General features: G+C 47.0%; 3 protein-coding genes across 4 annotated transcripts; 2 read left to right on the top strand and 1 right to left on the bottom strand.

The window, feature by feature from the left end:
• The first annotated feature begins 40,863 nt into the window (after positions 1-40,863).
• Positions 40,864-41,034, top strand: LOC115500325 (40S ribosomal protein S29-like). Its single transcript, XM_030294622.1, has one exon. It carries the CDS (start codon positions 40,864-40,866, stop codon positions 41,032-41,034), a length of 171 nt encoding a protein of 56 aa, XP_030150482.1.
• A 14,563-nt stretch (positions 41,035-55,597) lies between these two features.
• FAM20A (FAM20A golgi associated secretory pathway pseudokinase) lies at positions 55,598-105,527 on the top strand. The gene is made up of 11 exons (XM_030296046.1): positions 55,598-55,989; positions 91,781-91,965; positions 92,696-92,746; positions 94,291-94,369; positions 99,555-99,647; positions 100,684-100,799; positions 101,480-101,660; positions 102,590-102,699; positions 103,077-103,158; positions 103,625-103,684; positions 104,896-105,527. The coding sequence occupies exons 1-11, from the start codon at positions 55,598-55,600 to the stop codon at positions 105,158-105,160; spliced, it is 1,614 nt and encodes a 537-aa protein (XP_030151906.1). The 3' UTR covers positions 105,161-105,527.
• A 4,068-nt stretch (positions 105,528-109,595) lies between these two features.
• PRKAR1A (protein kinase cAMP-dependent type I regulatory subunit alpha) lies at positions 109,596-131,427 on the bottom strand. 2 transcript variants are annotated; one of them, XM_030295129.2, is made up of 11 exons: positions 131,303-131,427; positions 127,390-127,569; positions 121,795-121,965; positions 120,905-120,996; positions 120,642-120,703; positions 116,497-116,543; positions 115,679-115,837; positions 114,577-114,637; positions 113,354-113,475; positions 112,299-112,380; positions 109,596-111,974 (listed from the first exon to the last, which is right to left on the bottom strand). In XM_030295129.2, the coding sequence occupies exons 2-11, from the start codon at positions 127,561-127,563 to the stop codon at positions 111,802-111,804; spliced, it is 1,143 nt and encodes a 380-aa protein (XP_030150989.1). In that variant the 5' UTR covers positions 127,564-127,569; positions 131,303-131,427; the 3' UTR covers positions 109,596-111,801. The 2 variants fall into 2 exon arrangements, with proteins under 2 accessions (XP_030150989.1, XP_030150987.1); XM_030295127.1 differs by lacking the exon at positions 131,303-131,427 and adding an exon at positions 130,893-131,077.
• Between the last annotated feature and the right edge of the window lie 12,315 nt (positions 131,428-143,742).

Here is a 143,742-nt window from a genome sequence, read left to right as displayed (position 1 = left end):
CTCAGAGGCGAACGTGCCTGTGACAGAGGGCAGACAGGAGGTTTGCCAGCCCCGGGAATGAAAAGTGACTGTCAGCAGACTCCCCTGCACCTGGCAGGCATTGCCCTGAAGAAGCACCATGTGTTTCGAGTAACTGAGGCAGTTCCGCCCATCAGTCTGCGAAGAGCCATCCTGCCGCCATCTTGCAGGGAAACCCGAGGAGGGCTTGGTTCAGAAGGCTTTCCCCGCCGGGTGGGGCAGATCAGTTCCCGGCTCTCATTCAATTTGACCGCGAATATATTGTACACCTGTTGGGTTCCTGGCCTTTTGCGCTACACGCTGATGAAAATTTTTTCAGGTATTTCTTCAAGCATTAGATGTTCTCCCTCCACTCCCTCCAGTCTCCCTGGGAAAGGTCGTGTCTACACCTGGAGTTACTAAATTCCACAAGACCATAGGAGATCCACCTTAGATTGTATAAAATTAGTTGGGAGTACAGAGGCAACTAAAGAAGGGACGGAGGGTGGGCGGATGGGTGGATGGAGACGGATGGACGGACAGCTGAATATTCTCTGGACTTGGAGTTGCTTCAAGCTGAGCAGACGCACGAGAAAATTATAAGGCTTCGAGGTGTCAATCTTTCAACCCTCCAAGTAACATAATGATTTAGGCCAATTTAAGACACTCGGGGACCCTTTAAGGAACAACACCGATGAGTGAGAGGTGAAGATTTTGGGAAGCTTGCACGTATGGATATTTTTTGGTCCCCAAATGACACCTCCTTTGCCTGCGTCAAATGCCAGTCCTGGCAGGAAGCGCCAGCAACCTCTCACCACTTAGGAATGAAAATAAAAGGCAAACAGGAAACTGTGTTTATTTTTTACCACGAGTCAGCCAAACTCCCACACCTCTGCGGTGCGTTTCCTCTGTTGGGTGTTATAAAATGCAGCAAGAGGGGCGCCTGGGTGGCTCCGTTGGTTAAGCGTCTGACTCTTGGTTTCAGCTCCGGTCATGATCTCACAGGTTTGGTGCGCTCGAGCCCCACGTCGGGCTCTGTGCTGACAGTGTGGAGCCTGCTTGGGATTCTCTGTCTCCCTCTCTGCCCCTCCTCCACTCGTGCTATTTCTGTCTCTCAAAATAAATAAACACTAAAAAAATATATATATATAAAAATAAATAAAGTGCGGCAAGAAAACGACCCCTCCCTTTCTCCCAAGGAGCCCACTGGCACCCTGATGGCTACAGAGTGTGTGCAAGACAGCGGCGAAGCAGGGGCGCCTGGGTGGCTCCGTCGGTTGAGCATCCGACTTCGGCTCAGGCCATGATCTCACGGTTCGTGGGCTCGAGCCGCGCGTCGGGCTCTGTGCTGATGGCTTGGAGCCTGGAGCCTGCTTCGGAATCTGTGATTCCCTCTCTCTCTGTCCCTTCCCTGCTCACGCTGTCTCTCAAAAAAATAAATAAATAAATAAATGTTCATAAAAAAGAAGAAGAAGAAGAAGAAGAAGAAGAAGAAGAAGACAGCAGTGAAGCCTAACTAGGGACAGGTGCAGGGGGAAAAAATGTCATGTTTTCCCCCGGGGACTCCTCATGAGAGTCATTTTGAAGCCCCCCTCAGAGGGGACTATGTCGCTACATAACTATGCTAGCAGAGACCAGGTAGCATTTGATGAAAAGCCCTCACAGAACATGATGGAGTCCCAGAGTGGACCAAGCTGTCGCTGCAAATCGTTCTGTAGTCAAGTGACTTTGAAGAAAACAACCGGACCCGTAGGGCCACGGGATGAGCTACACACGTCTCTAAACCTTGCTCGCCAGGGCTGGTAAAGTTCCCCTTCGAAAGATCGCTTTGCTCATTAGGCCTTCAGTGAATTTTCTTCGTCCCATAGAGACTCTTCTTGAGAGAAGTTGAAACACGAGTACCTGTTTTAATTTAGACCGCTCTTTTAACTTCATTTAAAATTACTGTTATCATGCCCGGTCTCCGTAATGACGCGCCTCGGTCGGCCAGAACGTCTCTGAGGTGCAGGCCTTTAATGAGGATCTATCTGAGTCTGAGGGATGTAATTTGACCAGTCTACCATGAAGCGTTCACCAGCTCAGCGGGGCCTCGTCCACACTTGCCCTGAACTTCCCTTGCCCCTCTGAGGATGTGCCCTGCTTGGTTCTTGCCCATTTTCTCCTGCCACAGGCACCTGACTGTGTCTTTCGGCTCGGATCTGCCTGTCTCTTTTTCACGTCACAATAGAACAGTAGCATCATAGCCAAGCGCTAAAAGGCGGATTGAAGAAATATTCTGATTCATTCTCGCATGGGTAAAAATATCATCAGAAGGCTGTCCAGTTGAGAACAAAAGCTACATGAAAGTGTAGACACTCTCCGCCTCACACTGTGGGTACCGCTGCTATCGAAAAACAAAAATCAAACCCAGAAAATAGCAAAGGTTGACAAGGATGTAAAGAAACGGGAAACGCTGGGGCACCTGGGTGGCTCAGTCAGTTAAGCGTCCAACTCTTGGTGTCAGCTCGGGTCACGATCTCACAGTTGGTGAGTTCGAGCCCGGCATCAGGCTCTGTGCTGACAGCCCACTCACACTCTCTCTGTCTCTCTCTCTCTCAAAATAAATACATGAACTTAAAAAAAAAAAAAAAGAAAAGAAAAAGAAACTGGAAACTCTGCGCCTTTTTGGCAGGAACGTAAAATGATACAGCCACTGGGGAAAGAGTATGGTAGTTGTTCAAAAAATTAAAAATAGAACTAACAGTGAGTGAGATAAAGGGGATTAAGAGTATACTTATTGTGGTGAGCACTGAATAACGTACAAAAATATTGAATCATTATATTGTACACCTGAAATTAATATAACACTGGATGTTAATTATACTTCAATAAAAAAAATATTAGAACTGCCGTATAACCCACCAATTTTTACTTCTGGGTATTTATCTAAGGAAATGAAAACACTAATTCAAAAAGATATCTCACACCTCCCTGTTCATTGCAGCGTGATTCACAATAACCAAACTATGGAAACAACCTGAGTGCCCATCAATGGATGAATGGATAAAGATGTGGTATATATACACAACAGAAAACCATTCGGCCACAAAAAAAAAAAAAAAAAAAAAAGAACAAAATATTGCCATTTGCAACAACATGAATGAACCTTCAGGGCATAATGCTAAGGGAAATGTCACATAAAGAAAGACAAATACCGTACGATCTCACTTGCATGTGGAATTTTTGAAAAACCAGCAAACCCCCCCCACCAAAACAAAAAACCCAAACTCGAAGTGTCAGAGAACAGATTGGTGGCTACCAGAGGCAAGGGATGAGGGGAGAAAGAAATGGAAGAAGAAGGCAAAAAGGTACAAACTTCCAGTTATAAAATAAGTCATGGGGATCCCATGTGGAGCAGAGTGGCTATAGTTAATAATACTGTACTGCATCTTTGAAAGCTGCTAAGAGTAGATTTTTAAAGACATCATCGCAAGAAAAAAAATTTGGAACTGTGACGGATGTTAACTAGACATTGTGGTGATCCCTTCACGATGTACACAAGCATCGAACATTATGTTGTACGCTTGAAATCCCTGTTATATGTCAACTACACCTCAATAAAATAAATGAAGAAATAGAGAATTTATTAATTTTCAAAAGGTAGTCTGAGGCCTCCAGACTCTGGAAATACCTGCATGGCCTGGGAGCTTTGCCTGGAAATGTGCTCCAGATTTCCAGAGCCATGGTGCAATGTATAAAGACGTCAACCCTTGGCACGGAAGCTGAAACAGAGAAGGGCTCACACGTGCATCATGGCTACTCCATCACCTCGCTGGTTTGCCTCCAACCTGGATCGTTCTCTCTGGGCTTCTTTGGAAGGTAGACAAGTTAACATCTGGAAAAGGAAGAGCCACAGCCTTCAGAAAGGTTTTCCAGCTGTTCCTTTCAGTTTATCAAAATCGTATTGCCACTGGCCCCTTCCCTTCTCGACTAGCCGATCTTTCTTTCTTAGTGCCCCCACTGAGGTTGCAAGCACCATCTATCTAGATGCCAAGCAACAGATCAGTGTGCTGTGATAACTGAATAAGAAATAAAGGAGTTTCAGGGTGCCTGGGTGCCTCAATCGATTAAGCGTCCGACTTCGGCTCAGGTCGTGATCTCATGGCTCGTGAGTTCGAGCCCCGCGTCGGGCTCTGTGCTGACAGCTCAGAGCCTGAAGCCTGTTTTGGTTTCTATGTCTCCCTCTCTCTCTGTCCCTCCCTGACTCATACTCTGTCTCTCTCTCTCCTTCTCAAAAATAAATAAACATTAAAACAATTTTAGAAAACCAAAGGGAGTTTGCCTTGGAGTGAAGGGAAGCCCACGTGAAATCGGTTTAGCAACCTTTGAAAATGAAAGTTGGGAAGGAAAAGTGGAGGGCATATTCCTTCACGGGTCCGCTTTTCGCTCTTACCACTGTCCTGTCCAGAGCTTAAAATACACAGTGAACTATTTGGTTGGTTGAGATGATGTTCACCCTGAAATCAAACCTCCTCTTGGGAGTCGTTTGCTGTTTGCCTTTTGGCCCCCAAGACGCTGACCTCGTGTCTCAAACCAAAGGAAATGTGGAGAGGAAGACAATGACAAGGCAGAACTTGAACCTTAACTGTAGTTTCCTCAGGCCGGATGAGTCTGTCCTTAACCCCACTGTCCTACTATTTGGTAGGTCACGGCTGTCATGAACTCGCTCACATCTGGCCCTTGTCTGGCCTTGATTTAAGAGAAGCAAATAAGTCACAAATCCTTATGGGCAAAGATAATTGCCATGGGACATGTTTTTCCTGACCAGTCCTTTTTCCTCATTGCCCCTGAATTCAAGAGGACGCCAGCTTCCAAGCCTCAGCCACAGCCATCTCCCCAGAGTGGGCGTCCACGTCCTTGCCCTCTTGGCTTTTAATGTGGCCATCAGCTAATCTTTGGATTCCTCCTCCTCCACCTTCCACTAGATATTTCCTGGCGCTTAAAAGACATTTGCCTTTAGTGCAACAACTCCAAATTGTCCAAGTAAAGCCCTTTATACTTGTCCATTTGAAGTCTGTTTGAATTCGTAAGTTGATGAATGGAGTGGTCTATTATTTTCCCAAACACTTATGTTGTGAGCTGGCCTAAGGGCCTTATTCAGCAGGTAAGTTCCTTTTGTAGGTAATGATAGCTGCTGAAGTTTAGAGTGGGGAAGATTCTCTAACAACCTTCCTGCTAGGTTACAAGGAAAGAAAATGTCAGACCAAATTCTTCCAGTCCGTGGACGTTTATTCAACACTTATTGGCAAGCAAATACAAAACAGTATATGCAGTCAGTTCTATAGACTCCAACTAAGTCCCAGCTCTCTGTCTTTTGGGAGCTATGAACACCACCCTTATTAGAAAGCATTGGCCAAGACAATTACCACAACGTTCCAGAAGCAGCGTTCAGTTACTCTCAGTTGGGTTCAGGCAACCAGAAACATTCCAAAGTCAGGGACTGAAGACAAGGTTATTCTCTGACCCAGCTTCAGATGCCCACTGGAAGAGGCCACTACCTTGCAAGCTTTTCATACCCCACTCACGGTAAGGGGTGTCTCCAAATCATGTCAGGCAATACACAAAACCCGAATGCTTCCCTTTCCCCAATGAGAGCTCATTCAGAACAAGCCTCATGCTCGTTGACAAGCTATTACTTTTACCAATAAAAGTAATTCTAACGTCATTATGTTATCTAGCAATTTCCATTGGTTTTTGCCAACCAGCCTGTAGGAATTTGTTACGGAAGCCCTTGGAAATGAATACAGCCTCTAAGATGAGATATTTGCTTCGTTGGCTACACGGATCAGGAGCTCAGAGACTATGGTACATGGACGGCAAATGAACACAAATAGATGGTAATGTAAGGAAAAGGAGGGGGTCCCCTGGGAAGGAATATGTAGTGAGTCGTAGGGCAGAACTACAGGCAAGATCAGTATTCAAGGTCAGAGAAAGAGTGGCCTGCAAAGGATAAGGAGTCTGGAAGGGTAAAGGGAGAGGAACAAATGTCCTTAAACTTGTTACACTAGCTCCAGGAGGGAATCTACTTTTGGAAACTTGCAAGGTGGAAGTGAAAACTCTGAAGAAGATGAATTTAGGACACTGCGGAAAATCGGGTAAGGTTGAGCCTGAGAAGCTCGTGAGACTGAAGGAAGACAGATCAGGGACTGGGTGCGATGTAGGAGAACCGTAGGAAGATCGAAGAGTCCAGGACGACAAGTTGTGTGGTGGTGAGCATGGCGGAAGTGACATACGGAGAAGGAGAGAGAGAGAGAACTGACCATTGAATGTGGCGGTAACACGGTCTGGGGGATGGAATCATAGCAAGCCTGCATCCACAGTACGTGGTCCTCAACAGCAAATCAGAGCAAACCTGATGTATCCAAAATAGCCATTTTTTGCTAAAGCAGATCTGAAACTCAAGGGGTGAATGATGCCCTAGAATTTCAGCTATTTACGGACTTGCTGGGAAAAGCCCCTAACTCCGATGGGCCCTCACTTCTTTTCAAAACGGAAATTCCTTTGAATTGACTGTATTTCTGCATAACTGGGGTTCTGCATAACTATATTTTTAAGCCCACATGGATTTGGGAGTTCTGCCTTATTCTATTACAGCCTATAAAACTCTAATAAATACAGACCTCCTTACAGACTCCCAGCTACTTTAGAAAAAAAAAATAGAAAAGAAAAATTAACCGCCCCCCCCCCCCAAAAAAAAAACAATCCTCACTGAATTTTGATGATGATCTTAAAACTTTCCCTCTGGTAGCCAAAAGTAATTACGCTCAGTTGGGGCGAAGAAATCTTCGTTTTCTAATTATGGAACAGATGTTTTACTGAAGCAATTACCCCTATGCCACCAGTAAAAACTAATCTCACAAGTTGATCTTTGATTCAGGAAATGGTTGTGTGATTCTCCCCGCCACCTAGCCTAAAAAAAGGGGGGGGGGGAGTCGCCATTTATATAGGCCAAACGTATTGCGGAGAAGATTTCCCTGCTTTTCTAGAATTCTGAGACGACGAATTTTGGGAGCAAGTGCCTGTCACCTCTATTTCTGTGGAGTGGCAAACCGTATCTACTGTATCTTGGTCGGGAAAGGAATGTGATGAGCACACGTGTTGGGTCTCAGGACGTGCACATCTCTCACGCGATGTCTGCCCTGTGCGGGAACTGATAATGTTCTACAGGATGCCTCCCGTGAGGCGTTTACTTAATGTTCAGCTTGGATGAGCATCAACCTTCTCAGACACAGGACAACTGTGCCCCAAACCTTGGGTGGTCGCCATATTACCTGCTTTACCTGCAATAGCCACAGTTGTTCATAGAATTTCCAATGGAGACAGTCCATGCGTGCTCCCGAAACCCTTTCCCAGCCGAGTTCCTGCTCCTCCGTGCTCCCACCAAGCTAGACCCCTCACCTTTTCTCTAGCTCATTCAGCTTTCTCGCCTTTACTGCCTCCCACCCCTGGTAGACGTTCTTGGCTAGAAGCAGTCCCATTTCGTGCAAGGAACGTGTTTCCTCAATTCACATATCTTAGGAGTGATTATCCTGTGGGAACATATACAAAGTTCGGAGCGTATGTCCTCTGAATACATAAAGCTACCAGCAAAACGGTTCTTTCAGACGGGTAGCCATCATTTTTTCCCATTTCCCCCCATTATTTTGTCCAATTACAGAGTTTTCTGTGAACCCAAGGTGTACCCACTTGTTTTGTTTATTCTCAACATTAGCTCTAATGTTTTGCAGAAAGAATTCTTCTAAATTACCTTTATAACCACTGCACGGTCACCTTTCGGAGCATTTTACCACATCTAACATTCCTGCAAAGTTATTGATTTTTTTTTTTTGAGCCACATTTTTCTGTATCGGGCTTAGCACCAACACAAAACGAACCTTTAGATAATATGGTTACGTAACATATAAAGATTTTAAATTATTAATCATTGTAAATGTTAAAAGAACAGCATAATAATAGCCACAATTGTTCATAGAATTTCCAATCCCCGTAAACACATTGGTTTTTTGAAATAATAACAGTAGCAACATGGAAAAACGAATCATTGGTTTTAAGAGGCATTGACGTTTAGTAATAATTTGAACACTGTGTACTATCCATTCAGCCTTGTTTAGAAATTATACAACAAATTGTTCTTGTAATTTGGGAAATAAGAATAATTCCAAATCTTGCGCAGTAGATGGGACTTTGTTCATATCTCCATGCATCCTATTTTGAAATCCCTACAATTCAGGTTCACATAAAATCAAACAACTTTGAAATTTTCTCCCACTACTTTCTCCCCTTCTCCCAACAATTTCTACCTGTCAAGACCTTACCTATGTTTAAGGCTTAGATCAAATACTACCTCTTGTAAAAAACAAAACAAAATTTTCCTCATCTTCACAACATAATTTGATCGGCTTTTTGCTTAAATCAGTAGCATTTGGACTATAGTCCAATATTACAGGACTATTTTACGTAGATAGGTCTGCTTTTCTTATGTTTTCCTATCCCTTCTTAGATGAATTGTTCCTTGCAGAGGTGAACTGTGTCTTAACCTTTTAAGCCCCTTTGATCCGGCCCAGCACTTGACAGAGCAAGTGTTGAGTAAAAGATTGCTTTTAATTAAATCAAATTGTAAATCAGTCTCTGTCACTTGTCTCCAAATGGCCTGGCCTCAAAGCCGATTCCTCTGGAATCACACCTGAAAATTCAACTTCTTTCCAAGAAGGAAGAGTCAGCCCTGTATTAGTTTCCTGGGGTTGCCGAACAAAGTACTAAGCACCAGAAATGGCTTAGAGCGCCAGAAATGTGTTCTTCCCCAGTTCTGGAGGCCAAACAATTAAGATCAAGGCGTTTGCATGGTTGCTTCCTTCTGAAAGCCAGCAGAGAGGGGGAATCCATTCCCTACCTCTCTGCTAGCTTCTGGTGGCCAGCTGACAATTTTTGTTAATTCTTTGCTTATGGACACCACCCTGATGTCTGCTTTCCTCTTCACACGGCCTCCGTGTGTGTGGGCCCCCCTCCAGTGTGATCTCATCCTAAGTAATTACACCTGCAATGACCCTATTATTTCAGAATAAGGTCACGTTCTGAGGTTCAGGGAGTTAGGACTGCAACATTTGAATTCCATGGCTGAGGAGGACGCAATTCAACTCATCCTCGGCACCTCTCTATTAAAGAGCCAAAGGGAAAAACCTGAGATCACTTTTGGACCACCTATCATTAGCCTGGGAAAAGATCAAAATTCAGACTCTGAAGGACAGTTTCTATGGCATGTGTCTGTCTTTTACTCCATTGTGAAGCCAAAAAATCATTAAGTTGAACCATCGTAAGTCAGGGACGGTCTATACATCGGCATGGAGAGATAGACTCCTCTATAAACGAACTAATTTGCTGAGTCTGGACTTGAATTATCAGAAGTGAAAGATCTGGAAGACAGAGCACCCATTTTTTTTTAAAGCAAGATTCAGTGATGTAGAGATAACAGGATAAAATATTACGATTCCATCCATCCTGGTGGTAATTCCTTTTGTACATTTGCATCTCTAAAGAACCAGAGCAAACGAACCCGTGGCACTTTGTCAAATTTTGGTCTCTGGCATCTATCTCTTAATAATTTCCAGAAGAGATGGCGAAAAAGGAAGCAGCAGTTCATTCTGGGTCAGCCTCCACGGCAACTGACTGACGTTAGCATTGGAATCTTGCTTCCGACGGTGCCCCGAGAGGAGAGAGACTGTGGGGGGATCGTGCGTAATCCCCACTTATTCTGAAAGGATGCGAGACACTCAAGAGAGAAGTTTAACAATCTGGTGCCTGTGGATTTCCCTTTCTTTCTTTTCTTGGCTTTGCGGGCTCCATTTGGTTAGGACACGCCCAGCCTGTTTCATTGACGTAAATGTCCCAGGAGCCTTTGGGAGACTAGGACTCAAGAGTGTATTTGTAGCATCTCTTGTTATGAAAGTCGAAACGGTGGCCCTAAAGGATCACTTGCCACACCAAAGCTTGTGTGCTCACAGCTCTGGTTGTCACTTGCCGTCCCATTTACAAATGAGAGACTAGCCTACAGCAAGAGCCAAAACCTAGTCCACGATGACTACCTTGTCCATGAAGGATTTGAAAAACATGATAAAAACAATTTGAGAATTAAAAAAAATAAACAAATAATGGAAAAAATGTGCAGATTCTAGGGCTAACCCTCAAACCAAAAAAATCAGAAGTTTTAGGGGTGGGACCTAGGAACCTGTATGTGCTTCCGATAACCTAGATGACTCCTTTCCACTCTTAAGAATCCAGGATATTGTGATTTCTCCTGGAAGCAGACAGGAACAAGGACTAAAGGATAATCCGAGGGCAAAGTCGGTTGGAATTGGCCAAGTTCAGGGCTCCATACAAAACCGAATAGTCTTGGGGAATATGCAAGAGAAAGAACTACCAGACTTGCCACCGTTCACTGGGGGAAACCACGTCTGTTCGCCTGGGAAGATGTTTCGGGAGTAACGCAGAACGGCGTGCAATGGAAGAAAGAAAATCAACCACAAATGCTGAAGATCTGAGCGGTAAAAGAATGGTCAGAGCTGAGACAGAACTGCTCCTTGCAAGAAAAGTAATTGGGTTCTGATATTGGGAAACTGTGCATCTGCCTGAGTAATATTGGTTGGGGGACAGTTTTATATTAGAATCATTTTCAGCCCAGAAACAGAAGCATGAATACGTGAGCATATTGTATATGATGTAGCATTTTTAAAGAAAGGGGAAAAAGAAAAAATACTCAATAATTGTGTTGAGGCTTCCCATTTTGAAAAAACAAGTTCGATCCCTCCCTCACGCCATACACAAAAACAAATTCCAGATGGATGAAATACCTAAAGATAAACCACAAAACTCCAAAAGCATTAGGAAAAAAGATAGATATTTTTATTGATTTAAGGCTAAGGAAATCTGCCTTAGCAAGACATAAAGCAGAGAAGGTGGAAATGAACGTTCATTCGGCACCAAAACAACGTTAAAAGTAAACAAACTGAGGGGCGCCTGGGTGGCTCGGTCGGTTAAGCATCGACTTTGGCTCAGGTCATGCTCTCACAGTTTGTGGGTTCGAGCCCCACCTCGGGCTCGGTGCTGACAGCTCGGATCCTGGAGCCTGCTTCGGATTCTGTGTCTCCCTCTCTCTCTCTGCCCTTTCCCCACTCAAACTCTGTCTCTGTCTCTGTCTCTCTCAAAAATAAATAAAACATTAAAAAAAAAGTAAAAAAAAAAAAAATGTAAACAAACTGATAACAGCCTGAAGAAAACATTTCCGGCAAATACAGTAGATGAAGAAAGAGTATCCAGAATGCAGAATTGCTGCAAATCGATAAGCAATGGGCCAACATCTCAACAGAAAGCAAACAAACAAACGTAGTTAGAGGGTAAGAGCAAGACTATAGGAGAAGAAACACAACTTATGAGCAAACACGAAAGTATGCTACACCTCATTTAAACTCTGTACAGAAATCAAAATTATTACAGCAAGTATTTACCAAAATGTTGATAATATCCACTGTTGGTAAGAAAGCAAGACCAAACACGCTCTCATACACTGCTGATGTGGCTGTAAACCCATAGATATTAATTATTGATTAGTTAGTTAATTAATCCTCACATACCTGGAATCCAAAATTCCATTTCTAAGACTCTATCCTCCAAAAATACCAGAAACAGTACTACCAATATGCGTGTAGGAAGAAGAAGGGGAAAAAAAGGTTCACTGCAGAACTGTTTGTAACGGCGAAAAAATTAGAAACATTTTTTTTTTAACGTTTATATTTGAGAGAGAGAGCGACAGACAGAGTGCGAGTGGGCAGGGGCAGAGAGAGAGGGAGATACAGAATCCGAAGCAGGCTCCAGGCTCTGAGCTGTCAGTCCAGAGCCCGATGCGGGGCTCGAACCCACAACCTGTGAGACCATGACCTGGGCCAAAGTCGGAAGTTCAACAGACTGAGCCCCCCGGGCACCCCTCCCCCCCAAAATTAGAAATATCTTCAAGTAGAATGTTTAGTCCAAGGGTAGGAACCTTTTCATGTTTCCTTTCTCTCTGGTGTATTTCAAAATACTCTGTACATTTTCTAAGTAGGATTAAGGATAAAATGAACGAAACAACCTTATAACTAACTATTTGTTCAACAACCCTATAGTTCTGCTGCTGTTCTATAAGCTACCTGAGGGTGGGGCTCATATGCCTACCCTGTGCCCGACAGTCATGATGGAATGAAAAACCTTGCCAAGCCTCGATCACACACCAAGTTCTGCCGAAATAGTAGCTGCAGCTATTTATGGATGGGAGACCCCTAAACGGACCCTGCCTTGTCTAACAGACATGACATTCGGCTAGGAATGAGAGGGCCTGAGTGAAACTGGCCCCATAAATCACGTCACCTTGGACGAGTCACTTAACCTCCCCAAGCTCCAATTAACATGTTTGCAAAATGAGGATAATAACGTCTGCCCTTCTGAAGGACTACCTTGAGGATTACTGAAATAACCTGGGAGGTCAAGCTTTAGCTCTGTGTAGACCCGGGGTATTATCAAGAGTGAGTATTTCGTGAACAAAATGAAAACTAACTTGCGAACTTCAGCTACTTGCCTGATTCAGCACACGGTTTCTTCAGGTTCTCAGAAATACGTCCCATTTTACCCCGTCCCTGGCACAGACACATCCACAGAGCCAAGGGCACCCAGCTCCGGGTAACTCATTCTGAGCTCTCAGCAAACAGGGTTCTGCTTCAGGAAAGGAAAACAAATGCTTGTTCTGTTTCATCTCAAAAACATGGTGCTGGGTTTTAACATAAATCTAATCCTCACCTGCTGAGGATATGTGGTGGAAGAAGGTCCCAGAAGGGTCCCAGAAGCCCATGGCCCTGTCCTTGTGCCCTTTATCCAGAGGCACAAAGTCACTTTTGCCTGATGTGACCCCATGCTTCTGGCCACAGGTGATCGTTCTAGAAAGGAGCAGCTTGCCCAAGCTGGTCCAATGAGTGTATCTCTTCCAGGAACTTGGAAAAAAGCCAGCCACTCTGTTGATGGAGGCTGTAAATTTGAACCATGAAATGGTATCACCACCTTCCTCACAGTTATTGGAAGTGGCTGAGGTGCGTGGGTGGCTTAGTCGGTTATAAGAGTCATCGGACTCTTGACCTCAGCTCAGGTCTTGATCTCAGGGTCGTGAATTCGAGCCCCGCGTTGGGCTCCATGCGAGTCTTGGAGCCTACTTAAAAAACAAAAAACAGGGGCGCCTGGGTGGCGCAGTCGGTTAAGCGTCCCACTTCAGCCAGGTCACGATCTCGCGGTCCGTGAGTTCGAGCCCCGCGTCAGGCTCTGGGCTGACTGCTCAGAGCCTGGAGCCTGTTTCCGATTCTGTGTCTCCCTCTCTCTCTGCCCCTCCCCCGTTCATGCTCTGTCTCTCTCTGTCCCAAAAATAAATAAACGTTGAAAAAAAAAAAAAAATTAAAAAAAAAAAAAAAAAAATGGGATTTTTGCATTCTATCGGTTCCTGTCCTAACTCACTGGATAGAATTCATCAGTAGAGGTAAGACTAAAATCATAACCCGTTAGTATTTCTGGCTTTCGTGTCTCTCCCTCCCTTCCCTCTCCGGTAGATTTCTTTGTAATCATGCACATAAACAACAGGGTATATAAAGTCATAAGACGCTAGTCCTTGTCATGAACAATTTCCCCTCACTGTTGTGCAAGTCAAAAAAACAAAAAAAAAGTGAGCTTTCTCATTCACACCCCCCACTCTTCACCAGCTGTTGCAATTTAGCAAGCCAACAAAACAAACTTGTGGCCGGACAAAACAGGGCGCAGAAGACACACAAATCACGTCCTGGGGCAACAGCTCACTTGGATGCAATGGAAAACAAGGTGCGGCTTTTTCTATGCCCTTGAGGCAGGGTTCTGTAGCCACCAAGACAAGAAGCAGAAGGGACCCGTGGCACTTCAGTCAACATGAGACACAGTTTTGAAGAAGACCTGTGTCACCACTATGGAAAGTCCCCAAATGAGTATTTTAAAATAATGACCTTCCCAGACACGTTTGCTTATACAATAGCCTCCCTTCCCCACCCCCTCCATAAGTAGCTCAGAAGCTGAGCCTGGAGGGTGGGGTAGGAAGAGTAAGGACATCAGCAAGAGAAAAGGACAGGAGAAATCCTCTTTCCTGGTTTTCTGATGGCTTTCTGCTCCTCCTTCCTTTTCTTCGTAAAAGTTATAGGAGATACTCCCGCAGGCTCCAAATAAATTCTCCCTGGTTGTGCTGAAATTGGCTTCAGTGAGTTTCTGATGTTGGTAACAAAAGAAGTCTGGAGAAGGCTGATAGCTGTTACTACCCACTTTTCAAGGACACTGGGGGTCACTGGAGGAAAGTAACTTGTCCAAGGTCAAATGGTTCTCCTTCTCTGACGTCCATGTTCCTTCTGTTGGGCTGTTGAGGACAGAATGTGCCTGAGCCCATGGCCCCTTGAGTGATCAGGGGGATAAAATCTTGCTCATTTCCTCCTTGGTTCTAGACAAGAAGTTATCTAATGAGAAAATCCCATTCATTCCTTGCCGCTGTGCTCCTTTGTGATTCATCTGCCTTCCCGTTTTCCTTCCCCGGGACCAGAACCCTGTTCCCAGCCACAGCTCTGAAATCTCTAGGTCGCGGCAGGTCAATGAGAGAGGAATTTGGAACCGAGAGCTTTTGGGTTGTCTCTTCTCAGACTCAAGGCTGGAAAAGGATGCCCGCCGTCTACCTTTGTATTATTTGATAGTGTACTTAAAGGTTGAAAAGAAAGGGGTGAATTTCAGTCCTTCCTGTCTGCCAAAAGTTAGCATACTCAATCTTGCCTCCCACCTTGCCTTACAAACAGGCATTTCCGAAATGGAGGAAGCGGGCCCTGCCATTGGACAGAATTGATGCATCTGAATTCCCTTTATTTTGGTAAAAAAAAATAAAAATAAATAAAAAAATAAGGGAGTGAAAATATATGTCACCCCAAATCCTACTATTCTCACACTACCAGCGTTAAGAATTTGCTACATTTTCCCCATCCTTTTTCTTATGCATCTGTTTCATATACAGCTGTTAAGAAGGTGTCTAATTTTTGTAGCATGCTTTTTTTTTTTTTTACTTAACATTATACCATAAGCATGCTCCCTTTTGCTGCGTGTTTTTTATAATCATAAATTTGAGGGGAGGCAACTTTTAAGGATGTAGCATTATTATGGCAAACATTTGCAGGGGGTTATTTTTTTTCTTTCATTTAAAAAAAAAGTTTATTTATTTTGAGAGAGAGAGAGCATGCACCCACATGCAAGAAAGGGACAGAGAGAGAGAGAGAGAGAGAATCCTAAGCAGACTCTGTGTTGTCATCACAGACGCAGGGGGTTCTATGATACCCGGCATCCAGCTTTCTTCTCTCCAAAGATCAACATGCTTATTATTAGCAGTTGAGTCAAATACTCCCTCCCTGCACTTTCTGGAAACCAGTGTATGGGAACAGCTCTAGTCTCAGCCATACAGTAGTGTTTTATGACTCGTGGGCGAAATGCAAAGAATTAATGAGGATCTATAATGTACCTGTTCTAACAGAGCTATAATCTCAGTGAGAGGCATATATAGCTTAAAGCAAGTAGAGGTTATACAGGCTGTGCATCCTGGACTAGGGCTTATAAGTGGCTCAACCATTTAGAATTCCATAAGCACTTCTCTTCAATTACTTATATCACTGTAAATTTTGTCCAACCTTAACAATAACCAATCATTTGAAAGCAACCTTGTTTTCCGCTAAATTTACACTACAATTCTTTAGTAAGAGTTAAGTTCCATATGAACAGTAATTTTAAAAAATGATTCCTGCTACTATATTTCTATAACCTCTCTCTCCCGTGATTGATTTAGAAGTGTATTCCTTGGGGCACCTGGGTGGTTCAGTGGGTTAAGCATCCAGCTCTTGATTTCGCCTCAGGTTATGGTCTCATGATTTACGGGATCGATTGAGTCAAGCTCTGCACTGTCAGTGAGGAGCCTGCTTAGGGTTCTCTCTCTCTCTCTCTCTCTCTCTCTCTGTCCCTCCCCCACTCAGGCTCACTCTCTCTCTCTCTCAAAATAAATAAAGAAAGATTTTTAAAATGTTTTTAAAAAGAAGTGTATTCTTAATATTTGTCACTGATTTTTTTCTTTTTAAATCAATTTTATTTAGTATGATTACATATAATGAAACAGACACATTTTAATATGCAGTCTAGTGAGTTTTGAAAAATGTAAACACATAACTACCACCACAATTAAGAACTAACATTTTCTTCACTCCAAAACGTTCTCCATCTCTCCCCTCAGCCCCAGACAACCGCTAAACTGCTTTCTATCATTACAGACGAGTTCTGTCCGCCATAGAATTTCATACAGATTGAATCACATACTATTTATCTTCTGTCACACATCATAATGTTTCCGAGGTGCAGTCATGTTGTTACATGTATCAGTAGCTTGGGTTTTTTTTGTTTGTTTGGTTGGTTTTGGGGGTTTTTTTGTTTGTTTGTTTGTATTTGTTAAAGGAGTATTTTATTGAGTGGATTTATCACAATGTACCCATTCACTATTTGATGCACATCTGGGTTATTTCCAGTTTTTTTGTTCTTATAAATAAAACTACAATAAACATGTCTGTGTAGAGATGGTCCCAGACTTATGATGATTTGACTTACAGTTTTTCAACTACACCATGGTGCAAAAGCAATACGTATTCAGTAGAAACCATACTTTGAATTTTGAATTTGGATCTTCTCCCATTTAGCAATATGTGGTATGATCTTCTCTCGTGATGTTTGCTGAGCAGTAGCCATGAGCTACACCTCTTAGTCAACCCAGCAATCAGGAGGGCAAACAACTGATATACGGACAACCATTCTACACCCACGGGACTATTCTGTTTTTCATTTCAGTATAGTATTCAATAAGGTACATGAGATACAGTAGGCTTGTGTTAGATGATTTGGCCAACTTCAGGCTAATGGAAGTGTTCTGAGCATGGCTAAGGAACCCTAGGCTAAGCGATGATACTCAGTAGTTTAAGTGTATTAAACCCTTTTTTGACTTAATGATATTTTCAACTTACGATGACTTTATTGGGAAGTAACTCTATCATAAGTTGAGGAAGATCTGTAATTCTTTTTGTGGGTATACGCTTCCATTTCTTTCATGTACCTATCTAGGAATGAAACTTCTGAATCCTATAATAAACGTATAAACTTTATAAGACACTTCATATCCAAAATATCTAAAGAAGATACAACTCGACACCACCACCAACAACAACAAACCTGATGAAAACAATGGGCAGAAGACCTAAATAGGGGCGCCTGGGTGGCGCAGTCGGTTAAGCGTCCGACTTCAGCCAGGTCACGATCTCGCGGTCCGTGAGTTCGAGCCCCGCGTCGGGCTCTGGGCTAATGGCTCAGAGCCTGGAGCCTGCTTCCGATTCTGTGTCTCCCTCTCTCTCTGCCCCTCCCCCGTTCATGCTCTGTCTCTCTCTGTCCCAGAAATGAATAAACGTTGAAAAAAAAAAATTTAAAAAAAAAAAAAAAAAAAAAAAAAAAAAAAACCTAAATAGACATTTCTCCAAAGAAGACATACAGATGTCCAACAGATACATGAAAAGATGCTCAACATCACTCATCATCAGGGAAATGCAAATCAAAACCACAGTGAGATATCACGTTATACCCGTCAGAATGGCTAAAATCAAAAACATGAGAAGTAACAAGTACAGGCAAGGATGCAGAGAAAAAGGAACACTTGTACACTCTTGGTGGAAACGCAAATTGGTGTAGCCACTGTAGGAAAAAGTATGGAGGCTCCTCCAAAAATTAAAAATAGAATTCTCATATGAGCCAGTAATTTTACTACTGGGTATTTACCCCCCAAAACACTAAAACACTAAATCAGAAAGATATATGCACTTCAATATTTATTGCAACATTATTTATAGCAGCCAAGATATGGAAGCAACCCAAGTGTCCAACCATAGAAGAATGAATAAGGCAGATGTGGTGTATATATACAATGGAATATTACTCAGCCATAAATAAGATTGAGATCTTGCCATTTGTGATAACATGGTTAGAGCTAGAGTGTATTACGCTAAGTAAAATAAGTCAGTCAGGGAAAGACAAATACCGCATGATTTCACTCATATGTGGAATTTAAGAAACAAAACAAAGAAACAAGCAAAGAAAAAAGAAACAATAAAGAAACCAGACTCTTAAATACAGAGTCTGTATTTAGAGACTGTATTAAGAGAACAAACTGGTGGCTGCTGGAAGAGAGGGGGGACGGGGTGAAATAGACAAAGGGAGAGAATTCAACTAAAATATTTGAAAAAGCAAGAAGAAATTTTCCGACTTTTTTCTCAAGAGTCTCTACAGTTTTACATTCCCAGCAGTGATAAATTAGGTTCTTGTTTCTTTACATCTTCACCAACACTTGCTATTGTTAGCCTTTTTAATTCCAGCTGTCCTAGTGGTTTTAATTTGCATTTATCTTATGACTGATGATGCTCAACATCACTTCATTGCTTTTTTACCATTAAAATATCTTTTTTTATGAAGTATCCATTCAAATCTTTTGCCCATTTTGTATGGGGTTATTGTCCTTTTACCATTGAGCTATAAAGAATACTCTTGACACAAATCGCTTGTCATATATATGTATCACAAATATTTTCTCTAAGTTTATGGCATGCCTCTTCATTTCCTTAACACTGTCTTTTGAATTAAAAGCTTTTAATTGTAATGATGTCCAATATGGTCATTTATTTTATGATTAGTGCCCTTTTTCATCCTAAGAAACCTTTGCTTACCCCAAGGCCGTGAAGATTCTCTCCCATGAATTCTTCTAAAATTTTATAGTGTTAGCTTTTACCTTTAGGTCTAAGATCTATTTTGAAATAATTTTGTGTATGATGTGATGTACAGGGTGGGGTTCACTTTTTGTATATGCTTGTCTAGCTATTCCAGCATCGTTTCTTTTATTGATTTTTAACTTCGTTGAGTTTCGTTTAGAGGTCAAACATTGGAGGATTTGTGCTCTTGAATTTGATGTGACTTCCTTTATGTTTTCACATACAATTTTTATGGCACATTTGAAATAAATGTGTATTCTTTAGTTGTTGGCTACATTTTCCCCACATGTCCTTAGATGAAATTCGTTGATTGTATTATTCAAATTTTGTACATTGATGCTGGTTCTCTGTAGTTATTTATTTTATCAGGTACTGGGGCAGATGTGGTAAAATTTTCCAATACAATTGTCGTTCTGTCCACATTTGCCTTATATATATATTTTTCTCAACTGCGTTGTATTTTATTTTTGTATCATGAAAAGTGTACTGCCTTATATATTTTGATGCCATATTATTGGATGCATAAAAATTTACAACTCTTAGATCTTCTTGGTGAGTTGAACCTTCCATCATTATGAAATGTCCTCTATCTCAACTAATATTTTTTGTCATGAGATCAGTGTCTTTTAAGCTTTATATAGCTATACTGAATTTCTTTTGGTTAAAGTTTGTTTGGTGTATCTTTTTTTCACTCTTCTACTTTAATCTTTCCATATTCTTGTGTTTTTGGTATACAAAGGTAATTAAGGTTAAATGAGGTCATGTGTCTCTTGTAACCAGCATATAGATGGATCTTCTTCAATTCTAATGTAACAGTCTATGTCTTTTAATTTGAAGCATATAGTTCATTTACATTTAATGTAAATACCGATATATCTAGATAGTTGTATTAGTTTGCCAGGACTGTCAAAACAAAATACCACAAGGGTGCTTGGGTGTCTCAGTCAGTTAAGCATCTGACTCTTGGTTTCAACTCAGGTCATGATCTCAAATTTATGGGTTCAAGCCCCACTTCAGACTCTGCACTGACAGCATGGAGTCTGCTTTGGATTCTCTGTCTCCCTCTTTCTCTGGTCTTCCTCATTCATGCACTCTCTCTCTCTCTCTCTCTCTCTCTCAAAAATAAATAAATAAACATTAAAAAAAAACACAAAGTACCACAGATTTGGATGGTTTAAAGAACAGAAATTTATTTTCTCACAGTTCTGGAGGCTCAAAATCCAAGATCAAGGTGTTACAAGGGTTGATTTTTTCTGAAGACTCTCCTTGGCTTATAGATAGAAATCTTCTCCTTCTGTCTTCACATAATCTTTCTTCTGCCTATGTCTGATTCCTAATCTCCTCTTCTTTAAGTAGACCAATTGTATTGGGTTAGGGCCCACTTTGGTCTTAATTACCTCTTTAAGACCCTATTTCCAAATACAGTAACACTCTTAGGTATTGGGGGTAGAACTTCAACATATAAATTTCACGAGAAACAATTCAGTCCATAATAATGGTAAGTATACCATCGACGAGATAAAACTATTATCTACCATGTGTTTTCTATTTGTTCCACTTATTGTTTGTTCCTTTCTTGTCTTTTTGTACTTTGTTTTAAGTGGGCTTTTTTCCTAATTATTCCATCTTTTCTCTAACCAGCCTGGATACTGTACACACATCAGCCATTCTTTTAGTGTTTCCCAGAAATTACAACATGCGTCCTTGACTTGCCAAAGAATAATGTTAATTGATGCCTTTCCCCTCTTTCGAGACAACACAAAGATCTTAGAATACTTGAACTCTACTTACCGCATTCCTATTTATGTCCTTAGTATTCTTTATTTTAATTCTAAATGTATTTTAGATACCACAATGTAGTAGTAAGAGTAGCAGGAGGAGGAGGAGGAGTATTTATACTATCAATATTAATTAAAATGTATTCACACATTTCCCTGGAAACAAAATTGCCTGTGTCATTCTTCCCTCATGCTGTCCTTCACAACATACAGGAGAAGGTATGTTCTTTATCTAGTTAGATCCGTGGAGGCAAGACTAGGAATCTAAACTCTTTCTAGAGTCCTCAGAGAAGAAACTACAGAAGTCAGAGGAAACTTTAATATCAAGAAGTAAGCTTGGAAAGAGGTAAATTATTATACTACTACCCGAAGATATAACTTCTGCCATGCCAGCTGATATTGGTCAATTTCTGTGATGTTTATCTTGTTTTGTCAAAGAGCAGGCTAGAAAGAAAAAAACCAAGGTGGAAGCAAGGATGATGGGAACATAAAAAAAGGTGAAGGAGGGTCTATACATGGGAAGAGGGGCTCCATGGAAACATCCCAGGGGATTAGCTGGATGACATATTAGCAACCAATCTGTGTTGGAACTCAGGTGTATAAATGTTTGTCATTCCCAAGCTTAGGTTCCTGGATAAAAGGAGTCTAGAAAATTGGAGCAGAGGCCCAGAAACCATGCTCGTGACAACAGATAGAGACTCATCCACATTTATGAACTCTGTAATGATAAGACTCTGTTCAGAGCACTGTAAATTTTACCAGTCTTTCCTCATGGGCTTTCGGAAAACTGTTAAGAGCTTTGCAGCTTGTAAATATCCAGCCTCAATTAATATAAATGAGCGTCACAATTAGGGTAAAAATATCCTTTCCTTTGCCAACTATGAACCATGTATCTTACTTGTTGGTTATGATTCCAGTTGTGATTCCACAAGTATGGCCTAAGCTAGTCTTCCTGCACAAACATTTGGGAATATTTTACAACTTACGCCAAGTCTTGTATACTAAAACCAGGGTTTTAGGCTTTCTCAATCAATGTGCTCGAAATAGTATGTCAGAACCATGGTAGAAGGGATAATGGCAACATCAGTGTAGACTACATCAGTGGCTGCGTCTACTTACGGGCCTTAAGCATAATTAAATAAAGATCTTTGTCTCTCTTGTGTTTTTTTTCCATCTTCATAAATAAAGACCAGATTGAGAAGAGTGCCCCTCAATCATTGAATTAATTACCATTACTATACCTCACCTCGCTACAAACTCACATAGGACAGGCCAGTCGGCATAAGCCACATTTTCAAAACCATGACACCGCAAAGTTCTTGGATGTGCTCTGATGTCCTCCTTCCCTTGTCCAGCTTTGCGTCTCCCTCCACATGGGGCTCCACACCTCTTTGGCAGACAATGGCTGAACGTGAATAGAGAAGGACAAATACAAGGGCTAGCTTTTCAGAGAATGATGGTATCATCAAAACATGTACATGGTGGGAAAAGAGTCAAAAAAACACACCTAGATCTACACAAATCGCATGATGTTCCATGTGGGGCGTTGGGATCTATAGCAAAGTCTTATATTGCAAATATTAACTCATGTTCTCTTTTTTTGCCCTTCCATTTTTTAACAGCGAAGCTATTTTATGCTTAATGGTTCAGGGGATGATGTAAACAAACAGTAGGAAAACATGATATTTTCCTGGCTGTAATGTGTGTGTGTGTGTGTGTGTGTGTGTGTGTGCGTGTTTAATGTTTATTTACTTGGAGAGAGAGAGAAAGAAAGAGAGAGTATGTAAGATGAGGAGGGGCAGAGAGGGAAGGAGACAGAGGATCTGTAGTGGGCTCTGTGCCCGAAGCAGGGCTAGAACTCATGAACCGTGAGATCATGACCGAAGCCAAAGTCAGAAGGTCACTGACTAAGCCACCCAGGCACCCCTGGCCTTAATGTTTTAAAAGCCCAGGATATTAGGGGCCTGGAAAGGACTCTCATCTGAGACAAAACATTTGTTGGAAAATATCTCGAATGCAAGCAAAGCCATGTAGGAACCATACAAACAGCAACAAGGAAGTCTCTATGGTGACACGCTCAGGCCGATGACGGAGGACCAAAATGGATGGCAGATGTCTCATCCAACACCCTTATAAAAAGAGTACATTAAAGAGTAGCTAAGATCATGAGATATCTAGTTCCCCCAAATTTAAACACAGTCCTGGAGTAGGAATAAACCCCAAGTTAACTGAGATTACATTTTTCCCACCCTGGTGAAATGGGGGCTTGAAATAGAAATTCCACTGAATTTCAAAAATGTAAGTTGTTTTTCTCATACACGGAGGCTTCTGAGCTAAGAGTTACACCTACGGCAGTTTATACAAGTGAATGCAAACCAGAAGAGCATTGCTGGCAGACTCCAGTCCCAAGGGGAACCTTGGGGAAAGATCAAAAGGAAGAGGTTACAGGCCACAAGTTTAGTAGGAGATTTCTGGACAGCAAGAGGGACAGGCCATGCTTTCCTGCCAAGTCAGCTCGTATGAAAGGACAATTTGTCTCTTTATAGACATCCCGGCACAGGGACGTCAAACAATTTCGAAACACTTCTACTTGGGAAAAGGGCCAAAACGTTACATAAAGTTAAAAACCAGTTTGCAGCCCAAGGCCCAAGGCCAATGCCGGACCCTCTCCAAATGCGTTCGGAACCCTCCTTCCCTAAAAAGAGAGGGCTACGCCTCTGTGCCCTGTGGATCTGGGGCCAGTGTTTGCTTTTCTCTTTGGGCCAAGCTGAATATTCTCCCTTTCTAGCCAACAAACGAAGGAAGGGAGAGATCTGTAGACACACATGTGCTGAATCTGGCTCCCCTCTGATTGCCAAATATCCTGTCTCACTGCCATGAATTCGCATCCAGCTTCATGCACACGCTGAACTCAGCTGATGCCACAGAGACAGTGTTAAGTGAAGAAAGGACAAGAATGGTGCTTCCTGCAAAAACAAGAGGTCCTTTCTGTTCAAAGTGTGGTCCAAGGCCCTACAGGAACAACAGCACCTGGGAGCTTCTTAGAAATGCTGGATCTTGGGCCCCACCTCCAGGCGGAGCAAAAGCACCCCCCCCACCCCCACCCCAAGATGACTTTGAGGACAGTGAAACTCTCTGTATCATATTATAATGATGGGTATGTGCCATTAAGACACTCGTCCAAACCCATAAACACACAACACGGCAGAAGTGAACCCTAAGGCAAACTATGGATTCTGGGTGATGATAATGGGTCAGTGCGGGTTCATCAGGTGTCACGAATGCAGCCCTCTAAGGAGTGATGTGGAGAGGCCAGGACTTGAGGGGGCGGCAGGGGATACATGGGAAATCTCTGCTTTCCTCTCAGTTTGGTTTATTAATTAATTTATTTATTTGCTTTAATTTTTTTTTACTTTTGAGAGAGACAGAGGCAGAGTGCACGTGGGGGAGGAACAGAGAGAGAGGGAGACACAGACTCCGAAGCAGGCTCCAGGCTCTGAGCTGTCGGCACAGAGCCCAGCATGGGGCTCGAACTCACGCACTGTGAGATCATGACCTGAGCTTAGCCGACTGAGCCACCCAGGGGCCCCTCCCAGTTTGCTTGAGACCTAAAACCTCTCTAAAAAAATATTAAGTCTTTTTTTAAAAAATGAGGACCCCGACTGGTCCAGCAGGAGGGATTTCTCACGGTGAGAGTTGTATGGAATCATAGAATGAGCATGGAGAACAGGGCAGGCTCCGGATTTGTCTGTCTGCGTTCCAATCCCCCCCTCTTTGCTCATTAGCTCCAGAGCCTGACGCAAAGTGCTCTCTGGGCCTCCATTCTCTAACCTGTAAAATGGGGACAATGATGATAATAATGGAATTTATTTCCCAGGGTTGTAAGGATTCCATGAAGCCGCATATATGAAACATTGAGAATAGCCCTCGGCGCAATGAGCCCCCAATAGATGTTAGCTTTTACTGCGTATAATTTTTTTGTTTTTAGAGAGAGAGAACGCAACCGGGGGAGAGGGGCAGAGGGAGAGAGAGAAAGAGAGAGAGAGCGAGAGAGAGAGAGAGAGAGGGAATCTTAAGCAGGCTCCACATTCAGTACAGGGCTCAATGTGTGGGGCTCTATCCCACGACCCTGGGATCACGACCTGAGCGGAAACCAAGAGTCTGTCACTCGACCAATGGAGCCACCCAAGCGCCTCAGCTTTTACTATTTTTAAGAAGTGTTTTGTGTCCTGGAAACCTAACAAGGGTGCTGAAATCATCTTGGAGATTCCTTCCATGTTGCTCCTTTTCAGCTGCAGAAGACACAGTGAGTGATTTTAACCGCTTCTGACAGGTGCATGCTACATGGTAGGCAGCATGGCCAATGTCAGGGAGGAACCGCATAAATCACCGTCCCCAGACTTCATCCGTTCCAGAAACATCTTCAACTCCAGAAACATCTTCAACTCTCTTTTTAAAAAAAACCATTCCACGCACATATTATTTTTACTTCTATCAATTTACAACAAAGTCGGGGTGTTTTTTTTTTTTAAAGCTACCTCCTAAGCAATAAATACCGTCTATGAAATCACTCGTTTGATGTGCTTGTGTTTTTTTCTAATCCACATTAAAGCGAAAGCATAACTATGGAAATTAAAACCTTCGCACATGCATAAAAACATTCCCTAGAACTCCAGGAAGCCTCCTCATTCTGACATTAGCATCTTATTAGCTCTCAGCTGCAGCTCTAAACGTTTTGACGTGAAATCTCTCCACCCAAGTGATTTGAGCAAAACCTCTTGGCTTCCAGCGGAGGCTCAGCTGGGGACCAGAGTCACCAAGCCATTCGCCCGAGATAACACAGCCAGCGCAGGGCAGAAAGATTAGAGCACAGCTTTGCCGAGAAACAGAAGCGTAAGAGCCTTACCCCCCTTCCCGTCACCACCACACACACAGCACCCAGACAGCAGCTGTGTCTGCGTCCCTATTCCAAGCCTCCCTGCTGGTGACTCCTGTCTTGTTCCTGTGACTGTTCACAGCCCCCTTCCTTTCGCATCCGTATGATTGTTAGGGTCCCACTACAGAGCTACGAGTAATGATCTCTCAATGTCATGGCTTCCATTTTGCAGTCGTCTCCGACGTCGGAGGGGCCCAATTTTTTTCAGAGCCATCAAGGTTTTTCTTACGTAATCAAAGCAACGGCTTCCCGGTCCTGCCATCCTACTTGTCACAAGGCACATTTCAAAGGATGAGCCTCATGGGCCAGATTCCATTCTCCTTAAACACGCAAAGCTACTACAAAAGGAATGTGTGCACAAGCTCCCAGGAGTGACCGCCTCCCGCTCAGTTATTTCTTTTCTGTGTTTTTTTCCCTCGTCTGTGAACTATCTGGTGATATTCTAGGGATTCTTGACAACATTAATTAATGCATGAAGAAGGAGAACAAATTAGCAGCGTCTCTCTCTGCTCTGCTTTATGGCAAACACGATACTGTTCTTGGACATTGTGTTGTCAACATTCAGTTCGATTCAGCGAATGTTTTTTAAGGGTCCCATCAAGCCACATGCGCCAAAAATGGTTCTTGCAGGCAAAAATATCTTAGGTACTACAACGTTCACCTCGAACCCACCAAATCTATTCTTTAGTGTTTGATTCGTCTCATCAGGGGGAAATTTAATTTAATTTAATTTAATTTAATTTACTAATTTACTATTTTTGTTTCACATAATTTTCTCTTTGAAAGGGGTAATAATGAAAAAAATGGTTGAGAAACACCGATCTAAGTGAAACTGTATTTCAAATATGCTTCTCCTTTAACCGAATAATTCCACTTCTACGATTCCTCCTAGAGAAAGGGTCCGCAAAAGAGACATGTATACAAAGTTGCTGACTGCACCCATCTTTTACTAGTGGAACAAGCTAAGTGTCCATCCACTGGAAATGGTTCGATAAAATATGACGCATCCGCGTTATGAGATAGTCCATATCAGTCAGGGGGAACCAGGTAAGTCTGGATACAAAGAAAGAAACGGACATGGAGAAGCCACCATGCCATAGTGCGGGGTAGAAAAAGCCATCTGCAGAATATATACGATGATCACATTTATACCGAAGCCAACACACAACAGATCTATGTGTTTTTATTACTACATGAAAATGAAACAGTGGTGGGTGATACCTCCAAAGGGTAGCTTGGCGACATGTATCAGAACGTAGGGGCGCGTGGGTGGCTCAGCCAGTTGGGTGTCCGACTTCGGCTCAGGTCATGACCTCGCGGTCCGTGAGTTCGAGCCCCGGAGCCTGTTTCGGATTCTGTGTCTCCCTCGCTCTCTGCCCCTCCCCCACTCACACTCTGTCTCTCTCTGTCTCTCAAAAAATGAATAAACATTTAAAAAAATTAAAAAAAAAAAAAGCATGTAGATGAGCTTGAGGTACCTGGGTGGCTCGGTTGGTTGAGCATCCGACTTCAGCTCAGGGCATGATCTCACAGTTCGTGGGTTCGAGCCCCACATTGGGCTCACCGCTGTCAGCCTGTCAGTGCTGAGCCTGCTTCAGGTCCTATGTCCTCTTCTCTGTGCCCTTCCTCTGCTTACACTCTCTCAAAAATAGATGAATGTTTTTCAAATGTAGATGAGCTTACCTTTTAACCAGCAGTCAAGATTCTAGCGATTACACAAGAATGTTCTTTGCTGCGTGCTTTACAGTAAAGTGAGAAGTCACTGAAAAGTCCATTAATAGGGGGTTCGGCAAACAAAACACGGCAGATACATAGAAAGGACCGCTTTGCCTTCACTCCCAGGGATGGCCTCTATTTATTAACACGGAAAGAGATCCGCAAAACGTGACTGCATGAAAAAAGTAGGTTATAGAAAAACACAAAGAGAAGGGTGCTATTTATGTAAATATTTACAGCCACTGTGGCTGTTGCCAAAAGGGCTCACTTCCACATGATCCTGGGTACCTCCTGCTTAGGACTGCCTCTTGGCACAGTAGCTGGTGTCTCCCAGAGCGAGTGATCTAAGACAGTAAAGATCAGCTCAGCAATGTTTGAATGACCTAGTCTCTGAAGTCACACTCTATCATTTCTGAGATGTGCTATTAGCCACACAAGCGAGCCCTTCAGTGCAGAAGGGGGATCACATAAGGGTATGAAAGCCAGGAGGCAGGAACCGCCGGGGAGCCTCTTGAAGGCTGGCTACCACAGGTGTATATTTTGTCTCAGCTTTTATAAATCTTACGGAGGCCAAACTGGGACAAAAATCTATACAGTCACTACGGCACCGCGCGGAGAATCCTGCATGCTGTTTTCCGTCAAATCGAAGGTGCCATCGATGAGAGGGCACGCCATTGTTTTCTATACCTGTTAAAAGTAAATAAGACATTGGCAATAAAATTCGGAGGTGAATTTTTATTGTCTGCCTATTGAAAGAGCTGCTTTTGGCTCCTACTTAGCGACTGTTTACTGCACCTCACCGTGTGTCTTAAGGAGAAAGAAAATAGAAGAGGGGCGCCTGGGTGGCGCAGTCGGTTAAGCGTCCGACTTCAGCCAGGTCACGATCTCGCGGTCCGTGAGTTCGAGCCCCGCGTCGGGCTCTGGGCTGATGGCTCGGAGCCTGGAGCCTGTTTCCGATTCTGTGTCTCCCTCTCTCTCTGCCCCTCCCCCGTTCATGCTCTGTCTCTCTCTGTCCCAAAAATAAATAAACGTTGAAAAAAAAATTTTTTAAAAAAAAAAAGAGAGAGAAAATAGAAGAGACATCAAACATTCAGAGTCTGACTGTTCCAAAGTGGTTTTCAAATCAGAGTCACCAATGTCCATGTTTTCCCACGCAAAAGCATCCTTCATGCGATCAGTGGATCTCCTCCGGGATCCTCTTTTAACACTGACACCCGTTCTGCACGTTTTGATGTCGATGCCGCACCCTGATCACAACAGCTCCTCGTTGCCTTGAAATGTCTTTCATCTGGGTCTGTGGAAGGCCGCGATTCCTCTGGCTTTCAATTTCATTACTTGGCACGGGATAACAAAGCCTCCTGCACATAGTTCAGGGAAAATAAATAAATAACACAGCTTTATCTACTCACGAATCTCTTTCTTGGATCCCATGAAACCGTCATTGTTTTTGCAAGAAAAAAAAAATATGTGGCACCGAGGTCATTTCTCCCACGACGAATGCTCGCTTCATAAACATCAAATGTACGCTCACCTAGCTGTGGCAGTTGCAGACCCATCCTTGGTTGTAGAGATGTTAAACGACGAGCGATACGCGTCCTGGAATTAATGACATACGGTGTCCCCTTTGCAGTTCCCAACAGCCCTGTGGAACAGTTGCTGGTTTCTACCAATGCAGATGCAGAAGTTTAATCAGAAGAGGTAAAGTGCCCCACGTCACACACGATCAGGAAGACAGACAGGTGGTCAACGCCTCAGCACTCCAGTGCTAGTCCTAAGTCAGGATGGTCCTCCTCGTCACCGGCATCATGATCAACTTGGCCATCGACATCACTGTTGTCACCACCACTGCTCTTGCCGTCCTCATGATTATCGTGGTTATCTTTATCACCATCGTTATTACTATCACTGTCACCATAATCTCCGTTTTCTCCGTCATCATCATCATAGCTGGTATTTACTGAGCATGTACTTCTTATGTGCTAAGCTCTATGCTAAGGGCTTTATGTGGTTTGCCTCCTAACTACCCTCATTCTCCAAACACGGATAGTGAGCTTAAGTATCTCATTCGAAATGATTCGGCTGAGGCCTGAACTCAAACCCAGGCCATCTGACGCTAGAAACTACACCCTCGGCTACTAGGATATTAAGGACGGTAAATACCAAGCTGTAGGCACTCAATAAATGATGCATCTATTTGTGCCTAGCCCAGTGACTGGCATGTAGAGAATAAACAATAAGAATAACAACAATAAGAGCAGCTAATATTTATTGAGCAATTACTATGTGCCAAGCATTATTCCTAAGTGCTTCATACAATCTATTTCTTTCAGTCCTCACATTAGCTTTATGAGGTGGGGCACTATTGTTAGCCTCATTTTACAGGTTGGGGAAATTGAGAATTGGAGAAATTAAGAACGTGTCCAAGGCTAGGCAACCAGTTAATGATTCAACAATAATTCAAGCTCAAGTCTGGCTCAAAAGCCCTGTGGTTCTTAAGTACCGCACAACGTTGCCTCCTATAAGGAGTATTACGAGTGAATCTGTTTTCAACGATTCCCCCACAAGTATTACCCACACACATACAACATGCTATGTGTTGTGTCCCGTGAATGGCTGCAGGAATGAGGGAAAGAGGGATCCTGCCTTCACGGAACTTACCATGGACGAAACACCAATAAAAATGAGAGGTATGAAGATCACATGCAAAGATGATGACAGAACACTCACGTTTGCATCTTACCCTTCCCAAAACTCTACTGGGAAGACAGTGAGATTATGATGACGATAACTAACGTTTATCACTGTGTCAGTCACGGATCTGAGCATTTCACATGTAGTAGAACATTTAAACCTTATAACAAGCGTCCAAAGGCATATAGTTAGTTTGTGGCAACGTGAGCCTAAGAATCCAGAGCTTTTGCTTTTGTGCACCTCTCTACGTGGAAAAGAAATAGAAACTCTCAAGGACAGAGAGTCCTGGAGAAGGAATATCTGTGAGCGGGGGACGGCAACCCAGTGGTACAGAATGGAAAGCGGGCAAGAGGAGAAACTTATATAGCAGGGCACAAGGCCATGAACAAAAGCAGGGCACTGGGGAGAGGACCTCAGAGAGACTCAGACACCCAGGAACACCCGGCATCGCAAGAGTGTGGGGCAGGGACACAAGGAGTAATCCAAGATGGACGTCAATATGCCTCACCGCCAACACCTTCACCTGCTCCACTCGTCCCTAAGGTGCAGAAGGCCAGAAGCCAGACACTGACCTTCTGCTCCAAGGAGACGTCAGCAGAGAAGCTTCCCAAGCTCTGGTGGCTCCCTCCAAATGGACGTGTGACACACTCTCGACATCACCCAGTCTCTCACTCACTCCTCCTATGGAGCAGAAATGGCAAATCGGGGAAGAGGAACTAGCCAGGAATTGTTCAGCTCCACACTTTCCTTTTGGGGGAGAGTCTGTCCAACAGAGAGAGTGTTTTCTCCCGCTGTTCCCTGCTGGAAGTCTTACCATGAGAGGAGGCCTGCCTCAGTCCAGCGTTGCCCATGATGGAGTACAGAAGTCTACACTTCTGGGGTTCAGTCAGGCCCACTTGGCTCTCACCCTAAGCCATATCCCTACCTGAGCTTTCATTAGTTCAACAACAGTTCTATTTTGCTCTCTCGTCTACCTTACGTTTTTGCCTTATTTCTCCATATGCCTAGAACTTGGGCTAATTAAGAAACAAAGGAGAAGAGAGAAGGAAGACAGAGGCAAAGGCAGAGGCAGAGACAGGAAGGAAGGAAGGAAGGAAGGAAGGAAGGAAGGAAGAAGGAAGGAAGGAAGGAAGGAAGGAAGGAAGGAAGGAAGGAAATAAAGAAGGAAATAAGGAAGGAAGGAAGGAAGGGGGAAGGAAAGAAGGAAGGAAGGAAGGAAGGAAGGAAGGAAGGAAGGAAACAAGGAAGGAAGAAAAAAGGAAGGGAGGAAATACGGAAGGAAGGAAGGAAGGAAGGAAATAAAGAAGGAAAGAAGGAAGGGAGGAAGGAAAGGAGGGAAGGAAAGAGAGAAGGAAAGAAGGAAGGAAGGAAGGAAGGAAGGAAGGAAGGAAGGAAGGAAGAAGGAAAGAAGGAAGGAAGGAAGGAAGGAAGGAAGGAAGGAAATAAAGAAGGAAATAAGGAAGGAAGGGAAGGAGGGAAGGAAAGAAGGAAGGAAGGGAGGAAGGAAGGAAGGAAGGGAATAAGGAAGGAGGAAGGGTGGGCAGAGGAGGCGGGGGGAAGGAAGAGAGAAAGGAAAACAGAGTGCGCAGGATGTTTTTTAAATGTTTTCTAAATGATGTCCTTGGAGAGATACAATAAGATAATGGACCCATAAAACAAGAATTTATTTATCACAGAGCAAAGAAGAGCTTTCAAGAAGTAAATATAGAGTACCCAAAATAAAAATTTCCGTGGATGAACTTGAAGGTAAAGTTCATCCTAGTTCCTTTGCCAGAAAGAGAACAAACAGAAATAAGGAGGTGAAAAACACTGGGTGGAGGTGTGAGAGACATGAAAGAAAAGATCAGTCCAGAAGGTCTAACAGCCAAATAATGGGAACGTGAGTTGCGGTTCCAAACAGAAAACAGCAGGTAGAAAAAACACACATACAAGTGTTGAAAGGAGCCTCTCGTTCGAAAGACCCTACTGGGGACCCGGCACCAGAAGCAAAAAAAAAAAGAGAGAGACCCACATCCAGGCACAGCATCACAGGATTTAACAAATCAGGGATAAAGAACCACAAAGGGTCTCCCTGCCAAGAACACCTCCCCCAAAGCACGGTGTAAATCAGAGCGAATTTTCTAAATCTTCACACCCTCAGACCCCTTGATTTTCTGCCGCTTCTATTTTGCCAATTTCTAACCCTGGAGAAAGCCAACCATCTATTTTCTCTGTTCCTGTTCCCAGACTGCCAAACATGGCTGGAAGAAATCCTAAAACCAGGCCAACTGGTTCCTCTACAAATCCTCAGCTGAGCACCCTCTATGGCTGGGACCCTGTGAGCAACCTGCCTCATCCCCCGCCCCCCCCAGAAGTGAGAGAACAATTGGATACGAGTATATAGTCATATATATTAATATACATTACATAATATGCAAAATATAAAGCATATTATATTTTACTATATAATTATAATATATATTACAAGGAATACATACATTTATATATAAAATCAGATCGGATAAGTACCCTAAAAGGCAGTTGCTCAAGTCGACCACAGTCCTTCAAGAACGAGGCTTCCTCACAAAACGTGACCCCGTTTGCAAGGCGGTTACAAGCCCTCCTTTGCCTGGACTATTCCTTCTCATTATTAGTGTTTTGGTTCAAACCTCCTTTCATTTCAGAGGCCTTTCTTTTTTTTTTTTTTAATATGAAATTTAGTGTCGAATTGGTTTCCATACGACACCCAGTGCTCATCACAACAGGTGCCCTCCTCAACGCCCATCCTTTCTTAATCCCCTGACACTCGTGGGTCAGGGTGCCCCAGGGCACAGGAAGAAACGCCCAGGGAGAACTCTGGAAAATCTTTAAATTTCAAGGGAAATCCAATGGTAGCTGACACCTGTCGGAAACTCTGAGAATTCCTAGCTAAAGGTATTCTGCAGTTTCGACATTAGACCGCTGCATTCCTGAGGGTGACACCGCATCGGAGACAAGTTAGGTTTGCGACAGTTGATGTGATTTTAAAAAGGCAATTACCTCCACGTGGAAATCTGTGGAAAACGGTGGCGGTGCCCAATCTGATGCCAAGATTCGAGAAGTTGTGCAACTCCGCGGGCACACACATGTCCCTAGCAAGAACAATCGACCCTTTAGCAACGTGCGGGTCAGGGGCGCCAATCCCTGCGTGGCCAGAAATCTGCCTGTAACTTCTGATTCTCCAAAAACTTAGCTACGGATAACCTGCTGTTGACCAGAAGCCTTACCGATAACATAAAGTCAATCAATACATATTTTGTATATTCTATGTATTATATACTTTATTATTGTAATAAAGTAGGCTAGAGAAAAGAAAATTTAAGAAAAGAATGGGAAAGAGAAAATACATTTACAGGATTGTACTTATTGAAAAAAATCTGCATACAAATGGACCCACAAAGTTCAAACCCATGTTGTTCAGGGGCCAATCATAATAAGTTTTTAAGAACAAAATAAAAATATTTTCTCTTTATGTGTATTAAAAAAAAAAACAGCTACCAACTCATTAATACCTGAATACTTAAGTGTTTGAGACCTGCCCATTAAATAAACAGAACTTCTAGGTATTTCTTTTGGCCTAGGATGCTAGGAAAGAATTACTAAGAAGTTTGTGTACCCAAAAATCTTGGGAATCTCTGTGCTAGAGTTTTGTGGCAGCGTCCCTGTCACCTGCCTCCCCAGTTCTCCCACCTCCCTCCACACAACACTCATTATACTTTGTTGCAATTACTTGAGTAGCAAAGTATTTTGATCTGTCTGCTGGAGGATGGACACACACACACATACATCACACACATATCATACACTCATATACACATATACACATGTACAGACATATACACACATATACATATACACATGTGCACATACATAACACACACATGCACATATGCACACACACAAAATGCATACATATGCATGTGCACACATATACACATATGCATGTACACACATAGCCACGTGCATACACACATGTGCACACACACTCGTACACATGTGTGCACTCACATGTACATACACATGCACACATACATGCACACAATATACACATGCGCACATACACATACACATGTACAGACATATACACAAATGCATGTATATGCATACGTATATATTCATGCACATATGCACACATACAGACATACACATACATATAGACCCACATGCACGTGTACACACATACACACATACATATTCCTGCATGCACGTACACACGTGCACACCTACATGCACACACACATGCATAATGCATACACATATACGTACGTACATACACACACATAAATGCACATGTACGCACATAGACACATACACACATATACATATACACACGTGCACGTAAAATGCACACATATGCATGCACACACATATACACGCATGCACACACATATGCATACATGCACACATACACACATGTGTTCACCAGCACATACATACACACACATGCACACATATGCACGCACACATATACACCCATGAATATACACATACACATATACATGCATGCACATACATATATACACATGCATGTGTACATACACACATACATGTGCACACACACCTACATGCACACACATATGCATAACACATGCACATATACACGCATGCACACATACATACACACGTACACACATACATATACACGCATGTACACATACACACATATACACAATGCACCTATATACACACATACATATCCCGCCATTATCTCCTTTCATATGCATGGGAGCTTCCTCGATTTGTAGCAGGCATTTGAAAGGGAAATGAACCAAAGGAGGTGATAAAGGAAGCATGAGGGAGAATGGTACGTTGTGAACCGACAACCCCGCTGGAGGTCCATGTGGAGGGAAGGCTATGAGATGTGAAACCTGGCAAATGCAGGAGGCACCCTGTCCAGGGTCACGCCCTTGCTTGTGACACTGATGCCCTCACGAGCACAGGGTTTTCAGGCCATGGGAATAGAACCAACAAGTGGGCTGAACAGGGCAGGACGATGTGGCACCTGCAGGGCAGATGGTGGCTCCTGGGCCCATCCATTTGGAGATTCCCCTATGTACTTGGCAAACATTTGGGAGGAGGGTTGAGGGCCCACGGCTCACAGACGGGAATGGTGTGGATCAACCATAAGCTGTCTGAGGACAAGGACAAGGTCTGACATCTTTACTGCTGTGTCTCCAGTAACTAGGCAGGGCTCACCACATAGTAAATGCTCACTTATTTATTTTTGTCCGTGTGTGTTTCTTTGTTTCTTTCTAACTCCCTTCTAGAGAAGTGCAGACCTTTCCTAACCTGTCCAACTCAACACGCACAAAACCAAGCTCGTTGTCTTCTTCCTATTTACCTGCTTTGCCTTGGAAGATACTTTAGCTGCCCCGTGTTTGTCGACACCCCGTATCCAGCCCTCCACTGCGGTTTCTGTCTCCAACATTTCTCTTGATTAGCGCCTTATTCAAGCCTTCATCACCTCTCACCTTGAGCCTGTCCTCTATTCTCACCCATCCTGCACGCTACAACCCATTGTTCACTCCCATGCTCAGAAACTTTCCATGTCTTCTTGTTTCCTGTCTCATGAAGACCAAAATCCTTAGTAAAGCTGGTGAGGGTCTCTACCTTCCAGGCCCTCTCAACTTGCAATTTCCCCTTTTCCCTCCGCCTACGCCGAACATCACCTGCCCTCCACGTTTGGGTCTCTGTGTTCCTATCCGTCCAACAGACTATCCCTTCTCTCTCTCCTGCTAGACTGTGAGCTCCTTGAATCCTCTTGGGATGTGTCTTATTTATCTTTATATCCCTTGGTACCCCTGGTCCTGATATATTGCCTTGTCTGGGGAGGAGTACTTAATAGACATCCCAGGGGGAGGACATCAATTAGAGTTAGACTCAGGACTCTCTCTTTGGCTCCCAATGACTCCATCCTGGGAAGAAGATGACTTACCTGATTCATGAGTTTGGCAAAAGGACATGAGTTAGCTCCTTCTCTTTTTGAGGAAACAGCCACCTATAGTTTACCTATATTCCCATTAAATTCTCCTTTCCTCTTGGCCATCCAGACAGTTTATTGCAGCAGGACCATGCCAGAGAAGAAGGCCTCCAGTTTGGGGGAATGATGCAAGTTGCGTCCAGGGGAGAGTAAATAAACTGACGGGCCAGATTAACCTATGCCTCCAATATGGCGGTTTATGAGTAAGAAAGGTGACATTTTTATCTCCGTCTGTCTCATTCTCCGGTTTATTATTTTTTTTAACTCTTTCCAATTGAGGCAGGTTAAAGAGTATTATATTTTGGGTCATCGCAAAGCCTCGTGTCTGGTGCAGATGATGAGTACCTTAAACATGTCCTTGATTTCACGGACTTGAATTCTGTCCCAGAGACTTATTTTCAGCGTTGTCATCCTGAGTAAGATTGAGCAAACAAAGCCTCACTTTACAAATAGTATAACAGCAACATGCCATCTTTCAGCTGAGGAAATTGAAACATTTGGGGTTTGGGAAACATTATTTGTTATTTCACAAACAGCGGGAGGCTGGGAAAAGCCAAAAATGGATTTTCCACGTCGATTTTTTCCTCATCTATAAATCCTTCCCATCTCAGGGAAATTTATAGGTTTCTGGCTTCCTTTTTCCCTTTGGTCATCAAATTTAATCTCCCAGGGGTTGTTTTTTTTTTTTTTTTTTTTTTTTCCTTCCTATTTGAGTTTCTGTTCTAGACTTGTAAAATGTTCCCAATTTTTGATGTTCTAGATCCTCTCCTCTCTCAACCCATCATTTGTACCCCATTTCTTCCTTCTATCTACTCGCCACATTTATTCCTCAGTAAATTCCAGAGATGACCAAACCTCCAGCTTCTCTAAGATCCACTTGGAGCTTCTGTATTTCTTTTGTCATCGTCTCAAAACACCCACCAACCTTTTGTTGTCCTTCCCGCCAGCCTCTGATTACGTGTGTCTCTTCCTCTAAAAAGTGAACCCCCCAGAGCATCTGGGATGATCGCTTCTACCCACTTCCCACATGCTTTCTAGTTCCTTCTCCCCATTAACTCCTTCCCACCCACCTTTCCACAAACCCGGATCTCCCTGTTGTGAAAACCCCCTCACCTTTCACTGTATTTGCTGCCCAGCCCTGGCTGCCTTCCCCCTCACCTGCCTTCCATTCACCATCAAAAATCCTACCATGTCACCGTATGCTGTGCGCCCACATCATTGGATTGCTCCATAGCTCCGTGACTTTCTGCTCCCGACCCAAGCAGTCAACGGAAAGCATCGCTCTTAAAGCTTACCAACAATTTCTGCGGGCCACATCCTTCGGTCTCTATTCATTCTTGACTTCGTCACTACGTTTGACACCATTGACCACTTTCTTACCCCTCTTGCGGCCAAAGACATTGAGGCATTCCTGCAAAACGCTCTACCTCATCCATACTCACAGAATACATTGCGAAGTCTTTGCTGACCTCGTCAAAATCCTTATCTCCAAATGTCTCTCCCAGCCCCGGAATCTCCTAGCCCTAGATGCTTCCATTTGGATTTCAGTTCATCAGCTTAATGCAACATGTTGAAATCCAAACTCATCATCTTTCCCCTAAAGTCAGCCAGACCTTTGTCATCTTCAGAAAGATTAAGACTGCCTTTGAACTTTCTTAGAAGAACATGTGTTCTAACCTAGAGCTTCCAGGGCGTGGGGTGGGGGTAGGGGTGCGCTACGATAACAAGAAAGACAGAACTTAAGATTTAAGTCTTAAGGAGGCTTATCTCTGTCTAGCCATGCTAGGTATTTCATAACGGCATATACGTATAAAACAACGTGGATGAGACACAGGATGTACAACAGGAAGTGGCCAAAGATAAAGCCAAAGTGAGAACAGTCATCAGACCATGAGATCTGCCTTCCTAAAGCGTCTGGCCTTTACTGTGTAGACGGTGTAAGATTTCAAGCTGTGGAGTAATGTAAGCAGATTTATATATTGCAAAAACAGCTTCAGCAACAGCATGAAGAATGGATCAGAAGGTTCAAGGCTGAGATGAATAAAGCAATATAAAAAAATCCACTAGCCAAAAAAATAATGAGGTCCTAAACCAAGATCCCGGAAGTGGCAATGGGGCAGAAAGGATATGCTCGAAAAAGTAATTAGGAAAACATTCACAAGACTAGGAGACAGATTGAATACGGAAAGGGAGGAGAAAAGAAGCGTGTGAAATGAGAGATTTTGGCTGACCAAGTGATCGATGGCATAATGATATAGGCGGAAATATAATCATTACTGTGGGTCAATATAACGGAGTTCAGTTTAGCACACGTTCAAATTGAGTTGCCTTTGGGACATCTAGGTGGAAATGTCTAGGAGACGGAAAAACACCTGCTTCCAACTCAGAAGAAAAGCATGATCAGGAAAAAACAATTTGGGAGTGTGAAAGATACTGCGGATTTAGGTCCTCAGCATCCGTTTCAGTCCTCTTCCTTGCATGCTTTTTTTCCCCGGCAGACGCTAGAATTGAAACAAACAAAAAACTACGTTTCCAGCTTCCCTGGTAGCTAGATGCAGCCATGTGACTATGGTGTAACCCAAGATGTAAATAGGAATGTTGTATGGGACTTCCAGGAAAACCACTTACATTTGGCTGACTCAGATGGGAGATAGGCTCTCTCTGCTCCTTCCACTCCCTCGTTCTTCTTCTGCTAAGAGCAAGAATGTGAGCGGGGGAGGTCCACCAGCCACTTTGACCATCATGCGATCTTGAACACGGGAGCCATACACTAGGATTTTAAGGTAGAACGATAGAAGGATCCTGGGTTTCTGGCGGGGAAGCCACCCTTCTGACTCTGCACTGAGCACACACAAATTCATTTTACATTTAAACCACTGATACTCCAGTTTTATGTTTTATGCCCCCAACTGTCATCCTATCTGATGCACCAAATGTATAAGTAGTCCCTGGCATACGCGATGATAACAAGCCATATTAGTGCCATGTAAGTGGAAGCAATCTTCCAGAAAGAGTCTATAGCATAGAGAGATTTCTGGGAACCTCACTGCAAAGGCGGAGGAAGATGAGACAAGCTAATGAGGCTTGAAAGGAAGAGTCAGAAAATTGAAAGAATGTGTCATGTCTAGAGATGTGCCCTTCAGACCCCCCGCGTCAAGGAAGGACTCACGGCAAGAATACGTCTGGTTGACCTCCTCCAGCCGTTGGCCCCTTCTCAGCTTTCAAGGCCATTAATGAGTGAGGCAGTGGTAGCCAAGACCACTTCGTAGGGCATCTCTGCCAATGACTGAGCAACGCATGGCCCCAAATCCCTACCAACACAGAGCTCCCTGAACAGGCAGTCTTTGCTGCAGAGATCTGCACCGCTCTGGTAGAGACCATCGATCTACATCACAGTCAGATGGTTCCCTCTGGGCAGGAAGACTTTTGCCCTCCTACCTCTGCATTTCTGCATCCCAGAGAACCCAACAGCTGCAAAGGATAGCAAGAGGCTACACGCGTTCACATGTAATATTTGATTTGGTTGAATGAGCATTCAATCATCCAATCTCCGAGTAAAGACGCAGGAGGTTAGTGATTTCCTCAACTAACTAAAACTACGAAATACAAGCATTCTTACTCAAAGCCATTCCCTTTCCAGTTAAGGTGCTCAGTCCTCCCTGGGTTTTTTGTTTTGTTTTTTTCTTTTCTTTTTTTTTAAATCTCTAAACCCAGGGCGCCTGGGTGGCTCAGTCGGATAGCAGCCAACTTCGGCTCCGGTCGTGATCTCACAGTTTGTGAGTTCAAGCCCTGCGCCGGGCTCTGTGCTGACAGCTCGGAGCCTGGAGCCTGCTTGGGATTCTGTGTCTCCCTCTCTCTCTGCCCCTCCCCCACTTGCGCTCTGTCTCTTTGTCTCTCAAAAACAAATAAACATGAAAAAAGAATTAAATATCTCTTAACCCAGAATATAACTATAGCCCATCAACAATCCCTCCAAAATATCACCCACTTCTATTGTCTTACCTTCCTCTTAAATTTTATCTTGCAATCAAATATTATTTAGGAAAAACGAACAGGGATGAATAAACCATAGGTAAAGGAATTCATTTAAATCCTCTTATGTATGCCATTATGAATTATTTTCCAAATTCAGCTATATTATGGCATAAACCATAGCCATTGAACACATAACTCTGTATGGCAAATGCTTCATATAATAAGATGAACTCATAAATCAAGTATTAAATCTGTTCCAAGATGATAATGGCCAAAAGTATTGCCAATAGAATCAACTGACAAGATCCTGGTTTCTGAGAATCGAACCATTCATTTCACAAACATAAGGGTTCATTTTCTCGTTCTTCCTTTTACATCACTCATCATTTAACCCAGATTAATCTTCCAAAAAAAGCACATAGATCTGCCAATATGTTGGCATTTCCTTCTTATGAGGAAACAACAGAGCAGATCAAAATCTGCTTTCTCCGGTTCTGGAGAGCCACGATTATCGGTATACTATTGCAATTCTCTAAGCTTCTCTCTCAGGGGTTAGCAAACTACCACCCATGGACTAAATCTGGCCCACCGCCTGTTTTTGTAAATAAAGTTTTATTGGAATGCTCCAATAAATGCTCCATGCCCCTTAACCTAGCTATTACCTGTGGCTGCTTTCCTACTATAATGGCAGAGTTGAATCATTGCATCAGAGACCATCTGGCCTACAAAGCTTAAAATATTTACTATCCGGCCCTCAACAGGAAAAAAAGTCACCAACCCCTGCCCTAGTTTAAAAAGCATGGTATCTTTTTGCCTCGTTACATCCAAGAAAGCAAAATGGGTCACCGGCGACTCTACTGGAGTTATCAGAGAGAATGTGGCCGGGGTTCTCACTCTTGTCACATCTGCTCAAACCAGCACAGTCTGATCAGGAAATGTGGCCTCAATATGTGCCACCAGTGTTTCTGTCAGTCCATGAAGGATATAGGTTTCGTTAAGTCGGTTTAAGCGAACTTCCTTGAATGGGTCATCCAAGATATACACCTTAACTGCAGATACCCAAGATACCCACCTTAATGCTCACTCTTTCTTCATAAAATAAAAATATTTCCATGATGAAAAAGAAGCATAATCTGGGGCATGTGAGTGGCTCAGTTGGTTAAGCATCCTCCTCTTGACATTGGCTCAGGTCGTGAGACTGATCCCCTGTGTCAGGCTTGCGCTCAGTGTGGAGCCTACTTTGGATTCTCTCTCTCTCTCTCTCTCTCTCTCTCTCTCTCTCTCTCTCTGTGTCCCTCCCCCACTCACTTGTGCGCGCACTCTCTCTCAAAATAAGTAAACATTTTTTTTAAAAAAAGCATGGTCTGTTCTTATATTTCAGGTATTCATTCATTCATTATTATTCATTCATAGTATGTTAACTGACATCTCATTGCATTAACATCACTACGGGTCAATATGAACTCAAACGATGACTTAACATTCATGATAAATGCTCTCCTTTCCTTTACATCGATAGGCAACGGTTATTTTTAATTAACCTAATTTTTTAAAATGTATCTCCTACCCAGAAGATAAAATGTTGAACTCAGCATTTGATACTTATCCATGTTTTAGCCTAGCTTTAAACTTTAAGCTTAAGAGCAAAAAACCGATTGGTTTTCAAAAGAGGCTGGAAATAAAACATGCTTTAAGAGAAATAAAAAAGGTGATTATGCCCAAACTCCCTTGTTTTCCTTTCTTTTTGGAAAGATCGCCTCTCTCAGTGAAAGAAGACAGGAGCATTTTAAAATGCCTTTCGACAGCACAGGCTTTCCTGTTTTAATGGAACAACATCTCCCTTAGGAATCCATCAATGAATCAGAGCAAGAGAACAAGGAGAAAAAGGAGGAGGGGGAGGGCTGCACTGAAAAAGAACAAAAAACTTGGTCTGTGGCTCCAAATAGTGAGTGTTGCACAGACCACAAGGTTGCTCAACTCGGATGCCCAGAAGGCCAGGCCAGGATTCCTGCTTCCCAGCTTCCCTAGGTCCAGCTTTCAGCTGGGAGTTCTTCAGGTCTGCCCCGAGGCATAAATGAACGTAGGTATTCTGGGATGAATGTGCCCCTTCTCCTGAGCCTTTTTATTTTCTCCTCCTGTTTCTTTCCCCAGGTGGGTACAGCTGTTCAGGGTTTTGTGAACTATGGGTTCAACCATATCTTTAAGATGATGAACTCAGGACTTCTCAGGATTTTCTCAGTAATTTTCATACCCCAAGTACTTTTTCATTTTCTACTTATTTAAAAAGTAACATAAAGATCTCTGCAGGGCACCTGGGTGGCTCAGTCGGTTAAGCGTCCGACTTCAGCTCAAGTCACGATCTCATGGTTCGTGGGCTCAGCGTTGGGCTCTGAGCTAATAGTACAGAGCCTGGAACCTGCTTCATATTCTGTGTCTCCCTCTCTCTCTGCCCCTCCCTGTTTGCTCTCTCTCTCTCAAAAGTCAGTAAACATTAAAATTTTTTAAAAAGATCTTTGCATAAAAATCATAAAAATACAGGTAAAGAAGAGGAAGGAGGAGGAGGAGAAGGAGAAGAAAAGAAAACTGAGATTATGCATTAATCCTACCACCCAAGGAAATCACTACAAAATGTATTCATTCGTACGTGTAGTGGGTTGAATGGTGCTCACCACTTCTCCAAAAGATGTATGTATCTGCCCAGAGCCTGTGAATGTGCCTTTATGTGGAAAAGGTTCTTTGCCAATGTAATTACATTAAGGATCTCAAAATGAAATCAGTCTGGATTATCTGCTAGGCTCTAACTCCCGGGACAATTGTTCCCATAAGGAGAGGAGAACCATAGACAAAGGAGAAAGCCACGCGAAGGCAGAGAAGAGAATGGAGAGATACAGCCACAGGCCAAGGAATGTCTGGAGCCTCCAGAAGCTGGGAGAGATAAGCAAGGTGTCTCTTCTAGAACCTTCAGAGAGGGTATGGCCCTTGATTTTAGGTATATAGTGTCCAGAGTGTGGGAATAAATGGCTGATATATTTTTTTTAATTAAAAAAAAAATTTTTTTTAATTAAAAAAAAAATTTTTTTTAATGTTTATTTATTTTTGAGACAGAGAGAGACAGAGCATGAATGGGGGAGGGGCAGAGAGAGAGGGAGACACAGAATCGGAAGCAGGCTCCAGGCTCTGAGCCATCAGCCCAGAGCCTGACGCGGAGCTCGAACTCACGAACCGTGAGATCGTGACCTGAGCTGAAGTCGGACGCTCAACCGACTGAGCCACCCAGGCGCCCCTAAATGGCTGATATTTTAAGCCATCGACCGTGTGCTAATTTGTTGTAGCAGCCTTCAGAAACCAAAACAATACATCTGTTCCGTAAATGTTTACTGAACAACCAGATATTGTATCAAGAAGTTGACGAATAAGATGTCTTTTAAAAAAAGATACTAAACCTTTCAAAAACTTTTTATGTGTACATGAATGTATGTATATGAATATTTTAATGAGCCATCATATAAAAGTTGTTATTAACATACTTTTTCACCTAATAATATAAACATTTTTCATGATAATAAATGAATATGTCCTCATTTTATAAATGAGCCACTATTTTGCTCACGCTGTTCTCCGTATTCGAACATTGAGCTCGTTTGCATTTTTTCCCTATACTGCAATCACCGTTCTTTAGTTACATACTTACGCATATTTTAAATTATTCCCTTAAATTTTACAAAATGGAATCCAGACGTTAAAATCTGTGCCAGTTATCAATTTCTTGTCTCTCAGATCCAAACTGACCCCTGCTTTCTGACCCTGGAACTGGACCCTGCAAACCTATCTCTGCTGTTGGGTGGGCACATGATAGACTTGTCAGTGGAGGGCACTAGACGAATACCACAAGACAGCAGGGCCAGGAAGACACTTCCTTTTTGGGTCCCAGTCCTCAATTTTTTAATGCGACTTGGGAGCCCAGCAGCCCTCACAGACTAGCTCCACCCACACTTCTAGGACACACTCACCAACACCACCAGTAGTTTTCTTTTTGGGGGGGGGGGGTATGTTTATTTTTGAGAGAGACAGAGACAGAGACAGAGTGTGAGCAGGGGAGGGGCAGAGAGAGAGGGAGACACAGAATCGGAAGCAGGCTCCAGGCTCTGAGCCATCAGCAGGCTCGAACCCACGGACCGTGAGATCCTGACCTGAGCCGAAGCTGGACGCTCAACCGACCGAGCCACCCAAGTGCCCCAACATGTCTTTTGATTAAATCTTTCTTGTTCAAATAACCTGTGCGCTTTCAATCTCCTAACTGACCCTGACCCTACTGACGTAAAGTCTCAATGCACGTATGTGACCAAATCAGCTTCTAGAACAACTGCTCCGACTGGCAACTCCTTCCCCAAGCCCTTACCAACCCTGGATATTTTTCTTCATCTCTGGCAGAGAAAATACGATAAGGAGGAAGGTATCCCTTGTCAATTGTTTTCATTTGCATTTCTTTGATGGCGAGTAAGGTAGAATATACAACTATATGAGTATATGTTGTGCTGGAAGGAGTCATATCAAAGCCACAACGGTTACCTCCGGGGAAGGGAATAAGATGGGAAGAGGGGGAAGGAAAGGGAACTTTCACTTATTGCTCTGAAACCTTGCACACTGTCCAAATATTTTACAAAGGGAAAGCATTCGTGCATTATGTATATAATTAAATATGTATACATCATGAAACTCAGGTGCCGCTGAGCCCTTTCTCTGACTACACATGACTGCTGCTGGTGACTTGTTGCCTTCTTTAGCAGAGCTGAGCAATCAACTCTGGAAAGACCTTATCTCTCTGTAACCACAGTAACCCAGGCCTGACCACAGACTCATCTCTCTCAGGCTGCTTCTAGAACACCAAAAAGAAACGAGGACACGTCGCATGTGCCTGGTCATGGCGGCCAGAGTTCTTGTATCTTCAAGGATAGGAGAATCATGACTTTTTTTTTATATACCCTGTCTCATTGGGAGAGCCCGTGTCAAACCACGAGCTAGACCCTCAGTTCAAATTTTTCTCACAACATTTGGGAAGAATGGAGGGAGAGTGTAGAGACCATAGGGTCCATCTGCCTTTTCCTTACTATCAAGGGCATGTGGTTGAAGCTTGTGAATGTGAGACTGTGACCCAAAGAGGAGACTGCATGACCAGTTGGGCCCAGAGATGGGCCATAGTCATCCGTCTGCTTCCAAAATGATTCATCATTTTTTTACACCTTTCATCTTTGCTTCCAAACCCAAAACAAAACAGCATGAAGAGAGTTAAGATAATGCAACTGCACTTACCACAACTGGTAATTTTAGAATTTTTTTGTCAGCCAGGGCTAAAATATTATAATATTGTGTTACAAATATTTGAAGCCTTCCTTCGAGGAAGGGAGGATTCTTTAATGACCCAGACAGCTAACAGACCTCTGCTGGGCTGAACTCTGTAAGAAACGTGTTGGGGTCCAGGAGAATGGGAACCAGAACAAGCAGAGCACGTCACCCTACATACAAAAAGACTGGGGTGGGGGTGGGAGATAAAGTGAAGGGTTGAGAATGGTGGGCTTGAGTTTGCAGGGGTGTGAGATGGAGGGGAAGAAAAGAAGAAGGTGAGACCATAAAGCATGGACTTTGTGAGGCCAGATCTATATATTGGAGATGTTTATAAAGGTAGGCTAATCATCCTATAGCTCAGTGATCTAAATCTCACCTCTCCCTTAAAAGTGATGGAGTTAAGACCAGTGTTAATTTTCAGAGCGTTTTGGAGTCGTTTGTATTTATTTTAGCCGTACTCGTAGTCTGAGACTGAACTTTGAGCCAGAACAAGATATTTATTTGTGTTTCGTTTCATTAATGCTGGTCTCACCCACTGGCTGTGAGTTCACGTAGTGGGCGAGGAGTGGTCGGACAAAGTTAAAATACTTGAAGACATGACTATCCAAAGACCCCCCCCCCCAATCCAACTTCCTGCCTTCTGAAAATAGTTGCGCTGTAAGAATTGAAACAGAGAAAACGCATCTGTTATTACCCAGTCTGACATATGAAGCTTGCATAACATGCACAAGGGTGCTGCCTAGAAGAACAGAACAGCTATACGTAAGGATATAGATCTCTTCCAATTCAAAATGTACCTACAGCCAATTCAAGTCAAGATTGTTCTTCCACGGATTCTTTGCCCTCTATCATGTACCTCCTTTGAGAATAAAATAGTGCAGGGGTGTCTGGGTGGCTCAGTCAGTTAAGCGACCGACTCTTGATTTCGACTCGTCACGATCTCGTGATTTGTAAGATCGAGACCCACGGGGGGCTCTGTGCCGAGAGCACGTAGCCCTGCTCAGGATTCCCTCTCTCCCTCTTTCTCTGCCCCTCCTCCACTTGCATTCTCTCTCTCTCTCTCTCTGCCCCTCCTCCACTTGCATTCTCTCTCTCTCTCTCTCTCTCTCTCTCTCAAAAATAAATAATAAACTTAAAAAGAAAAGAAAACAGTGCAAATTCCTTGACTGCTGGCCTTTAGTAACACGCTTAACCTCCATATCAAAGCCCAACACTTTAGCTCAATTGTCTCTTTAAGAAGATAGAATAACCCAGGATATGAGACCACAAGGCAACTCGAGTCAAGCTTTTATAAATTTTTTCAATGTTTATTTATTTTTGAGAGAGAGAGAGAGAGAGACAAAGAGTGCGAGCAGGGGAGGGGCAGAGAGAGAGGGAGGCACAGAATCTGAAACAGGCTCCAGGCTCTGAGCCATCAGCACAGAGCCCCACGCGGAGCTCAAACCCACAAACCTCAAGATCATGACGTGAGCCGAGGTCAGACGCTTAACTGACTGAGCCACTCAGGCGCCCCTCAAGTCAAGCTTTTAATGAAATATTGTTAAGCATACAGAAAAGTATAAAGAACAATATGACTAACATCCACATACTCACCACCCAACTTCGTCAAATTTGAACATTTTGTAATATATCCTGCAGCTCTTTTCTGCTGAGAAATAAATCATTATGGATACTTCCGACGCCCCGTATATAATCTGCAACAATCCCCCCTCTCTTTGATCCCATATATGACCAGTAACCACTATCCTGAATTTTGTGTTCATCATTCTCATGCTTGTTTTTATCATTTTGCTACATATATATTTACCCATAAATAATATCAAGAATTACTCTGCCAGTTTTGAGGCGTATCTAAAGTATCATACTGCTATGCACACACATACATTTACGTATATACACACGCATATATATTGTATATAAGTATTCATAGCCTTTTACAACTTAAAGTTGTACCCATGTTGAGAAAAATATAGTTATAGTTCCTTCATTTTAACTGCTGCTACCCACTGTCTAAGCATGCCACAACTTACTTATTTATTCTCCTATGGATAGACAATTAGGTATTTTGCCATTCTTTGTTATTAGAAGCCAGACGGTGGGGGAAATTCTTTGAGGTAAGTGCATGCATGCTTTGTTTTTTTATTTTATTTGGTTCTTAATATAGAGTTAGAAGAATAATATGACCAATCAAGTCGACCTGTTTAAAATGTATAGCTCTGTGAATTTTAACACGTGTATAGACTGACGTGACCACCATCACAACAATAAGGATACAGAAGCATTCCATAATCAGAAGCGACTCCCCCAGGCTGCACATCTGTAGTCACTACTTTGTCACTGTCCCTACCACCTGCCAACCAGCAGCTATTCTCTGTTGTCATAATTTTCCCATTTCTAGGATATCATAACGTAATCATACAACATATTAACTTTTGAGACTGGTTTCTTTCACTCAGCATACTACCTTGAGACGCAAGGTATACACTGGGAATACACCAGTTGGTTCATCCGTTTTGCCCATTGAAGGCCATTTGTGTTATTTCCAGTTTTGGGCTATTGTCAATAAAGGTGCCAATAAATTAATAAAGATTTAATTTATAAATCTTCCCAAACAGGCCCTTATGCACCCATATGTTTTCAATTAATTTCGGCAACTACCTGGTCACGGGATTCGGCAAATACCCAGTCAGATGGGAATCATGTGGTTATCTTTCCAAGTTCTTAAGTATTTACCAGTTATCTCTCTGTAATTGTTTTCTGGTCTAATTCTGTTATGATCAGAGAACAAAATTTGTGTGATTTTTTATTCTTTTAAATTTGTGAATGTTTGTTTTATAACGCAGGGTATAGTCAGTCTTGATAACTGTCACGTACACTTAAAAAATAATATGCCCTGTGTTGAGTTGAGTGCACTACATACGACAGTTAGATCCAGTTGGCTGATGGTGTTGGTCAGTTCCTCTATATCCTCGCCTACTTGCTCCATTAATTGCAGAGAGAAAAAAAAAGTTTAAGGCTCCAGCTATAATTGTTGGATTTGTCCATTTCTCTTTCCAGGCTTATTAGTTTTTTTTTTAATGTTGATTTATTTTTTTTAATATAATTTATTGTCAAGTTAGCTAGCACACAGAGTATATATACAGTGTGCTCTTGGCTCCAGGAGTAGATTCCCATGATTCATTGCTTACATGCAACACCCAGTCGGGCTTATTAGTTTTACTTCATGCACCTTGAAGCTCTGTTGTTAGAGACATACAAACTTAAGATTGTTATCACTGGTGGATTGACTCTTTCATCATTACATAATGTTTCTTTCTATCCCTGATGTCTTTCTTGCTCTACAGTCTACCCCGTCTGATATTAATATCGTCATCCCAGATTTTGTTTCATTAGTGTTTGCCTGGTATATCATTTTCTATGCTTTCATTTTTAACTTTCCTGTGTCATTACATTTACATCTGGTTTCTTATAGTCCACTTACCATAGGTCCAGGTTTTTTAAAAATATTTATTGGTCTTGGCTTTTTGTTTGTTTGCTTGCTTCCATTTAACCCATTCTGATGATCTCAGTCTTTTATTTGGTGTATTTAGACCACTTACATTTAATGTTGTTATTAATATGTTTGCATTAGGTCTACCATTTTATAATTTATTTTTTGTTTGTTCCCTCTGTTTTTTGTTTCACTCTTTCCCCCTTCCTGCTTTCTTGTGTATGGTTGGAATATTTGTAATGTTCCATTTTAATATATCTATTGAGTTTTGATTATATCTTAGGGTGGTTTCTTTTTTTTTAGTGGTCATGGTAGGGATTAAATATACAAACTTAACCCTTTTCAATCTACTTAGAGTTAATATTTCCCCACTTCGAGTGGAATATAGAACCCTTACCAGCATATAGGTCCCTTATGTTGTAGTGATTATTAAGTCTATATGTGTTAAACCTCCATAATTATAATTTTTGCTTTCAACCACCATACACATTTTAAAGAACTGAAGAGGAGGAAAAGAATCTATTATATCTACCCACCAGATTTTTACCATTTCTGTTGCTCTTCCTTCAGTCTTGATGTTCCAAGTTTCCCTCCGGTAGTATTTGCAATCCATCTGAATAACTTGCTTTCATGTTTCTGTTGGAGCAGGGCTGCTGGCAATGGCTTCCCTTCGTTTTTGTTGACATTTCATCATCATTCCTAGAGGAAATTCATTCTGGAATGGAATTTTGAAATTTTCTGACTTCAAGTAGTCATTTTACACGGTAGAAAAATGAAGCCCAGAGACATTAAACAATTTTCCCCTATGCTGCTGAGCCAGGGCCAAAATCTAAGCTTCTTGACTCTCAAGTTCAGTGCTCTTACTCTTCCTATATAATGCGCTGGCTTGCTATCTCAATCATTTGGTATGTAGTGAGAATAGGTCATGCACAAAAAGCTTCGTTATTATGTGCTTCATACAAGACAAAATGGTAAAATTATCATTTTTTAGAACTGAAAAGGCGCCTCAGGGATCATTCATTTCTCTATTTCACGTTTCAGATGAGAAAACTGGGGCCAGAGAAACTAATTCAGTTTCCCAAAGGAAATTTACTAATAAGCAAAGACATGACATTTTATAGCAAGATCACACTACATACCTGCCATTTGCACTGGGGTTGTTTGTTTGTTTTGCTCAGCAGCCATAGCTGAGATAGATCATGTTGGGCCAGACACTCTCTCTAGTGTCCCCCATGACCTTATGACACAGGTGGATGGCCAACATTGCACAATGGATCCTAGCAGAATCATTTGAAATCAAATCTATGACTGTTCTCATTAGCACCAAAGATTCCCCAACCTCAGTGGTATCAGAATTGGACTTCTGTGTGCACAGAATCTTACACGCTGATACGAATCAGCTTATTGAAATTATACATTCCTGGGTCCACTTCCAAAAATTCTGATTCACTAGCTCTAGCATGGGAGCCTGGAATTTGCATTTGTATAAACACCCCAGGTAATTCTGATGCACGGGCTAAACTTGGAGAAAATGTCTGGCCGAAGTTGAAGCATCGTGTCTTGGTCATTAAAAGAAAGTTCTGGGGGCGCCTGGGTGGCTCGGTCGGTTAAGCGTCTGACTTCAGCTCAGGTCATGATCTCACAGTTCGTGAGTTCGAGCCCCGCGTCGGGCTCTGTGCTGACAGCTCAGAGCCTGGAGCCTGCTTCACATTCTGTGTCTCCCTCTCTCTCTGCCCCTTCCCTGCTCATGCTGTGTCTCTCTCTCTCTCAAAAATAAATAAACATTAAAAAAAATAAAATAAAATAAAATAAAGTTCTGTTCTTTCTAGCTCAGCATAAGAGAAGAGACTGGGTATGACACCAAATCATTTCTTTATCTCGCTGCATTCGGGATCCGTACTCTTGCATGCCATGTAGAGTACAGAACCGCCTTCCTCCTCTCTCAGGGATAGCTGAGACAGCTAGAAGGTAACAGTCACATGCCCCTTCCCCCATCTGTACAGTAACAACAACTCTTAGGGACGCAGCTAATTGCAGTTAGCACAGAGTTCATCATACGTCTCTTAGCTATAGCCTTTTCAATAGGCCCATTAAGATGCCTAAGATTTAGATGTTCCAGTTAAATATAATAGTTAACATTTACCTAGAGCCAGATTTTATAAGCCCAGATTTTTACTCTAAATACACTTGTTAACCGCCCTGCCCCCCATAGGCGTGAACACGCACAGACCCACATACACAAATCGTATTTATTCCACAGGAATGTGTGAATTCTCAGCTGTATGCCTTGCTGTGTACGAGAGCCTATAAAAGCAGGGAAAAGAAGAAAGTGTGTTGGCCCTGTATGCAGAGTTACAGTCTAGTGTAGGAAACCAGCCACACAAACAAGAAACAAGGAGTCGTGTTTTAAGCAACATATGGACACGTGCAAGATAAAAATAGAGTATAACCTTCACAGATGAAGGAACCCTTGCATTTAAATATTGACTCTGTTGTTCTCACAACTTAATTCCTGGAAATCGAGAGCTGGATATTTAGCTAGACTAAAGGGAAACACGGGTGTCCTTTGCTTTTGCCCCTTAATTCACGCAGAGATACGGATTCTCTAATCTGGCCAGCCTTCCGCCTCAGACTTGTTCTCGATCGTCTTGTAGGTACAGACAGATCTCTCTTCTCTACTAACCATAAAAGATGCTTGAAGGCGGGAACCATGTCTGATACTCCTTCTGTGTCTCCTCCAGGGCCTAAAACTCTGTTATTTTATTGTAGCCCACAGTTCAGCCCCTCCTGGGTCCCAGGCCCTATGTGATATGCTACAATTGCAGAGCTAACCTGAGATCCCTGCCCTCGAAGATTTGCCTTCATTCACTGAGCACAAACTTCTCCTGCAAGTGATGGGCCCTGTCCTCAGAGCTTCGGGTCCAGAGATAAGAAACACTCTCCCTCTGCACTTGAGCGAGGAAGGCAGACATGGGCATTGTGTGTTTGGGCTGCTGTCACAAAGGACCACAAACTGGGGAGCTTAAACAATGGAAGTGTATCGGCTCATGGTTCTGGAGGCCAGAAGTCTGAGATCAACATGTTGACAGGGATGGTTTCTACCAAAAATCATGAAGGAGAATCAGCTGCTTGCCTCTTACCCAGTTTCTGGTGGTTTGTTGGTGATCTTTGGTGCCCCGCGGCTTTTAGAAGCATGAGTCTGACCTCTGCCCTCGGCTTCATGTGGAGATCCCCCTGTGTGCCTAGCTCAGTGTCCAGATTCCCCTTCTTTATAAGGACACTGGTCATATTAGATGAAGGGCCCACTCTGTTCCAATATGACCTCATCTTAACTAATTACCTCTGCAACGACCCTATTTCCAAATAAGATCACATTCTGACGTATTAAGGGTTAGGATTTCAACATATGAATTGGCAAGGGGGGGGGGGGTGCATAGTTCAACCTCTCACACATGCAAACAACAAAACACAGCCTGGTCAACGCTTTAATAGGAGTGTATGGAAAGAGCTAGAAGGGTACCTGAGAGTACATGATATTGAGCTTAATGGGCATGAGGAAAAGCATCAGGGAACGTGGGACAGGAGGCCAAAGCTTGGACAGACAATTCTCCGGGTAGGGAAATGCAAAAGAGTTTTTGAATAAAGGCATGTCCACGAGTGCATGAAGCACTCGGGGAATTGCAGAAAGTACTATGGGCTGAAACCTGAACGGCATCTAAAGGAGAGGTGGGAGACGAGGCAGGAAGGGGAAACAGAAGCCAAAACATGAAGGGCCACGTCATGACGCGTAGCCTAAGCCAGACACAAAGCCATGGAGGCTTTTCAACAGGAGGACATCATCGCTGTATCTGCATGCTAGAAAGCTCACTCTGGCGAGTTTTGATTACATCATAACACAGGTGGGCACTGAAATGGGACCATGTCGGAAGCTGAGAGACCAGCCGAGGAGCCTATTTGCAAGAGTCTAAGCCAGAAAAGTTGGGACCCTGGATGCAGTCGAGAGCAGTGGGAACGGAAGGGTGGGGCTGGATTTACAGTGAGAGGCTTGAAACAATGTCTCTGGCAAACAGCGGTTGGGGATAATCTGGGTGTGGACTGAAGAAATGTGGGTGAGGAAGCCAGGGGCCAAGATGTGGAGAGTCAGAGCAGGAACAGAAGGGCCAGGCCCATTGCTGAGAGCGGGGAAAGGACACTGAGGACAGTGGCATCCTGCCCCTAGGATTTCACCTCCCCCACCCGGACCTCATGCACACCTAACATCTGACTTCCACATACAGTTTTGCCCTTGACCTTTATAGGGCAGGGGAAATGTACTTAGATAATCTCTAATCAAGTTAAAAATATTGTTCCCTGAACGGAGGCCAGACAAGCGAGTGCTAAGGAAGCATGGCCACATGAGTGGAGGAGAACTGGAGTCGTAAGACTGCGATGGCTTCGTGCCCATATCCTTTGCCAGCCCAGAAAAATGCAAAGCAGTCCTGCCACATGCGTGCCTGGTTTCTCCATCCCCTCGCCATGATGCCTAACCAGACACATCAGAAGTTGCAAAATTGGGGGGCTCCTGGCTGGCTCAGTCAGTTAAGCCTCCAACTTCGGCTCACATCATAATCTCGCAGTTTGTGAGTTCAAGCCCCGCGTCAGGCTCTGTGCTGACAGCTCAGAGCCTGGAGCCTGCTTCAGATTCTGTGTCTCCCTCTCTCTGCCCCTCCCCTGCTTACGCTCCGGCTCTCTCTCTCTCTCTCTCTCTTAAAAAAATAAATAAACATTAAAAAAGAGAAAAAGAAGTTGCCAAGTTTCTCAGAAATTGGGGACCAGTTGAAAGTTGATTCCAAATAAAAAGATGGAGATCATTCAACAAGGCTTACAAATCACCACCATAGGCCAGCAGCAGAGTGAAGCAGGGGCCCATGGTATCATCTTGGGATTTCTCACCAGGACTGGGCTTTGAGGCCATGATGTGCTCCTGAAAGTGGTCCCTGTCTGGCCTGCTTTTTCACACTTTATGTCTTTTGTCCCACTCATAAATCATATCTAACTTAACCCAGTGTGCTACAGGAGCCAAGAAGTCCTAACTGTTTCTAGCAAACAAAGATTTCCCACTTATTTACCACGTGCTGGGGGCTGTTCCAAGCACACAACAACCCTATGGGGTAGGCCCTATTATTATCTTTCAGTGACAGATGAGGGGATGGCGAAGAACACAAGAACCTCCCCCCTCCCTCCCCCCACTGAACCACAGGGGAAAGAAGGCTGATCTGAACCCACAAGCCAAAGGGTGTCTGAGGATTCCTAACTCCAGCAAGGGAAGGAGAGGGTTAAAGAGTAAGATGAACATACATGGGAATCTTTGCTGTCTGGGCAGGCAACTCACGGCAAAGATGTATTTTCTTGAACATTCAGCAGGGTGGGGCCGCCTCCCTGATCAGAACTGCACTCTCCTGTCCCCCCAAGCGCGCCCCAGGTCATTAAATAGAGGAGCCAGAAGTTCAGGCCTGGCCCGCCCCCTCCTCCTCCCTCTTCCGCAAAAGGAAAATGAGGTGGGGGGAGCATGAATTACTTCACGAGCCATCAGGAGGAAACGTAACATGTGCCCTCCAGTGATTCATTTGGGTGGACTACTTTCACACCGAGCTAAATGCAAAAGTTCAGAGCAGGGTCAGCGGGCGGCCCCTCCCTCTTTGAGTGCGGGAGAAATTTCCTCCTCGTAAAGGACAAGCACAGTTGGAATCAAACTCCATCCAAACAGGAAATCACCAAGATTCTAGGTAAACGTGGCGCCTTATTTTTAAAGGACCAACTTTTTTATTTCATTGACTGGGTATTTCCTGAGTGCCTACTAAGTGCCAGGCACCCGGGCACGTAGTTGTTATGGACCTAGGATGTGCCGGGTGGGAAGATACAAAGAGGGAAAAGACAATGCACACACACGCGCGCGCGCACACACACACCCACACCCACACCCTGACTCCCCAAAGTGCCCGGACTGAGTCCTGAGCAGGGAAAGTGGGAGGCCTGGGGCGAGGGGGATGGGCGCGCCCAGCGGGTTGGGTGACAAGGTGCAAGGGCAGAGCCGGCGGAGGCATATCGGGAGTTGGCTGGCGAGCTTGCGGCAGAGGCAGGTGCCAGCTGCGAGTGGGCGGAGGGGCGGGCGCCCGGCCAGGCGGGGGAGGCCCGGCGTCACCTCTGCCTCTAGGAGTCGGGCGCGCAGACGAGCTCGCCCAGAGCAGCCGGGGGCACGGGCGTCCCCGCCGCCCGCAGAAGGAGCCGCGGGAGCAGTCGCAGCAGCCGCCAGGCGACAGCATCCTCTGGAGAGACGCCCCAGGCTCCGCAGCCGCCTTCCTCCGCCCGGAGGCGAGCGCCGCCGCCCGCTCCCCGCGCTCCCGCTCGCCGTCGCCCCCCGGCCCCGCCGCCCGTCCGCCCGCGGGGGACAGCAGGCACCCGCGCCCCCGGCCCCTCCCTGCCGCGGGCTCCCGGGCCGGCGGCGCGGGGAGAGAAGGTGCCGGAAGCAGGGGCCCAGAGGCACCATCCCCGGGTCTCCAGTCCACGCGGAGAAGAGACGCCCGGCAACACCGCGAGCCCCCGCGCCGCCGGTCCCCAAGTTCAGGGGCGACACCCCTCAAGGAGGGGGAGGGGTGCGATCCCGCGCGGTGAGCACCCCGGCCCCATCGACCCCGGCCGGCCCTCGGCGCCCAGCGCCCGCCCGGGTCCCCGGAGACGCCCGCGCGCCCCGGCGGGGCCATGCCCGCGCTGCGCCGGGACCGCCTGCTGACCCTGCTGCTGCTGGGCGCGCTGCTCTCCGCCGACCTCTACTTCCACCTCTGGCCCCAGGTGCGGCGCCAGCTGCGGCCCCGGGAGCACCCGCGGGGCTGCCCGTGCGCCCGCCGCGCCGCCTCCCCGGGCCCGGCCCCCGCCGCCGCCTCCCCGGCCCCCCGCGCGGCCGCGCGCAACTTTTCCCGAGCCGGGCCCGGGCCCGAGCGGCGCGGCGGCCGCGGCTCCAAACTGCAGGCCCTCTACGCCCACCCGCTGTACCGCGTCCCGGAGGAGCCGCCGCTCCTCGGGCCGGAGGACTCGCTCCTGGCCAGCCAGGAGGCGCTGCGGTACTACCGGAGGAAGGTGGCCCGCTGGAACAGGTGAGGACCCCGGGCGCGAGGCGCCCGCCGCGCGCACTGCCCGGCCCCGCCGCGCCCCCCGCCCCGGCCCGCCGCGGCTTCGCCCAGCGCTCCGGCTCCGCCCGGGCGCGGCGGGTGTGCCCTGCCCGGACCCCCACCAGCCGTGGCGGGCGGCAGAGCTCAGCCCCGAGCGCATCTCAGCGGGAGGAAAAGTTTCTGTGCTGCAGCCCCGCCAGGAAATGCTCCGAGCCCCTCCCCTTGGGCTCCTGGTTCACTCCTTAGCCCCACTTGTGTTCCCTGGCCGGCTACCCGCCTCCTTCAATCCTCGCCCCGATGTGGGAAGCCGCGGCTGGAGTTGGGCGATCCAGAATAGGTTCCCAGACAGAGCCAACTCCAGAGCTGGTTCGAATTCCGCACTTAGCTTTAGACCTGGGTGCCTTCCAGAAAGCAATGCTACTCCCTGAAAACCCAGCTCATTCTCTTAACTTACTCCAGTGCCCAGGTCAGAGATCACAAGAGGTCAGCTGGGGCAGAAAGCTAAGTGGTTGGTGCCCTGATCGGTTCTGTTTAAAACGTGGCTTGTCCCTCTGGTGAGTGCTAGAACCTGAAGGCGGTTTTAGTGTTGTGGTGATTTGGGCAGACTTGGTTCCAGGCTTGAAGCTTTCATGCACGGAGATAAAGATCTACCTGGGAATTTTTAAGATCCAAAGCAAAATGCAGAGGGGGAAAAAAAAAAAACAAACATATTTAGGTTTAAATTTAGAAGGATATATTTGTAAAAAGGTGCGGGGGATGTGGGGGGTGGGGGGGGTGGTTTGGAGAAGGCTGAGTGGTGGATACTGAGATCCCCAGGTAATGACCGAGGACGTTAAATGAGTTAGAGCTCTGTTTTGAAGTACAGACTTGTCTAAATATCACTCACATCCAGAGTTCACTTATGTACCACACCCATCCCTTTCCTTAATGCAAGAGATTTCAAAATGAGATGTCATCGGATGGTTTCAGAGTCCCTGTGGAGGATGGGTAGACCATAAATCGCCGTGGAAACTCAGTGCGAGCCCAGTTTAACTGTTTGCTCGTTATTCTGTGGTGCTAGGACCGAGAGAGGGCTTTCAGAAAGTAAAAAAGACACAAAATGGAGAGCTATTGGCTGAAATCACTGTGGTGAATTTCAACTGCAACTCCATGGCTGACGATTTCATATTAGAAAGGAAGTGGTTCTCCATTTCATGGCTAATTGTGCGTAATAAAAAGGCACTTGGAGACGGCTCCTCAGACACTGTCATTTTCAGCATTACCTTTCTTTCGTCCATAACGTGGGCGGCCGGATCGATGGACGAGGAAATTTTGCCCTTAGAAGATTGTCCGCACATCTGTTGACGATTTGAGAAGTGAGGGGACTTTGACCAAAGTCACTGGCTCTTTGGCAAACGTAGCCCCACAGTGTGCACATTTTTGCCGCCTTCAGGTTCTTCCTGTTACTTTGGTCCTGAAGGGAAAGCCTAGGGGAATGCTTGGGCAGAAAAGCAAAAATCTTCCTCACCAATCTGTCCGGCAATCGATTTGGAGCTTGATTTCTACACCCTTGTGTGTCACAAAGACGCATTTACGGGCCAGAAATTGTTTGGGTCATTTAACGGCGGATCGACCAATGAGGGCTGGTGACCTTGCTGTATTCGGAGGGAACAGGGTAGTTTGGTGGGGTTGGTGGGCGTGTGACCCTTGTGATATTTATTTCCCTCTCCCTTTTAATCCTTGAGCTCTCAAGTGAGGTTTGTGGCTGAAACGGGTGAGTAACCTGCACTCTCGAGTACCGAAAATGGATCTCGGTACCTACCTTCACCCGAACTGTCTGGTAAATGCCAACGCGATGATATTAATACGCATGTGCATTGTTACTCACGGCAGGGTTAAAAACGGAACCTGAAGACTCCTTAGCGAGTGTGAATTTGAATCACGCGCCTTGTTCTGTTGTGAGAGACAGTCCCCCATTACCTAAAGCGAGAGAGTGCCCTGATGAATATGAAGCCCGCATGCCTTTTCCAACGTGCAGGGCCAAGGAAGGCTCCAGAGTTCGGTGCAGACAGATAATCAGAACAGACAGCAAAGGAAGAAATAGTGAATGACCTTGCTAATGGCTTATCTCTTGCACGGACTAGCCCTCCATGTGTGTGTAATGATGTGAAGTCGGAAGGTATCTTTCTACAACTGTGAGCTCACTACCAATAAAAGGTAGATAATGCCCCATCTTCTTCCCCCAGCACATTCCTTTTCGATTTCAGTGGAAGATGCGGCTTATACGTCGTTTTAAACGTCTCAGGTTTCCGATCAGTATTTGTTCATCGGGTGTCAGTATTCGGTTAAGTTGAAATGCAAAAGATACATCGCGTGTCGGGTGGACAGTCTCGTGCTATGGGGCCCTCAGGCTTTCTGCAGACCTCCCCAACCCACTCCTTTCTCCCTCAAAATGTAAGTAAGTGTGGCACAATCCAAGTGAAAAATGCAATCAGGGAAAATGTTTCTGTCGGGTCGTCGGTCACTGCTCACAGCCAGCGAGCCAACGCCAGGCCCTAGCAGGCATGATGACACATTTGGCACCTGTCTTGAATAGTGAAAAGGACAGAACAAAGAGCCAGGGGAGTATAGTCTTCACTACTTCAGGCCCTAAACCAGCCAGCAGCAGGAAGCCTTTTCCTTTCAAAGTAATGGATGGAAGGCGGGGCTTACAGATGGAAGGCGGGGCTTACCTGGCGCACAGGTAACTGTTCACCCCACTGCTATCCTTGCCTCGGAGGCTGGGCTTTCTGGGTTTGTGGGCTGGGCTGCTTCTCTGCCCACAAGCTACCCAAGCCAGACAAGACCTGTCCTCTGACGTGTCAGAAGTGGCCGGGCCTTTTGCCCACATATCTTCTGTTGGCTCCTCTGTAACTCTCTGGTCTTGACAGGCAAGGCCAAACAGGGTCATGCCCCACCACCTCCCTCACCTCTCACCCCTCACCCCCCTTCCCCATGCCCAGACTCCTGCAGCCAACACATAAACGCAAGCTCCCCACTCCCTGCTTTTCTTTCTTTGTGACATTTCCTCAGGTATCCGGAAGGTTGTGTCTCCCCACAATTACAGCTTCAGCATTTCTGAGCAGCGTGCGTGTGTATCTGTGTTCTCCGTCTCCTCCTACCTACTTGCTGTCGCCGAAAGCCTAGCCCTGTGTTTCTCTTTGAAAATCACAGCGAAGACACTGGGCAGCTTTTCAAACCTGACAGTTGTTTAAGGGGAGTAGATTGGCTCAAGTTTTTCCGGGGGAAGCTTTGAGAAGACCCAGCAGCCGAGGCAGATAGAGGAGAGTGGGGAGGGGAGGGGGGGGGAGAGAAGGAGCCAGGAAAGATGAAGAAGTCAGCTGGAAATGAGAACTGTCTGTTCTAAGAGGTTTTGAAGGCAAAGCTTCTTCCCACCGTGGCATCTATGGAATGAAAAATACAATCTCTTTATTCTCACCCCGTCCAGCCCCCCCAGGCCTGTACCTCTTTTTCTCTTTCCTGCTTATCTCGTGCTGGCCCCAGACCATTGGGATTGATTGGGAGCAGGCAGTGCAACTCGCAAAGCAGATAAAAGTCCAGGTTCTTACTCCTGGAGGGCGACCATTTGCTTTTCTCCCAGAGTCAACAGGGCCTTGGCCCCCTGACCGATTCTTCCGCCAGCGACGCCAGGCTAAGAAAGGAAATGACCTCCTTTGGTTTGAAAATGGGCCTCAACCCGACCTGTGTGTGACTTCCATTTCTCTTTTCCAATTAGAGCTTTGCTTGACTGGTTTGGGAAGGGCTGTTGATTTATATCAGTTTCCGCATCCCTGGACTTGTAGCCCGGGGAAACCTCTTCACTCTCCTCAGAGTCACATCCTCCAAACAGATGGCGTCTGAGAGGACTAACCCAGGGCCATCTTCGGGTCCCTTCTCCCTCGTTCCAGAACCCAGTCTTCGCTGCTGTTTCTGCAGCAAAGACCTAAATCAGGGAGGCTCTCAGTGTTGTCCAGTCAAGGAGGACAGGCACTTTCTGTGTCCAGTTGTATCAAAATGAAGTCCTTTGGCCAAGGACTAGAGGCTGTTTGTCAGCTGTTCCATTGTTCCCAGTCCCCAACACTCTCCTTTCACCGCACGAAGTTCTCATCAATCCTGGGAACTCAACTGGTTAACTGCATGCAAATCCCTCTTCCCGAAACATGAAACATACTTGGTCTGGCCCAGGGACTCCCCGTACACGTGCTAACTTAGGCCTCACGGTTTCCTTAGAAGTAGGCATGTGCTTGGAGGCGCCTGGGTGGCTCTGTCGGCTGAGCGTCCGACTTCGGCTCAGGTCATGATCTCACGGTCCCTGAGTTCAAGCCCCACATCAGTCTCTGTGCTGACAGCTCAGAGCCTGGAGCCTGCTTCGGATTCTGTGTCTCCCTCTCTCTCTGCCCCTCCCCTGCTCATGCTCTGTCTCTCTGTGTCTCAAAAATAAATAAAAACATTAAAAAAAAAAAGAAGAAGAAAAGAAGTAGGCATGTGCAGTAGGCAGAATTCCAAGGTGGCCCCATTAGATTCCCAGCCCCGGTGTAAACACGCCCTCTTCTCATTATTCTACCAAATGTTAATCTAGGTGCTGGTGTCGAGGAATTGTACAGATGTAATTAAGGTCCCAGATGAGTTGACCTTGGGATAGACAGATTATCCCGGTGTGCCTGACCTAATCGCAGGAGCCCTTTAAAAGCAGGGAGTTTTCTCCGGCTGATCAAAGAAAAGGAAATCAGAGATCCAAAGTATGATATGGATCTGAGGGGCCACTGCTGACTTGAAGATGGAGGGGGCCACCTGGCGAGGGACACTGAGGACTTAAGATTGGCCCGCAGGCGACAGCCAGCAGGAAAACAGGGACATCGGTCCCGCCACCACAAGGAAGCAAATTCTGCCAGGGGCGAAAACGAGCTCAGAAGCAGATTTCTCCCCAGAGTCGCCAGACGAGAACTCAGCCTGGGGGACAGCTTAACGTCAGCCTTGCAGAGGCTGTGCCGAGAACACAGGTACGGCCAGGCTGGACTTCAGGCACAGAACTCGGTGACTGAACCGATGGGTGTTGCTCTGAGCCCCTGGGTGTGTAATAGCCAACAAATAGCAATAGCAAACAAATCTGGTACTGCCGTTGATTTCCCTCTATAGAGGAAACTGACGACGAGAAGGTTATATCACTTGTCTTCCAAAGTCAGGCAGCCAGCAAACCACAGGCAGGCTTCGTACCCAGAGCGCCTGGCTCCAGGATGCACGCCCTAACCATCAGCTGCACCACTGTGCATCTTTTGAAGTCCACAGGCCCTCGCTTTCCCTCTCCCGGAAAGGCTTTTCTGACTGCCTCCACCCACTCTGGCCCCTCTCTGACTATACCCCTCCTCTGCATATAAGACCATATTACTTTTTGTGACTGAGCCCCGTCCGGCTTCATGGCAGCTGCTAGGAGCTTCCTGGGGGAATGAATAGCCACTTGCTTCTGGCACGAAAAGCCCCCGGCTTGCACGTGGTCACGCTACCACATCTGTTTCATGGTTTCCCGTGGGGCTGGGAGGGGGCGGGGACAGCCAGAGTCAATTATCTGGGGAACGCGTCATGGGAAACAGACAACATCAGGATTTGGGGCCTGTGAGCAAATGGTCTGTTGTCTCCTATGAAGAAAGCCTCACACTGAAAGAATCCCAACTGTAAAATCACCCCATCTGTCGCTTTAACTCCTCCTTGTAAAGGTCTAAGACAAAGCCACCCTACTGAGACTTTCTGAAATTTGGAGCTGAGGTGGGTGTTCTCTTTATTGCAATAGCCTAAATGAAATCAATTAAAAAAAAAAAAAAAAAAGCCCCGAAGGAAAGTTGAGAGGGTGTCATATGCCAGGAAGAGGGAATTTCCTCCGCTTCCGGTACTTTCTGAGGAAGAGCGGCCAAGAAGTCTTGCTTAAAGAAAGTGGGAAGCACGGAGACCCTGAGTGAGCCAACGCAATCCCCGAGCTGCCCCTTGGCAAGTGCTGACCCATGTTTTTCTTGTGATTATTCATTAAGCTGAGGCCGACGAGAGCCTGTGGATTCTGCTGAAGTCGGCCTGCCTGTGGCCGCAAGCCGAGTGGGGGATACCATTCTCGACAGCTGCCGCTTTAGGGGAACAGAAGTTTCTAGGCCAAAGAGCATCTGCGAACCTGTTGTCAGAGGCAGGCGCACACATACATGCCTGATGAAAACCATAGCAAGGAGAAAACAAAAAGGGCTTAGCCCTTCTGGTGCCCTGTCACTTGGCAGAATGTCCTATGGCTGCAATGTGAAATCAGGACAGACTGGGTCTGAGTGCTGTGGAGACGCTGGCATCCGGGACTCTGAAGGGGAAGAACTGGGGGCGGCCAGCAGAAACGGGCTTGGGCGCGACGCAAAGTTAAGAATCAGAAAAGGGTCTGATTTATTGGATCCCCGAGGAACAGACCAGTTCCATCTGGAAAGCCACAGGGAATAGAAAACAGTGGAGGACTGTGGTTCCTAAGCCAAGAACCTGTAATAAGACTCAGCAAAATCCGGAGAGTAAAAGAGAAACTTAAGGAGTTTGGCACGGGGGCACATGGACTGAGAAGCTGGGCTATTAAAAAAAAGCTGGCCCGAGAAGAGATGGAATTTTAGAAAACTTGGAAGAGGTTGATGGGTTAGAAAAGATCTCTGCTGGCAGAAGGAAATCAGAGCTGCCTCTGGCCCTGGGAAGTCAGGCATAGCTCAGATAGCAAACTTGCGATCAATACCTGGGTCGTCGTGGAATCGTGGGGAAATATTTCTGGGGGGGCTCGTAGGGAAATATTTCTGATGTTGCTAACCAAAATGGAGTCTCTGCAGAGGGACAGATTGTCTCTCCTGGCCAATTCAGGTGTCCCACAGGGTCTCAGTTTCATTAGTCCAAAGGGTAGTTTTGGATTTCTGACTCATTTTTCCCCATGGCTGAAGAGTTACAAATTCTATAGGAATAGTGTATTTATCTGCACTTACAGCTCAGCCCATGTTTTCCACTCTGAGTTAAGAATTATGCACAGCCAATAGCTGTATTTTTTACGCATTCTGCGCCCCTTGGAACAGTCGGAGACGCTAGAGAAAGACCAGCCACAACTCCATCATCAAATCAAGCCCCTTATTAACCACTGTTTCATTGAAAGGGTTTTTTTTTTCCCCCCCACGGGAGGGGGAAGGGGGGCGGTCCCTGGACCCTACTGAGTTCAAGGGATGAGGTCTATGTTTCCCTTAAATGTTATGACAAATTTGCATTCTGTGCATATGCTTATTTTCCTAAGAAATAGTTTACTGCTTTTGGAAAGTCTACTTTGGTTTCAAGTGACAGAAACCCAACTCAAAGTAACGCAAGTAGGAAAAGGAAATGTAGAGACTCAAGTAACCAAAACCCAGTGAGGGCCTGTCTTAATCCCCTCCTGCGGCTTTGGGTCCCAGCTGCTCAAGGACCAGAGAGAAAAAGGGTGTCTCCGGTTTCCAAAAAGAAAGACAACGAGCAGAGATGCTGATTGGCCAGGTCCGAGAAAACAGCCAGGCTGTAGAGGGCTATGATTGGCCCAGCTTTGAGGCGTGCCCACCTCTCAGCCAATCCCTGACGTCAGGGAGGTAGAGTCATTGGAAACTGTGCATTCTCAGGCCAGGTGGCTCATCGAGGGGAGGAGCGGTGCACCTGGGTGTAGACTTCAAGGGTCCTGGAGAAACTGTCACCGGTGATGCTGGAAAGTTTCTCAGCTTAAGCGCAGGGCCCTTTCTGACTCCTTTAGCTACTGTTCTGGAGTTTTAATTGAGACTTGAAAATCGAATTCATTCACAACAAATTCCTAACGTGTGCGGGCTTTTTATACCAACCATTAAAATCCTCCCAAGAAGACAGGCATCTTCATTTATTGGGGCTTAAATCAACGTTACTCTCTTCACGGGAGCCCAAAGAAGAAACCGAGGTGGACCCAGCTCATTCATGGGCTCATGTCTCTTTCTCCCCAAAAGAGATTCCACTTCGAGCCAAGATGCCTGTGTGTCAGTCCCGAGGAAACCACTTACCTTCTTCAGGACTCCCTTCCTTTGGAATGAAGAGAGTGAACCTCTGGTCCCTGAAGGCTCTTTGCTGCTCTGTTTTCCAGGCACAGCACATCTTTGACCAAGATTTCTTCTTCAAGGTCTATCAGAGCGAAAATATGGGACAGGCATTTTTGAGATGTGCTCCATGAACTTCCAGGGTTCTGGGAGATGCTTCTCAAGTTCTGCAAATGACAGATTAATTTTTCATCTTGAAAGAGTGTACTTTAACACAATTCTGAAGTTCTTGTATGAGAAAACTCACACCCGATTGTGTTATACACACGTGGTAGCCTGTAGAGCCTGCGGCAGGTAACTTAGGTGGACAGATGGCTTCTCCTCCTATCTTTGTTTAATTGAGGAGTATTCTGAGATTGCAAGGTGAGCTATTAAAAACCGTCTCCCGTCCCAACTACTTATGTATGTTTGTCACGATTTTTTGTACCGTGCTACCAAAACGATGTGCGGAAATTAATCAGGTACTGAAATAAGACTACTTCTATCTGTCATTCCCCCCACTTTTGAATGCTTGAGCTCATAATCCAGTTTTCCTTCTTGTTCTTATCGATTAGCTTTTAAAAATAAGTTTACATATTTTAGCCTATAAATTAGATTTATAATAATAAATGACGACTTTGGTTTATTTCATACATTGGGATTCTGTGCAAGGTTTCTTTTGTAAGGAAGGTTCCACTTCTAGAAAATTTTTGAAAGCCGCTGATTTGGACTATATGGGAATAGAGTAAACATTTTTTCCTCTTTCCTCAAAAACTGATGGGCCTAGAACCCAAGCCCCCTGCCCTCCCTTACCCCCCTCGCTCCCAGCTATTATCACTAGTGAGAGCACGGCTACACACCCCACCATGGCTTTGCCAATGCTTGTGGCCACTTGAGCGAATGAGAGCATCTTTTAGGCCTTGTGTACTATTCCTGCTTTGCTGCACAGCAAATCATACCAAAATATCGTGACTTAAAAACAAGAACCGTTTACTGGTTCACGATTCTGCAAGTCTGCAATTTGGGCTGGGCTCAGCTGAGCGGTTCTTCTGGCCTCCTTGGGCTCAATGAGACATCTGTGGTCAGGTGCCACATAAACTCTGCTGAGCTAGGCTGTGTCCCCTCCCGGGGGGGGCCCCTGTCTGGGCCTTGACGGAGATGATGACGGTGGTTCCACATGGCAGTCAGCTAATCCCGGCTGCATGATGTAGTGGTGGAAGGTTACCAAGAGAGAGTGGAAGTGGGCATCACCCCTTGAGGTCCTGGCCGGGACCTGCTGAATGTCGCTTCTGCTGCCTTCTGTTGGCCAAAATAGATTAAAGCCCACGTGGGGAGATTTGGGTCTCCTGGCCGTTGGAGAGGAGGTGGTCTAATAACTTAGGACCGAGCAGAGGCTCCAAGGAAGTCCCTTTTGCTGGCCCTTGTCAGGCAGTGAGCCAGCAGCTGTAAGTGGCAACAGCCTGCCTCATGTGTCCGTGAGAAAGAAATCTAATAGAGCCCTTTAAAACTCGAATGAAGCAGTTGTGGACTGAATCATGTTCCCACAAAACCCATATGTTCAAGTTCTTACCTGCAGCGCACCTCAGAATGTGACTGTTTTTGGAGACTGGGCCTATAAAGAGATAATTAAGGTTAAATGAGGTCACCAGGGTGGGGCCTTAATCCCCTATGACGAGTGTCCTTGAAAGAAGCGGGAGAGACCCCGGGAGACACTTAGGTACGGAGGGAAGGCCATCTGAGGACGCAGGGAGAAGGCGGCCGTCCGCAAGCCACGGAGACAGGCCTGGGGAGACACCATCTCGGCTGACACCTTGATCTTGGACTTCCAGGCTCCAGAAGCGTGGGAAATAAATTTCTATTGTGTAAGCCACACCCGGTGGGTGGTATTTTGTTATGGCAGCCTGAGCAGACTAATAATACAGAGGCTAACTGACAGGGATAGTTAGGGCTAGTCTGCTGGCTCGGGCCTGCCTGCACCTCAGCTCCCTGGGGCACACGGCAAAGCCAAGCTGTCTCTGAAACTGTCCTCTCCCCCGGTGTGGTTCTCCCAGCTTCACCAGGCCTCCGGGCCTCCCTTTTCAAGCCCTTAAAAACTCCCTCGTTCACAGACAAGATGGCCTCAATCCTTTCCTTAGGGCCAAGTGATTAGCTCTTCGTTTAGTTTTTTTTTAATCTACCTGTTTGTGGGTAGACTTGAAGATCCCCCTTCTTCTGGAGACCATTTTTGAGACCAGAAGCCGACACCTGGCTCTCTGTCTCCCTGCATCCCTCCTAGGATGGTCCTCCTCCTCCCCAAGGCCACAGGTCCTCTGATTGATGGGCCGAGGACACAACGTCATCCTTCAAGGGTGCTTAAAGCCCGTTTTGTAAATTTGTAAACACTTCCTTTCCTGTGATCTGCCAGAATATTTAGAACAGCGATGAAAATTTGTTTTCGCTTATCAGGTGTGTTAAGCGCCTATTATTTCATAAGCAAATCTCCAAAGACCGCTATCTGTTATTTACCTACAGGGAATTTGTGATAATAATTGTTAATATTAGTAATGGCATGAATACGGAGAGTCCTTTTCACTACCCGAAGCTTTTTTTTTTAATTATTTTTTTATGTTTATTTATTTCTGAGAGAGACAGAGGCAGAGCGTGAATGGGGAAGGGGCAGAAAGAGGGAGTCACAGAATCCGAAGCAGGCTCCAGGCTCTGAGCTGTCAGCACAGAGCCCGACGCGGGGCTCGAACCCACGAACCGTAAGATCACGACCCAAGCCGGAGTCAGACACTTAACCGACTGAGCCATCCAGGTGCCCCTTTCCTGAAGCTCTTTTAAACAGTCTGTAATTCATTCACCATAGATTGGTGTTTACAGCCAGTAAGAGGTTGACCTGAGTGTCCCCATGGAAAGACATCCAGTCAATCTGTGTTTTGAAGCACAAATTGTTATAAAGCTGTGTTATAAAGCAGCGTCCTTGGCAACAGCCTGGGCTGGTGGGGCCTCAACTGTCTGTAGTGGATGCTATGCAGGACCCCCGGGGAAAAACTACGAGTACTGCCTTGTACGGAGACCATCAGAGGCCACACCTCTCAGAGGAGTCTCCATTGAAATGGACAGAAACTCCCTCAGTGAAACTTGATGGTGTCAGAACAACACAGGGAAACATTTGTGTGCCGTGTTTATTATAATCATAAGCATTATGTTATTCTAATAGAAGAATGAGAAACTGAGGTCTTCCCGTATCATTTGCTATCAGAAAATCAAATACCATCAAGGATGGACTTTAAAATATTTTTAATGTTTATTTATTTATTTTGAGACAGAGAGAGAGCAGGGCGGGGGGGGGAAGGGGGTTGGCAGACAGAGAGACAGAGGGAGAGAGAGAGAGAAAATTCCAAGCAGGGGGCATTTGGGTGGCTCAGTCGGTTAAGTGTCCACCTTCAGCTCAGGTCAGGATCTCGGGGTTCATGGGTTCGAGCCCCGCGTCGGGCTCTGTACCAACAGCTCGAAGCCTGGAGCCTGCTTCAGATTCTGTGTCTCCCTCGCTCTCTGCCCCTCCCCTGCTCACGCTCTGTCTCTCTCTCTCTCTCTCTCCTTCAAAAATAAATTAAAAAAAAAAATCCCAAGCAGGCTCCACCCTGTCAGGGCAGAGCCTGACATGGGGCTCGATCTCACCGACCACGAGATCATGATCTGAGCTGAAACCAAGGGCTGGACACTTAACCGACTGAGCCACCCAGGCGCCCCTGCCATCAAGGAAGGGTTTTAACGCCACACACTTTTTTGCTCCGTGGCCTGGACCCCTTGGCAGAGATACTTTACGAGACGTTCGGCAACAGCTGCGAGCCTGAGACGACGCCCCGCGTCTCAGAAGCTGGCAGCCACGTCTTTGAGCCATTGGGTCTTCGCGTTTCCTGAGCAAGTTCTGAGAAGGGAATTCCGTCACTGCGTTGGTTTCCTAGGGCTGCGGTGACGAATGTTTCCTTGCACACTTCTGGAGGCTGAATCTGACACCAAGGTGTCAGAGGCTCTGGGGAGGCGGGGGGGGGGGCACAAGTCCTTTGCTACAAGAATAGCTGCCAGCATTCTTGGACTTGGGGCCGCATCACCCCAAGCTCTGCCTCCACGGTCACATCACCTCCTCTTCCGCCCATGTGTCTCTCTTCGAAGGCCACGTGTCACTGCATCTGGGGCTCACCTGAATAATACAAGACCATCTCTTCTCAGAATCCTGAACTGTGTTACATCTGCACAGATGCCATTTCCAAACAAGGTCACATTCCCCGGTTCCAGGGATTTAGGTCCTGGACGTTAGGTGTTTGGGGAGAGCACCCTGCCCCCCGTACCGTTACGAATAGAAAGGCCGTCAGTTACCATTGTAACTGTCCCATTATTTTATGATGAGATAGATCATAAACATCGTTATGATCTATCTCTTAAAATAAATGTAGGGACACCTAGGTGGCTCGGTCGGTTAAGCGTCTGACCTTGGCTCAGGCCATGAACTCGTGGTTCGTGAGTTCAAGCCCCACATCAGGCCCCGTGCTGACAGCTGAACCGGCTTCGGACCCTCTGCCCCCTCTCTCTCTGCCCCTCCCCAACTTGCCCTCTCTCTCTCTCTCTCTCTCTCTCTCCCTCTCTCAAAAATCATAAATATTAAAAAAAAATTTTTAATGAAAAAATTTTAAAAATACAATACAATAAAATAAATGTAAAATAGTTGAGAAAAACAAGTCCAAGGGAAAATAGGACAGATGGGGCCTAGAGTGAAGAGCTTCTCAGAGCACTTCTGTGAACACCTGCCCACCCCAGAGTTAGTTAGCTGTGCTCGGAGACCCATCAGTCGTGTCTACAAGGCGAATGCTAGCCTGTGGCCCAGGAAGACCATAGGGTTCCCGTCAATTCCCCGGGGTCCTCCTCCCTCACATCCTACCGCTCAGAGGACACCTTATGGGTAAGGACCAGGGTCCTCCACCTTGGAAGACGGTCCCGTCAGTGACTCCGTGCACTCCCCAGCATGAGCGGCACTGTGTCCCAGAGCAAGTACGTGCAGTCATGTCCCCGTGGGCCGCACTGCCCAGTTCCCGGCACACGGGCCTGCCGGCTTGTCTTATCTAAGGAGAAAATCGACAGCGCTGAGGTTCCAGGGGAATGGGGAGCAGGTGCACCCTTGGGGAAGTCCTCCACCCCTCCCGCTGTCTTAGCAGAGCTTCTGATCGACACTGAGTGGCAGCGCATTTAGGGTCAAACTCCTGGAGGCACCTGGAGTGCAGCTCGTCAGGGTTGACATTCAGCGCAGAGAAACAGACTTGGCTGTTGGCTAAACTTGGAGATAAAAACAAAAGGCTCTTGAAGAAGGTCACAGATAAAAACAAAAGGCTCTTGAAGAAGGTCACAGTCGAACCAGACGGGTGAGTGGATTCAAAGCCACCGACCTGTGCCCAGCGAGGAGCCCAAGTTCCAAGGGCAGTCGGGATCCTCCCGCGATACTTGTGGATCTGCTGTGACAGATGGGCCAGAAGGTAATCGGTACCTCCAAGCCATATGCCGTAGCATGTGACTGCAAGATTTGGGGCTGGAAAAATATGAAAACAGATAATAACCAAATGCCCACCTTAGGTATTAAAAAAACCATCAACAGAGCAACGATCGAATGCCTAATTTGAGCAGTGGAACTTACTAGTGGTCCCCGAGGGTTAAATTCATTGCAAAATGTAACCGAATGAGGTGGTTTTCTGTTCTGTTATGAGCTGTAAAGCCATTAAAAAGGTCTGAGGAGGTCAGCCAGAAATGATGAGCTTGGATTTATGGCAGTTGTTCTATGGCCCTTCTTTCTGGCAATAACAGAGCTAAGCGATCTGTTAAGGCTACTCATGAACTGTGATATGAAAACTGTTTTGTCTGCACTTACGAAAATGCTTCCTCCTGACTTTCCTGGCGGCGGGGAGGGTTGCTATGCCCAACTCATCCGAAAACATCAGTTACTCGTTAAGTATAGAAAAGTAAGCAGATGGAGGGGTGCCTGGGGGGCTCAGTCGGTTGAGCCTCTGACTCTTGGTTTCGGCTCAGGTCATGATCCCAGGTTCATGGGATTGAGCCCTGAGTCGGGCTCTGTTCTGAGTGTGGAGCCTGCTTAAGATTTTCCTCTCTCTCTCTCTCTCTCTCTCTCTCTTTCTTTCTCTCTCTCTTCCTCTCTCTCCCACTTGTGCGCTCTCTCTCCCTCTCAAAACAAAAACAGAAACAAGCAGATGGGCCAGAATATTTGAGCCCCAAAGGAGACAGCTGGCTCCTTCTTGCCCTTTGGATCTCCTTTCAAAACTGCCCACTCACAGGGATCTTTCCTGTCCCATCAACCTAGACGGGTCCCCAACTCTCTCTTGCCACTCCTGCCTTATTTTCATCAGGGCTCTTGACACAATTTAACGCCTTCTTGTTTATTGATCTGGTTAGCGTAAAACCTCACTAGATCGTAAGCGTTTAAGGATTGTATCAAACTGAATGGATATATCCACATCCGAATCCCCCCCCCCCGAATCTTTCACTGGTATCTTAGGGGGTGGTGGGGGAGAAAAGTCTTCGTAGATGTAATTCAGAATCTTAGGATGAGGAGATCATCCTGGATAATCTGGGTGGGTCCTAAAACAAGAACAAGCGTCCTTATAAGGAAAAGCAGAGGGAGGTTAGACACAGAAGAGGACACAGTGCGACCAAGAAGGCAGAGACCCGGGTGATGTGGCCACCAGGCAAGGTAGGCCAACAGCCACCAGAAGCTGAAAGAAAAAAAGAATGGATTCTCCCCCGGGGCTCCTGGAAGGAGCCTGATAGCCTCACTGATACCTCGATGTCAAGCTCTGGGAGTCCAGAACGGTGAGAAAATAAATTTCTGGAAAGCCACCATGTTTGGGGTTATTTCTTGCGGCAGCCACAAAGCCGCTGGACGGAGGCTTGCTCGCCTCTTTGGCAGTGTGATCCCGTACCTAAAAGGCTGCTTGTACACAACAGGTGCCTCATAAATGTTTGGTAAATGAATGAGAAAAAAGAGTACTTGAGAGGCTCTGTAGTTAGGCAGTTCTGGGTTTAAATCCCAGCTCTGCCACCAGGCGCCCAAAGGCCTGAGGCTCATTTCCTGGAACCTCAGCGTCCGGGTCAGGAGTGGGGGGCTGTAATACCCACCCCCAAGGGGTAGCGGGGTCTGTCCCGCACTGAGCAGGGTGCCCGGTTCATGTGGTACATTGTTTTATGTTCCGTGCGGACAACTTGCTACCTGTCCGTATCCAGCCTTACTCATGTGTGTGTGATACTCAGGTCGATGACACTCAGCAGCCGGGGTCAGCTCCATTGCTAGGGTGAAACACCCGTGGGTCCAGCCCAGCCAGGGCCCCCCCGCTTGTCTGGAAGCCCCGGTGCGTCCAGAGAGAGAAAATACACGTATTGATTGGTCCGTGGTCACCGGGACGTCAAATGCCTCATGCTTGCAGGCGGAGAAAACACAGAACCGGGTCAATGTGCAATTAGCCTACCTCTTTCAGAAATTACACCCCGGGGGCGCCTGGGGGGTTCAGCGTCCAACTTCGGCTGAGGTCACGGTCTCGCAGCTGGTGAGCTCGAGCCCTGCGTCGGGTTCCGCCCGGACGGTGCCGAGCCTGCTCGGAATTCTCGCTCTCTACCCCTCCCCCGCTTGTGTTCGCTCGCAAAATACGTAAATAAATGTAAAAGAAAGAGAAAAGAAATCGCACCCCTTCCCACCCCCTACACCCACGCTCTGAGCGAAAACGGGTCCGTCAGCGAACGGTCCTCGGTCACACGACTTGAAACGACAGGAGTCCTGCAGATGGCAGATGCCATTTTAATTCTTCCCTTCTCATGTCTTGTCACCGAGTATTTTTTCAGCCAGTTAAACAGGCTGATCTCTTTCCCGTCCGGCCGTGCCTCTGGTGAGTTGGTGACGTTGACAGTAGCCGACCCTTGGTGAGCGCTTACCCTGGGCGCTCGGGGCGAGGCACAGGGCTTGTGTCCTTTGCATACTATCTCACTTAATTCTCACCACAACCCCACAAGGGAGGTACTGTTACTACGCCCACCTTGGGTCACAGAGAAAGGCTCAGACAGGCTAGGTTACCCTAGAAACCGGATTTCAAAGGCAGAAATTCCACACTGACTTGAACTTTGCCTCCTGTCTCAGATCGGGTCCTAGAAGCATATCTGAAGTGAGATTGGAGGGCAGGAGGCCTTGCGGGCCGAGCTCTCAGATGCCCCCTTGCATCACGGCCCAGACATGCCCGAGGCAGAAATGCTCCCTACCTGTCTGCTGCGGACACATGAATCGCTATTGCCGGGTCGGCTAGAAGCACCAAAAAAGCTTTAAAAGATAGCTCAACTGGGGCGCCCGGCTGGCTCAGGTGGTTAAGAGACCCTTGTGTTTCGGCTCAGGTCATGATCGTACGGCTCGTGAGTTCGAGCCCCACGTTGGGCTCTACACGGACAGTAGGGAGCCTGCTTGGGATTCTCTCTCTCCCTCTCTCTCTCCGCCCCTCCCCCACCCGCGCCCTCTCTGTCTCTCTCAAAATAAATGCACGTAAATAAATAAATAAAAATTAAAAATAGCTCAACTTGTCAGTCCTTACACACCATAGACCTGCTTTTTTATTTTTACACCCCCAAAAAATTTGCTTTTTAAACCAGAGAGAACATCGGTTATTGGTAGAATCTCTCACCCACGTTCTGATTCCAGGCTTGGGTTTCATCACAGCCCTGCCACTTTGTAGCCGTGTGACCCGGGACAAGTCATCTGGTCCCCGTGCCTTTAAGGAAGTCGTGACGGCAACACTGATTTATACGGAATTTCTGTGAGGATTCAACAGCTCAAAGTTGCAAAGTGCTTAAAATAGCGCCTGGCACAGGGGAGGCACCGCGTCGAGGTGAGCGAGTTTTCTTACCATTGTTCCGACTCCTAGACCCCTTTTGGATCACTGGTTCCTGTACCTGATTTTTGCTCATCAGAACGAAGGTCTGTCCACACGGTTCCCGTGCCTGGAATGGGTCCTGAAACGCCCGTTCCGATTCAGGCCTCCTCTCCTTGGGCTCCCCTCCAGCTCAGAAGCCCTGTCACCCTGGCTAGGTCTTACTCAACCGCTGAGCCAGAGCGGTGACCCCATGAGGTCAGGATGGGCTTGGGAATCCAGGTGGCCCCCGCGAAAACAAGAGATCTGTTGCAACACAGCATGAAGCCAGCTCCGAGAGGAGGAAGTGATTGTATTTCAACCGGATAGAAACGAGTTTGTGTTGTGAAATCCGCCCATTCTGCAAAAGCTCACTCAAATCTCGATACAGTCCCTGCTTTCCCGCTGGCGAACAGATCAGCGTGTTTCGTGGTCTCCCCCACGACCTCTCCCTGTCTTTACGGAGGCCCTGGCAGGAATCTAAATAAACCCTTGACGGAGCATCGCTTTCTCCGCACCCTCTGTTTTTTGATTTTTACACCAAGAAATGTTGCTTTTATAATCAGGGGGAACATCGGTTACTGATAGGCTGTCTCCCCCCCATTCTGATTTCAGGCTTTGGTGGAAGAACAGAAAAGGCTCAGGTCATACGGCCTGGCTGTTCGGCCCTCCTTTCCATTTCCCGTGCTGTTTCCTTAATTTCCTCTTCTGGGAGGGATGACGTATTCACAGGGCTTGAGGGAACTAGATATAATCCATGCAAAGAACCCCCCGGATGCATTTGTTAATAAGCTCTACACAAACGCAAGTTGATAGCGTTAAAAAAAAAAAAGTCATCCTATGTGAACTAAGTACCGTGAGACTGCGGCAGAGGCATCAAAATCCACGTGTTCCCCTTGTGTCCCAGCCCCCTTGCAGCCAGGCGGAGGCCCTGTGACTGGATCTAGCCCATGGTATGGGAGTTGGGGTGACTCTGTCACTTCCCAGCCAAAGACCTTAACAGCCGGTGCCTCTCTTTTCTCCCCGTGATGACCTCGAAGGCCACTCACTGGGATCTCGGTGTGTCCCTAAAGCCGGGTCCCTGAGTCGTGCTGTGACCTTCATTAAACAAGTAGGCACGTGAGTGAGAGAGAAGGCTTTGTTGGGCTAAACCCACTGAGATTTCCGGATGAAATTGTTACTCCAGCAAAATCTGATTTTACTCCGCAAGCACAGGTGTGAGGGAGACGTAACATGGATTTCTTTTTCTCTTTTTAAAGTTTATTTGAGAGAGAGAGAAGAGAGAGACAGAGCGTGAGTGGGGGAGGGGCAGAGAGAGGGGGAGACACAGAATCCGAAGCGGGCTCCAGGCTCCGAGCTCTCAGCACAGAGCCCCAGGTGGGGCTCGAACCCACGAACCGCAAGATCCTGACCTGAGCTGAAGTCGGACGTCAAACCCACTGGGCCACCCAGGCGCCCTGATTTCTTCTCCTAAAAAAAAAAAAAAAAAAAAAAAAAATCAAATGAAATGAAACTTTTCTTGAAAGAAAGTCAAATGAAATGAAACTTTTCTTGAAAGAAAGTCAAATGAAATGAAACTCCTATTGGGTTGGTTGGGAATTGAATCTAAGCCATCACGGGATCTCCTTTCCCCAAACCCCCTCAGTGTTGGGGGGATGGCCTGAAGGTTTTCCGGTGGTAGAACACTTGAGGAGGACCCCCTAATCCACGTCCCATCACCTAGCCTCGTCCAGGTGGGAAACTGTGGGGTCTGGAACGATCTCAAGTGCAAGTATAGAACTAGGGGGGTTTCTGGTACCTGAAATGCACCTTCCTAGGCATGCTATGCAGGCATTTTCCACCACACTGGGTCACCCCCAGGAAACAGGCCAGACACACGACCCCAAAGCCACCTTTCCTAAGCTCGGGGAATCTGCGTACCTCCCCCATACTCTCTGCTTCGGTAGGCACCTCCTGGTCTCTGTCAAACTCCCCTGTCAAGCGTATCCCCTCACTGAGTTTAGGCTTCCCAGAAATCCAAAAGTCAAAAAAGCCAGAGAAGGAAGGAGTGGGGTAGCCTGTCCAAAGTGCGTGCTCGGTCCTAGATCATAAACACCCTCGGAGACAAACGCAAAAGCCCAGCTACCCTCTCAGAACGGGGGTGGGAGAAATTCTGCAAGAACAAAAAAAAACCAAATTAATATCTCAATAAATCATCCTCCCGCACACGGGTCACTGCTCATGCTGAGGAGGAAAACAGGCCAAGATCGGCAATCATGCTCTCAGTTTGTTAAACCGATGGAAAAAATAATACCATGCAAATTAGCGCTAGCTCACGGGCCAAGGACTTGAAAGAATTTCAGCTGTGGGTGAGCCACAAGGAAATTTGCCTACAAACCATGAAAATATGTGCTCCCAGCCTAGCCCTCTACTGCAACCCCCTGTAGTTAAATATCCCTTCATGCAGATCTTTCTGTCCTTCAAATGTCCGTGCCTGTGTGATAAGCAGTAAGGAAAAGCTCACACGTTTTTTGAAAATAAATATGTTCTGATCAACCTTTGATTATCAGAGGACCCAGGGTGTGGATTTTTAAAGTTCCTCCTTTCTCTTGGTCCACTCTGAGCACTGCCTTTAGACCACATTTCTTTAAAAAAAATAATAACTTTTTCATGTTGATTTATTTTTGAAAGAGAGAGAGAGAGAGAGACAGAGCATTAGTGGGAGAGGGGCAGAGAGAGAGAGGGAGACACAGAATCCGAAGCAGGCTCCAGGCTCCCAGCTGTCAGCAGAGAGCCTGATGCGGGGCTCGAACTCACGAGCCGTGAGATCATGACCTAAGCCGAAGTCGGACGCTTAACCGACTGAGCCACCCAGGCGCCCCAGACCACATTTCTGTTTTCTGCACTCAGGAAAACGGTACAGACCAGAGAAGACACATGTCCGCGCGATGTCAGTATCATCGGCTAACAGTGTGTGTGTGCGTGTGCGGGGGTGTGTGTGTGTGTGTGTGTTTGTGTGTGTGAAACATAGATTTGTTGCTTTGGGGATTACACAACTGGAGGATGAAAAGAACCAAAATTGGGACATTTGGTAAGTGGATCAATGCCGCATCTCTTACAAGTAACACATGTGTTAGGATTCTGTCAACATGCTTGTTAGTTTGGTAGAAAGGTGATGACTGAATGACTGCTGACTCACACTGGGTTGGTTTTTTTTTTAAGCAATTAAGCAGCATTTTTAATTTTTGCCGCACAGAGATAGAGAGGAGGGTAGGAGGCCCCAAGGAAGGCTTTGATGGTGTCTATGGAAAATATTAAATTGCACAGAGTCCAGAACCCATCGTAGCGATCGGGTCATCATCAGAGGATTCAGTGCCTTATTTCCTAGTGATTCTGTGGCTCCAGCCCAGGGTTTCTCAACTTCAGCACTGCTGACATTTGGGCCCAATTTTCTGTTGCGCTCGGCTCTCCTATGTCCCATCAGGTGTTCCGCAGCACCCCCGAGCACTCCCCCCCACCAACAATAACGCAAAATGTCTCTAAGTATCGCCATCCCCTCGGGGGGTGAAATTGCCTCTAGTTGAGAACCTCTGGTCTTCCCCAGAGGTGACAGTCCTATGGAAATAATGGGTGACAGTGTGGGACCCCTGCTCTATGAGTCATCACATCGTGCTTGGGTTGAGGGCTTCCTTGGTCCAGTATTAATATTTAATATTTTCCAAGGGTGTTGTGTGCAATACAGCACCCAGTGGGTGCTGACACGTGCTGTGTAAAGGAAGGGCTCTTGGGGAGGGCTGGCTGCAAGGCTCTCCAGAGCCTTTACTGTCTCCCCACATCTGCGGCTCGCCCAGAGAGGTTATAGTTTGCAGCCCTTTCCACATTTACTAACAAACCCGTGAGGTCTGTTAGTCATTCTGGTGCTTAGCTTATGTCCGGGACTAGAATCGGGGAATTGTAGCCCAAGCGGAAGGGATCCACTCGTTCCGACTTGAGTCTGAGGACCCCTTAGACTAGGGATGGCTCGTGCACTCCTCTCCAGAGTGTGCAATCTACTCACACCTCTGGGGATCGGTCTTAACGGATCGGATCTGTTGTGAAGTCAGAGAAGCAAGTTTCCACCTGACGTCACAGTCTCCGCTCCTGGACTGTCCTTCCAGGTCGCCAGAGGCATCTAGCCCATTCTGTTAAGCCATCCAAAATCAACAAGCTCTGAGCTTTGGTAAGATCTTTATTTTTTTTTTCACACGTTGGGTCATGAGGACCTAGGGTTTCTTCTTGTATCTCAGACTTCTGCGTCAGTTAAGCAAGTCATCTTGTGCCTTAAGTTCCCACCTACACGTAGCTAATGCCTTCGGTGGTACCCGCCACCGAGTGTGACGGATGGGTACAGTGATGCTCTCTCTACCCGGTTGAGCTTCCTGGTTGCATCTCTGGGCCTTCAAAGCCCCCGCACGAGGAGCCAGAGGGTGGTAAATGGCCCAGGACGGTACGGGCATCCAGAGTGGCGATGAAGAGGTGTCCTCAGAAGGCAGCTGGTGAGATTTGAGTCCCTGCTTGGCAGCTGCTACTCGCCAGCCCCGTCACCTTGAGCCAGTTCCAGACAGGTCCCTAACTCAAGTCAGTCTCCTCGTCTATGAAATTGGGCTAACGGTGGACCTGCCTCGGTGGGTAGGCGGGACAAGCAGCGAGCCAGGGCTCGTGAAGTGTCTGGCCCAGAGCAAAAGCTCCGGTGCGTTGACGATTCCCAGTTACCGCCATGTGCGAGAGCGCGCGGGGAAGCCAAGGGCGCCGGCAACAGGTGTCTCAGCAGCCGGAGGTCAAGGGCGCAGCAGCCCGGATTTGGATCCGGACAAGCATCCCCTTGTTGCCTGCCACCGGGCTCTCGTGTCTTTCTGGGAGCTTCTTTCGTTGTCCGGCCAGATCTGTTTAAAGAGTTTAGCAGGCAGCCAAGGTTCAGAATTGGGGACAGATGGAGAAGCAGTAACTTCTCTCCAGCCTATTAACATCCACTTCCCCCAGGGCCAGCTCCTGGGCGTGGGAAAGGTGCTTTCTTAGGGGACACCCTTTTGGACTCGTTCTCAGGGATAGCGGTGCTGAGAACCACCCGTGGCTGGTAGTTTCTTTCCATTGGCTCCCTCGGCTGTACCTGCCCCCGGCTGACCGGATTAGTGCCTGCCTAAACAAATTACCACAAACTGGGCGGCCTAAAAAAAAAACAGCAATTTATTTCCTTGCTTTTTCTGGAGGCCAAAAGTCCAAAGTCAAGTTGTAGGCAAGACCGCGTTCTCTCCCAAGGCTCCAGGGGGGATCTCATTTCTTGCCATTTCCAGCTTCTCGTGACCCCAGGTCCCTGCCCGCGCGGATCTCTGCCCCTCTGGTCACATCGCCTTCTCCTCCACTCTCTGTCTTCTCCCCTGTGTGTCCATCTGAGAAGGATACTTGTGACCACATTCAGGCGATCCAGGATCGTCGCCCCCTCTCCGGATCCCCAGCTTCATCGCTGCTGCAAGTCCCCTTGGTCATTCTGGGAAGCGTTCACAGGTGTCAGCACTCGGATATGGATATCTTTGGGGGAGCCAGCACTCAGCCTAGTGCAGGAACCAGCCCGGCGAACGCAGACCAGGGTTCTTCTTACTTCCCCCGCTGTGCGCAGAAATCGGGCAACTGGAAAATTAAGCGGCCCTGGCACAAAATCCTTCCCCACCGGCATGAGGCATACAGGCCCTTGTGAAAATGGAGTCCCAGGACTCACAGTAATAACAGCGCACACAAATAACAATCCATTCATTTACTCTTCGTGAAAATCGCGTAAGGTGGGTCCATTTAGCATCCCTACTTTTCAGCGGGAGTGAGGCACAGAGAGGTCAGGTAACTGGCTGTGAGCGGCAGAGCCAGGACTCAGGACTCAGGACCCCCCCTCTGGATTGGCAAACGCACCATTAATTTACAGATACAGCAGCATGACCACCTGTTAGCTACCCCTAAAAATCAAGCTTCAATCCATGAGCTGACTGAAGCAGATACACCTTCGGAGCTGAAGGACAGACGCTGGGGGTGAGTGCATTTCTGTTTTGGGAAGTGAAATGAGGAAATGAGGACAGTTAGGGGAAGTCATTCTGGGGTCTGCAGCCCCAGGTCACTAACTATACTGCATCACGGCTTCTGTGGGCTTCCCTTGGCCTGGAGGGCACAGAGATAAACAGAGGAGAAGGCAGGTGAGTAGAAAGGGAAGAAATGGGAAATACGCCCTTTGGACCCGTGGGGCGGAGCGGCGGGGAGACATCAGTCAGCATCCTGTGACCTGCGTAGGACGAGCCATGGGTGTTTGACCGTGAGTCAAGCAGTCTGCGGAAGGCTGGTCATTCTACACGATTCTATAAGTGAGCATGTGCCACCAGCAGGAGCTCAATGCTTGGCTCTCAGAAACAAAGTCTATTCGAACGGTGAACAGAAAAGCCTTTTCCAAAAGCCCATGGCCTTCTTGGCCTCAATCGCTTCCGCTCAGTGCTATTTATTGTGCTGACGTTCTCGTACTCAGCTGTGGGCTAGGAGGATGGGGAAGGCCCGTTGGATGGAGCCCCTAAAGACTTCCCTAAGGTAATGTGCTTGAAAGTGACATGCTAGGAACTCAGTAAATATTTCTGGGTTGTGAGTTGCACTCGCCTGGCAGAGGCAGATTCACCATGATGCTGATAACGCGTCAGCCCAGGCTCCCTGACTTCCCCTGCGGGTGCTGGGAGCTGGAAGGCTTGGAGGAAAGCTAGCTATGGAGGGAGCCAGGTCCCAATCCAGACGCATTTCCAGGTAAATATGGAATCTCGGAAGAAAGGGTTCTGGATCCTCAAGGCACTCTTAATTTGTTGATATCTCTCCCTATTCTTAAATTTTTTTTTTTCAACGTTTTTTTTTTTTTTTTTTTTTTTTTTTTGGGACAGAGAGAGACAGAGCATGAATTGGGGAGGGGCAGAGAGAGAGGGAGACACAGAATCGGAAACAGGCTCCAGGCTCCGAGCCATCTGCCCAGAGCCCGACGCGGGGCTCGAACTCACGGACCGCGAGATCGTGACCTGGCTGAAGTCGGACGCTTAACCGACTGCGCCACCCAGGCGCCCCTCTTCCTATTCTTAATAAATAGCCACTCTCGTGCCTAACGTGGTATTCATGATTTTGTGCTCTTTTTCTTAAAAATGGTCCTCCAAATGCCCCACTAAACCTGGATCCTTCTTGGTCACGGGAGACACAGAACAGTCCACAGGAGCATTTTTCACACTCATTGCCACCACAATCAACAACTCAGAAGAAATGTTCTTTCTAAGACCAATGTCAAGGATAAGGATACTGAAACAGACATATGGATCAAGCGGGAGCACAGATTTAAGTGGAAAGCCAAGTCCCGCAAAGGCTCACTATAATGCATTTAAAATTTTCTTCCAGAGTGCTTTTGGAAATTCACAAGATGAGGAAAACCAACCTTCTGAGTTCTGTTCTAACAGAGATCAAATTCCAGTGCAGTTCCCGCTTTCAAGAGATTTCCCCCCACCGAGCTTCGATGCTAGCATTTCAGAGGCTGATGGCATCTTTGCCGTGGGGAAATTTGTTCGAACACCTTGGGATCATTATTTGTAGAGCATTTACTGTGTGCCGAGCGCTTTGCCAAATACTTAGACGGAAGCAAAAGAAATCCAAGGCAGGTCCTTGTCTTTAAGAAACATAGAGGGGCCTGGGTAGCTCAGTCGGTTGGCTGAGTGTCCGACTTCAGCTCAGGTCACGATCTCGCGGTCTGGTCCATGAGTTCGAGCCCTGCCTCAGGCTCTGTGCTGACGGCTCGGAGCCCGGAGCCTGCTTCAGATTCTGTGCCTCCCTCTCTCTCTGCCTCTCCCCCTCTTGCGCTCTGTCTCTCTCTCAAAAAATAAACATTAAAAAACAATTTTTTTTTTTTTAAGAAACGTAGAGCTTAGCTGGGAAGAAACCACGTGACTCTGGAGTATTTCACCCTTGCTCTGTCTCTCTTCTGATGCTATGGCTTAGCGACCACGAACCTGAGTTTCCAACCGGGAGCATTTTGCCTGAGTGCCTGACAGCGGCAATGCCACCTCCGTCTCTCCATTCAGGATCCTGGGTGCGGATGGCCAGGGTTCCCCCAACTCCCAAAGATCATCCGTCCTAGCCTAGGTGATGGAGCAGGGGCCCTAGCACAGCACCTTCTAGAATTACTCAGGAATGAACAGCTCCAGGAAACGAGCCGGGATTCAGGTAGTTAGAAAATAATGAATGGATTACCACCAGATTCCTCTGCAGGGGGCCTCAGTGTGAGCTTTTAAAGCAGAGGGAGTGTCCTTTCTCATAACAGCCTCATAACCCCGAATTCAGCAAAATATAAATTCTATGGCCCACAGTGAAACAGGTATGCTTGAGAGAGGTTGGCGCCTCCGCGTTTTGCTTTTGGAAGGGAACGCGTGTCCAGATGCCAAGGGGAGACTAGTTATTTCAGCAGAAAGGACACAGGTTATTTCCCAAGGTCGGTCTAGGCAGTCCTGACTCCGGAGAGCCGGGAAATTCCAAAGATGACTCCGTTATTAAGAAGGAAGGATGGCAGGTAGGATCTCTGGAGATGTTAATACTCTAGCAAACATATGGTATCCAAAAAAGCAGGCACACCAGCTTCTCCCGAGTAAGCTTGTGGTTTCTATTAACTGTCTTTCCAGAAAAACACAGTAGGCGGTTCTTACCGAGCGGTGCGCTCAGTGTGTGTGAGATTAGCGGCGCATTCATTCACTCAACAAATGTTTATTAAGCGCCTCTTACCTGCCAAATGCTAAAGGATCCAGCGTCAAGAAGTTTTCAGAAAGTTTTCTCTGAGGGCAACGGGGGAAAGACCAGATTCGTTTTGAATTACAGACCGTCAAATCCCTGAAATGTTTTGCAACCCACTGACACCAAAAATAGGCTCGAGCCACGGCATGCGTCGGTTGAGAGCTTCCGACTTCTTTCAATAGTAAACACGGGTGGGGCGCCTGGGTGGCGCAGTCGGTTAAGCGACCGGCTTCGGCTCAGGTCACGATCTCGCGGCTTGTGAGTTCGAGCCCCGCGTCGGGCTCTGTGCCGACAGCTCAGAGCCTGGAGCCTGTTTTAGATTCTGTGTCTCCCTCTCTCTCTGACCCTCCCCTGTTCACGCTCTGTCTCTCTGTCTCAAAAATAAATAAATGTTAAAAAAAAAAATTTAAAAAAAAATAGTAAACACGGGTGCCTTCTGCGGGCAGGGGGCTGTGTTGGGTTTTGGAAGGGGGACAGAGATGAACGAGACATTGCCCCTGTCTGCGATGTGCTAGAAAGAGTGAGAAATGGGTCAAAATCACCATTACTCCGAATATGGCAAGAGCAGTAGAAGACACGGGAGTTGTGTGGAAATTTGTGGGTCCGAGAAAGAAAGATCACATCCGGTGGTTGGACCAGGAGAGCTTCAAAGAGGAAGCTCCGTGGGAGGTTAGCCTAGAAGGCTGGGAAGGCATTCTTGAGGCAAAGATGTGGAAGGAAGCGTACCACACGAAGGAACGGCACGAGGCGGGAAGAAGGTCTGGGAGCGTTGAACACAGGAGTCAGGTAGGACAGAAAGGGAGGAAAGTCCAAAACCAGGAGGAGAGGCCATCTTGGGGAATGCAAAAGCAAGGGGTTTGGACTGGATGTCGTGGGCAGCGAGGACCTGGCGGAGGGTGTGTAGGAGGGAGATGCACACTTGGAGCTGAGCTCTCCGTCAGTCTGGCCGTGAGTCAGTCTAGCCGTGGGGGCAGAGGAGGCAGAGGCGGAGGCTGAGTTAGAAGCATCAGGAAAGAGGACATCCCAGGGTCTAGGTGAGAGGCGTGAGGGCAGAGCAGGAAGAGAGGGAAATTCAAGAGGTTGTGGAGGTAAAATTACCAGATTGAGAAATGATTTGCAGGGGAAAGGAGTCGGATGCCTGAGCTTTGCCCCTGGTAACCTTGGGGACGGATAGCTTGCTCCTTGGTTTTGGAGAACAAACAGGGGCCTCAACTCCCCCTTCTGATACCGTGCTGGCTTCTGCACCGGAGTGGCCCGCAGAGAGTATCGTCGTGTGCATACCTGCCCGGCTCGGTGCCACAATTCTTCCAAAGGGGCCGGACCCCGGCGCACAGGGATTGTGTCAATGTAACAGAGGCACCTAGGCCTTGTTTGGGGGCAGAGGTGGTGAATTCTGTTTTTCCCATTTCCCCCAAACAAGGAAATTCAGGCCCCAGGGAGGTTTTTCAGACCTGAAGCCGTGTGGTCAGTGACCGGGAGTCTGGCGAGTTCGCCCAAGCCGCTGAGCCCCTTCCGGATCCTTCCTGAACCCTGGGAGGCACAGCTGTCTCCCCGCCTTGCCTGACGCACTCCCAGCACCTGGCTAATTAATACCGCACCCCAGCGGCTGTGCCCTCAGGATCCCAGGGGGAGCAAGGGAGGTTGGCACCCTCCACGCGCCCTCAGCCGGTCACCTGCCGAAAGGAAATGGGAATCCAGGCTCCCGTGTAGCCCAGGGTCCCCAGGCCAGACCCGCCCGTGCACTCAAAAGGTGAAAACCTGGGGCGCCTGGGTGGCGCAGTCGGTTAAGCATCCGACTTCAGCCAGGTCACGATCTCGCGGTCCGTGAGTTCGAGCCCCTCGTCAGGCTCTGGGCTGATGGCTCAGATCCTGGAGCCTGTTTCCGATTCTGTGTCTCCCTCTCTCTCTGCCCCTCCCCCGTTCACGCGCTGTCTCTCTCTGTCCCAAAAATAAATAAACGTTGAAAAAAAAAATTTAAAAAAAAAAAAAAAAAAGGTGAAAACCAGCTTCTGTCCCTAATGCCCCGAAGCTCCCTTCGCTAGTGCTCAGTGTGCCTACCAAGGGACTGCAGGAGAATTCCGAGGTCCCGTGGACGATGCGTGACCTCGAGGATGTGCCGCAGCATTGCGCGTGGAGGTGTCTAATGCGACAAACGACCTAGATGTCACTCGCTTGCTCGCGGGACGTTCCAAGGGTTTTGCTCTGGCTTGCAAAGCTGGTTGTTTCTCCTTACCCACTGCAACCGTATTTTTGAAAACTTATTCGCCTGATCACCAGTCTTTTTTTTATGTTTCTTTAATGTTTATTTTGGGGGGGGGGGTGGGGAGAGAGACAGTGAAAGCAGGGGAGGGGCAGAGAGGGGGAGACAGAGCATCTGAAGGGGGCTCTGCACTGAAAGCAGAGAGCCCGACGCGGGGATCGAACCCACGGGACCGTGAGATCGTGACCTGAGCTGAAGTTGGACGCTTAACCGACTGCGCCACCCAGGCACCCCGACCTCCAGTCTTTATAAACAGTAAGAATAAGAATAAGAGTTAAAAAGAGCAACCATTCCTTGAAGCCTTCGCCGTGGCTGGATATGACTGCAGTTAATTTCTTATGATACAATGAGGTAGGTGTCAGGATCCCCATTTTGCACAATGGGTAAACTGAGGCTCGGAGGGCCTAAATTTATTTTTAAGGCCATGCCCTGCCCTCGGTCTTTCCATTAGCAAATTGGGGAGAAGAACGTGTATCTCCTGTGGGGGTCATGGGCCCAGAGGAGGTACTGTGAGCACAGCAATGGCACCTAGTCCTATCCTCAAGGTCACTCTGCTGGTAGGAGGCAGAACCAGGTCTTTGTGACGCAAAACCCTGTGTCCTTTTCTATTATTGCACTCCTGATTAGCTCCCGCTCTGCTGCACTGTGCTTATTAATGTCCCTTCTGTGACACGCTCCCCTCATTCCAGCAGGGAGAGAGCTTTGCCTTTGTCGTTACTGTCGCCCGAAACAGGCCGCATGTTTTGCTTTTGTGTTTCTTCTTTATTTGCAAGAGTCAAGGGCTTTTGAGATGGCCCTTGAAGGAGTTCCATGGGTGAGGGTTTCTGTCACAATGGACCAAAGCCTTGGAAGTCTCTACAGAAGAGATTTAAGGGGCACCCGGGTGGCTCGGTCGGCTAAGCGTCCGACTTCGGCTCAGGTCGTGATCTCGCGGTTCGTGAGTTCGAGCCCCGCGTCGGGCTCTGTGCTGACATCTCAGAGCCTGGAGCCTGTGTCTCCCTCTCTCTCTGCCCCTCCCCCCACACTCTCTCCTCCCTCTTTCTCTCTCTCTCTCTCAAAAATAAATAAATAAGACATTAGAACACAACCAACCAACCAAACCAATAATTCTGAGTCTGGAAATGAAGCAAGGATGTTGAGTAATAATGAAGATTATTGAGAAAAGCATCTCTCCTGTTGTCTACGTATAAGATGGGGTTGAGGGAGTGGTTGTGTTTACAGTAAAAACAAAAAAAGTCCCTAATAATTGTGGACGTGGGGAATGAATTCCAGAGCCCTGACTGGAACCTGGAGGTTAGATGAGATGGCCGAGCTCCAGCCCTCTGCGGTGTGTGGCCGCACAGCGGGGAGCTGATCCCATTTGCCAAAACCAGAGCGAGTGCGCAACGCCCCAGGAGGGAGGTGTCGCCAAGGGCAGATGGGGGGACCCCGGCCCAGAGCTGCTAGAGGACGGGACTTGTTCCATTCAGATGCCTGCAAAGTCCGAGCATGGAGGCTGCGTCCAGGTGCTCAACCAAGATGAGCAGATGTACACACGCGCGCACACACACACACTCACATACACACATATATACACACTCACATACACTCACATATACACACTCGCACACACATATACTCACACTCACATATTCACACACTCACACATATACACACTCACATACACACACTCGCACACACATATACTCATACATTCACACACATACACACTCACATATTCACACTCACATATATACACATATACACACTCACATATGCACACACATACTCACACAATACACTGATATATACACACTCACATATTCACACATTCACATACACACACACACACACACACCTTTTTTTTTTATGTCTATTTATTTATTTTGAGAGAAAGAAATTGAGCAGAGAAAGAGGGAGAGAGAGAATCCCAAGCAGGCTCCGCGCTGTCCGACGCAGGGCTCGAACTCACGAACCCTGAGATCACGGCCTGAGCCAAAAACCAAGGGGGGGGGGACACTTAACTGACTGAGCCACCCAGGCGCTATATCTTTTCAAAAACATAAGGGGATTTACTGTTGCCATATTGATTGACCTGCTTTTTTTAGAAGACGACTATCCTTTTTTTTTTAAGTATAACAAACAGGAAAGAAAGCAGGTAACCCCCCCTTCCCCTCACCCCGCCCCACGCTCACCGCTTTCATGCTTGCCACTGACAACCGTGATCAGAGCGCAGGCTGGCGGTGTGCCTTTTGGCGTTAAAAAAAAGGGGCGCCTGGGTGGCTCAGTCGGTTAAGTGCCAGCTGGGCTCAGGTCACGATCTCGCGGTTCGTGGGTTCGAGCCCCCGCATCGGGCTCCGTGGTGACAGCTCCGAGCCTGGAGCCCGCTTCGGATTCTCCGTCTCCCTCTCTCTGTCTGCCCCTCCCTTGCTCATGCTCGGTCTCTCTCTCTCTCAAAAATAAACGGAAGGAAGGAAGGAAGAAAGGAAAAGATATGACCCTTAACAGCCCTAATTTAATCATTCAAAACAAACAAGCAGTAGAAAGGATACCCTTTCTTTCCCGCCCCACCTTCTCCCCAGGCTATGGCACTGGCTCTGGCGAGGGCAGGATGACAAGCCAGAGAGCCAACTGTCCCCACCTAGCAGTAAACGTGGATGCTTTAAAGAGGAATTTGTCTCGTCCAGAAGTTGCACTCAATTTGCCACATGTGTTTTTCCTTCTCTGGACTCTGCCTCCCCGCCTGCTGCTGCGGCTGGAACCCATCAGCTTGGAGCGCCGCGCCCCCCCCCCCCCAACCCTGTGCCCGGAGCGCCCCGCCCCCCCCAACCCTGTGCCCGGAGCGCCCCACCCCACACCCTGTGCCCAGACCCCCCTCAGCCAGGCTCTTCCTCCTAACTTGCTCTGGGCGCTGCTCCGATTCGGGGTGACTAGCTTAGCTCCGGCCTGTGCAATCTTTCCACCAGACTCCCAAGAGAGGCCAGCAGGCCACTGAGATTGAGCCTCAGAGTCTGGCCTGACTAGTCGCTAAAATAAAAATAAATGTTAATAACGTAAGGAAAAGTTGGCGGGAGGCCTACAGACCTGGTCAACAATGCGTCCTGTCCCCTGATGGTCATAAATCATAAGACACGGGTCATGTTGAAGAACGATCACAGTGGCTCACATCTCCCCGCACCCCGGGCTGGATGGCTGCCACCGGCTTGCTGTCTCCGGCAAGAGGTCTCAGCCGTCTTTGTCTCTTCTGCTCTTGCAGACCAAAGTCTTAAAATAACAGAGTTCCCTCGCCTTGTCTGCTCTGTGCTCGGACTTCCCCACAGCTATGGGGCCGGGGGGACAGGGTGTCTTAAAAGCACCCTGCACTGACTCAGGTCACATCTGCATCTGCTTTAAGGGCAAAGGGCACTGAACACGGGTGGGGTGCTATTTTGTTATTTTGTTGTTGTTGCTGTTGTTGTTCTAGCTTTAGTGGGGTGTAATCGACAAAGCCCGTATGTGTGTAAGGTGCAGAGCTTCGTATTTCGATACCTTGTTAAATAATTCACCACTATGCAGCCAATGAACTTATCCATCACCTTACATAGTTACCTTGTGTGTGCGCGCGCGTGTGCGTGTGTGCGCGCACGTAGCGAGAACACTTAAAATCGACATTCTTAGCCTATGTCAAGCGTGCACTAGAGTATCCTTAACTGTGGTGACACTGCCGGGTATTAAATCTGCAGAACTTAACGCATCCTGTAACTGAAACTTTGTAGCCTTTGACTAAGCTCTCCCCAGTGCTCCTTCCTCTCAGCCCCTGCAACCACCTTCCCACCCTCTCTGCTGCAATGAATGAGTTGGACTGTGTTCAAGTCCATATATGAGTGAGCTCGTGCAGTGTCTGCCTGCCTGTGTCTGGCTTCTTTCACCTCGCACAGTGTCCTCCGGGCCTCATCCAGAAGTCCGTCCACGGGCAGGATCTTCTTTGTTAAGGCTGAATAATATTCCATGGTGCAGATATACCACACGCCCTTTACCTAGTTATCCACTGACAGACATAGAAGTTGCTTCCGTGTCTCTTGCGAATAAAACCACAGTGAACACGGGAGTGCAGGTGTCTCTTCAAGTACGGGCTTCGTTCCCTTTTTACATATACCCAGCCTACACAGGATGTTTTAAATTTTTTTGTAATTTTTTTAACTGTTTATTTATCTTGAAGGAGAGCGAGAGAGCGTGAGCAGGGGAGGGGCAGAGAGAGAGGGAGACACAGAATCTGAAGCAGGCTCCAGGCTCTGAGCTGTCAGCATAGAGCCCGACGAGGGGCTCGAACCCACGAGCGGCGAGATCATGACCTGAGCTGAAGTCGGACGTTCAGCCGACTGAGCCACTCAGGCACCCTGGGGATGTTTTAAATCTTAAGTCAACATGTTTTAAAAAGGAGATTATACATTGTGATCATAATCTGGATTTTTAGGGGCACTTGGGTGGCTCAATCAGCTAAATGTCCGACTCTTGATTTCCACCTCAGGTCATGATCCCAGAGTCATGAGGGGGAGCCCCGCATCAGGCTTGGCGCCACAGTGCAGTGCCTGCTTAAGATAGTCTTCGGGCGCCTGGGTGGCTCAGTCGGTTAAGCGGCCGACTTAGGCTCGGGTCATGATCTCGAGGTCCGTGAGTTCAAGCCCCACGTCGGGCTCTGGGCTGACGGCTCAGAGCCTGGAGCCTGTTTCGGATTCTGTGTCTCCCTCTCTCTGACCCTCCCCTGTTCATGCTCTGTCTCGCTCTGTCTCAAAAATAAACGTTAAAAAAAAAAAAAAAAAGATTCTCTCTCTCTCTCCCCCACTCGCTTGTGCACACTCTCTCTAAAAAAAAGAAAAAGAAAAAGAAAAAAAAATATCTGGATTCTTAGCTTCTCTTAAAAACTCAGAATAAAAGATTTCTCAGGAAAATGTAAGTTTCCTGACAACAAACGCTTTGTTTTGTACACAGCCCTAGTTCCAGTATGTAGATCAGCGTCTAGCAGTCAATAAATGTTTGATGAATGAATACATAAATGAACAATGACAAGACATGACTCCTGTTAGCTGAAACTTAATGGCAGCTGTCCCCTTTAGATGGGGAGTGTGCTCTCCCTTGCATGTCAAGTAAGCGTGCTCTACGGATGAGTTAAGGGTGGAGAAATGAAGCTCATACTTTTATGGGCTGAATGCTTGTGAGTCCCCTGCACCCACCCACCCCCACCACCAAATTCATATGTCAAAGCCCTAACTTCCACGGCCATGGTATTTGGAGGTGGGGGTCTTTGGAAAACAATGAGGTTTAGATGAGGTCAGGAGGGTCGAGGCCCATGACGGGATTAGTATCCTTACAAGAAGAGAACGAGAGGTTCCCCTCTCTCCACGTGAAGACACAGCGAGAGGGTGGCCATTTGCAAGTCAAGAAGTAAAAACCCTCATCCAGAGCTCAATCTGGGGGCGCCTGGGTGGCTCGGTCAGTTAAGTGGCTGACTCCTGATTTCCGCTCAGGTCACAACCTCAAGGTTCATGAGTTCGAGCCCCACGATGGGCTCTGCCCTGACAGCGTGGAGCCTGCTTGGGATTCCCTCTGTTCCTCTCTCTCTGCCCCTCCCCTGCTCCTACATGTTCTCTCTCTCTCTCTCTCTCTCTCAAAATAAGTAAATAAATATTTTCTTAAAAAAAGAACTGAATCTGCCCATACCTTAATCTTGGACTTGTCAACCTGTAGAACTGCAAGAAACCTATGTCCGTTGGCTAAGCCACCTGGTCTGCAGAATTTTGTTACGGCGGCCAGAGGGGGCCAATATACACACACTGCTGCCAGGTACTTATCTTAGCCCCCCGGAGAGGCTGATAAAGGAGAAAATGGAAACGCATAGCTCTGCCTGACGGATGTGAGCCTAATTGAATTCTGTAGATGGGTAGAAATGTGTCCAGAAAGGAAGTTCCATCCATGTAGAGTTACCTCGCCGTCCGCACCCCTTCTCTCTCCTGACCTCCTGGCGGGGTTGAGGAAAGCCTTCTGGAATGGACCTTCCTGGCGACTAGCCGCGAAGATTGTAAACGGGCAAGTACTGTGGGCCGATTTGTGTCCCCGCCCCCCAAGATTCCTACATAGAGCGGGCCCTAATTCAATAGGACTGGTGTCCTTATGAGAGCAGGAGACGCCAGGGATGCTCGCACACAGAGAAAAGACAACATGAGGAAGCAACGAAGGCGGCCATCCGCGAGGCCGAGAGAGAGCGAGAGGGGGCGCAGGCGAAATCAGAACGTGGCCACATTTTGATCTTGGACTTCGGCCTCCAGAAGCGTGCGAAAATAAATGCCTGCTGTTGACTCTCCCGGTCAGTGGTATTTTATTTGGGCATCTGAGCTAAGACGGTGGGTCAGGGTTCATTAGCAATGTGGACACAGTGCCTAAAATACAAAAAAGCTTTTCAAACGCGGCAGGACCTGAACAAAGAAAATGTGTTGGCTCGAAAAGGAGAACTCCAAAATCAAAATGAATTCATATGTAATTAAATGTTTTTACAAAACAGTGAGTCAATGTTGACTCGGCTACATTACTGGATGCTTTATTCTTAACAGAATTCACAATGACAGAATTCAGAACTCAAAAATCATAGCAAAAAAAAATGTTTTAAAAACCCACACCAACCCATCACAGACCTCAGAGGTGTGGCATCAGCTTGAGAAATACGCACATAGAGGAGCACCATATCCCTGCCCCCAAAATCCCACGTTCCCCTGCAGTCAGCGTCTCCTCGCCAGGTGACATCATGCTAATTTGCTCTGCCTTCCAACTGGAAGCCTCCACCTTTTTATTCAACCATCTGTTGAAATAATGCCTCCCTCTCTAATCCTTAGATACACCTGTCGCCCGCCGGCCTCTCCTCGCGCACCCTTGTAATACCCCATTCAATCCAAACGCCCCCCATTCATTAGGATCAAGCTGAAGTCCACCTTCCTCCCCGATTGTCTTCCTCTGACCAGTCTTTCCCTTCTCCAAAATATTGGGAGCGAGGGGGTAGTCTGAGCCACATATCTAGCAGTCAACTTATAACTGCCTTCTATTTGGCTCCCATGATTTCACAGACCTACAACTTGTCTCCCAAACTAGACTCTTGGCCTCCGTAGGGCACTGGCATTGGTTTTTATTTGTACCCTGGTAGAAAAGGCTCTTGAGTGGGCCAACAGTAAATGGCTAATTAATTCTTCTTTTCCTATATGACTCATCGTTTAATCTATTGTCTAATCTATCTCTACTTAAGGGATCCTTGCCCTCCATTCACTTCCTTCTCTCCGAAGGTCAGAAAATAGTGGGGAAATACAACATACAGAATTTTCCATGGAAAAGTGCACAGGAGAGGCCCAGAACACCTCCCCGAGATCCCCAGTTATAGGAAGTCCCCAATTTTACTCGTCATCATCTACTCTTTTCCTCTGCCGTGGTTGTCATGGTTTATAGTTAGGTATTTGTGTGTTTGTGTATGACACTGTGTAACCATGCACCTGTTGCACTCGCTAGATTGTAAGCGCTCAGAGGGCAAGGAAGGCGTGTGCCCGTTTTGCTCCCCCCCCCCCACCCCGCCAAGGTATCCTAAGCACAGCAAAAGGCCGGGTACACAGTGGGCGCTTAATACTGCTGCTGAATGAATGAAAGAATGAATAGAGAGCCCAGACACGGTGCTTTCGCAAGTCTCTGCCTTCTCGTAGCCCAACTGAAACAGAACAAAACTCTCTCTGCCCTTTCAGGCGGCACAAGATGTACCAAGAACAGCTCAACCTTACCTCCCTGGACGCGCCACTACAGCTCCAACTTGACGCCAGCTGGATCCGGTTCCACCTGGGGATCAGCCGCCACGGGCTGTACCCCCGGTCCAGCCCTGTCGTCCGCCAACTCCTCCAGGACATGAGGCGCTCTCCCACCATCAGCGCTGGTGAGACTCACAGGGTCGCCTTGTGGGACGCCTTGACTTTCTCCCAGAGAAGCTGCGTAAACCATGTCAGGCTGAGCTCTAGCGTGAAATCTTAAAGGGTTGACTCTGACACCTGATAGGTAAGAAGAAGAAAAGGCTAGCCATTGATCCTTTCCCCCTTTGAAAGACCTCTTTTCATTCTGATCGCCTCACCACCCCATCAGAGAGCCCTAAGAGTTTCCACACGCTTAAAGGATGGTGGTTTTGCTGCCATTTATTGGACGCTCCTTGGGAACCTGTCAACGATCTTTCATACAGTGACTACGTGACGTAGACCTTATCATGGCCATTTTACAGGCGGGGAAACTGAGACTCAGAGAGGTTAATCAGCTCAGCCAAAGACCCCGTGGTGGCTCTGGGATTCAAACACAGACCTGCTGTGTCCCAGGTCTGGGCTCTCAAGCACTCCAACAGTCCAGTTTCTAGCAGAGACCAGACTAGCATCCTTCACTCACCCAGGCGCTGCTCGAGTACCCGCTGAAGGGCTAGAGGGCACGGGCCCTGGGACGGAGCAGGGTGGAGGCTGCAGCCAGCTGGGGCCCCGGGACGTGCCCTGCTGAGTGGGCAAGGGCCCCCTGGGCCGCCTCACCGTCTCCCCCGCTGCGGTCTAAACCAGAGTCGAGGGCCCTGTGTGGTGGGCTCTTCCAGGAACAAGCCTGGATGTTCTCACTGCCCTTTTCCTTCTTTGCAGATTACAGTCAGGACGAGAAAGCCCTGCTTGGGGCTTGTGACTGCACCCAGAGTAAGTGGCCCGGCCCCGCCTCTGTCCAGCCCCCTCCCCTCCACAGCCCTGTGAACCCCAAGATTTGGCAACAACAGGGGGGGCCCATCGTCCACTCTGTGGTCCACTTCTGGTCGGAAGTTGGAGCATGACTCTCTCTGCCTAATCTCTGAGAACGTGACATTTTCCCCCCACCCATCCACCCACACAAAAGAAAAGGGATTTGAAGAGGGACAGTTACCAGGCCCCGCTGGTGAGCCTGGGGTCCCTGCATCATCAAGGAGCTTGCTAGGAATGCAAAATGTCGGGGTGCCTGGGTGGCTCAGTCAGTTAAGCATCCAACCATTGATCTCAGCTCAGGCCTCGATCTCAGGGTTGTGAGTTCAAGCCCCAGCTGGGCTCTGCGCTGGGCCCGAAGCCTGCTTAAAAAAAAATAAAAATAGAAAAGGGATGCAAAATTTCCGTCCCCACTCTGCTTTTCTGAATCGGAATCTGGAAATTAACAACATCGTCGGTTCTCAAGCTGGCCCCGTACTAGAGTTGCCCAGAGAGCTTTAAAAGGTACCGTGTACTGACCTCCCCCCCAGGAGATTTTAATTCAGTTGTATGGGGTGATCCCCAGGCAGCAGAATTTTGAAGCCCTCCGGGTGCTTCTAATGTACCCAAAGTTGAGACCCACCGGGGTAAATGATGAAAAGAATCAAAAAGATAAATGTGAGCTATAGCCCCTCCCAGGGTGCTATGAATTGGGTACAGGCGTGCCTGGACACCAGAATCCCCAGCCCTCAGCGTGGGCAGGTCTGGGCCGGACACCGAGGCCCACAGGCCAGTCACCACCAGGGATGAGTAACCTCACGCATTGACAGCAATACTTACCCAACAGGGAAATCCCCATGTAAGTCATGATGTGACAAAGGTTTGGAAGAAAGTTTGTAGGGCCCGGGGCTCCCCTTTCCTTTAGTTTAGCACCTGCCCTTTGCCATCTGATAGAAGACAAAGGTTGAGCAAGTCGTTGTCCCAACTGTCACGGGGCTTATAGCAAGGCCAGGATGGGGCAAAGCGTGTGAAGGGCTCCATGACATCCCTGGAGGCAGCGCTCAGCTCAGAGTGACGGAGGTGCCCCCGCAGGTGTCTTACTCACCAGACCCTGTCTCACCCAGGTATGCAGTGTCGAATGGAAAGAGATGTAGATAAACTCGCCCAGTGCAATGTAACAGGTGGCACAACCAGAATCCATTGGGACGGAAGTACAAAGAGGAAGACAGTGGTTCTTCTTAGGAAAACGTTTTCTGGGGTTTGCAGTGAGTGTCTGTCCGGGGAATCCCGCATTGTCTGCCCTGTTCCCACGACAGCAAAGTACTGTCTTGAGCCCCTGGATCTACTCTCCGTGGCCTGACACGCTAGACCTTACCCTGCAAGGTTTTGAAAGCAAACGCTAGGCTTCGGGGTCTTATTAAGTAAGAGCCAAGAGAAGAAATCAGCTGGGTTTTTTGAGTGAACAAAGGCTCACAGCCCCGAGGTTAGGCCCAGAAGGATTGGTAACTCCCCGCTTCTCCCCCTTACAGTTGTGAAACCCAGTGGGGTCCACCTCAAGCTGGTTCTGAGGTTCTCAGACTTCGGGAAGGCCATGTTCAAACCCATGAGGTAAGTGACTGCCTTCCTCACCTCCACGTCCAGCTGTGGCAGCCGTAAGGGAGTTTTGACCAAAAATTAATAAATGTGGGCTAAAATCTTCAAGCTAGTCCTTTAGGGGCTCTCTTGGGGGCAGTCTGCCCAAGCGTATAACTGATTTTAGTGATCATGAAAAACAGTAAAAGGCAGTCTTGATCAGGTCGTTGCTCGTATCTAGGCCACGTGCTTTACCTGATTGGATCTTGGGTCATCAATAGGCTTATGGGCCAGGGACTGTCACAGAGGGGCCACCTTGCCCCAACCTCCCTGCTGCAGGCAGCGGAACTGGGATTCAAACCCAGACGGCTGGCTTGCAGAATTCCCACTGCACCTCTATACTCGATCCCCACTTTTGTTTCCAGGCCCAGGACCCTCACAAAGTCTACTTTTATAGATAACTGAGAAACTAGACAATGAAGAAAGGTACTAGGGAGAAAATTACACCTTTACGTTAATTTCAGTTTTATTCCTAACAACAGCACATACATGTCTTTAAAATACTGTGGCGCAGGGGCGCCTGGGTGGCGCAGTCGGTTAAGCGTCCGACTTCAGCCAGGTCACGATCTCGCGGTCCGGGAGTTCGAGCCCCGCGTCGGGCTCTGGGCTAATGGCTCAGAGCCTGGAGCCTGTTTCCGATTCTGTGTCTCCCTCTCTCTCTGCCCCTCCCCCGTTCATGCTCTGTCTCTCTCTGTCCCAAAAATAAATAAACGTTGAAAAATAAATAAATAAATAAATAAAATAAAATACTGTGGCGCAGATGTGTGGGCGAAATACTATGCAGTCTACAGACAGAGCTTGGGGTGCATATGGATTCCTGGCCCCAAAGGGTCTATAGCTCAAAGACTGGGGACTTTTGAGGCGACACTGTCCCTCCTGCAGATGACACGCACAAGGGTAAATGGCCCAAGGGGGGTTCCCGTTACCCAGGTCACGCTTTCTGCCAGAAAGCACTGTCTTCCAGGGGATCCAATTAGACTGACTTAGAGTCCAAACCTTCTGGCAATGGACAGGCCTTAGTACGTGCATTGCTTTGGCAAAACACCCCTTTAAAGAGAGCTTCTGTGTACACTGGGATCACTTGGGGACCCTTAAACATCCTGATGCCTGGGGCGCCTGGGTGGCTCAGTCGGTTCAGCGTCTCACTTCAGCTCAGATCACAGTCTCACGGTTCCTGACTTCGAGCCCCGCGTCGGGCTCTGTGCTGACAGCTCAGAGCCTGGAGCCTGTTTCAGATTCTGTGTCTCCCTCTCTCTCTGATCCTCCCCCGTTCATGCTGTGTCTCTCTCTGTCTCAAAAATAAATAAATAAATAAATAAATAGCCTGATGCCTGAGTCCCACCCTCCGGGAGTCCACTAGGACTGGTCTGGGAGCTCCCCCTGTGATCCCAAGGCCAGACGACCTTGGGAACCGCTGCTACATAAGGGGATCCTCCATTGCTCCCGTGTGAGAATCCAAACACCTAGTTATTTGGTCAATTTCAACCTGTAACTTATCAGAGAGGTACATGAAACAAGTGAATGTCTGCCTGTGTTTAATTTATTGATGAAAAAGACCCCATCCTATAAAACGATATGTAGATTCGTAGAAATCTTGCCTGTTCCTTCCAGACTCTCTCCTCGCTCATCCAAAAAAAATTTATTTATTTATTTTGAGAGAGAGAGACAGAGAGTGCGAGCAAGGGACGGGCAGAGAGAGAGGGAGAGAGAATCCCAAGCAGCCTCCACGCTGTCAGCACAGAGCCCAACATGGGGCTCAATCCCACGAACTGTGAGATCATGACCTGAGCCAAAATCAAGAGTCAGACGCTTAACCAACTGAGCCACCCAGCGAACCATCACTCATCCAAAATGCTTAATGTCAATCATCATCGTCACCAGGGTCAAGTTGGGGGCCAATGTTGAAAGAATGTTAAGTTCTACACCCTTCACTGCCACCAGTCTGTTTTAACCAGTTCTGTCGGTAATAAAACCCAACGCAGAATGGAGGCATCTCTGCTGAAGGAGTCTATCCCCGACAAAATAAGTTAAGAGGAGGCTGTGTCATTTGAGAACAGGCAAGGAATCAAGTATAGAGAAGTTCATTTTTCTGAGGGACAATTTTGGGAGGGGATCTCATCTCGTATTCAGGCATATAAAATACTAGGGGAAAATTGTGTTCCTTTTTAGAGGGAGCGATCCCAGTGAGCAATACTGGGGGAAAATTGTGTTCCTTTTTTTTTTTTTTTTTACGTTTATTTATTTTTGAGACAGAGACAGAGCACGAATGGGGGAGGGGCAGAGAGAGAGAGAGGGAGACACAGAATCGGAAGCAGGCTCCAGGCTCTGAGCCATCAGCCCAGAGCCTGACGCGGGGCTCGAACTCACAGACCGCGAGATCGTGACCTGAGCTGAAGTCGGACGCTTAACCGACTGAGCCACCCAGGTGCCCTGTGTGTTCCTTTTTAAAGGGAGCGATCCCAGCGAGCACACCTGGCTGGTTTAGCCAAGGCTCCAGGAGAAGGCAGGTGATTCTTTGTCGCACCACTCGGCTGAACACAGAGCCACCAAGTTTGGGGAATTACAGGGCTTTAAACGATTATTATGGTTAGTCATGCGGGGTGAGCGCAGGCTCAGAGGTGAGCACTGGGTACAGAGAGGAGGCAGAAGGAATGCGGATGTAGAAACATAAGGCATTAAAGAGAAGCATAAAAACAGTGATAAACTGGGGCCTCTGGGTGGCTCAGTTGGTTAAGTGTCCAACCCTCGATTTTGGCTCAGGTCACCATCATGCGTTCGTGAGATCAAACCCTGAGTCGGGCTCTGTGCTGATGGCACAGAGTCTGCTTGGGATTCTCTCTCTCCCTTTCCCTCTGTCTCTGCCCCTCCCCCCACTCCGGCTCTCTCTTTCTCTAAATAAACTAAAAAAACGATGAGAAATCTGCAAATTCACCTCACCTCATCGGCTCCACGAGTTGCATTCTCAGAGCAGAATTCTTATCCGGCACATGAGCACGGCTGCGAGCTTTTAAAACGAAAGCTAATATAGAGCGGATGAGGTTCACTGTGACTTTTTATACGTGGGGACGAAAACCACTCACACGGGCCACGTTTTCCTGCAGGAAAGAACAGGAAGTACTTGCCTGCCCCGTCACTTAACAAACAAAATACAAAGACTGTTCAAACGAACAGGGTTATCTCTCTGAGCGTAACGCAAAAGTTTCCAACATTGTGTCTATTCTTACGCCGTAACACAAAGTGCAAATGTGCATCTGTACGCAATTTAGTCCAAACCCAAACAGCATTGTTTAAAATGTTTTCCTTGGAAAAGCATGCGTTTATTTCTCCATGTAACTTACAGTAAAAAAAAAAACATTTGTCCCTTCTTAAAAACGTCTTCAGATGATTTCAATTCTGACCATAATTCAAGATTATATTTTTCACGTGATATATGCAATATATATACTGAGAAATACGTCACCGCTTGCCGAAGCCTGAGAAGCACCCAGGTAAAAATGATTTTCAAGTTTAAAATCACATCTAGATATGCCTTACAAAAACAGGGAAAAGATGCTTTAGAAAATTCTAGAAAGGGCCGGAAGATTGTGTAATCTTAGGGATGGATGCCTGGATGTATTCTTCTGGATATTCTCCAGGAATTAAAATTTGGAGACTGGGACACACGGACGGTCCTTGCTGCCCAGACATCCAGAGGCGACGCTGGTGAGGAGATGCGGGGCAGGCCTGGGCACCGAGGCCGGTCCACTAAATGTGGCTGCGCCCTTTTTAAATAGAATCCCTGCTTCTGGGCAGCCTCTCGCTGTGGTTTCTAGGACTTGTGTTTCTTGGCAAAGCGCACGTCACTATTTCAATTGCTGGGGCTGTGTGTTTACAGCTTTCTGCAACACTGTGCTTATTTACCTGTGGATGCCTCTGCAGCTCTCTCGCGGTCCCACACGATGGATGATACGATTGCTCAAAGGTCTTCGTCCTTCTGTATCTTAGCGTCGAGGCAGGTCACCCAGGCTGCCCGTGATGACCGCGAGGCACCTTCCTGAACACACACGCCAGCCGGCCCGTCACACCCGGGCAGGCTGTCGCTTTTCAGGAATCCGTTAGAAATTTTAAAATGTACATAAATCAATTTCCTCTGCACCAGCCTCCCTCGAGCCTCTGGCTGGGCTCACTCTCAGGACCCAGCTGAGGTTTCTCTGAGGGGACAGGCTCGATTACTCACGCCTGTCACTCTAAGACCTGGACCCTCTCTGTTCTTCAATATCAGTTGTACTAAACTATAATAACCCGGGGCGCCTGGGTGGCTCAGTCGGTTAAGCGGCCGACTTCATCTCAGGTCATGATCTCACTGTCCGTGAGTTCGAGCCCCACGTCGGGCTCTGTGCTGACAGCTCAGAGCCTGGAGCCTGTTTCGGATTCTGTGTCTCCTTCTCTCTCTGACCCTCCCCCATTCATGCTCTGTCTCTCTCTGTCTCAAAAATAAATAAACGTTAAAAAAAATTAAAAAAAAAAAATAATAACCCTAGGGCACTGTTCCTGTTATACCGCCCCGCCTACACGTCTACCCCTAACCCTTGACACCTGGGTCTGTGCCAGCCGCTCGTTCTCTTCTGTTTACACCTGCTGAAGGATGTCTGTCTTTCTTCCGGACCCAACTACTTTTTAAAAAAAATTTTTTTTTATTTATTTATTTTTGAGAGAGAGAGAGTGCACAGGCGCAAGTTGGGGAGGGGCAGAGAGAGAGGGAGACACAGAACCCGAAGCAGGCTCCAGGCTCCAAGCCGTCAGCACAGAGCCCGATGTGGGGCTCGAACCCACAAACCGGGAGATCATGATCTGAGCCGAAGTCGGACGCTTCACCGACTAGGCCACCCAGGCACCCCTGGACTCAACTACTTTTTAAAAGAATCAGCCGCTGTCTCCAAAGTTGCTCAAACAGGAGACCTGGTAGGGGGAGTGCCTGCCGGACAAGCTCCGGGGAGAATCCTGCAGGTCTGCCCCCGGCCCAGGGAGCCACAGGCTGACCGTGGTGTCCCGCTCCGTCATGCACACGGACCTTAAAAGCATGAAAGCATGTTTCCCCTTCCCTGCGATCACGCTTCTCAGCTCTCTTCTCAGGCTCCCGCTGAAGTCTGAGTCCAGGGCGTGACTCCTCCCTTCCTTCCAGACAGCAGCGACATGAAGAGACACCCGCCGACTTCTTCTATTTCATCGACTTCCAGAGACACAACGCTGAGATTGCAGCTTTCCACCTGGACAGGTAGGGCCGGGCCCCGGGGACGTGGCGTGGACTTGGAGGGCTGACCGCCAGAGAGGGGCGCTGGGCAGACCCCCAGGTGGGAAGCCCCTGGCATTTCTGGCACCCGGTCATTCGTGAACCTCAGTGTTGCCCTTGAACCCAACGCGTTTCCTCACTCAGCCCCACCACTGAAAAACACAAGGTCTCTAAGGTAATGAGAAGAATGACCTAGAGAGAAAACTAACCCTGCCAGGAGGCTCAGGCTGCCACCTTGGAGCTGACCTTGCCCTTTGCTCTAGTTTCCTGCTCTGGAGACGGGGAAAAGGCATTCACCCCCATGTACCCCAGGAGTCTTAAAGTTAAACGATGTTCAAAGGTGAAAGCGCGGGGCGCCTGGGTGGCGCAGTCGGTTGGGCGTCCGACTTCAGCCAGGTCACGATCTCGCGGTCCGGGAGTTCGAGCCCCGCGTCGGGCTCTGGGCTGATGGCTCAGAGCCTGGAGCCTGTTTCCAACTCTGTGTCTCCCTCTCTTTCTGCCCCTCCCCCGTTCATGCTCTGTCTCTCTCTGTCTCAGAAATAAATAAACGTTGAAAAAAAAATAATAAATAAAAAAATAAAAATAAAAAAATAAAACAAAGGTGAAAGCGCGGTCCTAAACTTCCTCCCCTCCTATTTGCCCGGCATTGCTACTCAAGGTGTGTTCTGTGGACTGGCCGCCAGGGGGCACCCCCCCGGGAGCTTTTCACAAATGCCGAATCTCGGGCTCCCCCCTGGACCCACTGAGTCAGAGCCTGCAAGTGAGCGAGATGCCAGGTGACTCGTTACGTACATGGAAATACGAGAAGCTCTGACCTAGGACACGGCCTGCGTTGTGCGAAGGCTTGCCCAGGAGGTCTGCCGGAATCGGGATTCCTTTTCCACCCCTTCCGATACGGGTTTGCCCTGGGCACGGTCAGCTCAGTAGCGCAGAGCGCCCTCGGCTGGCCGTGGTCGGGAATGGCAGTCGACGTCCAACGGGCCACCACCGCCCTCCCTGAGCAAGGCTTTGTCTCTTTCAGGATTCTGGACTTCCGACGAGTGCCACCCACAGTGGGGAGGCTAGTCAATGTCACCAAGGAAATCCTAGAGGTCACCAAGAATGAAATCCTGCAGAGTGTTTTCTTCGTCTCTCCAGGTGGAGTACTGGCCGGAGCAGGGTTTGCCACCGGGATGGGTATATGCTGCCCCCGGACGCTCCCCCCTGGTGCCCCCGAGCATCACGCATGTGAGATGCCGAGCAGGCTGTGCGGGCGTGAGCTACAGCGCCAGCCTCCCCGGCATCAGATGTTACCCATGCAAACAAAGAGCATTCTAATCACACGGATGGGACGCCGGGAGGCGGGGTCCCACGCTTCCTCTGTCCTGCGACATTTGAAAATGGGTACCCAGCATCCCCAGTCTAGAAGCATTCAAGGGGCGCCTGGGAGGCTCAGTCGGTTAAGCGTCCGACTGTTGGGTTTCGGCTCAGCTCACGGTCTCATGCTTTGTGGGTTCGGGCCCTGCCTCAGGCTCTGAGCTGAGAGCATGGAGTCTGCTTGGGATTCTCTCTCTCTCTCCCCGTCTCTCTTTCTCTCTCTCTCTGCCCCTCCCCCGCTGGCTCTGTCTCTCTCTCAAAATAAATAAATAGAAAAAAAAAAAAAAAAAAGCATTCACAAGCCCTGACATCTGGAAATGCAATATTTTCTTCTTCTTCTGCCTCTTCCCAAGCTGTGAGTTCAGGGTTTCCCTTCCCTCCTAGAGGATTTGGGGGGGGGGGGCGCTGGAAAATGGCCTTGCCCCCTTCTCTTAGTCCTCTCTCTCCTCCGCACCCTCCAGCCAGCAACGTGTGCTTCTTTGCCAAGTGCCCATACATGTGCAAGACTGAATACGCCGTCTGCGGTAACCCGCACCTGCTGGAGGGCTCCCTCTCCGCCTTCCTGCCGTCCCTCAACCTGGCCCCCAGGCTGTCTGTGCCCAACCCCTGGATCCGCTCCTACTCGCTGGCAGGAAAAGAGGAGTGAGTTGGCCCCCTGGCCACAGTGCCCTGCCCCCGGCCCTCCAGGCTTGTCCCTGACAGTGGCTACAGTCCCTGTCCCGAGGCCTGGCGGCTAGCCTGGCTTTTGGACCCCAGAAGCTGCCCCCGACCATTTGCCTGACGTGGATTCTGGAACCAGCTGTGCCTCGTCTCCCCCTCTCGCTCATGGATTCAGTTACAAAGAGCCTACTGTGAGCCAGGGGGTACGGAAACCAAAGACCCAGGCTCTCCCCTCGGGAGGCTCCCAGCCTAGTGGGGTGGTCAGACAAGAAGCCTGAGTATGAAAACACGGTGCTACACCTGCTTGTCATACACACGAGCCCATGAGGAGCCCAGGGCCAAGCCCACAGCAGGCGCTCAGTTTCTAGCAGGTGATGGAATGCATAGGTTCCTCCGTCCAGCCACTGCTGAGGAGAAGTGAGCGGAGAAGGGTTTCTGGAGGACAGGACAGATCCTCGGGGACTCGTGAAGGCAGGTCAGAGCCCAGCAGATGGACAGGGACAAGAGGGCATTCTAGCAGAGGAGCATAGGAAAGGGAGAGGTGACAGAGAATTGGGGGCCTGGCAGGGGGGCTCCGAATGGTTCAGGGCCAGGGTCCAGGAGGCTCGGTGACAGGAGCCGCAGGCTCTGGCACGCGGTATCCCAGCCAGGAGTATAGCGCCCAGCAGAATGGATGCTCAGGACCCAGAACCTTCTTCGCCCCACGTGGGGTCTGCAGCCCTCCCCCCCCCACGTCTTTGCCCGGGGGCCTCCTGTGTCCCCAGCTACCACCCGCATGCCCAGGACCTGCCGGCAGCCCAGGGTGGGATCGGGGAGGCAGGGATCGGAGGGGGCGAGGGGAGGTGTGAGAAGGACCCCCAACACCTTGCCATCTTGGCTCTTCCAGCCCCAGGACTTCTTCTCCCCCTCAGGTGGGAGGTCAATCCGTTGTACTGCGACACGGTGAAACAGATCTACCCGTACAACAGCAGCCGCCGTCTCCTCAACATCATCGACATGGCCATCTTCGACTTCTTGATAGGTAGGTCCCCGGGCTCGGGCCCTGGGCCGCAGCGGCCCCCCCGCTCTTGGGCTGGGATTCACCGTGACCTTGGGCGGAAGAGTTGCAGCCTGGAGCGCGAGGACTGAGTGAGCTGGGGAGCGGCCCAGGTCCCAGACGACAGAAGTTCCCACGCTCCCCTCTTCAGAGAGGACGTCACCACGGAGGCAGGCACGCGGTGTGGAAACGGCCCACCGGAGGGCTTGCTTGCCTGGGTTGGCTCCCTTCTCCCTCTGCGGCTCCACTCAGGACCCCGGGAAACAGCCTGTGGCCCTGGGTTCGGAGTCCGGCCTCAGCCGGTGACAGGCCTCCGTGCCCGGGAGAGCTCAGAGGTCCGCAACGTCTGCCCTCCTTCACAGGGAACATGGACCGCCACCATTACGAGATGTTCACCAAATTCGGGGATGACGGGTTCCTTATTCACCTTGACAACGCCAGAGGGTAAGTGGGCCAAGGCCGTGGCCCTGGTGCGGCTGCCCGGGGCAAACGGGAGGCCCTTCCCCTGTCCCGTTCCCGGCCGCCTTGCCCCACTCCTTCCACTTCCTTTTCCTCCTCCTCTTTGCTAAGTGACGCTAGAGTCCCCTCCTACCTGGGAGCGTTAGTGAAACAGACTCACGTTTTCCGTATTTTTTTTTTTTTACCGTGTGGTTCAGTCTTGGAGGCAGAACACACGGTTCATCCTCAGCGCCTGGTCCCCTGTAGTTAGGGAATGAATGAACGAATGAACGAATGAATGCACATCTTTGGACAGAGGCTTCTGTGAGCTGATTGAGGAGGGGGCTGGAGAGGAAGCCACCACGATCCCCGGCGTTTTACCCCAGGGCTGTGAGTCAAAACAAGGCTGAGGTAGAGGAGAGAGGCAACCATTAAGAAGGAGGCCACCCTGAAAGCCCGTGTCCCCTTCCAGGTTTGGACGACACTCCCAGGACGAACTCTCCATCCTGTCACCGCTGTCCCAGTGTTGCAGGTAAGCTTTCAGCTCCGGGGCAGGTCACGATCGCGACTCTTCACGCTCTGAAGGTCTCAAGTGTGCGCTAGGACGCCGGTGGGAAGGATGAAGGGAATGACCTCCTTTCCGGTACAGCCACAGAACCGTCCCCAGCAACAGCCTCTTTCACCTTTCAGCATAGGATGACTGAGGACCTCAAGGCTTGCAAACCCTCCGGTTGCCAACTTTAATCTTTAACCCGCTCAGAGATCTCACTCTTGCAAAGCCTGGGTCTTCAACGGGAACTAATCACATCTCTGCTTTGCTCAGCACTCACAGAAGCTCAGATTACTACCTGCTCACAGGTCTAAGATCCTGATGGAAATCCCATAAACTTGGGGCGCCCGACTGGCTCAGTTGGTAGAACACACGACTCTTGATCTCAGATCAGGTTGGGGGTTCGAGCCCCACATTGGGTGTAGAGAGTACTTAAAATCTTAAAAAAAAAAAAAAAAAAGTCCCATAAACTCATGTCAGGTTGAAAGGAGGTAGTTAGACTCTGTGCGGCCGCCGTTCTCTAGAGAATGTCTAACCCACCTCCACACCTCTCCGGGGCTCAGGTCAGGCTTGTGAAACGGCCCACCTGCTCAGGTGCGGTAGCCAGATCTAACTAGAAATCCCGGGACGCGCGCCTAGCAAAACCACCTTTCATTTCCGGCTGGGAAACTCAGAGCGAAGCATGTTCTTTATCTGCTTCCTAGCTTCACCTAAGCGTGCCTCCCTCCATCCCTCCCTGTCCTCCTCAGGCGAGACAGTGGCTGTTGAGAAAGCCAGTCGGACAATTAAGCTGCTTACACATCCGAGTGCAAGTCGGATCCCCACATACGAAGAAATCAAATTCCTAAAGGCCGGATTGGTTCCACCCCATTGCCATCCCTCCAAGAACCTGACCCAGAGAAATCGTATAACGTTGGCAAGGAACAACCCGGAGGCCTGGCTTTTGAGGTGGCGAACGTCCTCCTCATGTCACCTGCCAGAAGCTTCTCTCGTTGGCTTTAAATCTCCTTGAGATGCCACTCAATGTGGCTTATTTCCTTTTCCCTGGTTTTCGTGAAAATGGGCTCGAAAAGACCCCGGGGAAGGCGGCTCCCGGGACATCAGCTACAACAGCTGCTTGCGGGGAACCGAGCTCAGGCAGGCTTTTCCCTCTGCATTTACTTAACTTGCCTCCTCTGACTTTGTCCTTCCAGGATAAAAAGGAAAACGCTTTCGCACCTGCAGCTGCTGGCCCAAGGCGACTACAGACTCAGTGACGTGATGCGGGAGTCTTTGCTAGAAGACGAGCTCAGCCCCGTCCTCACGGAGCCCCACCTGCTGGCCCTGGACCGGAGACTCCAAATCATCCTACAGACAGTGAAGGGGTGTGTGGAGGCCCACGGAGAGCAGAGCGTCATAGCCAGTGACCCCGCAGGAGAGTCGGCCCCAGACTCTGGCCGGGCTAACCCGACAAGCTAGGGGCCGGGTGAAGCCGCATGTCAGGGACGACGCCTGCGGCCGGCGGTGGACTCGGGTGCGGACCCCGGCTTCCCCGCACCCCCGTCGAGGGGGGAGGCGCTGGGTCAGGAAGTCCTGGGGCACCAGGATGATTCTACAGGAGCAAGACCCAAAGGAGAGGGATCCGCCGAACTTCCTCGGTGCACTGCTTCTCTAGGGCACCTCCTTGGCTCCCTCTTTCCCAGAAGGCACTGCTTCGTCAAGGCCACAGACCAGCTCCTGAACCCACCAGGGGAATCTGGACAGGAGTCAGGCTTGGAAGGCCGGGAAGCCTTGTCCCCGGGAAAAGGGTAGAACAAATAAAATAAAAGGACACCAGTGGCACCTAGCTGACCTCCAGATCCTTAGAATATCTACAAGGATAATTTCTGATCCAGATAAAATACCTGGCATCTCACAAGCAGACAAAAAAAAAAAAAAAAAAAAAAAAAAAAAATCTAAAAATGGTAGCTCTCCAACCGGTTCAAAGTAGACCTAACCCTTTCTATTTATGTCCCAGTCACTGTGGCCCAAGTGAATAGAATAATCCCTGGCTGGCTGGTCCAAAAGTAGTTTCTCCAACGTTATTACGAGAGGTAGAAAGAACATAGGAATTTGCTCAGACTATCTGAAAGGGGATGTGTTCAATCTGAAGAGTATTTAAATCTCAAGTGAAAGGACGTCAGGTATGTCAAAATTAGCGTCCGGCAACAATAGAAGGAACTTCAGTGAAGGGAAGAGCAGGGCCGTCCCGAAGGGGGAACGGCACCGGAATGGGCCCGGCACGTGCGTGAGCGTGTACTCCGGCAGGAGAAAAGCCAGGGCCCACCCCTCCCCCACAATCCTCTTTTCCAGAAGATCCCAGAACCTGTCACCCTCCTGGTTCCCGAGAGGCAGGGGGCTCTCTGGACCAGGTCTGACGCTCTGGACGCCCCTCCCCAGCTGCTTTATCCAAAAAGGACTAAATTGAGTTGACTTTCGAAGCCTCCCTTAGAAGTTGAGTAGATAGGGGTCGCATCCCCCTCAGCTTTCTCCCTACTGACTCGCCCACATCGGAGAGGCCTGTCACCAGAGGCTCTGTCTCACGTGCCCTAAGTCAGGTCTGAAAACCCAAATGACAGGAACGTAGTCCTCCTGTGGGAGTGATCAGTCAGTCCACAAGTAAAAATGGCTGCCTTGATCACATCAACTTCTCTGAGGCCAGAGATTCCAATTCTAGAAATGTGAGGGGGGGTGGGAGGGGGACTTGAAAGCTGTCAGTGAAGCAGGTCCCAGGTCAGGAACCGGAAAGGTCACCCAAGCCCTCCTCACTGGACAGTGACACGGGTCTTTCTGACCCAGCTGGTACCCGTAAGCCTGGGTCTCTGTGACATTCGCTGAGCTTGGGTTAGGAGAGCCAACAAACAGGTTTCTGAGACTCCCGAACACACAGGGGGAACCCCTGACCCTCCAATGTATACAGGAAAAAATGGTCTCAGAGAGATTAACTCAAATCACACCAGTGAATGATTTAAACCAACTCCCGGGTGTTCTTCCCACTGTGACACAGAAACCCAACGGTATGGCAGTCTGTGAAGTTGTGTTTGTTTTCGGAGAAAATGGACCCTTTCGTAGAACTTTCACCCCAGAGACTTCCATCACGGTAGGGCTCTACTACTGCTCAGGGTTTCCCACCTGATGGACTGTCTCCTACTTCAACACAGGGTTTCCTTTGGGTAGAGGGACCAGGTCACCGCACACAGGATGGCAGAAAAAAATATGCAGGCAAAGATGTTCCAAGAATAGCACAGAACAATCTGGGATGTCGAGCTGCAGAGCCTGCGGAAGGCAAGCCACAGCCCCATGTCAAACCCAGCCACGTTGAGGACAGCGCGCTGGTGTGAGAATGGCCTATGATAAATTTTGGTGCATTTTACAAACTAAGAGTAACAGCAATCAGTTTGACTACAATACGTAGAGTACGGAGAGATCTAATTATTTGCTTCAACGCTCCATTATTTTTTCACTGACGGGGAGGACAAGGCTCCATCAATGTCAAAAATACCAGAAAGCAAAAAGGCTCCTCTCTTACGATGGTCAGGTTCTTCCAACACGTCCATTCTGGGCCACTGTTCAACTTCCCCTAACACAAAAATTCTCCCCTCTCTTTGTAAAAACTTTTCACGTTACTATGGACAACGAACTGAAAAGTGAAAGGACACTGTACAGTACATGAATTGGGAGAGGAAGGGGTTGGAAGGAATTTGTTTGAGCCTGTGCAAAAGCCGGGAGGACAATCGGAGCTCGAAGACCGGAGAAAGTGCAGTGGGTTCTCTTACTCGTGGTAGTTTTACGGTCTCTAAAGTCTCCGCAGACGCCAAATTGGTGGAGACTGAATCATCCGCTCCTAGAGGACACACAGGGGGTAGATTCCCAGGAGCCTCTAGCGGCGACACTTCTGTAAACAACTCAATACATAATCTTGACTCGTGTGTTGAAGACACCACCCTATGCGTTGTCGGTTTACAACACCGAACTTGTGGCCAACAGCACTGCAGCTCAGGCCTGAAAGAAGCGGCTTAATACACTTCCTTTCCCCACCAGACGCCCATCACGGCTTTCTCGCCCTTAGGAACACCAGTTAGCACTTCAGCACTACACCTGGGGGCCATTTCAAATGGTGCAGTCACCAACAGAAAGCGCGAAACTGCCAGAGTAGCACTAAACACACCGTGAAACAGACATGTGATGACAGTGTGAGAGCCGAAACCAGAAGGCAGAGCACCCCCTTTGTTCAAGCCCAGCTGGGCACGCGCATGTTGGGAGAATCAAAGTCTTTGCCCCTCCGCCCATGTCCCCGAGTGACAGGGAAGGTGCTCCGTGTACCGACTTGGGGGCGGGGGGGTCACAAATTTTAGCCGGTAGGCAGATCTGCAGAATTCACAAATACAACACCACGAATATACAAGGACCAATCGTGTAACTCATTTGAGATTAACCAAGATGATAAAAAAAAAAAAAAGGTCTCCATCTAGTGGCGACTTGGAGAATCACAAAGCTACTTAAGCTAAATTGGCAGAACTTGGCACAGAACGAAAAAGATTACACTCGCTAGTGGTTTGGGTTTTAGGTTGACTCGGGATGAAGCCACAGCTCTGAACTTACGTTAACAAATTTAAACTTTAAACGTACACAACAATACCGATCTCTATGTGAAAGTTCCACAGGGTAAGAAGGGAGAGGTTTAAGATTTTCCCTTTTTACTGGTAGTGGTTAGGATAGCTCACTTTAGGGGGAGCATTAAATGGCAATGTGGCCTTTGCATTTCGGTGCTGTTTTAGCCGTCTAGAAACACAGTGCCGGGGCCTAACAAAAATACAAGAAAGGATTCCGTTATTAATCCATGACCAGCGATAAAGCAGGATTAAGAAAATGATCATCTGGGGAAGCCTGGGTGGCTCAGTCAGTTGAGCGTCCGACTTCGGCTCAGGTCATGATCTCACGGTTCGTGGGTTCGAGCCCCACATCAGGCTCTGTGCTGACAGCTCAGAGCCTGGAGTCTGTTTCAGATTCTGTGTCTCCCTCTCTCTCTGCCCCTCCCCCACTCACACTCTGTCTCCATCTCAAAAACAAATAAACATTTAAAAAAATTCTTTAAAGAAAATGATCATCATGCTCCTCCAATTCTAAAATGTCAGCATCTAAGTCAGCAAAAGACAAAAAACAATTCCACACGAGCCAGTGTTCTAGGAGAATGAGAACAGAATCAACGCAGTCAATCCAAGGAAGTTCTCTTCAGTTATTTTCTGTGGTGACTCTACATGCTCCGCCTCCAGGGGGCTGAGGGAAGGAGCTACTAAATCAGGACAAAGTGTGCATGTTACAAAGCGGCACAAATCAAAGAATGTTCGGGAATATGACACATCTTCACTGGATGTGAAGACATTAATACCAATAAACTAATGAGTACAACTGAATCGTCTCAGAAACCTGAGGAGTAGCAGAATTAAGACTCCATGAATGCAAAATATATAGAAGCATACCTAAATAGCCCAATGCATGTATTGAATTTAAGCCACAGAGTATGCTGATACAGAAATGACGATTCCCGTGAGCTCTGGGAAAGTTCCAAGGGCAGAGAACCACTCTTGTCTCAAATAAAAAGGAAATCTTTCGGCTTTTGAGTTAACCTTTTCCTTCTATTACTCAGTGAACAGGTCGGCTAACAACTCAATTATGCTTCGAGTAAGGATTTCGGACTCATTCTTTAACAAACTGAATTGGAAAACGTTGAAAACAAACATAATCCCTTCAAAACACTAATCCCATAATTCACTTGATTTTCATTCTTGCCCACCAGATTTCAAAGTTTCTGGGGGAGAGAGGGAAGAAGACAAGGAAAGGAAAAGGGGAATAAAAACCGATTCATTTAAGAATGTAAATTATTTCATTTTTTTTTATTACTTGACCTACCGTTAAGACAATCTATAACAAAAAGAATAGAGTATATCAGCACACACAGTATAACCAGACTAGTAAACCAGGAAACAATACAAAATGGTCCTTTGGCCATCTGTACTTTCTAGAGCAATAAATCTCTTAAATTCACTTAACCACGCCCGGAAACAATGACTTCTAAAGCCCTGAATATCAACTAAGACAAATTATGCCAGTTGTGGTTTCTCACATATACTCAAAGATTGCACAAAGAGAAAGCTTTAAATGTGATAACTTTTCAGTTTAGACTTAAAGTTCCTTAGATTAAAAACTACAAAAGGGAGTAAACAGCAAGCCAAATGATTTAAGAGCAAAACTCATTTAGAAGGCATTATATGTATCTAAATACACGTGAACATGATTATATACATATATGAAACTGTGCAAACTTACGGCATTCTAAATAATTCAGTTAAGTACAGTTTTGGCATTTAAACAAAGATTAAATCAAGCTTTAAGCTAATAAGAACAGAACTTTTATTTTTCATTTTTAAATAGAAAAGATAGCTAAACACAAAGTACAGATCAGAAAACCTTCATTTAGTGTAATTTTGAAAAATACAAAAATTTGTAATGTGGTGGCCATCACACTAAAATGTAAATAAAACCGCTTTCCCAGATGTATCCTCCAAACTTCGTTAACAACCTGAAAACCGTTCAAATCTATGAACCAAACCTGCCATGACCAATTTAAATTCCCCGGGAAAGGGCTGGAAGGGGACTGATAATCACAGCCAATTGCCCACAGATGGAAAAACGCTTGCAGTCACTCCCCAATGTAACCGTACGTTATATATAAATCACAATGAAAACAAAAGTGCCTAACATGACAGAACTGTGAAATTTTGTTTAAAAAAAAAAATAACAAAAATAAAAATAAACCACTGGGTTATCACTGGTGCACATGGAATAATGGAACAGAGAAGGATGTCGAGGCTGGAAAAGACTGAAATACGGTGAAGACTCGAAACACAAGTTTGCTGTAAAACATCAAGAACGTTTGCCAGGGAAAGAAATGCTAAATGGAAAAGCGGAACTTCTCAACCTGGAAGAACAGAGACACGCCTCACCCCCCCAGCCCGTGTAGAACACTCTTCCCAAATCTCCCGCCCCAGGGAATTTAGCGGCACAGAGACCCCAGCACTGAACCCTGTGCCCCTGGCACCTCTCCCTTTACCAACACCACCTCCATTTTTCTGCTAGGACATTCGTCCCGTGTGTTCTATTCCCAGCAAACCCAGTCTCCTGCAGTCGGTGTTTAATGAACACAGGAGGGAATCCCGGAGTCAACTGAACCACGTACATTTAGCCAAGAGCTCTAAGTTAACGACCAAGAGCGTAGGCCTCAAATCCTTATTCCCGACTCGGCATCTGGTGATCAGCATTTGGCACTAGCTGGGTAAATACGGGTCTAATCAGAATTTTTGAGCTGAGGCAGACGTAGTTAATCCGTAACTCAGTGTTTGCAGCCTAGATCTGGTTTCAAACTCAAAAGGCAGGCAGAGGTAGCCACATCTACACACGGCAGAACTGGGAAACACTAACAACAGGACACAAGACCAGGAGAAGGGGCTTGACAAAAATTCTGATGAAAAGAAAAAAAAAAGAAAGAACTCAACAGATCACGTCCATCCGATCCTTAGCAAAAATGGGCGTTTTCCCACCCTTAAGCTAGTTTAAGTACAGGCAGATGTCTTTCTACTACACTAGGATTTTTCTAGGTCTGTTTTTCCTAATCCTCAGAGCTTAATGAGAAATCATTAATTCTATAAAGCAGTACAGCACATGAGTACAGTCTAAGATATGCCTACGGTAACCGGAAAGTTGTGTCACTGAGCGACAGAAGCCCCTCGCGCTGTCACCCCCCTGCCCTACGCGGCCAGCGGCGCAGGGGGCGCCCCGCCCGGGCTGAGCAACTACCACTGCACAGAGAGAAAAGCAGTTAACGGCGGAGTCTCCACAGAACTCTGTTTATTTAACTGCGTCGGGGCATCCGGTCAACGCTCCACATGAAAAACGGTGCGATAGAAGCGACTTTGAATACAAACAGACGAGAAGCCGCCGTGCTGCCAGGAGGGGGGAAAGCCGTCTGCGCGAGGGAGGCACGGACCAGGGACAGGACGACAGGGAGGCACGGGAGGCGGGTCTCAGACAGACAGCGACACAAAACTGTTGTACTGCTGGATGTTTCGCTTGAGGATATCTGAGCACGGGCCGAGGACGCGCTCAAATCTGGGTCGGTCCAGCTTCACGCACTTCAAAGGGCCGCGAGCGACCACCGTGGCAGCGCGAGGACGGTTCATCAGGAGCGCGATCTCACCTGCGAAGGGGGGACACGGGTCAGGGGAGGCGGACGTCCCGGGAGCACCCCCGCGGGGGCGCTTCCAAGACACGGGGAGGCCGCGTCTACTGCTCTTCAAGCCCAGCACGGGCCCCACGACATCCGCACTTAAACACGACCGACAGGAGACCGTCGGCGACCGGACTACTGATGGGCAAAGGTCACAATCTCCCTCTCTCGGAGAGCCAAAAAGACTACAGTGAAAAAGTAAAATTCGGGAGAAAGACAGAACGAAGAGAGACCGCTCAGCGTTATCTCCCTGAGAGGGGACTCGAACTACGTACTTGAAGGACAGCCACGTACCGAAATAGTCAGAAGGCCCCAATCTTCCCACTTCGACAAACTCTTCGTTTTCTGACCGACGTTGTAGCACAGCAGCTGAGCCCTGTAATAAAACCACCAAATGGCAAAACAGATACTTTCAAATCCAGGGTGGCCCTCTGCAGATGCAAGTGGGGCTACTTTGTCCTAGAAAAATAAAAAAAAAGATGCGGCGGCGATTTCAAATCCTCCCGTTCGCGTAGAAGACGACTCAAGAGAGTCACGACGTGAGCTCCAGTCCCCTTCTGCCCCACGGCCCTGCCGGAGCCCCTTCTCACACCCAGGAGCCAAAGGGCTGAGACTCGGGTTGGCAAACCGCAGCCGGGGGGGCCCAACCCGAACTCACCGCCTGTTTTTATAAACGAAACGTTACAGGAACACACCAACGCATTTACACGCCGTCTCTGGCCGCTTCTGCGCTGCACTCTTGCGCTAAGAGTCGAAGTGCGAGCGCTGAGTCTTTGCGACAGAAACCCCACGTCTCACAAAGTCTCAGTCACTTACCAACTGGCCTTCCAAAGAAACAGTCGCTCGACTCCTGGCTTTTAGCAATTAGCATCTACTGAGCCACATTCCTACAAAATCTGCTCTTTAGGCTCTGGTTGGCGGGCAGGAGTATCTGCTATGCATTTCCATGAATTGTGAAGACAGAAAACATAGTAGCTTTCAGCCTTTACACGCTTGCCTTTAACCCTTATTTGCCAAATGGTCCAGACATACGATTTTAACAAGGACGGTACAGACCCGTAATAGTTTGTTATGCTAAATGGGGAAGTTTCACTTGGCTTGCGTGATAAAAGATCGAGGAGCTCAGAATCTGGCCATTACTTCCTGAACAGCCCTTCCAGAACGGACTCCAACTCATTTAAAATATGGTGGCCTGGCACAACACCATTTCTAAGTGAAAGATAATTTTTAAATAAAATCTATCAGGTATTACTAAAAAGTGAAGCTGGAAATCAGAATGAGCCCCTTTTCTTTTTCTCTCTTATGGTGTACTGCTTTTTCCCCCCAATATCAAACACAGGCTCCGTTACCTCTAAAATAATGAAGAACTCGTCCCCTGGTTCACCCTGCACCACAATCTTCTGCCCATCCTCAAACTGAACAGGTTCCAACGCATCAGCGACTGTGAGACGTTCCCACTTGTCCAGAGATTCTGAAAGGCGAGAATCAAAAGAATTTCTCGACGCTAGTTGTCACTGCTAAAAATGTCAAAACTATCAAAACGATGAGTCACGTAGCCACGCCCATTTAATATTCTAGTAGTGTTGCAGGTTCAACATGGCACCTCTCTTCAATCACCTCAAGTCTCACCAAGATCCTCCTACTACTTACAGATAACTCTTAGATCCTTACTTCAGTGGTCCAGTGGCCAGGTTAACTTATCAACTGCACCCAATGGTAAAGGAGTAAAAAATGTAATCATTAAGTCTTCCTAAAGAACACCATCAATGCAAATCAAGACCCAAAAGTCATAGAGAGTGTCGCCATCCGTACTATCCCAGAGGTTCACAGAAATAACTTACCTATTTAAACCCGAAGTTGAATTTATGAAACCCACGAGGAGAACCGGACAACAGTTCCCCAAAGCCAAACGGAAACCCAAGTCATTAAGTAAACGTAACCCTCTCAGAGAAAGGACAAACGAGGGGGGAGAAGTCAACTCGCTCTAACAAAATGGCAGAAGACTATTCCCTAAGAATCACCACCACCACCCCTCCCAGAGCAGGTTGTAACATCTGTGAGGCCGTGAAACAAAATACAACTGTGTCCAGTTAACCTGCTTTACTCAATTTCAAGAAACTTCCAGCACTTCTTCAGAGAAAATCAGAAAATGACACCTAATTTTTCTACAGAGAAAAGGCATTCGTGGAAACGCTCGACTCTCCTGAACCAGTCAACTCACCGACGGAGCAACAGAGACAGAAATCAGAGGGGGAATGACTGCCAATGTCCATCAGCAAAGGAGGACACTTTTAGCCTTTCTGTCTCTCCCAGAGGAATGAGTAGCACATAATTCCAGGAAGTTTTTCCCACGTCCACCACTAGTAAAGAGGTGTGTCATAGACTAGTAGATTAAATACACTGTAAAATTACTTCTAACTTGGTCAAACTTCAACTTTGTGTTTTTCATTACTGTTAGCAAAAAAAAAAAAAAAAAAAAAAGTGAGTTGATAACCAGGGCAGTTTTTATGACATAAGCATGTATCACTAACACTTAATTTAACAATTCTCCGTGCAATCTTCCAAAACTCACCTAAAATAGATACTTTACTAAGAAACTCCTCATACATCTTCCGCTTTCTCAGCGTGCTTCCCTATAAACGGAAAAAAAAAAGTGATCTTAAAAATGTGTAATTATCACATAATGCTGTGGAATAAATATTAAATGTTAAGTAAACATTAAAAAAGAAAAAAGTCAAAGCTTGCTGATGCTTCTTGATGCTTCGTGTTGAAGACGGCAAAGCCACTGGTTCAGCTTAATAAACAGCTGAGTAACTCGCTCTTAAGAGTCAGACCCGGCATATGGCCAAAGAAGGTGCCTAGGACAACCAATTAATGAAATGCCAAACGCACCATCAATTCTCCAAAAGAGCTACCAAGTTACATGAGTGACTAGAGCTGAACGTATCTCCAGCCCAGGGTTCTTCCCCACGACCCCAATCTTCCACAGAACTAAGGAAAGAAAACGGCTACCACTTGTAGACCTTCTACAGAAAACAGTCCCCTAGCCCCCGACTTAACCAAGCTGTCTTATCTGTGGGGTTTGGTAAACGCCAAGTATCTGGAGGAAGGAGACGGGGGAGCACAGTCCTCTGGAACGTCCTTACAGGCGCATATACGTCTACCTACACATACACATCCCCCAAATACAGCAAATGTTCGAAGTACGTCCAACTGCAGACTGTCAAATAGCCAGATAGGCACGGCACAAATTTAAGGAAACCATTCAAGAGGACGAATGCCAGCAGCTGGCACTTAACATCTGAAACTACTCTATACACCTGTCACAAGGTTCTACATGAGCAGAACGTTCCAATGGTTTTATCATTTTGTTCCTTCCTCCAGTCTTCCGAGGGGACGTCTGCACTACCGACAACCCCCCTGCCGTTTAGGGAAGAGGGTTACTTGCGAACAGCCGTAAGGCACTTCGTGCTCTCAGAAGCAGTACCTAGCAAGCTACCTGACGTGCAAATGGGGACGTTCCCAAACGTGGGCTGACCACTACAGACGCACCACATTTGTCTCCCGTGTTATTTGCAGTCAGACATTTGTTCTAAAAGACCGGGCGATACGACTCAAACGCCCGTGACACAGACTGAATTCTACGTCGCACTCCAAGAGGCGTGCCGGCTCACCATGAGGATTCTTCTGTAGCTGTCCCGGTCGATACCCCACAGTTTCACATTCGTCTTTGCTTTGACAGTGGCGGCTCTAGGCGTTCCATAGATCAAAGCGAGTTCCCCAAAGCTGCCTCCTTCCCCAACGCTGGTTGCCCATTCGTTGTTGACATACACCTAAAAGGCAAATGACAAAGGACCGGTTGTTTCCTACACACACAAACACACTGGGATGAAACACCTTCCAAGGAGCCAGAATACTGAACTTGGTTTCTAAACCGGAATACATGATGTTTGTAGTACACAGCAGCGCAAACCCGAGTGTCTGTGATTCACGGGCTTAATTACCCGACATGAGAACGTTCCCCACGGGGAGGATCAGGGCAGAGGTAAACGAAGCGCTAACCGCGTGTACATTTCGAGAGTGCCGTGCCTCCTGCAGACGGCACTGAACTAATGATCCTGCGACAGCAGTGCTGTTATTATGCCCATTTCCCTTGTAAACAAGGTTCACAGGATCAAGAGAGCTGTACCAAGTCTCAGCGCCAACTCCCAGGTCTGATGGACAGTCTCCCTCACATCTACCTTACCACACAGTAGGCACACGCGCCTTAACCGGGGACTCCAGCAAGAGATTTAAACTGAATGTCTAACGAACGAAATTGCCTTTCGATAGGTTAAAAAGTTTCTCTGTGTCATTTAAAATACCTGGCAAAAGATGTTGCTGGAATTTGACACACGAGGCTTTTAACAGCCCTTCAGAAACTCTTACAAGTAATCAGTATCGACACATTCACCTTTACGACTATCAACATATTTCTATTATTAAATCTTACATCCATCTCTCCTTGATCAATCACATAGAAGTTATCCCCTTCATCACCTAAAACAGAGTACAAAAAGTTAGGTGTATAATGCAAACTGAGGAAACATACATCAGAACTATCAAATTAATGTAAAAATAAATTTATTTTACAGAGGTGCCGTCAAAGAAAGCGTGTCATAAATTAACACAACCTTTCAGGAAGAAAAGTCCAACGATATATTTTTAAAGCCATAAAATTGATCAATTTTTTAGTCATCTCATGGTAAAGAACAGCTCTGAAAAATAACTTAAAAAGAAAAAAAAGCTGTATGTGTACAAAGACAGTACCCGTTACATGATCATGACAACAAAACAAACAGAGTAAGTAACAAAATATCAGACTATCACTACACTGGAAAACTCACGGATTATGAAGACCCACGAAAATATCAAGAGTAAATAAAAGAAAACAGGGGAGGGGGATACCCATAAGGTTAGATCCATGTTAATACACAAGGCAAAAAAGCTAAGAATCAGAAGCCTGAGAACCTTACAAACAGATGTGCTATGTGATTCAGAATGCAACTGCTTTGCCGCTTCCTACTTTATTTTACTCTGTAAGTGGTTAATAATATAAAGGATGTACGAAATATATATGGCTCTAAAATCTCACACAACATTCAAAATTAAAATGCAATATCCTCCAAAAGTTACTATAAACAAAACTGTATCAGATACTAGAGAAAACAGTAGTCCTTTAGGGAAAGTGTGCCTTTTAGTTCAAAGGATTTTTTTTTTTTTTTTTAACGTTTATTTATTTTTGAGACAGAGAGAGACAGAGCATGAACGGGGGAGGGTCAGAGAGAGAGAGGGAGACACAGAATCCGAAACAGGCTCCAGGCTCTGAGCTGTCAGCACAGAGCCCGACGCGGGGCTTGAACTCACGGACCCCGAGATCATGACCTGAGCTGAAGTCGGACGCTTAACCGACTGAGCCACCCAGGCGCCCCGACTGAGTCACCCAGGCGCCCCAAACTTCAAAGGATTTTAACTTAAAAAAAAAAAAAGGATCAGTTGAGCGGATCATGTGATTTTTAGCATCTGTCTTGTTGATGTGGTGGTGTAGGACACTGATTGATTTACAAATATCGAACCATTCTTGCATCCCCAGAATAAAGCCTGCCTGACTGTGACGAACGATCCTTTCAATGTCTTGCTGAATGTGAATATTTTGTTGAGGATTTTTGCATCTGTGTTCTCAGTGATATTGGCCTATAGTTTTCTTTTCCTGTGGTATCTGTCTGGTTTTGGCATCAGGGTAATGCTGGCCTTGGAGCATATATCTGGAAGCTTGCTTTCCTCCTCTATTTTTTCGAATGGTTAGAGGAAAATAGGTATTAACTTTACAAGGAACACACTTCAACACAACAAAAGGCCGTATGCAAAAAACAAACAGCTAACATCAGAATCAAAGGTGAAAAACTGAGAGCTTTCCCCTCTCTGTTCAGGAACAAGACAAGGATGTCCACTCTCACCACTTTTATTTAACACAGAACTGAAGTCCTAGCCACGGCAATCAGCACAAAAAAGAAATGAGGCATCCATATTGGCAAGAAGTTTCAACTGTCACTATCTGCAAACAACACAAACAACACTATACATAGAAAATCCTAAAGACTCCAACCAAAAACTACGAGAAGCAATTCATGAATTCAGTCAAGTGGCAGGATACAAAATTAATAGTCAGAAATCAACCGCATTTTTATACACTAGAACAAAGGAGCAGGAAGAGAAATTTAAAAAGTAACACCATTTACAAGTGCACCAAAAAGGAATAAACTACCGAGGAATAAACCAAAGAGGTAAAAGATCTGTACTCTAAAAACCGTAAATCACAAATGACAGAAATGAAAGATGACAAAGACAAACAGAAAGCTATTCCATGGTCATAGGACTAAAAGAGTTAATGTTGTTAAAATGTTCATATTACCTAAAGCAATCTACAGACTCAGTATGACCCCTATCAAAATACCAACAGCATTTTTCACAAAACTAGAATAATACTAAAAATTTGTATGGCAGCACAGAAGACCCCAAATAACCAAAGCAATCCCAAGAAAAACAAAGCTGGAGGTATCACAATACCAGATAGACTTCAAGATATACTACAAAGTTCAGTAAACAAAACAGTATGGTACTAACACAAAACGAGACACACAGATCAAGGAAACAGAACAGAGCCTAGAAATAAACACACAAGTATATGCTCACTTAATCTACGACAAAGGAAGCAAGAATACACAATGGCGAAAAGACAATTTCTTCAACAAATGGTGCTGGGGAAACTGGACACTACGTGCAAAAGAATGAAACTGGGCCACTTTCTAACATAATACACAAAAATAAACTCAAAATGGATTAAGGATCTAAATATGAGACCTGAAACCATAAAAATCCTGTAAGAGAAAACAGTATTTCTCTCCCGTCAGCCACAGCAACATTTTTCTAGATACGTCTCCATAGGCAAGGGACTACATCAAAATCAAAAGCTTTCGCAGGGGCCCCTGGGTGACTCAGTCGGTTTGGCATCTGACTCTCTCGATCTTGGCTCAGGTCATGATCCCAGGGTCCTGACATTGAGCTCCCCATCAGGCTCTGTGCTATTAGCGCAGACCCTGCTTGGGCTTTTCTCTCTCTCAAAATAAATAAATTTACTTAAAAAACAAAAAAAAGTTTTTGCACAGCAAAACTTTTAAAATGTGTATTTATTAGTATTATTTAATATTATAATTTATATAATATATAATAACATATTAATATTTTGCACAGAAAACTTTTTTTAGTATTTATTTTTGAGAGACAGAGACAGAGAGTACAAGTGGGGGAGGGGTAGAGAGAAGGAGACAGAGAATCCAAAGCAGGCTGCAGGCTCCAGGCTCTGAGCTGTCAGCACAAAGCCCAACGCGGGGCTTGAACTCATGACCCGCCAGATCATGACCTGAGCCAAAGTCGGACGCCTAACTGACTGAGCCACCCAGGCACCCGTGTGTGAATTTTTAATATAAATGCGGGGACATAAAGCATTAATGCAAGTCAAAATGTCTCAGTGAACACGTTTCAGCAGTTTAACTTTATATAACGATAATAAATAAACCTGTTACGTTTTTCTGGACAATGCCAACCTTTGGATTTTCTTAAAACAAGTATATTGATGACAACTAAATAGTGTTTGCAGCATTCTTATCAGACAGCAGATGTGATCCATTCACTATGCTTTTCTAACTGAGTTGTCCTACACGCAAGTACATGTTTTTAACGTTGTTGATCTTCTGTGCTGTCCACGTTAAGTCTGCTATTAGAATACGTTAAACCATTTTAAAAAATGAAAAACAGAAATACCAGTGATCCAATAATTCCACTACTGGGTATTTACCCAAAAAAAATGAACACACGAATTTGAAAAGATCTATGCAGCCCTATGTTTACCGCAGCACTGTTTACAATAGCCAAGATATAGAAGTACCCTAAGTGTCCATCCACAGGTGAATGAATAAGGAAAATAATGGAACATTATACAGCCATAAAAAAAAAATCAGAAGACCGTGCCATTTGCAACAACATGGATGGACATAGAGTGCATTATTCTAAGTAAAATAAGTCAGATTGAGAAAGACAAATATGCTATGACTCCACTCATAAGTAGAATCTTAAAGAAAAAGTACACGCACACACAAATGAACAGACACCTGAAAAGCAGAATCAGACCTATAAATACAGAGAACAAACCGAAGGCTGCCAGGGGGTGGGGGGAAGGGCAAAATGGGCAAGGGAAGTGGGACAGGCTTCCGGTCACAGAATGAGTGAGTCACGGAGAAGAAAGGCACAGCCTAGGGGATTCAGTCAGTGACACCGTCATAGTCCTATAAAGGGACCGGTGGTACTACAGCCGTGGTGAACACAGCTTAATGTACAAACTTGTCAAATCAGTAAATGGTACACCTGAAAACAATATAACATTGTGTGTCAACGATACTCAAAAAAAAAAGAGAAAGAAAATCGGAAAATCCAGCAGTAGGACAGAAGGAAAATGGCAGGCCGAAAAGAAGAAAACGAACTCCAATTAACAAAATCCTGCAGGCCCACAGCACTACAGGCCGCGGAAGCGGCAGCCCTTACCTTGCTGAATCACGGTCTCTCCGGCAATAAAGGAAACCGGAAACATGGCATCGAAAATATCACTGCAAAACACACAAGGCCTCAAGTCACATCTCATGTGCATCTTCTATGGATTTCAAACACCACCCTTTGACTTAAAGCTCCCAGATCTTCAGCCTGGACCGTCATCGGGTGAAAGATTATCAAAACTTGCCACAGTGAGCAGACTAGTTTGGGACCACGGGTGTTCTGAAAAAACAGTATAACCAAGAACCCGAACCTACCTTCTCTCATTGTCATCAAGATGTGAAAAGAGCACATTCTTTTCAATGGCTTTGGCTAAAGCAGCCATTGTCTTATAATCTTTTGGTATAACCTGGAAAAGAACAGAAGATCCAATGACAATTCCATAAACCAAAACCAGATCATGTCTGAACGTGCATTTCAATTAAACGTCAAGATACGCTATGGTATTTAAACAAGACTGCTTTGAGTTAACTATTTAACACAACACACTTGTACTATCTGTGATCTACAAAGTACTCAATAAATATTGACTGACTAATCCCCTTTCCTACAACCAAGCCTATATTGAAGGCTCATGCTTGGTTTCCAGTCAACGACTAAAGTCACAAACCGTAACACCTTGCAAGGTCATTATTCTGAGGCAAAACTAAGCAGTTTATGACAATTAGTCATTTTTTAAACTGTGACCACGTACTATGAGCTTCACAAGCCTCTCGTCAGGACAACTCTCTTCCCCTTCAGGCCAATAGCAGAACTCAAAATGGCAGGCTGGCTCCAAGGAAGAGCCAAAAGGAGGAAGGAAGCTTCCAGGATAAAAGGTTCAAAGTCGCAACATGAGTTACGGGATGTCAAAAAGAAACCATGATTCAAGAGAAAAAACACTGCCCGCTTCTTCTACTGCAAAGCAACCGGAAAAGAAAACCCCCCAAATACAACCATTCGCTGTTTTACAATCATTATTAGTTATTTCCTCTAATAGCATGTTAGTACAGTAACTTGTTCCCCGGGACCCAAGAACCATACAGGACGAAGTACAACCCATCCTGTGTTTTACTACTCAAAATGGTGCAGGCATCACCACAGGCGGCTAGCGGACGACCACGTGGGTCCCGAAAACATTGCCCCATCGTGGGGACAGCAGAACTACCTTTCTAACGTACGACGCAGCATCTTCCTCCGTGTAGACTTCAGCACTGATGGCACCTCGTCGCCTCCGGCCCTTAACCACTGGGTTGGGTGGGGGAGGAGAGATCTCATCCTCCCTCGAATCTGCACGGGCGCTCGCCTTCTGCAGATTCTGAATCTGTTTTGCCTCCTCCTGAAAAAAATTACACGTTTATAAAATGAGATCCTTCAGCATGTCAATTTGGTCTTCTCGTATCCTCCCTAGTGTGACCCAATCTCAATCACTGCAGATCTCGTCCTCTATTACCAATGTGAAAGTGAAGGGGGAAAAGGCCATTCCAAATGCAAAAAAAATGGAGTCGAGTTTGAAAAGAAATACTCTGAAAGGGCTATACTGTTTCCTCAGGTGATAATAGACACCATATTTAATAATAAACAAAAGCCATTAGTACAAGGACACATAACATGCAAATAAAAAATTAGATACTGGTTATGGTAACACATTGGCAACAATGCCTTATAATCAGGCACACAACAGCAATAAACTGCGAAACAAAATGCTGGGGAATTAGGTTTCCGTATGCTGCTACAGATAGCATGAAGATTCCCCACCACACACAGACCCCAAAAGAACTGTTACCTAGAAATAACCACTCAGGCACAGCAAAGTGATGCAACAATGTCTAGGTTACTGGGTTATTTCCTTAATTCACTTAAGTATTCTCTGGATCTGCCATGTCAAGTCGATGCTAGGAAAAGACAATGCCAAAACCAACAGGAAAGGGTCCTAAGCCTATGGAATTCATATTCTGGCTGGAGTCTCAGATATAAACAAACTATGAAATGATGTGATGGTAACCAAGAATTTAAGTAAGATCAGATCTAATAATATTTCTCCCAAAGGAGCTATAAGCATTCTTCATTATCTCTATTATTTATATTCTTTAATACCTTTATTATTTATTATTCATTACACCGAAATTAAAACCAAAAGTTCACTTGTTTTTAAAATCTCATTACATCAATTCATATAAAAACTGAGATAAACTCTTTAATATTCTTACTTTTCAGATCCAGGGCCTTAAAAAGAAATGCCTCTTAACTGTGCAGTAAAGAAAGTTATTATACTTGATATAAAATAAAAATGAAAAAAAAAAAACAAAAAAACTCAAGAACGTATTCTCTACTATGCTCTCATTCACTTGACTCATGCATTCTCCATTATTTTTCTAAACCATTTTTCAAATTCTAAATGAACTTATTCGCATTTACTGATAATTTCAAAAAGATTTTTGATAAAAGAAATTAATGAGATGCCTACTTTTTCTCTGACATGGTATTTAGCCCTGCTTCTACAAATAAAAGAGCTTATATATGCCACAACAAAGCCTAGGGTGATAACCATCAAGGTATTAACAATGTTAATTTCTATTAGGAAAATCATGCCTGATTTTTATTCTTTTCTGGAGAGAAGGTTTGGCTTTATTTTTCTCATTTCTCTGGATTTTCTAATTTTCAAACTTAGAAGAAAACACAGTAAGAAAAACATACAATGAAAACAGTCTTACTATGCTTTATACTAAATTACAAATGCATTTACTTCTTGACCAACTAATCCAGAAATTCTACTTCTAAGAATTTATTCCAACATATACATATATGTGATAAAACGTATATACTAAGTTGCTCATTGTATCATTTGTAATAGTCTGTAATAGCCTAACAGTGGAAACCAAAATGGTCCTCAATGATTAAATAAATTACAGTTTTTCCATACAATGGAATGCCATGCACCTGCTGGAAAACAGGAAGCTTTTTTATATATGAATTTGTACGTAAATGCCCATATATTATCTATACAAAACTGGCTGCACTCAAGAAGACAATGGAATGGGACTTTTTACTACATATTTATATAGTATTATAGAACAACGTACAATTTTACTCAGATAAAATATCTTACATACTATGTTAGATTATGTATTTATATAGCAAACAGATGTCATACATTTCATTATATTTTATTATGTCACACCCTTTTGTACTTGCAAAATTTTGAACCATGTGCAAACATGTAACCATTTTCTTTAAAACTACATTTTTCAGAGGGGCGCCTGGGCAGTCAGTCGGTTGAGCAGCTGACTTCAGCTCGGGTCACGATCTCACGGTCTGTGAGTTCAAGCCCGGAGAAGGGCTCTGTGATGACAGCCCAGGGCCTGGAGCCTGCTTTGGATTCTGTGTCTCCCTCTCTTTCTGCTTCTCCCCTGCTTGCGCTCTCTCTCTAAAACTAAATAAATGTTTTAAAAAAAAAATTTTTTTGGGGCGCCTGGGTGGCGCAGTCGGTTAAGCGTCCGACTTCAGCCAGGTCACGATCTCGCGGTCCGTGAGTTCGAGCCCCGCGTCGGGCTCTGGGCTGATGGCTCAGAGCCTGGAGCCTGTTTCCGATTCTGTGTCTCCCTCTCTCTCTGCCCCTCCCCCGTTCATGCTCTGTCTCTCTCTGTCCCAAAAATAAATAAACGTTGAAAAAAAAAAAAAAATTTTTTTAAACACATTTTTCAGAAAACCCACTTCATTTTCCTTCTGGTAATTCCAATAACCAGTAAGTTTTCCCACCTCATACTAACAAAGAACTATAAAACTCGTGTCTCCTCAAATTTAGCTGAAGGCCATAAATTAAAACACAAATTCTACCTCCAAAAATCTGTCATTGGCATTTCACAAAAATTTCACGAAAAATGACACAAACGGCATCTCATTTAGAACGACATCTAAATGAATTTTTAAGATAATTTTTAAGGACCAAAGCATTTTGATTTTTAACATTGTTTCGTGGATCCTCTTTAAACAGCAATCAGATATAACCTCATCTTGGTGACTCACAGCCATTACTGAGATCGAATCCTAGTACATATTAGGATACGTTTTTATATCCTTTTCCTTGCTGTCGTCATTCTGCTGCCAGCCTCTCCCCTCTTCGGTTTTCCCACTTATTAAAACAAAAGCCAAAAGGAGCCAAAAACACACCAAAAAACCCTCCTAATCTACTTCATGGCTGCCGGCATTCGTCCTCGAGTTTAAGTTCACAGTGTCCCCACCACTTACTTAACAGGCTTCCAACAATTACTCGTTCTCTCTCCCCCCTCGCCGTTCCACTCTTCCCCACAGGGGAGACAAACTTCCAAGCAAATGGACGTGGGGCGTGGCCTTGGAATGTAAGTGGACGCACCATACTGCGCCCACTTTGATGGCTTGCCCTGCTTGGGCTTCTGGTGGTTCTCGCCTTGAGCAACAGCAAGCTCTGTACCGTGGCTGCTCCTTGCACTCAGCTCCAGAACAAGAAACGTGTGGAGTCAGGAAGACAGGAGGGGCTGAGCCCAGAAGAGCTGCCCAGGACCGTGAAATAAGGTCTTCTGTAGTCAGCCACTGCAATCGGGGGCTTTACGTAGAGTAAGCCACTGGGATCGGGGTGGGGGAGGAGGGGGTCGTATGCCGCCCCAGTACAAGTTAACTGCCACACCACGTGTACAAGCCACGTCACTCCGCTTCTGAGTTTTACCCACTACCTCTTAACATGGTGATAGTCACCTACCTCTCACATCTGAAATGAGGAGTATGTATGTGTGCAAAGTGCTTCACACAGAACCTGGCACTCAGTGGAGACACTCAGTGGTCACGGCAATTAAAATTCCTCTGACCTATCAGACAGGCAAGGTTCTAACAAATACATGCACAAGTGCGGACTTCAATTTCAGATGACAGTCTGAAGTAAAACGCAGAAGCTTTCCAATGGACCAATTGTGAGTCTGGGGCACACTTCTCGTTGAGTAGCTCAAGGTACCAGAAACACGACCCCTGGTTAACACAGGAAAGGAGGTGACAAGAACGTGACTGTGTATTTCCAGACATACTAAACCCAACACCTAACGTACAGAACAACGACCTGTGGAAAAGTTGAAAATCTAGTTCCTTAAAAGCCCAGATATCCACACTGGACCCTGGCTAAAGGAATGTGCGCGTGTGAAATAAAGACCCTTGAGTTACAGGAAGGAGTGTGTCAGCCAGGACTTTTGTTAAGAGGTAAAGAGGCTAATACACATTAAATCTAAAAATCCCATCTGCAGAACACTCCGTTAAGGACGCTTTCTTGCCTCCCTGTCAGGGAGGCTTCCGCAGCGCGAGGGTGAGCCCAGGCGCCGCAGTGACCACACACTCCATGTTCCCTATAAAAAGACACACCCTTAATGTCCCACCCACTTCATTCCCTCATCCGCTGGTTTCTATTGATGTCTGAAGCGAAGAGGGATCACCTTACAGTGACCCATTTCAGAATCAGATCTCCAGGAACGCACTTTATTTCAAAACAGGGAACGCCCACGGCAGCCTGGCTCCACAGTATTTCAGGAACCATTTGGAAATTGCTTACAACGGAGCAAACGAGACTTTCTAATACAATTCTAAAACAGCGAGGCCACGTTCCTGGGAACCGGTTAGTTGTTCTTTTGTTGTTAATTATCTTAATCATGGTACTAAACACCAATTTTAGCAAACACCTTTTCAACAAAACAGTAGTAGAAAATGTCTGATCACCGAGCTACCCAAACACTTTTAAAATCTTAGTATACACAGATTCTTCACTAATATGGTATGCCACTTAAAAGATTTTCCAAACAAATGGGATCTATTACAAATATTTCTATTATACAATTAAATAATTAATCACCACATACCTAAGAAATGCCTCCCAAGTGGTTCATAATCATTTCAAACCACATCAAAGCTTCAGTATGTATAAAAAAAACCTGTAAACTTATCTCAATTTACAGAAACAAATCAAACTACTGAAAGCATTTAACGTTCCAGACTTTCTCATTCATCATTTCTTGAGGGAAGTGAACTGAAGCATCGTCCTTGATTACCATTCGGCTTAGAAAAGCACTTAGCATATCCTTAGGTCACAGTGACACACGCAATGAGGATGAACGATAAAGAAAAAAAACTGAATTGCTCTTTTTCAAGAGGAAACAAGTCCTGACCAAAACCGTAAGTAAAGGAAAATTCCAACACCGGTCACGTCACCCTTCGCGTCTCTGCTCTACAGTCCGACTCATCTGAGATACACTCCACAGTGAAACGGACGCCTGTACTTCAGATCCCTCGCTTTATCAGAAGCTAGACTCAAATGCTTCATTACATTAGTTTTAAAAGGTGAAAGAAGGTCTATGAAGCTCACTCGTTTTGTGGAAGGAAACGAAAGCATTAGCTGCTTTCAAGCACTGTAGAACTTCTCGTATCCTACAACCGCTACCTCTGATCAACCGTATCTAGTTATTTTAATCAGGTTTATGGGTCAATTAAAACGGTTACAAGGGACTACTGTTTAGAAGCCCTCCGTTACCCAGCTAAACTCGCCATGCAGGTTTGTTTTGAGGCATTCTACCAATCACGAAGTTAAAAATTACTAGAAATGCCTTAACTGCACTTCTTTTTGTGAAACTCTAGTTTAGATTTCTCGTTTGGTCCAAATGCCTTTTCTTCCAAGTGGTACAAATTGGGGACATTCGACGGCGTTACGTGTAACAGTCGCCGGGGTCGTCGGGTCTCCCGCGTGTATTTTTACCTTCTCCAGCCTCTCGAAGTATTCCCTGAGGAATGCCATGGGTCGCTCGGGCCGGGCAGTGCACAACTGCACGATGGAATCCTTGAGCAGCGCCTGGATGTTGTGCTTCTGGACGTAGAGCTCGCACTCGCGGAGGCTGCGCTCCTCATCACTGGCGGTGCTGCCGGAGGCCATGGCTGTCTGCGGGCGAAAACACACACACAGGCTTGGGCAAACGACTGCTGAAGAGCACATGACGAGCTGGCCTTTGACTGAAATTCATCAGGCAACTGAATCACAAGGGCTTTTTTTTTCCGGAGATTTTCTTTTTTTGAACAGGGAGGTGGGGGTTCGCGAAGAAAATATGTAAAGAAATAAATAGCATTCTTCCAAAGAAGTGTTTCATTTAGTTCCTGGCGCGGGATCTGGGTTCTGCAGGCAGCAACAGTAAGAGGCAAGAACCCGCGCTCCTGGGAGGAAGGATCAGCCACTATCCCCCGCGGAGGAGGGCCACTGAGGAGTCAGGACCCTAAGGGAATTTCATTCAGTTCTCCCCCTGCAAAGAAATCACGATGACGTGGGAAGTGTGTAAATGGCAAACAGGACAGAAAATTACAAGTGCACACAAGTCCGCTCTAAGTGAAAGCAAGGAAGCACAATGAAGAACTTCCGACATTCCCTGTACCTAACTCCTATCCTGGGCGAGTGTCCTAATGTCACTCAACAAACCCCTGGAGCAAAGGATCTGATTAGCCAACCACTAGCATAATCAAAATTTCTAAAAACACAAAATGATCTCCAGACGAATTTTAAAAGCAACCTTTTATTCCAGATTCTTTTATAAAATCCCAGCCCTAAGTGATAACAAACACACTGGTAAAAGAAAATAGCCTTAACAGAAAAAAACAAAAGCAAAAACAAACCAAAGAAACTTCCCAAATAAATCATATAAGATTTGGGCAGGTAAATGTCAAAACATTTTCTTTGACTGGGCAGAAAAATGCTAAAACAGGTTAAATTTTAAATTACATGAAAGGGGCGCCTGGGTGGCTCAGTCGGTTGAGCGTCTGACTTCAGCTCAGGTCATGATCTCACAGTCCGTGAGTTCAAGCGCCGCATCGGGCTCTGTGCTGACAGCTCAGAGCCTGGAGCCTGCTTCAGATTCTGTGTCTCCCTCTCTCTCTGCCCCTCCCCTGCTCATGCTCTCTCTCTGTCTCAAAAATAAATAAAAACATTTTAAAAAGTGTACATGAAGATATCAATAGATAAACTGCATTTAATGAATTTTAGAGGATTCAAACTACCTGGATGTAAAGTAAGTAGAAATATAACAGCAGCTAACTTTACCCCGGAATTTAAAGCTTACCAGTTTAACAACACAGTCATAAGTTATTTTCCTTCCAACTCCTAATTATTAAGCCATTAAGATTAGAAAATAAAATTGAGGTCCTCTCCCCCTCCCAGATGAATTCAATACACATCAGTCTTTTCCAAATATAATGCACATGAAACCAGAGAGGAAACTCTAAATTTAAAAGAAAAAAAGAAACACCAGATTACGAGCCAAAGTGCTACACTGTTATTCATTTTGTTTTGACAAATAAAGGTCAATAACAAGCAGACTAATTTTTTTTTAACGTTTATTCATTTTTGAGAGACAGAGAGAGACAGAGCATGAGCAGGGGAGGGGCAGAGAGAGAGGGAGACACAGAATCTGAAACAGGCTCCAGGCTCTGAGCTGTCAACACAGAGCCCGATGCGGGGCTCGAACCCAGACTGTGAGATCCTGACCTGAGCCGAAGTCGGACTCTCAACCGCTCAATGGACTGAGCCACACAGGCGCCCCACAAGCAGACTAGTTAACAGACCATGAGAAAGTCTGTAGCTCCCTGACAAGCACATAAATTAAAAGCCACAGAAAAAGAACCACACTACTTCAGAAATACACAATAAAAAAAAAAAAAGGTTCTTTAATTTTGGATTTATACCAGCCACTTTTCCAGGTCAGACTGTCATACGAACTGATAATCCACTTCAGTGAATTTTCTACATTTCAAATAATGCCAAAGGCCACCAAGAACAATGATAAATCAGATCTTTTATGCTCCAAAATATTCCGACATGTTTCAGGAATATCAATCCATGTATTCAACTGATCAGAGAAATCATTCAAAGATCACGACTCTGGCTGGTAGAAATGAGAGAACTGGGTCTAACAAGTGAAACTGACCTTTTGTTTGAAACAAAGTCTTAAAAAGAACACACTGGCTGGTCTTCCTGAGGGAGCAAATTAACAAAAATGCCCCAAGATTAATGCGGTCACCATGTGAACCCCTTAATCCAAACTTGACTGTCTTAGTATTTTTAATCGGATATACTCTGTATTCCTTCTTAAAACTAAGAGCCCAACAATTTAGCTTCTCCCCTCCCCCCGCAAAATTATTTAACTCCTTTTAAACTTTCACTGCATTGTACCTGCTCATAAGAAAACTCCGTTTTCTTTTGTCAGTTCAATTGTGACAAAATTCAGTTTCAAAAGGATTACATGAGAGGGCATATTTAACACACTTTTGGGAAACTTGCTGATTCAGACCGCAGACCCTCAGACCAGCCAGAAACACTTCCTTTGGGTCATCTTGAGAAAGCGTTCTTTCTTTCCTCTGCTAGAAAGGCCAGTCGCTTGACAATCTCTCAAAGTAGCTGTTTGGCATTACACCTGCACTGCGCTGCAGGGGTTAATAGGGACCATGTACTTATTTTCGAGAGGAAGGACAGGAGAGTGCCCTTCACTTCACTCATGCCACAATCATGGCCACAGAATGAAGAAGGGAGGCCTATCCTTCCTTCATCCTACTCTAGTCGGAAGGCCACGACGGTGGCGAAAAGACGGAGGAAGGACGGGGACGAAGATCAGAAAAAGGGAGGTGAAAGGGGACAAAATGAAATTCAGGAGCCAAGCTAAAATCACGGAGCAGGGGGGAGGAGGGGAGCACCCGGAAGGCTTTCCCGGGGAAAGAAAGCCACTGCTGGGGAGGAGGACAAGGAGGCCCTAGAAAGAAAAACGAGAACGGCCGAGTCTCAAGATCAGCCAACAATGCTAGGGGGAACGATGGCGGATTCCAGTAAAATCGAACTGATGTCCTTCAGGAAATGGGGGAGGGCGAGCGAGGAGGCCGCGGCGCGCGGGTGCGGAGGCGGCAGGGGCGCGATGGCCGCGGAGGGCCGGGGGCCCCAGCGCCGCCGAGCGCGGGGAACGCGCGCGGGCGGGGCGGCCGGTGAGCCCCGCACCGGAGCAGTCCCGGCGACCCGGGGGCCTCGGAGCCGCAGACTCGGGGCCGGGGGCGCGGCCCGGGGCGTGAGGCCTACGGGGAGGCGCCCGCTGGGGCCGGGGAGGGGCAGGGGGTGCGGCCATCCCCCTGCAGGTCGCTCCCCGTGACGCCATCTTGGATCGGTCCAGCGCCCCCAAACGGGCGGCGGGGCCGCGAAGCTCGGCGCGTCGGGGACCCCTGGTCGACCCCACTCACCTGGGCACGGGCGGCGGCGGACGCGGGACAGCGGGTGCGAGGCTGCGGCTGGCTGAGCTGTCCGGGCGCTTCCCTCCCAGCCCCGCTCTACTCTGCGGTAGCGGCTCCGCGGCGGCTCCACCGGAAACGACCCGGCTGCAACCAATCAGCGCCCGACTGCTGACGTCAATGCGCCTCGCTCTGGCCAGAGCCGTCGCCTTGGCAACCTTAAAGGCGCAGCGGCCCGGGTTCCTCTTTAGCCCCTCTTAGAAGGACCCTGGCCCCTCCACGCCCTAGAATCGCTCTTCCGCTCTCCTTTCTAATCTAACCTCGTCCCCCACTCGCAGCCCTTTTCTCCCACCCGCCTCTTATCCTTTCCCCACTCTCTCCAGCCCGACGCTCCCCTCCTTCCGTTCACCTGCCCCCCTTACCTGTTCCTGTCTGGATACCACAGGTCCCCTTTATTCTTCCTTCTGCTCTCCGCTCGTCGATGGCGCGGCTTGGGGGAGCTCCCCTCTCTGCTCGGCCCCTCGCCTCCACTCCTCACTCCGCCCCACTCTCACTCCCGCCTCCCTCGCCGCCTCTGCCTTTTCTCCCTCCCTCCAGCCCCCACCCCCAACCCGGGCGGACCCACGTGGGGCGTCTCGGATGACAGGTGGGCGACTCCGCCCCGCAGCCCCTTGCTGGGGGAGGACGCGGGGCCGGGGTGGGGAGATTCCTGCCGTTTCCAGGCCCCGGAGGAGGCGGCGGCCGCGGCGGATCCGCGGCAGCGGCGGATGCCCAGGATGAGCACGCCCGACCGCGCATCCTGTGCCTGGCCTGCACCGCGCGGGCCTCCGGGCACGGGCCCGCCATCCGGTCCAGGAAATCCGAGCCCTGCCGAGCGTCCGCTTGGCTGATCGGGCCGCTCTCCCCTCCGGGGGTGCTGTCGTCAGTGGAGGCCAAGCCGGTCTGTGGGCCCGAGACACTGAAAAGGACTTGTCAGGGTGCATCTAGAACCTGAAACGCACACCCCCTCCCCTCCATCATGACGCCTGACCCGGCATGGGGAGAAGTTACAAAGGGTGCAGATAGGCGCAAACCCTCTGTGACCACACGAGAAATCTCAACTGCCTGCAAAACCACCCATCAAGGATGATTCGGATTCGAGGGGGAGACAAGGCGGCTCCTTTACTGCTTCGGCCATTTTTTTTTCCCCCATCAGAGCGTCTGTCGGTAGAAGGAAGAAAGGGGGAGCGGGAGACAGTTTTAGACATCTCAAGTCGCTACATGAATAAAGAAGGCCTTTGGAGGACACGTATCCTTGGGTCTGATACGTGTTGTAATCACACGGTATATATAGCCCTAGGGCTGTGGGTGCCAAACGCATACGTGGATTTAACACAAAGAAAATAGAGAGAAATATCTCATTAAGAATTTTTATATTGATTCCAGGTGAACATGGGTAATATTTTGGAGACCTCAGGTTAAATATTATTACACTTAAGTTCATCTTTGTCTTTTTACTTGTGAAACGTAGCTATTAGGAAAATTTTCCTGACACATACGGCTTACGTTACATTTCTGTTGGACAGCACTGCCCCGGGAGGCCATCTGCTCCCCTAAATCGGCCAGGTTATGATAAGGGTCCTGCTCGTCAGGATATTTCTGTTATTTAGTTACGGTTACTTTTGCTTTTGGAAAACCAGAGGCAGCACAGGCACCATCAGAAGGGCAGATTAGGCCCACAGGAGGGAAAAATAGAAGGAAAGTTTCTCCTCCCGCCCACTCCCTGGCTTGTTGACCGCCAGGGATGGGTGAAATGGGGGATTAAAGACAGAGCTTGAGTCGTATAGGATTTCACCCCTGTCGGTACAAAGAAGGGCTAATACACTGAACCCGAAGCTGGCAAGCAGAAGAGGGAATTCGATAGCATCAAGCAGGCCCGGTCATGTTATGAGAAGAAAACACGGCAGTCAGATAAATCTGAGTTTGGTTTCAGGCTCTGCCATCTCCGGTAATTGACTTAATCTCCATGAGCCTCGGTTTCCTAGATCATAAAAGGATAAGCAGGGCTGTGTTAAAATGAGCTAATAAAGCTAATAATGGCACACATGTTCCTGGCACGAAGAGCTTCACACACAATAATTAACTTAATCCTCATAGTAACCCAGTGGTGTAGGTCTGGTTGCCAGTGTTACCAAAGGAAAATGAGGCAAAGCGTCCAGTGATGTGCCCAAGACCACACAGGTAGTGTGGCCCACACCCAGGCAGCGATCGAAAACCACTCACTCTCCTTTGCAGAATGAATACAAAGTGCCCAGCACAGCGTGGGATACAGTGAGTTAAGTGCCAGTTGACTTCCTACCTCTTCCTCTTCCTGAAGAGCCACCCAAACTACAAGGTTAAGACTGGGTTATAGGGGCACCTGGGCGGCTCAGTGGGTTGGATGTCCGACTTTGGCTCAGGTCACGATCTCACATTCGGTGGGTTCGAGCCCCGCGTCGGGCTCTGTGCTGACCGCTCAGAGCCTGGAGCCTGCTTCGGATTCCGTGTCTCCCTCTCTCTTTGCCCCCCCGCCGCTCATACTCTGTCTCTGTCTCAAAAATAAACATTTTTTTTAAAAACTGAAACAAAGACTGAGCTGTACCGTGTCCCACCACTACTGTTACCTTCCTAACAGTCAAGACACTTAGAACAGGGAGCCGAGCAAGCCAGTGCCATGGAGCTCAGCGCTTTGAGTGACAACTGCTTCTCTGCTAAGGGCCGGGTGTGTGTGTCCCCATTCAGCTACATTCAGGCGCCAGTCCAGCCGTGGACCATTTCCTGTGTCAGTGGTGCTCAACTTTGTTCTAGCTGCCAAATCCTCATATGCTGGGGCTTTAAAAGACAAAAAGGGAAGCGGGCAGGGGAGAGTTGAGCCCGGGGAGAGGTCACTGAGACAGCTGTTCTGAAAAACCAAACAGCATCCGCGGGTTCCAAAAGGTGCAAACGCTCTTTCAGTGCCTCCGCGCCGCTGTGAGAGTAACAACTTGTAAATTGCATTTCGGAAGTGACACTTGTCCCGCTGTAGTTTCTGTGTGGCTGTCCCTTCTCCAGAGGCCTTCTGCCCTTGATTCCAAGGTCTGCCAGCCTTGCCTTTGGCCCGTGTCCCTGAAAAACTCAAAATCAGTTTCTAGGGCAGTGAAGATATAAGTAAATTTTTCTCTTTTTTTATTTTTATTTTTGTGTTTAATTTTTCTTCATTTTTATTTATTTTTGAGACAGAGAGAGAGACATTGTGCGAGCAGGGGAGGAACAGAGAGAGAGGGAGACACAGAATCCGAAGCAAGGCTCCAGGCTCCGAGCTGTCAGCACAGAGCCCGACTCGGGGCTCGAACTCACGAACCGTGAGATCATGACCTGAGCCGAAGTCGGACGCTCAACCGACTGAGCAACCCAGGTGCCCCTTTGTTTTTTTATTTTAGTGAGAGACAGAGAGAGACAGAGAGAGAGCACACATGAGGGGAGAGGGGCAGAGGAAGAGAATCTTAAGCAGGCTCCACACTCAATGCAGAGCCCAATGCAGGGCTCAATCCCACAACCCTGGGGTCATGACCCGAACTGCCATCAAGAATTGGATGCTCAACCAACTGAGCCACCCAGGCACCTAGAATTTTTCTCTTAAAAAAAAAAAAAAAATCCCTTAATTGCTATTACAATGTTTCTGAAATGATAGCAAACAATTTAAAAGCAAAATAAATAACAGCGGGCAGGGGCGCCTGGGTGGCTCAGTTGGTTAAGCGTCTGACTTTGGCTCAGGTCATGATCTCACGGTTCGTGAGTTTGAGCCCCAGGTTGGGCTCTGTGCTGGCAGCTCGGAGCCTGGGGCCTGCTTTAGATTCTGTGTCTACCTCTCTCTCTGCCCCTCCCCACTGCTCACGCTCTGTCTCTCTCTCTCAAAAATAAATAAAACATAAAAAAAAAATAACAGTAGTGCATTTACTAAGCAGAAGTAGGATAAAGAGAGCCCATACATGAAAGGAAGAAATATTTTGGTGGCCCATTTCTTCCTGTTTCTTATGCTTACAGTTTCCCTTGGCTAAGGATGGATCCACATAGCCCAGATTTCCAAGAACTTTTCTTTTTTTTTTTTTTTAATTTTTTTTTCAACATTTTTTTTTTTTTTTTTTTTTTTGGGGACAGAGAGAGACAGAGCATGAACGGGGGAGGGGCAGAGAGAGAGGGAGACACAGAATCGGAAACAGGCTCCAGGCTCTGAGCCATCAGCCCAGAGCCCGACGCGGGGCTCGAACTCACGGACCGCGAGATCGTGACCTGGCTGAAGTCGGACGCTTAACCGACTGCGCCACCCAGGCGCCCCTTTTTTCAACATTTTTTATTTATTTCTGGGACAGAGAGAGACAGAGCATGAACGGGGGAGGGGCAGAGAGAGAGGGAGACACAGAATCGGAAACAGGCTCCAGGCTCCGAGCCATCTGCCCAGAGCCTGACGCGGGGCTCGAACTCACGGACCGCGAGATTGTGACCTGGCTGAAGTCGGACGCTTAACCGACTGCGCCACCCAGGCGCCCCTCCAAGAACTTTTCAGACTATCACCACCCATTTGTAGGGCACAAGAGTGCTGAGTGTTTATGCTTCCTGTGGAACCCAAGGTTGTGATTTCAAACATAACCCAAATCCAGCAAGCATTCAAATGCTAAAACCCTTCCTACTTTTCTCACCAGCAAATGCTTATCTAAACCGAGAAGGGGTGTTTATCTCGAGCGTTAATTGAAAATATTAACCACAAAACCAGAAATCCTGGGTCTAATCCCCAAGAGCTTTCCAAGTGAAAACTTCTTCATCAAAAACGTGTCTTCCTCCAAAAGAGTATATTTCAACCCACAACGTTCAACAGGAGAGAGAGAGAATTGTATCAGGTACAGAGAGAGATTTATGTTAAGGATTTGGCTCAGGTAATTGTGGGGGACTGGCAAATCCAATGTGTCCAGGGTATGCCAGCAGGATAGAAACCTAGGGAAAGGTTGATGTTTCAGCCTTGAGTGGGAAGGCAGCCTGGAGGCTGAACTCCTTCCTCAGGGACCTCAATCTTTTCATGTAATGCCTGCGACTGAAGGTATTATAGAAGGTAATCTGATTTCCTCAAAGTCTGCTGATTTAAAGGTTAATCACATCTAAAAATGACCTCCTCCACAGAATCCAGACTTGCATGTGACCAAAAGCTGGGTACTGGGGACTAACCAAGTTACTATGCAAAATTAATCATCATAAGCATGAATCAAATCAAGCGCAGATATCTGTATGAATCTTTTCTAAATATTCCTCCTCTGGACATCGATCTCCTATGCCTATGCTATTTTTTTTTTTTTTAACTAATGCTAACCTTATATCAATAGGTCATGGACATGAGGCTTTAAAAAAATAGCAGTGATGGGGCTCCTGGGTGGCTCAGTCGGTTGAGCGTCCGACTTTGGCTCAGGTCATGATCTCACAGCTCGTGAGTTCGAGCCCCGCCTCGGGCTCTGTGCTGACAGCTCAGAGCCTGGAGCCTGTTTCAGATTCTGTGTCTCCCTCTCTCTGCCCCTAACCCACTTGCATTCTGTCTCTCTCTCAAAAATAAACATTAAAAAAAAATTAAAAAAAAATAGCAGTGATGGGGCACTTCATGGCTCAGTCAGTTGAACGTCCAATTCCTGGTTTCGGCTCAGGTCATGATCTCATGGCTCAAGAGATCGAGCCCTCTATGGGCTCTGTGCAGACAGTGTAGCCCCTGCTTGGGATTCTCTCTCTCCCTCTTTCTCTGCCTCTCTCTCACTTTCTCTCTCAAAATAAATAAATAAACTTAAAAACAAAAACAATACTGCAGTAGGTCTGTCACCCACAAAGACCTTTTGACTGTGTTAAGAAAAATCAGGAACCTTCTTTGACTCTGTCCAACTAACAAAGTCAACAAATCTTATTAATGTATCCGTACTGGTATTTTACTGACCATGTATCTATACCTCTTCCAGGAAATCTTTTTTTTCTTAAGCTTACTTATTTATTTTGAGAGAGAGAGAGAGACAGAATCTCAAGCAGGCTCCTTGCTGTCAGCACAGACCCTGATGCAGGGGTTGAACCTACAAACTGTGAGATCAAGACCTGAGCCAAAATCAAGAGTTGGACATTCAACCAACTGAGCCACCTAGGCTCCCTGTGGAAATCCTAATTTTTTTAATTAAAAAAAAAATTTGTTTTTGGTCACGGCCCCTTTTGAGGAGCTTATGAAGACAATGGACTTTCTGCCCAGAAAATATGCCTAAACAGACACGCAGATGACATTTACCATCTGATTTCACAGATTCTGAAGCCCAGACATGCATGATTGCCAAGTTCAGAATTCTTTAAAAATGTTCCCTGGGCATCCGCCGAGCAGGCACTGGGTGCCAGGGATGCAGAGAAGAATGAGCCACGGCCCCACCCTCCAAAACTCAGTCTCAGGGGGTCAGTAAGAACCTGACGTTCTACATAGAAAGGCTGAACTGTGGGAAAGAGGGGGTGAGGAGTACCAAAGGGACCCCTAATTTAGGCTTGCGAGGTCCGAAAAGGCTGCCTCCCAAAGAGGTGCTGGGACACGTGGAATTCTGCCTGAGTCCTGCCTGGCAGAGGGAAATGACGGGCAAGAGAGAGTGTGGATTGTTAGAGAAAATACTTTTCCGGATTGCTGATGGACAAGATGGGAGGTAGCAGGGTGAGGCTGGGGATAAATGAACAGGTGATGTCCTGATGCAGAAGGGCGTAAACCAAGGGTCGGCACGATCTTTCCTGGTTAGGGTGCCACAGTAACTGTTTTAGGCTTTTCCGGTCCTCTGGTCACCACGGTTAACCTCTCACCGCGGCCTTTGTAGCACAAAGACAGCCATAGATAGATAATATGCAAATGAATGGTGTGAATGTGTTCCAATGAAACTTGAGACACGCTGAAATTGATTTAATTTTTAAATCCGTGGTCTTCATTTATTTATTTATTTTTCGCAGTTTTAGGGCCACACAAAAATTGAGCAGAAAATCCAGAGAATTTACAGACACCGCCTCAGCCCCACCCACCGGACGGTTTCCCCTATTCACATTTTGCATTAATGTGGGACGTGGGCTACAACCGATGAGTCACTGTTGACGCCCTGTTGTTACTGCAGGCCATGGTTTACGTCAAGGTTCACTCTTGGTGTTGTATATTCTATGGGTTTTGACAAATGTATAATGCGAGGTACCTGCTATTACAGTATCCTATAGAATATTTTCATATAGAATAATCTCACTGCCCTAAAAGCCCACGTATTCTATTTATCCCTCCCTTCCTTCCCTGAGCTGCTGGCAAGCCCTGATTTTTTACCATCTCCAAAGCTTTGCCTTTTCCGCAATGTCATACGGTTGGAACCCTACAGCAGGTGTCCTTTTCAGACAGTCTTCTTTCACTTGATGTTATGCATTTAAGGTTCCTCAAGATCTTTTCACGACTTCCTAACTCACTTATTTTCAGCACCGAATAATATCCCATTGTCCGAATGGACCACAGTTTACTTATCCGTTCACCTATCGAGGGACCTCTTGGTTGCTTCTAAGTTTTGGCAATGAGGACTAAAGCCGCCATAAACATTCATGGGCAGCTTTTTAGGCAGACATGTTTCAACTCATTTGGGGAGACACCAAGGAGCACGACTGCTGAATCAGATGGGAAGACTACGTTTAGTTTTGTAAGAAACCATCGAACTGTCTTCCAAAGTGGATGGACCATTGTGCACTCCCACCAGTGATGAACGAGAGTTCCTGGTTGCTCTACACCCTCACGAACATTTGGTGTTGCCAGTATTTGGATGGTAGGCATTCTGTTGCGTGTGTAGTGGTGTCTCATTGCTGGTTTTTGGTTTTGTTTTTGTTTTTAGGTTTATTTATGTTGAAAGAGGGGGGAGTGAGAGAGGGAGCGCAAGCATGGGGGAGGGACGGAGAGAAAGACAGAGGATCCCAGGCAGGCTCTGCACTGTCAGCGCGGAGCCCAATGGGGGGGCTCGAACTCACAAACCGCGAGGTCATGATCTGAGCCAAAATCAGGAGTCAGACGCTTCACTGACTGATCCACCCAGGCGCCCCTCACTGCTGTTTTAATCTATAATTCTCTTACAGCATATGATGCTGAAAGTCTTTTTATATGTTTGTTTGTTTTTTTTTTTAATTTTTTTTTTTCAACGTTTATTTATTTTTGGGACAGAGAGAGACAGAGCATGAACGGGGGAGGGGCAGAGAGAGAGGGAGACACAGAAATCGGAAGCAGGCTCCAGGCTCTGAGCCGTCAGCCCAGAGCCTGACGCGGGGCTCGAACTCACGGACCGCGAGATCGTGACCTGGCTGAAGTCGGACGCTTAACCGACTGCGCCACCCAGGCGCCCCGAGTCTTTTTATATGTTTATTTGCTATCTGTATATCTTTTTTGGTGAGGTACATCTGTTAAGATCTTTTACCCATTTGTAAATTCAATTGTTTGCTTCCTCATTGTTGAGTTTTAGGAGGGTTTTCCTGTCTATTTTGGATATGATGCACATCATTTTCACATGTCGCATTCTTCTGATTTTTCCCCAACAATTTAAAAATGTAAAAATTATTGTCAGCTTGTGAGCTGTGACCACATATGACCATGAGAGCACGTGGTGAGACTGATTCAACCCACAGGCCGTCATTTGCCCACCTCTGCCTTAGAAGTTTGGACTTTCTTCTTAGAGCCACAGGGGATTCATTGAATGTCACATGCAGTAAAGAGGTGTGGCCAAGTATACACTTTATCACTCGGCCTATAATGAAGCAAGGGCAGGAGTAGGGGGTGCGAGGGAGCCTGCAACAAGGACACCTGTCAGGAGTCTGTTGCAATGATCCAGGTGACGGATGGTGATGCCTTACATTTAAAAAGTCTTGACGCAGGTGAGGAGCGCTGGGCAGATGCCAGAGATGTTAAGGAAATAAGAGGGATTGAAGTGGAGGGTATTGAAGAGAGGGGACCCGGGAATGATGCCTAGGTTTCTGACTCAGACAATGAAATGTTACTGCTGCCATTCACTGATTCAGAGAACACTGGAGAAGCGGTGAGGTTGGGAGGGAATATCTCAAGCGTGAGGGGCCTCGGGACATCCGTGAGAGGCTAGCCAGTTGCCCGCTGGTTGGAAATCCAGGAGAGACCCCAAGGGCTTTCAAATCACCAGCTGATTCATTACAAAGCCACGGCAGTGGACGTTGGGAGAGAAGAAAAGGGAAGAAGGAAGGTGGCAGGAGGAAGACCAAGACTGATAAGATAAAGGGGAGAAGGGGATCTGGAAGGAACATTTAGAAACTGGGCAGGAAACCAGAAGAGAGAGAATGGGGTCACGGAAGCCAAGGGAAGCAGGAGTTTCCAGAAGGAGACAGATGCCACAAAGGGATGGCATGAGGAGGGAAAAGTCGGGGCAATTCACATCACAGGTGGGGTACTGGAAACCAAAAAGCCACCTCCCACCTGCCATCAGGGAAGAAATATGCCTCGAGCTGTTTCTCCATGTGAATTCATTCGCGTTGACCAGCCAGCAAGAAAACGGAGGCTAAATAATCACAAAGCTGTCAGGTTGCTTAGTGTTCATTTGACACTGGAATCAAAAGGCACAGGGAAACTATACCGAATGTCAAGGCTGCGTTGTTTTCATCAACTGCTTTTCCACTCACGTCCTGTGGAGTGAACCCTCAATTGTGTCCTTACCCGCCCACTTCTGCAGTGTGATTTTCAGTGTTATCCCCACCTGGCACATTCCCCAAACCCGGCTGTCATGCCTTTCCAGAAGTCCTGTGTTACCCAGTATCCACTCAACAAATTCCTTTCCTACTAGGTCATCCAGGGTTTGTTTCTTTGCCCAGTGGCCATGGTATGAACATATAAGAACACTGACTGATATGAGTTTCTGGACAACAGCAGTATAAAAAAATCCCTAGACTTCTATTGGGATAATTACAAAGCAACCTTCTAGTTCACGCGCAGTCTGTGTGTCATCCAAGAAGGGAAGACCGTGAGGGAGTGACCGGGGTCACCCGGGCAAAAGTTACAGACCGGCTGGAGAGCCCAGGGCTGGCTGGCCACACTGTGACCAACCCTGATGCAGCCATGCCTGAAGCTCGGGTCAGTGGCTATCACTTATAACTCATCATTGTACAGTGCAGTGGCCATCTCCACTGTAGAGGACCAACACCAAAAGTTCTCCTCTGTAAGCTGGAGAAAAGCACAGAAGGATTTCTAGCACCTGCACTGAGAAAACCTACGTGCCTTTTCCGCTTTGGAACGCACATCCTCTATGCACTACTCTTAACGATGGGTATCGGTGAGCCTTAATAAGCAGCTCCTATGGCTGGTCCTTCTGGACGGAAACTTGGCTTGCTGTCCAAGCCCCGCCTGCTTCTAGACTTGGGATTCCAGGATAGAATTCAGTGCCCCATTTCTGAGTGTTTTCTCATCAATTCTTGTCGAATGGGTCTCATCTACTTTATACCATACTTCTCCTCTTCGTCTCTCCTGCCTCCATGACATCCCGGCCCTGATTCTGGATTTGCAGCTGGCCTCCTGGTCATGAGCCCAGGTTCTCAGAGACCCTTCTCTTCCCATCCCCTGATGGAGTCGAACCTCCTGACTCAGTATTCCTTTGCTCTCCCCCATTTTCCTACCACCCCTCAAGGTAGGCACTTGCTGTTTAGCCTCGATCTGGAGTACAAGGTGTTAGCATTCTGTGCAAAGCACAAATTCCTGAGGCGCTCAGAAGACTGACTGATCCTGAGGAAGGCCGGTAGGTATTCAGGGCCACCAGCTAAAGTGGCGCCACCAAGTGGCCACGGTGTGAACAAGGGTTAGGATTCACGCCAACTTCGAAATTCTGTGGCTGGCAATTTACGTCACCCTATTTCCAACTTGCACACGCTTTGGTCTATACGGTGTCTTGATTTGACCGGGGGAGTCATCCATGCATTCCAAAACAGTTTCCTGTGTACCTACGCTGCCAGGAACTGTGATTGTCCTTCCAAGGGGGGAGCCAAACACAGTTTTAGGGGGGAGAGACAGAAAAACACAAGTGGGGAAAGGGGGCAGCCTGGTGGTTCAGTCAGTGGACTCTTGATTTCAGCTCAGTTCATGATCTTGAGGTTTCTTGAGATCGAGCCCCACATCTGGCTCCATGCTGACAGTGCATGGAGATTCCTCCGATTCTCTCTCTCTCTGCCTTTCCCCTACTCGTGCTTCCTCTCCTTCAAAATAAATAAATAAACTTTAAAAAAATTTTTAAAAATACAAATGGGGAGGGCGGGTGGAGAGTAGGCAGGGAGGCCTTCCCGAAGGAAGTGGCATCTAAGCTAACACAAGAAGAATGAGGAAGCGTTGGCTAAGTTGGGGAAAGGGACTCTTTTCAGACAGGGAAAACATGGACAAAACATCCAGAGGTACAAGGGAACATTCTGGATGGCATTTAGAAAACCACAAGTAGCGCAAGTCACAGGAACCAGAAACTGTGCGAGGGGAACTGGCAAGAGGCGTCTGAAGAGCTCGTGGCAACGAGGCCAGCACACACACACACACACACACACACACACACACACACACACAGTGTTTACTTGTGCCTGGAACGGTCGCCATGTTTTACACCTGCCAACTCAGCCCATCATCAGCACAAGGCAGTGCTCGTGCCATTGTCATTTCCGACCTACAGACGAGCAATCTGAGGCCCGGAGAAGCTAAGGAGCTTGCCCACATCATACGGGCAGGAAGAGGCAGAGCTGGGGTGTGAACCAGAACCCTGAGCCCGGCCAGTGCCCTTGAGCTTTCGCCTGAGAGCCACTGAGGATCCGGAAAGAGGAGCCGGATCAGGCGTGCTTTACGGAGAGCACAGGATGCGTGTTCTCTGATGCCAACGGCAAGGCTGAAAGCAAGGATGTCTGGGAGTTAACACTCGAAGAAGATGCCAGTGCACATCGGCCAGTCCAGGAAGCAAGGGGACAACAGCATGGGACGGGATTAAGGTCAATTGCCAGGTTTCCAAGAAGGGAGGGAGGTGCTGACAGGACACCAGCCAAGGCTGCAGGAGGAAAGGGCATGGGGATTGCACTTGGCTGTGACTGCCCAGGGCCTGACATCAACTTGTCTTTTCAGACTGTCCTCTCATCTTTTCAGACTTACCTGCCTGCACTTACCCTAGATGCCCACCTGACTAGAACCTACTTTCTTTTTTCTTTTTTTTTTTTTTAATTTATTTACGTTTTAGAGACAGAGAGAGACAGAGAGAGGGAGACAGAGGATCCGAAGCAGGCCCCGTGCTGTCAGCACGGAACCTGATGCGGGCCTTGAACTCACAAACCATGAGATCATGACCCGAGCCCCAGTCAGATGCTTAACAGACTGGGCCACCCAGGCAGCCCTAGAACCTCCTTTCTTATGTAAACCCAGACACGTTCTCAAAAGGACCAAAGGAGCATTATAATAAATATATGCTTGTATAATAAAATTAGATTAAAACATAAATAAGAATAAAGAGCAAAATCAGAAATAAAAACATAAACAAGCAGAAATCAAGCTGGGGGGGGGCAGGAAAACGAAACACAAATATTCAAGCAGTAAGGTTTTGCTACTGTGGCTTCAGTTGAGTTCAAGTTTGATGCTAAGCTTCCCAACAAGGCGAAAAGAGAGACAAGGTCATTCACACGGTTGGTATTGATAGAAAAGAGGAAATACACCCATCTGTCAAGAAGGCTTTTGGGGCCCTGGGCTAGCGAAGCTCTGACAAGGGTTTTCAAACTGGACGGCTCTCTGGTTCCTTACCGGCCCCTCCCCTCTCCCCCCCCACCCACACCTGTGTTTAGGTCA

This window comes from Lynx canadensis, chromosome E1 (assembly GCF_007474595.2).
Source record: "Lynx canadensis isolate LIC74 chromosome E1, mLynCan4.pri.v2, whole genome shotgun sequence".
In the NCBI taxonomy this organism is placed as follows: domain Eukaryota; kingdom Metazoa; phylum Chordata; class Mammalia; order Carnivora; family Felidae; genus Lynx; species Lynx canadensis.
The sequence above is the reverse complement of the archived record's forward strand: the minus strand, read 5'-3'. Positions and strand labels throughout refer to the sequence as shown.

What these genes read in the sequence shown, in the direction of transcription:
- LOC115500325 (XM_030294622.1), top strand. Translation starts at nt 40,864, where the DNA reads ATGGGTCACCGGCGACTCTACTGGAGTTATCAGAGAGAATGTGGCCGG.
- PRKAR1A (XM_030295129.2), bottom strand. Translation starts at nt 127,563, where the DNA reads ATGGCCTCCGGCAGCACCGCCAGTGATGAGGAGCGCAGCCTCCGCGAG. An exon ending in AGAGACCGTGATTCAGCAAG is followed by an intron (nt 116,544 to 120,641) that starts GTAAGGGCTGCC and finishes ACTCTGTTTTAG; the next exon opens with GTGATGAAGGGGATAACTTC. An exon ending in TAGTAAAGTATCTATTTTAG is followed by an intron (nt 113,476 to 114,576) that starts GTGAGTTTTGGA and finishes CTCGCCTTTCAG; the next exon opens with AATCTCTGGACAAGTGGGAA.
- FAM20A (XM_030296046.1), top strand. Translation starts at nt 55,598, where the DNA reads ATGCCCGCGCTGCGCCGGGACCGCCTGCTGACCCTGCTGCTGCTGGGC. An exon ending in TGTTTTCTTCGTCTCTCCAG is followed by an intron (nt 100,800 to 101,479) that starts GTGGAGTACTGG and finishes CGCACCCTCCAG; the next exon opens with CCAGCAACGTGTGCTTCTTT. An exon ending in CCGCTGTCCCAGTGTTGCAG is followed by an intron (nt 103,685 to 104,895) that starts GTAAGCTTTCAG and finishes TTGTCCTTCCAG; the next exon opens with GATAAAAAGGAAAACGCTTT.